General features: G+C 41.8%; 8 protein-coding genes across 9 annotated transcripts; 3 read left to right on the forward strand and 5 right to left on the reverse strand.

The window, feature by feature from the left end:
* Positions 1 to 6077: 6077 nt before the first annotated feature.
* Positions 6078 to 16696, reverse strand: LOC306709049 (polycomb protein suz12-A-like). The gene is made up of 16 exons (XM_079177069.1): positions 15997 to 16696; positions 14769 to 14815; positions 14622 to 14686; positions 12966 to 13034; positions 12768 to 12817; positions 11788 to 11873; positions 11429 to 11681; positions 11020 to 11122; positions 10799 to 10904; positions 10514 to 10688; positions 10074 to 10162; positions 9831 to 9974; positions 9322 to 9479; positions 8832 to 9024; positions 8659 to 8738; positions 6078 to 8422 (listed from the first exon to the last, which is right to left on the reverse strand). The coding sequence occupies exons 1-16, from the start codon at positions 16184 to 16186 to the stop codon at positions 7993 to 7995; spliced, it is 2238 nt and encodes a 745-aa protein (XP_079033195.1). The 5' UTR covers positions 16187 to 16696; the 3' UTR covers positions 6078 to 7992.
* A 5677-nt stretch (positions 16697 to 22373) lies between these two features.
* Positions 22374 to 23913, reverse strand: LOC306709686 (C-reactive protein-like). The gene is made up of 4 exons (XM_079177933.1): positions 23821 to 23913; positions 23595 to 23655; positions 22913 to 23120; positions 22374 to 22801 (listed from the first exon to the last, which is right to left on the reverse strand). The coding sequence occupies exons 2-4, from the start codon at positions 23638 to 23640 to the stop codon at positions 22396 to 22398; spliced, it is 660 nt and encodes a 219-aa protein (XP_079034059.1). The 5' UTR covers positions 23641 to 23655; positions 23821 to 23913; the 3' UTR covers positions 22374 to 22395.
* A 2495-nt stretch (positions 23914 to 26408) lies between these two features.
* On the reverse strand, positions 26409 to 40713 carry crlf3 (cytokine receptor-like factor 3). The gene is given in 10 exon segments (XM_079176854.1): positions 26409 to 29618; positions 30872 to 30984; positions 31144 to 31282; positions 31708 to 31873; positions 31875 to 31937; positions 32033 to 32210; positions 34512 to 34599; positions 34875 to 35082; positions 36533 to 36660; positions 40625 to 40713. Coding segments are annotated over 9 exon segments (1332 nt in total). The 5' UTR covers positions 36650 to 36660; positions 40625 to 40713; the 3' UTR covers positions 26409 to 29358.
* A 1766-nt stretch (positions 40714 to 42479) lies between these two features.
* mpv17l (MPV17 mitochondrial membrane protein like) lies at positions 42480 to 44170 on the forward strand (the record flags this gene model as incomplete). Its single annotated transcript, XM_079177724.1, has 4 exons — positions 42480 to 42786; positions 43137 to 43207; positions 43778 to 43807; positions 43955 to 44170. 4 exons carry the CDS (start codon positions 42480 to 42482, stop codon positions 44168 to 44170), a joined length of 624 nt encoding a protein of 207 aa, XP_079033850.1.
* Positions 44171 to 48838: 4668 nt separating this feature from the next.
* On the forward strand, positions 48839 to 56596 carry LOC306709326 (nuclear distribution protein nudE homolog 1-A-like). 2 transcript variants are annotated; one of them, XM_079177408.1, is made up of 9 exons: positions 48839 to 48981; positions 49322 to 49700; positions 50274 to 50427; positions 52300 to 52448; positions 53363 to 53499; positions 53716 to 53985; positions 54072 to 54160; positions 54581 to 54726; positions 55487 to 56596. In XM_079177408.1, the coding sequence occupies exons 2-9, from the start codon at positions 49609 to 49611 to the stop codon at positions 55533 to 55535; spliced, it is 1086 nt and encodes a 361-aa protein (XP_079033534.1). In that variant the 5' UTR covers positions 48839 to 48981; positions 49322 to 49608; the 3' UTR covers positions 55536 to 56596. The 2 variants fall into 2 exon arrangements, with proteins under 2 accessions (XP_079033534.1, XP_079033535.1); XM_079177409.1 differs by having other exon boundaries at positions 54075 to 54160.
* A 102-nt stretch (positions 56597 to 56698) lies between these two features.
* LOC306709433 (myosin-14-like) lies at positions 56699 to 85640 on the reverse strand. Its single transcript, XM_079177568.1, has 43 exons — positions 85554 to 85640; positions 83668 to 83986; positions 82655 to 82825; positions 79693 to 79849; positions 77642 to 77669; positions 77057 to 77156; positions 76352 to 76381; positions 75990 to 76082; positions 75845 to 75908; positions 75629 to 75727; positions 75187 to 75330; positions 74652 to 74747; positions 74425 to 74543; positions 74171 to 74323; positions 73908 to 74081; positions 72766 to 72939; positions 71998 to 72112; positions 71730 to 71917; positions 71287 to 71408; positions 70876 to 70945; positions 69912 to 70072; positions 69328 to 69436; positions 68429 to 68560; positions 68140 to 68346; positions 67499 to 67636; positions 67296 to 67419; positions 66543 to 66714; positions 66177 to 66389; positions 65518 to 65662; positions 64663 to 64869; positions 64432 to 64536; positions 63740 to 63892; positions 63396 to 63644; positions 63025 to 63237; positions 62729 to 62941; positions 62415 to 62576; positions 62183 to 62311; positions 61934 to 62022; positions 61695 to 61818; positions 61400 to 61608; positions 61087 to 61195; positions 60824 to 60996; positions 56699 to 58902 (listed from the first exon to the last, which is right to left on the reverse strand). Exons 2-43 carry the CDS (start codon positions 83830 to 83832, stop codon positions 58659 to 58661), a joined length of 6042 nt encoding a protein of 2013 aa, XP_079033694.1. The 5' UTR covers positions 83833 to 83986; positions 85554 to 85640; the 3' UTR covers positions 56699 to 58658.
* Positions 85641 to 86824: 1184 nt separating this feature from the next.
* On the forward strand, positions 86825 to 87265 carry hoatz (HOATZ cilia and flagella associated protein; the record flags this gene model as incomplete). Its single annotated transcript, XM_079177337.1, has 1 exon — positions 86825 to 87265. The coding sequence occupies one exon, from the start codon at positions 86825 to 86827 to the stop codon at positions 87263 to 87265; it is 441 nt and encodes a 146-aa protein (XP_079033463.1).
* A 14888-nt stretch (positions 87266 to 102153) lies between these two features.
* On the reverse strand, positions 102154 to 127294 carry gsg1l (gsg1-like; the record flags this gene model as incomplete). The annotated part of the gene is made up of 5 exons (XM_079177031.1): positions 102154 to 102514; positions 104399 to 104510; positions 107708 to 107860; positions 118044 to 118091; positions 127006 to 127294. 5 exons carry the CDS (start codon positions 127292 to 127294, stop codon positions 102154 to 102156), a joined length of 963 nt encoding a protein of 320 aa, XP_079033157.1.
* Positions 127295 to 137670: the final 10376 nt, after the last annotated feature.

The following is a 137670-nucleotide window of genomic DNA, read 5'->3' on the forward strand; positions in this document are numbered from 1 at the left end:
ACATGGTTATTGAAAATAAATACGTATCTCATAATGTTGAGATCGTAAGTCATAATTATGAGGTACTAAGTCAGAGATAGTATCTCGTTATGATATATTTATATAATAATATAAGACACCTCAACGAATGTGTTATCAAGTTATATTTAGTCCTATATGTGCTCCTCAAAGACAGCCTACTGCTCCTGGTGAGCATGTCGAATGATCATGATGAATGTAAGGACTTTGGTGACACCTAAACTTTCTCTAGCACCATCGTCAGGTCACAATTTAAAAGTTAGAATCACATTTATTGCCAAGTAGGTTATCACAAAAAAGGAATTTGCTGTTTGGTACATAGAATAAACATGTGAAGAGAAAATAAAACAAAGCATTTAGTACTGCAGTACTTAACAAACACTACAACAATATATACTACTAATGTATATTATACCTATTAGCTGAACAGTTTTGTGCAGGATATGCAAAAGATTTGATCAGCGGGTGTGCAAAAGTTAAGAGAATAGAGAATATGCAGAGAAAATGGAAATGGTAAGTTTTTATAAAACTGATATTTATGATGATCTGTAAGGTTCAGTTGGTTATTGTTGGGGGCAAATCTAAATGACTAATTATTCTGTATTTAATAATTAGTGAACGTTCTCTCATGTCCTCTGTAGTGTTTTGGTTGTGTGTGCTCTGACACTAAGCGTCACAGCTGTGTAGTTGGATATCAGCTGGCTGCAGAAAGAACACTTACAGCTGCTGGTATGATAATAAAGCTGTAGACGGCGTCAATACTTCCATGACGTCTTCCGATTGGGATAAAAGTGACCTTTGTACTAGAACGAATTGTTAAAGTGCCCAGATACGTACTACGCGGTGTGATTCGTGTGTGTTATCCTTTGTGACGTAAATTACCCTGAACCAGCACACTGTTTACTCAGAATATAAACCAGAGGCCTTCATGCATGTATTCTGTACGTGAATCAACTCTCTGTCTCCTTCTTGCAAGAATAAATGTCCTGTTTAATGTTACAACAGTTATTATGTAGAGATGAATTTTAGGTTGAAGAATTAAGCCAAAGCAAATGATAAGAAGCTGGAAACAGAGGAAACACTTCTTTTATGGTATTTTATTCTGAAACTTTAATTTTTGACATGTCGGGAGCCAGTTTGACAGGCATAGCAACAGTAACCAAGAGGGGGGCGGGGCTTAGCGAAGGATCCGTTGTTCCGAGATTTGAACTTATTGCTTTAAAAAAACGGAATTCAGTCGGTTGCTGAGCAGCGGAAGTTGTTTGGTTTCAGCTGCCAAAAACAGCCAATCACAGCCGTTCATCCTCTGAACACATCAGAGCTCAACGTACCGATGATCCACAATAAATCAACAACAAGAGCAATGAAGACATCACAAACACAACAGACTCACAAATTTACCGTCCTCCCACAGATCGAGGCCTACTTTGATAGCCTGACGGCGGAACAGTGGGACGTGTTGGCATCGTGCGTCCCGGACGACTCCACCAGAATTATTATGTTAGAGCTGCTTTTGGACATAATCTCAACCGTGTCCAGAACCTTGGTGACCGCTTCAAGGAGCAGAAAGTCGGTGTCTGGAGAAGAGGTCGAGGCCTATCTGGGCGACACAGTCCCAGAGGAATTTAAACAGGTGCTAAAGATACCGGTTGGAGTCGAGTGCAAAAGCGGAGACCTCTTGACAAAAGTGATCGGTTCAGAGATTGCAGACAAAGTCAATGGTGCCCTCTGCCCTCTGGTCCCAGAGCACATCCCTAACCCCGGCAGACTGAATGCAATGGTTCATTACGCCCTCACAATGACCAAAACATTCATAAGGAAGATGAAAAGGCTGTTTAAACCTCGTCCAAGAAGGCAGAGACCGAGTCCAGAGAACCAGGTGTCAACCGACAGTGATGAGGGACCAGTAACCGAGGAGAAGGTCCCATCAGACAGCCCGACTGAGTCGCAAATCATCCAGAGGCAGTTGGATGACATGAATGAGTCTCTCCTGAATGAAATGTCAGACGCTGAGTTTCAGGTTTTCCAATCGGATAAGATAGCCAATACTCTGGGGCAAAAAGTCAAGAGCTTTCTGACAAAGCACTTTGTCAAAACATGGCTGAATAGGATACTGCTTCAAATGAAGACCAAATACAGGAAGCAGTCCAAGAAAGACAACGACCCCATAACGATGACTGACTTAGAAAAGTCCCTCCCCATCATACTGGGATGGGATGGTGACAAATCCCAGGCTGGAAACCAGGATCGTGTGCTTCCGATGATGAAAGGACTTCCCACCAGTAAAGCCATGGAAGTGACACAGGAGCTGAGTGACATAATCTTCACACACATGACGGGACATTTGCCGCCCGAGATCATCCCAGGAGCGTGGAGAGGGAGGAAGTCTGACGGGACCGCGGGGGTATCCCAGTTACATGTTGACATATACACTGAGATATGGGACAAAGTCTGGAACTTCCTGGGTCTGTTGACGTGGTGGCAGAAGATACAAGCTTTAGAGAAGAAGTCACCAACACCAACACCATCACCGGTCATAGACGACCAGAAGAGCGTTCCTCGATGGACCGATGCACGACCTGCGCACGACCTGCTCAGGAAAAAGTTCTTCATCGACATCATCTTGCAGCAGCTGGTTTCGCGTGCATTTAAGAAATGCAAAGTGAGGTGGAGCTTCGGGGACCTCTCGGCCATCGACATCATTCGGCGTCTGTTGGAAAAGACGTGGACCGAAGTCGAGGGCGTAAACTTTGATATGACAGAAAAAGCCTCGAAGGAACTCGACAAGAAAATCTTCCACGAGCTGTGCAAGAAGAAGGGCAGTGCAGATGTGGTGCTGGATTGTTTGAGAGCAGGGGACGCAGCACTTGAGAACTGCATCGTCTCCTCCATCAAAAAACACTTGACGTCATCAACAAAGAAGAGCGGCTGCATCGGCAACTTCTTCTCGTCCGTGGGCCGAGCCTTCGCCAAGGTCTGCGGGCGAGGAGAGGAGGTCGGTGCCGTGTAGGTGAAGGCAACTCTTCGGGTTTTCTCCAGGTTCTCTTAATTGAAGGTGATCTTCTCTTAAAAAAACCTCTGTAACATGGTTTTCATCTTGAATCCAATAAAGAGCTCCATGCATCACATCCAGGTCTCCTCCTAAAACTCCTAAAAATAATTAAATGACATCAAAAACAAATAAAAATAAAATTTTATTTGCTGATATCATTTTTCTTTAAGAGCTGTAATTATTCAACTCAGACTAAAGTTCTAAGTTATTAAAACCACTTAAAGTTAAAGTCATGACACAAAATTAATTTCTACAAAATAACCAAAAAAACGTTCAACACATGAAACCTTCATTCTCATTCATCTGAACTTTGGATGAAGCCGGGTTCAAAATTCTGGTTTCACTTTGTTGACATATTAAGACATTATGTCCACTACATTTATCTGACAGCTTTCGTTACTATAAATTAAGATTGTATATATTACAAACTTAACATGACTTAACATTTTTATAATCTTGAAAAAATGGATGAAACATTTTTTGGTTCCAGTTTTAACTGACAGCGAAGATTTAACTTCCAATTGTTTTAATTATTTAAATGAATTGTTCATAATTTAAAGGTTTGGACTGCTGGTTGGTCACTTTGGGCTCTGGCTAATTTTCACGAACCAATTAATACGAGTTAATCCAAGGGTCTCAAACTGCCGGCCCCCCGGCCATCTCTGGCCCCCCTCCCGACGCCCGACACATAACGCCAAAAGTATTATATCATCCAGCCCGCAAAACATATTTCATAGTTTGTTTTCCAGTTGTTTCATATCAATTTAAACTACCCCTTAATATACAATTGAAAAACAAAAAGTAATTATATTAACACATTTATTTAGTTTAGTGGAGTAAAAAGTACAATATATACCTCTGAGATGTAGTACAGTATAAAGTACAATATGTATCTCTGAGATATAGTACAGTAAAAAGTACAATATGTACCTCTGAGATGTAGTACAGTATAAAGTACAATATGTATCTCTGAGATGTAGTACAGTAAAAAGTACAATATGTACCTCTGAGATGTAGTACAGTATAAAGTACAATATGTATCTCTGAGATATAGTACAGTAAAAAGTACAATATATACCTCTGAGATGTAGTACAGTATAAAGTACAATATGTACCTCTGAGATGTAGTACAGTAAAAAGTACAATATGTACCTCTGAGATGTAGTACAGTAAAAAGTACAATATGTACCTCTGAGATGTAGTACAGTAAAAAGTACAATATGTACCTCTGAGATGTAGTACAGCAAAAAGTACAATATATACCTCTGAGATGTAGTACAGTATAAAGTACAATATGTATCTCTGAGATATAGTACAGTAAAAAGTACAATATGTACCTCTGAGATGTAGTACAGTATAAAGTACAATATGTATCTCTGAGATATAGTACAGTATAAAGTACAATATATACCTCTGAGATGTAGTACAGTATAAAGTACAATATGTATCTCTGAGATATAGTACAGTAAAAAGTACAATATGTACCTCTGAGATGTAGTACAGTATAAAGTACAATATGTATCTCTGAGATGTAGTACAGTAAAAAGTACAATATGTACCTCTGAGATGTAGTACAGTATAAAGTACAATATGTACCTCTGAGATGTAGTACAGTAAAAAGTACAATATGTACCTCTGAGATGTAGTACAGCAAAAAGTACAATATATACCTCTGAGATGTAGTACAGTATAAAGTACAATATGTATCTCTGAGATATAGTACAGTAAAAAGTACAATATGTACCTCTGAGATGTAGTACAGTAAAAAGTACAATATGTACCTCTGAGATGTAGTACAGCAAAAAGTACAATATATACCTCTGAGATGTAGTACAGTATAAAGTACAATATGTATCTCTGAGATATAGTACAGTAAAAAGTACAATATGTACCTCTGAGATGTAGTACAGTAAAAAGTACAATATGTACCTCTGAGACGTCCAGTAAAAAGTACAATATGTACCTCTGAGACGTAGTACATTATAAAGTAAAGTTGTTAATTGTGACCACAAGAGAACAAATAAATATTTGTTTATCTTCAGTTCAGTCGTAGTTTGAAAACTGGAAGTGTGAGAATGACGTCGCGTCTGCATTAACGTACAAATATAAACATTTATATAACAAATATGAATATTTTGTTTTTTGCCCTTATTCCAAATAAGACAATACCCCTGAGAAGCTGTTAACATGGTTATTGAAAAATAAATACGTATCTCATAACTATGAGGTATTAAGTCATGATGAGGTACTATCTCATAACTATGAGGTATTAAGTCATTATGATGAGGTACTATCTCATAACTATGAGGTATTAAGTCATTATGATGAGGTACTATCTCATAACTATGAGGTATTAAGTCATTATGATGAGGTACTATCTCATAACTATGAGGTATTAAGTCATTATGATGAGGTACTATCTCATCACTATGAGGTATTAAGTCATTATGATGAGGTACTATCTCATCACTATGAGGTATTAAGTCATTATGATGAGGTACTATCTCATAACTATGAGGTATTAAGTCATTATGATGAGGTACTATCTCATAACTATGAGGTATTAAGTCATTATGATGAGGTACTATCTCATCACTATGAGGTATTAAGTCATTATGATGAGGTACTATCTCATCACTATGAGGTATTAAGTCATTATGAGGTACTATCTCATAACTATGAGGTATTAAGTCATTATGATGAGGTACTATCTCATCACTATGAGGTATTAAGTCATTATGATGAGGTACTATCTCATAACTATGAGGTATTAAGTCATTATGTTGAGGTACTATCTCATCACTATGAGGTATTAAGTCATGAGATAGTACCTCATTATAATGACTTACAGGATGTTTATTTCCCCTCACAGAGGAGTGGGCTTCCACAGTAAGCAGACATAACAGAGTTTGTGTTGTGATGATGTGCTTCCTGATACGTTGTCCTTTGTGTTGTGCGTACAGGTGATGAACTTAATATCAGTGAAAGAAAGAGATAATTGTACAAAATTGTTCATTTAATAGAAAACAACTCTGACTCAACTTAGAAGTTCACGTTAAGCTGCTTTTTGTTTACATAGTTGTAGAAGAAAAGTCCTGTTTTTCTTGACATGGCTCCGATCATCTTGTGCAAAATGCTGCTGGTCTCATGTGAATGAAAAGATAAATCTAAAATGTTAAATCAAAACACAAGAATTGCGCCGCACGTCACGCAGAAGGCCCAACGCAAACCAGACTTCTAAAGCTTTTTAGAGAGCAGAGTCCTAACATGAGATCCAACTTCGAACCTTCATCCTGAACCCAGATCAGCATCTGGACGTTGTGCTTCCGTCTCACCGACTCTTGAGATCATTTCAAGGCAGTGATATTTTTATTTTACAAAAAGAAAAGAAAAGAGGCAAGAAAATGTTCACAGGAGACAAGAAAGAAGAGCGGAGAAATCTGCAGCAACGTCGTCTCCTTTGGTTTCAACTAAACAAAGATAAACTACAAAAACCTCCCGTGTGGCGTTCAGGTTTCCAGAACAATCGTATTCAAAAGCTAATTTATTACAGTTTTACAGAGTCGAATTGTGTATGTACACAAACAAACCGGGAAAACATCCGCTCACGCTGAATGTGGCTGCAGACGTTTCTTCCATTGTTATCATTTTGTCAATTAATCATTTAGATGATTCATTATTCAGCAGCTCCTCGAGTGCGCAAACAAAAAAGAAAAGATTCAGCTCAAAACGACCTGAAATAAAGAAGCAGCAATTCCTCCCGTCAGAGGAACTGGAACCAGCACCGGGATTAAAAGCCCAAAAGTGAGACCATTGATCCTGTCGATTGACTACGCAAACAAAAAAAATCCTGGCTTAGTATCGTAGATTTTTTTAAAAAGGGAGGCGGAGCAGGAAGTGGGAGGCGAAGCAGGAAGTGGGAGGCGGAGCAGGAAGTGGGAGGCGGTTTACTGTCTGGAAACCAGGACGCATGTTGGTGTTTGTGAGAGCTGGCAGTGGAGTCGCTGTGAGAAAAAACTAAAGAAGATCTAGCACCAGAAAAAACTGCATCTGATCCAGAACTCTGATCAAGTCTGTATATATATATATATATATATGCGGAGCTAGGGTAAGCCCTGACCCCTCAAATACAAATACAAATATATATATATATATATATATATATATATATTTATATAAAGACTTGATAAGACATCTGGACACCGGATCAGAGACCTGAAGACCTGATTAGAAACCAGGTTAGACACCCAGAGAACTAGTAAGAATCCCTAACACTTTAACAGAAACCCAGAGACCAGATTAGATGCATAGGGACCCAGTTAAGACACCTAAAGACCACATCAGACAGCTGGAGACATAATCTGAGTCCTAGGAGTCTGATCAGGGACCAAGAGACCAGATTAGACACACAGAGACCTGATCAGACCCCTGGAGACATAGTCTGAATCCTAGGAGTCTGATCAGACACCCAGGGACCCGATTAGACACCTAAAGACCACATCAGACACCCGGACGCTGGATCAGAGACCTGATGGGACATCTGTGACCCATAAGCGTGGCAGTAACGTAGAACACGCTCAGTCATAAAGTAAAAACCTTTGGTGGAGCCGAGTGCTGCAGGAACCGATTGGTTCTTCACACCGAGGACGACAGAAGGAAAAGTTAAAGTTGGATGAGAGAGAGAGCACAGAGAGAATCTGATCCGTCAAAGAGTCCGTCAACTAATCCAGACTATTGTGCTTCCTCCACAGTTCAGTCTTTAATAAACTCAGCGGGTTGGAAATGAAAGGAAAGGATGCAAGGTCAGGTCACGACTCCTCACTCCTGGTGATGAAGTGATGAACGGCTCTTCATCTTGTTCCTGAATCCCTGCAGTAACCCGTTTGTCTGTCACCTTGTTTTAAATTTACTCTCATTTTTCTTCAGTTTAAAGCCGAATCGGAGCCGGAGAGTTTCCGCTTGCTGGTCGTCCTTTCCGTCACAGCTCCTCCGCTCTCCTCCTTCTGGTTTCCATTCTCCACACAGCCGGCGCCGGTCTCGTCGTTACAGGGCGTGTACTCAAGATCCGGATCCAGCTCTGGCTGGGACTCCACAGCCGTCTCCCAGTCCTCCTCTTCCTCTTCCTCCTCCTCCTCCTCTTCCTGCTCCTTGTCCCTGTGAGCTCCCTGGCTCTGCAGGAGGCGCAGGCGGGCCATGGCCTGGTCGATGGTCTGCGTGGTGACCAGGTTGAAGTCGTGCATGCTGATCAGGTGCAGCAGGAAGTTGCGACAGAGGTCGTTCCTGACGATGTGGACGCCGTGGTGATCGGCGAACAGCAGGCAGGACTCGTTCATCTGGTTGTCCGCGATGAAACTGCAGGGGGGGGGGGGAGCAAACGGAAGAATCCCATTGGCTGTTTTGTCGATGCTAACTTCCTAGCAGACTACGAAAAACACATCATCCTCGCAGCTCTCTATCCCACAGATTACATCAGCTAAAGTGAGTCAGCTGATCAGTTTAACAATCTCAATATTTGACTCTTGATGGTTCAGTCAGTAGCTGGTGATGCATTTAAATCAACACGCGTGTGTATTCTGCTTCATGCCCACCCGTGCTTCATGACGTGGAGGTTCCACAGCTTCATGATCTCCTTCTCCCCCTCGTTGACGTCGGTGAAGTCCTCGATTTGCTGCAGAGAGAGAGAGAGAGCAGAGCTTTAGACACCACACACTTTAAACCCAAGCGACGTGACGACCCTTCTTTCGTTTGTCCGTGAACTAACCATGGCGGTCTTCTCTTTGAGCCAGTACGGGTCCCGCTCGTCCTCGCTGTCCATCTCCATCTCCTGAGGACGCAGCGGGACGCAGCTGTCGCTGTGGAAGTAGAGGCGGTTGTGTCCGCTGATGATCGGCTGCTCCTGGTCTCCGTCCTCCGGCTCCAGGAACTCGGACAGACTCGCCTTCGTCCTCTTGGGTCTGGAGAGGTTTTGGATTTAAAAAATATTACAGAATGGAGATATTTGACAAACCATAATATGTTTAGTATCCTCGAGAACTACCGGCACCCTCGACGGGAAGTAAGGCAGTTGAGGAGAAAATGCTGTCGCCGATCAATTCATGAATTTTTGCAGGTTTTTAAAAGCAACAGTGTGTAACATTTTTGTGGTGGATTCATTTGTCAATAACCACGTCAAATGACCGTTTGCGTGTCTGAAATCCGTCCACAGTCACACATCACAACGATCCCTACGACAGCTTAAAGTGACGGAATACCTGCAGACGACCACGTGTGTGACGGCCGTCCTCTTGACCGGCCCGTTCCTGCTGAAGGCGAAGCCCGGCTGGCTGTGGATGTCCTGAGGGTTTCCTGCGTACGAGCCGTCGTAACACTCGTTGATGGAGACCTCGACCTTCGCTCCTTTAGGGTGAGGCTGCCGGAGATCAGGAGAGAATGAAAACAGACCGCAGCAACATCTGGAAGTTCTGCTAAACGTCTTTTAAAAATCACTTCTTAAAATCCTTTAAATCAATGTGAACCAGTTCTAAACACGTTTAGACTTTAAAGTTTAATCTGACTTGTTTTGATCTGTAAAGCGTTAAAGTGTATTATTATTATCATCAGTAGTAGACTCTGTGGATGTGTATCAGTGAACATTTGAGGAACAAAAATATATAAAGTATATTATAATAATGTATAAATAGCTCTTTTTCTTTGAAACCCGGAGTTTTACTTTACTTCATCAGGATCATTTAAGGTTTCTGGACCGCGTGAGTCGTCTCACCACATAGTTGAAGATGAAGCGGGAGTGAGACAGCTTGAGGTGTTTGATCAGACTGTAGAGCTTCCTGCAGTTGAGGGTGCACCAGGGACAGTGGAGGTCGTCTCTGGCCTCCGTCTGCTGCTGCGTGTTGCTGTTGTACTGGAACTAGAACAAGAGACGGTGAGCGTCAGAGACACGAGACAAACAGACACGGGACCATCTGTGGGGCTTAAATCCATCTCGGCTCGTGCCGTGCGGACCGACCTGGTAGAAGATGCGAAGCTTCTGTCGGGGCTCAGCTGAGATGAGTTCTCTTCTGGTCGTCACGTCGGCGTTTATGGATTCTTTAACAGCTGCAGCACAGAAGGAGAACAATCAGTCAAGTCTTAAAGCTGCGTTCACAACAAACCACAAACTGGAGGGATCGTTTGTGTTCGGAGAGGGGGAGTGGCTTATCTCCACGGAAGCCGTTATCAACTAAACCATTTATTTCCGTCACCAACCACGGAAGAAATAACCTCTGTTCCTGCTGAGTACTTGTTGTGGAAGTCCCAGATATCCCGGGACACTAAACGCCTACTTGTCTGCTCCACAACACTCAACATAACGTCATCTCTGCGTAGATACGGCCGCGTCTTTGTCATTGACTGTTGACGGATGATGAAACCCTCCTGTGTTGTTGCCGTTTTCCCCCCCAGACTCACCCAGAGTGTGCGTGGCCCTCAGGGTGCTGGGTCGGGGGTCCAGGTTGGTCTCAGAGTTGCGGGTGGCCAGAGGTTTGGCCACGGGAGCGGTGGAGCGGTCGGAGGAGTCGCTGGTCCAGCGCAGCGTGAACTGCAGGGTGGGACCCTGAGAGAAGCTCTCAAAGGGAGGCAAACGCTACAACACAGAGAGAAGATCATTATCGCATCGTTACCCCCCCCCCCCCCCCCTAGTCTCTAGTGAGGATTTAAACGCCTCGTCGGGTTTAGTTCTGAACTGACGCTCACCTTTCCATCCAGGATGGTCTCCCACGTCGCCCTCTTCTTGGTGACGGGACACTCCTCCATCTCTTGCATCGACACCTCGTACTCCCCATCCAGCAGCTGCAGACGTCTACACACACACACACACACACGCACACGCAGCAACAACCTGCTGTCACTTCTTGAGATCAAAAACAAAGACGTGTTTCCTGAGCGTCAGAAGGCGACGCTTTGTGAGTTTTCACCTGTTTTTGTCGAAGACCGTCATCTGAGCCACAAACGTGGTTTCTCCCTCCTCCCTGAGAGAGGAGCTCCTCCTCTTCCTGTTCACCACTTCCTCTGTAAAGTCTGAGACGGGCACATTGATGAGACAACAAAGAAACTCAATGTTGGTTTGTTACCACAAGGTTTTGCAGCTTTGATAGAAATGTACTCGCTGAGTTTGAAGCTTAAAATATTGATATTTAAGAAGGTTTAACTGAGGTTCATTTTGATGTGCTAGATGCTGTTTCATGTCCGTCACAAACAATCTTTAGGAGTCAAATGTTGAAGCAGAAAGTCTAACGTGACGGCTAACCTGGTGAGTACGACGTTGTTCTTAACCGACATAAATCAAAACGCGTGTTGAAAATAAACCAGTAAAAGAAAACGTACCCAGACCTCTGCTGTGGTGGTTCTCTCCGTTGGCCAGGCCGTTGATCTGAGTCCGGGGGCAGCCGGGCCTCGACACTCTGAAGAGCAGCGAGTATGACTTCACCATGTGGGAGTTGCTGGGCTCGAACTCGCTGCTGGGAACCAGTAAGGAGGGGAAGGAGCCCGGCTTGGCCTGGACTCCGGCGCCGGTGTCTGGGTTCAGAGGAACCTGCTTCTTCCCCGTCGGGACCTGCTTCACGGGACAGCTCACGTCCTGGAAAAAAAAGACATTTCAGATTCTCTGACGCCTGAGCGGAGCAGTGAAGGAAGCATTCAGCACACACACACACACACACACACACACACACACACACACACACCTTCCTCTTCTTGTGACAGACTTTGACCAGCAGCACCTCCAGAGAAACAGAGTTCTGCTCGTTCTCACTGTCCTGAGACGGCTTCCCTGAGAACACAAACAAAACACTTCCTGTGAAAGTCTCCATGAATCAGCAGGACCTCCGCACCGACACCAGGCTACGGAGGTTTGATATATTTAAAGCAACTTTATTTATTTTATATATATATATATATATATATATATATATATATATATATATATATATATATATATATAATGTGGAATATTTCGCATCAAAACTCTTCATACCCGCAGCGATATCTTGTAAAAGGGTTTGAATAGATTCTCACATGCAGAGGATTGTGTTTCCTCTTATCGACGCGCTCCGAGGGAATCTGAGTTACCTCGTGAACAGTTACTCAGTGTGTGTGTGTGTGTGTGTGTGTGTGTGTGTGTGTGTGTGTGTGTGTGTGTGTCTAGGGCTTTTATTGTGAAAGGTTAGAACAGAAGGAGTGGATCTGGTCTGCGCTGCCTTTGTCAAAGTTGAAAGGAGTAATAAAGTTTTCTTGAGACTTTGTGTCCGTGTTGTTGTGCAGCAGAGTGAATGTTTTGAGTCCGTTCCGCTCAGCGTGATTGGTTGATTGTGTCACTTTTCGCCTTCAGTGTAAAAATAAAAAACACGTTGAGGTGTGAAATAACGGCACAAAAGATGAAAAGCGCCCGAATGTGTAAAGACGCTTCAGAAGAATGTTTTCAATTCATCCTTAATGTACAATTTAAAACGCAGACGGAGGATGTGTGATGAGCATCATCTCCTTTCCTTTGTGTAAAGGACGGTCCAGTGTTCCCTAAAGGAGATAAGGAAGGAAGCTCTTCCTTAGTATCTAGAGGATTAGATCAGCTCTCATCAGGACCGACACTTTCCGTTAGAAACCTTCCTAAAGAATTAATAAAAAGACGATTTGACATAAATAAAAAAAGCCAAAAGGACAAACTCACCAGCTTTATGGAAGAAGCCCGTAAAGGTGAGCTGCAGGTTAGAGGCCAAGCTGTGAAACACAAAAACACAAGAACCTCAAACAGATGATTTATATTTGAAGCTCAGTTTGTCTTAAAGTGGAGCTGCTGTCAGCGTCCACAGAAGAAATCCATCAGAATCATAATTACTTTTATTATTTTCATGCCTGTAAAGTTTACCTGTGAGTCTCCTGTTCACCTCGCATCTTCTCCACTTTGAACAACAGGTTGTCAACCTTGGAGCTTTTCCTGTTTGTGGAGACAAACAGCCGGTTAACAACAACACCAACAACACCACAACAACACAACACAGGCCTTCAGTCACAGATCAGTGTATAGATTCAGTCCCCTGACTAACATCCTCGGCTCTAAACAGGGTTTTCAGGTCAGTACTTGCTCAAAGTCCATTTTGTTGGACCACCAGAAGTGGTTTATTTGGTTTACTATATATAAATCTACGCTACATATATAACCTCCAGGAGTCTAAATCAGCTCTTTACTATTTGAACAGCGTCTTTGATGTTTTCTGTTGGCGGGTGCTGAACACAGACCGGAGAGACTCGAGCAACTTCCACTTAAAGTCGTTTGATCCGAAGCGGAAAAACAACCACGAAAACCCCAATTAAAGGTCCGGCAGCAGGTCGGCTGTTTAATCAGCATCAGCTGCTGGAGACAACGCTGCAAACTCAAAGGTTGGTTTTTGCTTCACAGCTTCTAAGTGTTGGCAGAGACTCAACCAGGACGAGCTCTACGTCTGCTGCTGCTGGTAAACGAGCCGTTGTGTCTGCTGAGCCGATATCGACCCACCCGGCTCAGATCTGTGTCGGCGGTTAAAGTTCGGTGGCCTCACATAATTCCTGCTTCCGTCCGGCTCCGACCCTGAGCAGCCGTCTAATGAGCCAAAGTAACTGGAAGCAGCTGGGAGGCTTTGAGGGGGTCTCACAGGACACGAGAAACACACTCTTACATCTTCAGGCTGAGAGCGAGCCGGCATCCAGCAACGCAACGCATTGCCCAAATACCTGCAAGGTCTCCTGAAGCATCTGCATTTCACTGGTGTGACTCCTGAACGGGGGCCGGGGGCCTTTTACTGTAACTGGCTTTTCAGTTCTATAAAACATGGGGACCTCACTGTTAGCGTGGGCTTTGGACGGAGCACAACACCAGAGAGAAGCTGAGTCCGGACACCACGTCACCAACAAGTTAGATCGGATAAGTAAAGACCACCGATGTCGCGTCGTGCTTGGTGAACAGCTAATCACCGGAGCTCGTTCGTGTGACCGGAGAGGAAACTGAAACTGAGCCGAGCTGCAGACGCTGCCGATCAGGAACAACACACACCTCCTCGTAACGGCGGCCATTTTTAGTCCCCCGACCAGAGCGCTGCACAGAAAGTTACTGTTCCTCAGTCCGACGGGAGGACGGCAGCCGTGAAACGTTTTAATTTCAGTGTCGATCGGAACAAAGAGAGGCCGACAGAATGATTATCTACAAACGACTTCAGCAAAGTCTGGATTTTTTGGTCTTTTTTTCCAAGTTTTAATTGATGTTAAAACTCAAATAATTAAGAAATGATCAAGTTTGTGATTTCAAACAGAGTGCAGAACATAAGCTGCACAACATCCATGTGACGTAAACAGCTGAACCACGAGCAGAAGGCTCTGGTTTGTTCCTGTATGCAAAGCAGCACTAACTGAAAAACGTCCGCTATCGTCCAGCAGACGGTTAGAACTCTCTGGAGATAACACCGAGCCGTCTCCGTAGCAGTCAAACTGCTCAACACAACGTCATGAAACCTGCACCAGAGGAAGACACGAGGACCACGGGATCGCTCACCGTTTGACGTTATTCCTGGAGTTTCTGTGGGACATGTAGGTGAGCGTCCTGTGCAGGAAGATGGGCTGATAGAAACAGAAAACAGGCGTTATTCTCATTCCTCTGATCTCAGACGGTTGAGTTCATGAGTCAGGAGGAAACACTCACAGCGATCAGGTTCCTGGTGCGGAGGAACCTGTAGATCTGAGTTGGTTCTGCAAAAATAAATAGAGTTTCATCATCAGAAGATCACTTTGTCATTCAGCCTTTTATTATATATTTATTTATTATATAGAGAATGTTACACAAGCGTCAAAGCCGGATTAAAGAGCACGATAAGCTCAGTACACTCGTTTATACACTAATGATGTACAAGTACAAGTAACAAGTAACACTCAAACACAATCTGACGGCTTTTCTCTGCTTCATATTTCATGTTTTTGTACGATTTTTGTCGACATCATTTTGAGTCCAGTAGCTTTGTTTTCATGTCATTTTATAAAATATGATTAAAAAAAATAAACCTCAGAGGTACATGTAGTACTTCTTACTGTACTACACCTCAGAGCTACATGTAGTACTTCTTACTGTACTACACCTCAAGAGCTACATGTAGTACTTTTTACTGTACTACACCTCAAGAGGTACATATTGTACTTTCTACATCTCAAGAGGTACATATTGTACTTTCTACTGTACTACATCTCAGAGGTACATAATGTACTTTTAACTGTACTACATCTCAGAGGTAACTATTGTACTTTCTACTGTACTACATCTCAGAGGTAACTGTTGTACTTTTAACTGTACTACATCTCAGAGGTAACTATTGTACTTCTAACTGTACTACATTTGTCTAAAGTTACGTTTCAGATGACACTTTTCTTCCTTCCTGTCCTGTGAAAACCAGGTGTCTCTGATAAATTGAAGTCATTATAATCCTCATAAACATCTACAGCAGTAAAGTGCAACATACACAGTAATAATCCAGAACCATCTTTTATTTATTTATATATATATATATATATATATATATATATATATATATATATATATATATATATATATATATATTAATATTAATAAAAACACTAACAGAAAACATTTTTAAAATCAATCAAAACTTGTACTTTAAGTACATTTAGCTATAAATACTTGCATACATACATACTGTGTACTTTTACTTGAGTAAGGTTTTAAGTGTATGACTTGTACTGGAGTATTTTTCTGTGTGGTTTTAGTACTTTTCCTGCAGTAAAGGATATTGATACTTCTTCCACCTCTGACTCGAGGTAAAGTTTGAAGTAAAACAATCCGTTAAACTTCCCGTGACCTTAAATCAACACTCATATCCTCACACACGTGCAACACGATGACAGCAGCAGCGACAACTCACTCTCGAAGGCCTGCAGGAACAACTCGTGGTCGGCTTGAATGAGTTGCATGTTGGGCTTCTTGGCTGCAGCCATCGCAGAGGAAGAGGAAGAAGAGGAGGAGGAAGAGGAGGCGGAGGACTGGTATAACCCGTTGGTTTTACCTCCAGAACCAAAAGTTCCACCTGAGGAACCCTGCTTCTGTGGAGCCATTGGTAAAAACAAAAAAATGTACCAAAGAAACTGTCCCACCACCAGAACTCAGGTCCTCTTCCTTTGTGTTTGCAGGAAAAAAAACACCCGCTTAGGCTACAAACACAGCCGACTCTCCATTTTAAAAGCGAATAGTTATGGAAGTTTCAGTCTTTTCTCTATTTGATAATTGGTGAAGCTACGCGTTACAATCTTAAGGTTTCCGTTCAGCTAGCCGGTTAAATGGTGACAAGAGGTCGGCGAACAGGCTTTTTGAAATGCGCGAAACAAGAAATTCAGCCTACGGCAAGCGGACGCGGCTAACCGGCTAACTTCCGTAGCCAGTTAGCAACAACCCCGGGGCTAACTGGATAGCATTGTCCGGGCGCGCTTAAATTCACTAATCGATAACTCTCGAGCTGCTACCCAAGCGATAACTGATTAAACTCGGCAATGACATACGTATTCAGTGGGTTCGATGCCATAATTTCACAAAAAATCGCATTATATCTCGCCTGGCGCCCTGTTGGCAAGTTGGGTCACAGCGGTACAGGAAAAGCTACACAAAATAGCCCAGCGGTTATCCGGTTTTGTATTTTCAAAATAAATTCTAATTAAAATTCAAACTAGTTAAAAACACGTGTTTTACTCAGTTGTTGTGTAACACAGGTGCCTATATCGATATCAGAAAGACATTCCAATGGAAACACTTACTAAATTAAGCATACGTTATCTAAAAATGTAACCTCGAGCGATCAAACGCTTTTATTTTGATGTATTATAAATGATTTCCTGTTTTTTTGCCCTAACTTCGCCAACTTGTGAAATATACGTTGAAGCTTCTTATATGTTGAAAGATCCCGCCTTCTAACAGCTCTACCCAATCACCGTGCTTGTTTGTGAAATCCAGAGCTGTCATTGGTGCGAATGTTGGCCAGTCTAGGCAGAGGTGCATTTGCCGCCCGCAGCATGGCGAGACAAGTCTAAATAAGGGCAGACACAAAGTTTAATACAAATAAACACATATACCTTGATAACGCAAGAAAAATAAAAAAGCTGTTTATGAAATAAAAAAGTTTAAAGTAAGACCTGATCAAAATAATTGTCCTCGTATTTTCTTTTTTCTTTGAAGATAAATAATTTATTAAAAATATATTTATTTTGAGAAATTCGCCAGTTAAAATGAATGCCAATTGGAAGCATCCAAAGCCACTGATTGATTGAGTTTAATAGTCTTGAAGCATGGAGAGGATTTCTTGCTTATATCAGCACTAATCATCACATCTCGTATTTAAAACTCAAACTGTTTAAATTACAAATGAACAGAAGAGTAAATTAATGTGTATATCATTCAATTAAATGTTTAATTTCATCATTTGTTTGTTTTCGCTGTAGTTGCTTAAATATAAATTTACAACAAGTTACATTTTCTTGTTGAAATATAAACATAAAATGTTTAAAAGAGATGATACATGGTGCTCATCTTGGTTCAGGATGAGCAGAGAGCAGTCTGCACATGACTAAACCACTGACCCCAAAACATAATGAGGACTAAAATAGCTCATGAGCAGACCGGTGCTTGAACTTGCACACTGGTGATATATTTCCACCGTGTTACTCAATACCTCCAGCGATCAGCCTGAGTGTGTGAGTGGGCTTCTGGTTTTCCATGTTGAAATGTCAGTCTGAAGGAGCTTCACGTGCAGAATATTGTGCAGACTTTTGGAGAGGAAACCAGCTCTGTGATGTTTATACCATCATCATCACACCCCTTTAGAATAGAAAGCCTTTATTGTCGTTATAATTAGGAGCTCTACTCCTGATCAGTGCAATTGAACTCAGGGAAGAAACGGCACACAAACAAAACGACTTCAGCAAACTTTAAACGTTATAAAATAATCAGTAAAATAAATAAATACAGTGTAACAATATGTGTACAATGCACTGAAATAAGAGTATTTATTGCACTGGAATACATGTAATTATTGTAGTAGAATAAATGTGATTATTGCACCAGAATAAATATATGAACATGAATGTAATGATAGCTGTAAGCTTGTTCCTGTACGTTTCCATCTCACGTTCAAGACTTTTTTCTCCTTCTCGTGTTTTCTACTGATCTTCTGCATTTCTTCATATTTAATATAAAATATATTTTTAAAGTACAAAATGGAAGCAGATTTAGATTTTAAAATGACTTTTTATTCACCAGTAAAGTTCTCTGCATTGTGAATTATTTAACACAAAAACTGACATGAAATCCTGACGGGGAACAAAAGGGTTCTAATTAAACAAACACACCCACCCACACACACACACACACACACCTTGGACTTCAGTTATATTCCCTTTAACAGAAGCCATGGTTGTGGTTTGTCAGAGCAACTGTGCACATCGTACACAACAAACCCCATAAAGTTGGCACGATACAGTCGTTAAAGTGAACAATATTTGGATGAAATCATGAGATCATTTCTATTAAAAACATGACACCAGAAACATGGCGGACAGACTGGAAACAAGCAAATTAAACACACAAAACCCATTCTCCTCACCCGGATAAATAAACAAAACCAAATGACATGAAAAGGAGTCAAATGTCATTTACATCCCGTTAAAAGCTATCAGGGAAGAAAACTATTTTATCTTTAAAATTCTAGGGCTGGAAGAATTAAGCCGAATATCCAAAGCTAAAGATTTAACAGTTTTCTTCTGTTCGGTGGAGTTAAAAATCTAAATGTCTCCGGATGTAACAGGCGTATCTACAGTTAAGTTGCTAAGAAAATGAGAGAATGACCTCAGTACCTCAGGTTAATTCAAATAGATGAGAACATTTGTAAACAGTCGATCTCCAGGTAATTATACGTTGTGATGTTTGGGATAAAGCGGTTAAAAACAACACAAGTTTTAAATTGTAAAGTGTCTCCGCCCCTCACCACACACACACACGGAGATAAATGAATGTGTTAAATATTTATTAATGACTAAATTAATGGCATCATTCAGAGACTTCAAAGTGCAAAGTTGCCTTGTGATTTTGTATTAGTTTTACATCCAAAACACAAGAGACAAACGGACAGAACGGACCCCACAGTGCCCAGAACCCAAAGAGTACCGGACCGGTTTTCAGAGTCCTCATTGTCCCATCAGAGCTCCTCACCTCATTTGGGACGTCCTGAACGCAGTCACATAATCCAAACTGTCCCTCTGGACAGCATCAGGATGGGAAACCACCACTCGGTCCGTGGGGGGTCTCAGTGTTTTCTCCACAGTATGTAGGTGATGAGCAGGATGAGGCCCGCCGACAGGCCCGCGATCACAAACTGGTGGATGGAGAGGACGTTCTCCAGCGTGTCGATCCTCTCCTCCATGGCGCTGGTGTGGAAGTAGTCGTAGATGCCGGCTCCGATGCTCCACAGCGCCCACACTGCGTCCAACACCAGCGGCATGGTGGTGGTGGTGGTGGAGGTGGTGGGGGGGGGGCTCAGCAGCAGCAGATCAGACTCTGTCAAAGACTGGAACACAAGACAGTCTTCATTAAGCCTCTGAGCGACGATGGATGTATCTGAAGGGCCACACGGTCTGTGACATTAACGCTTGAGTAACTCACAGAAATCTAATTTAATCATGTTCAGCAGAGGAAGAGTTAAGAAGTCACAGCAGTCCTTCAGATACACTGAAAGTACACTTAGGGCACTGCTTGTATAGGGTTTTGTTGTTTTAATGCTTTGTTTACCTGCTTCTTATAGCAGTGGGCTGGAAGATAGATATACCATTTTTCAGATTTCCCAAACACGATGTGTGCAATTATGCAAAAATCACATCGAAAATATGTAAAACAAGACCTTTAATCCCACTAGATCATTAATTTGAACAACATCAAAAGGCCCATTAAGTTATCAGCCATATGAAGCTTAAACTCTACATTCTGATATTATTTTATATGCCGAATTGAAGAACGGCTCACAATGTCGTGTAAGAATTATCATTTCATGTTTTGCATCATACGTTAATTTGATGATCAGCGAGTTTATTTAATTCCATGTTTTTTAAACACAATATGGCATGAGTTACACGGCTATCTGGAATAATATTAAATATGTGACAATAGCACATAAACATCAGTGTGATCTTACATACTTGCAACACGTAGTTTGATATGCATGATCAAAATAACGCATCTAGCGTTTATAAAACAACCAATCAGCGTTATTAAAGTCATCTTCTGCTAGCAAGCTAACGCATTAGCTCAGATGTGTTCATGCCAGACTAGCACTGATTTTTAACTAACTCGCGTAACTTACAGCATGAGCTACTTTATTCATTTAAAAGGATCGCACAATCTTCGCACCGTCCGATGAACGAACATTCGGCACTCACGTCATCGTTGTATATTTAGTTGTTATCGTGTTTCAGGCGAAATATTAAATCCGATCCCCCGTCAGACGCTTTGTTATCTACTTCCGGGTGTGTTCTCGATCGAGATTCCGCTTCTCTCGCGCGTTGCATGATGGGTACGCCTGAACTTCACGTCGGCTTCATTTGGTTCAGACTTCAAAAACATAATAAATACAACATTTTGTAATCCCTGAGGACATTTTATGGGTTTTTATTTTAATGGTTCACATCTCATCAGCTCCCACGTGGTGTAAAGTCACGAACATAGAGAATATAGATAACTAACACAAGTTATTCCTCTCCAAAAGGCTGCTGAATCGTGATTTTCTGTGTATTGCTTTTTACCAATTGCCAGAGTGCTTATCGGGGTAATAATATAAAAACGTTTTAGTTTCTGTGAAAGTGCGACTATCTCGTTTGTTGTGATGAAAGTTAAAATAGTGTGTATTTTTAACGGAGTATGCTTCTCCAGAATTCGCTGGTAGGCACTTCTTGAAGTCTCAACGCGACCCGTCTACACTGCCAGGCGCGGTGGCCAAGTGGTAAGGCGTCGGTCTCGTAAACCGAAGATCGCGGGTTCGAACCCCGTCCGTGCCTGTCAGCTGTGACAACCATCCTCCTCCTTTTATAGGACAGACTAGGCCTACACTTAGATTATATATAATAAATACTGTTCTATCGCATACACACATGGTTATACTATAATGTGAAAGTCCCATAATTGTGGAAACATAGAAAATGTGTTAATTATCGATTGTTAAGCCACGTAAAAACTAGTGAAGGGTTTTCTAACACAGTCCATTGTTGTGGCTGAATGCAACTTCTACACGTAACTTCTCTCCCCCTAAAAGTCCACTAGAGTGCACTTATATATTCAACTAACCATGTGTGCTGTGCTGTCACACTCTTAAAATCATTTGCCACAACATCCAAGTTGCCATAAGACACAATAAATAATAATTAGACCGCAGTGTTTTTATGGCCACATTTCAGGTACAGTCAAAGAAGTTCAAATACAAGTAATTTTGAAGTACATTAATCATCGTTTTTTTAAATATTAGTTTTACAGATGGTTGCACTACGATATTGCACTCAACTCTACTTTATTTTATTTTTTTTATACTTTAAAAAAAAAGAATCACTTCCAAATCAAGTTGCTTTTAACTTAAACAAAAAACTTAAATAACTTGATTTTGAAACTATAGTTTGTTAAATCCACTGATTTCAAAGTGATACCGTCTTCACATAACGCACGACAAACGGTAAAATGTAGTGCAATGGACTTTTAGCACTAACCTCATATCACTAATTTCAACACCATAGACTATACAGGAAGTGGACGTAGTCATCACTCATTGGTTTGTGGACTGACGTCTTGAACCCTCAACTCGTCACCATCTTGGAATACAGCGGTAGCCATGTTGCTTTTTGCAACCACTGAACAGGAAGTGACCATATTAGGACTGAGGAGGAGTGACATAGAGACCTGTCAATCACCGTGGTCTGTTTGACTCTAAATGGACCATCATTTACTAAATGAACATCATGCTGTATTGAAGAAGACTTGAAACTAGAGATTGAGACCATAAACTCATGTTTACAATGTTTACTGAGGTAATAAATCAAGAGAGAAGTAGAGTCATTTTCTCATAGACTTCTATACAACCAGAGGAGTCGCCCCCTGGTGGACACTAGAGAGAATGCAGCTTTAAGACATGAAGCATCGGCTTCACTCGGCAGAACCAAAGGTTGCCGCCTGTGTAACACATATATGTTAGGTGAGCGTGAATAATAATGCAATATTTTCGTCAGAACACATTTTTATTGGACTGCTACAGCTCAATATTAACAACCTTCACCTCCCCGTGGGTCTTAAGCTCTGTGGTTTGCCAGTCGAGGACGTTCCCTCTCGCCACGGTGTTCCCGGAGAACATCTCTCGGATGGCGCTTTGAGAGAGGACCGTGTCCCACATGCTGATGTCGCCGATCTCCCCGACGAAGCTCTGGTGGCCTTCAAAGCTCCCGACGTAATTGTCCGGATCCTGACCGATGATGACTTTCCCTCCGGGCCGCACCGTGTGGTTCTTCTTGTAGATCTTGGTCAAGCTCTTCCTCCCGTCCATGAAGAGGGCGGCCGCACCCGAAGCGGAGTCCCAGGTGACGCACAGGTGGGTCTGCAGGGCGCCGAGCTGAGGCACGTTGAAAAAGGCGCCATCCCCGCTCATGTAGAAGGACAAGCTGAGCACACAATTCATGAGAGGGTTTACCAATGCAAAAATAATGTGGTAATGTAACATTATAGTTGTTATTATCAGTAAACACAGAATATCAGCGTGTTTTCGTGACTACCTGCCGTTGAGCTCGCGCCACACATTCAGCTCGTCAAAGTGCTGCGTCCGGTACGCAAACAGGATGATCTCGCGCTCTCCGCTGAGCTCCGTGGCCACGCGCATGCACAGAGTGAACGCCCGCAGGTTCAAGGGCTTCAGAGGGACCATCTCCACGTAGCTGGTACTGGTTGCAGAGGGGAACACCAAGGTCTTAATGGCCACACTCCCTGAGGGACAAGAGAGAGAGAGAGTTACTGTACAAACTGTCTAGAGAACCCTTCGGAAAAAAATATCAAATATAGTACAGTTTTTGCCGGATGGTGGCGCTATAACTCTACGTTTTGACCTGTAGATTTGAACCTAAAGTAAAAAAAATCTTTGGGGTCCAGACCAGGCTAAAGACAGTTTTAGGGATGCAAGTAAATCATCTTTCACTTTATTTATTATTATTTATTCTCAATTAATCAACTTTTTTGTCAAGAAATAACAACAAAAAAAACTATTTCACACAATATATACAATGAAATAGAATAATATTAAGATTAACCATCTAAACAATAGTGCAAAGATTTAACCAAACCAAACAAACAAACAACAGTGTAACGGAGTTATAGTTTTGTGATTTATTGCAGGAATGATCTCCTGTATCTGTACTACACACACATACACAGATATATGCACATAAAGACATGAAGGCTTACCGCCCACCAGCGTGGAGACGAGGAGGAGGACGGCTGAAAGTCTCATTTTGTCTGAACAAACCTGCAGAAGAAAGAGGACACAATGAGAAGTCGAACGCTGTGATGAACAGAGTACGACTCTAGCGCAGGACAGGCATCAAGTGGAATTCCCACGCATAATTAATGGTCAAAAAACAAAAAGCTTAACAATAAACTATACGCAGGAATCACAGGAACAGTAACTTACAGAGGAGAAGTTGTCTACGGAAATGACTGAGACAATCTGGCTGTTGGTTGGTGGGTTTAAGTAGAGGGGAGGTCTGATGAGCAAATAGAACACAGTTGTGAAACTAAACTTTAAATGTCCCTGAACTCATCGTTGCGTAATGTGTTGACTTGAATTCAGATGATGGAGACAAAGTCCTGGTATTATGGACTGAAGGGGGGCTGATCCAGCAGCTGACATGGTTCATATGAGGCGTTTCATATACTCGGTGACCCACTAAAAAATGGCCTTCGCCTGAAAAGAGCAAATCTGAAGGCGAATGACCGTTCCTGACCATTTCTACTGCATTTCCTCATCACCTTGTATCAGTGGCGGGCCGTCAGGGCCTGCAAAGCCTTCTCTGCTGGCCTAAACAGAATCACAAAGTTATAGCTATTTTATAATTTAATAATTTTTCTTAAATACACTACATGTATCATAATTTATCAAAATATTTTTCCCATTATCTTATTTTCTCATTGCACAGCTACTGTGGTCCTCAGTTGCTCTGCTTCAGTGCAGCTTGTTTTAAGTAGAGCTTTTATCCAATCAGATGTCACCTCTGTGTCTCTAGGTAAGAAGAGAGGCCCCAGGCCTGCAGACTCACCAGTGAATCCATGTGCAGTTTAAGTGAATGGGGACGATGTTGTTGATTGGCATAGTCTTCAACCAATCAGATCTTTAGTTGAACATTCTTAGACGCGCCAGAGCGGCCTGCAGGCCTACAGCTACGTCAGCATTAGCAGCAGCGCTGCAGTGAGATTCTGTGCTGTGATTGGTCAGTGGGCGAGCACGTGACTGTCGTGAAACGAAACTTAACAGCAGAGGCTTAGTCGGAGTAGTGAGAGTTCATATTGAAAGATATGAATGAAATTATGATATTCTTTTGCATTTTGCTTGGTGTAGATTTTTTGTTTTTCTTTACCTAGCTTTGTTTTTTAAAACTCAATTGCTGAAGGAGGAGAAACGGATTTGTGAGTTGGGATTTAACCGTGGGATTAATCTTTGTCAACAAAGAAAAGAGGACGTGATCAGCATTTGGTAAGTCAACTGGTTCGATTTTTTACATCTAATATCTGAATGGCCCTTGAGTGTGTAGCAGAATGCGTGTTGCTGCTGTTTTTTCGTTAAGCTAGTTAGCCTAGCCTCCCGGAACACTTGCGTAGCATCAGCTGTTTTTTGATGTGGTTCTTTTTGTTCCGGTTCAGAGGTCACACAGAGGTCACACGGACCGCTGTCTCCTAGTGAGAGCAGGAAACATTATATTTCCTACAATTTAAGCTTCTGTATTTTTTAAATGCACTAGTATTATTCAAACGTTTTGTTCGGTTTGTAAGCCTCGTACCAAACGGTTTAATACGAATACGTAACGTTATATAGTTACAGCCCAAGAAACGAATAATAACCCTAGCTGTGGCGCCATCATGTGGTTATAAGGTGGTATTTCAGCAGTGAAGGCCCAGGTATAAAATGCACGGCCCGCCACTGCCTTGTATTATCGTCTACAGGTAAACCAGTGCAACAGATTATGAAACTCAAGGTTCACGTCGTCGCTTTAATGTTTTATTTGTCGATTTGTCAAAGCACTTTGTAAACTCTGTTTTTAAAGGTGCGATGTAAATAAAGTTTATTATTCAAGTTTCTCACCAAAACTACATTTTACAGGACTACATTTAAACACATCATATGGTTATAATGTTACCTTCTTTGCATCATAATGTAACTCAGCGTTAGCCGTTAGCGGTGATGCTAACGTTAACTAGCTCTCCTCCGGTCAATTCAAACATGGATTTGTTGGTCACAATGTGACATCATCAGGGATCGGTGACTAGAAGTCCATACATTTGAATATTTTACGAGTGAGAACAAATCTTGTTTTTTTTAATTTTCACTCATCAATTAGATACACTTCGACAGTAAACTTATTTCAACGATGTTGTGTTTTGTGTCTCTGTCTCCTCCCAACCACCCGGCTCTGTACCGGTCTGGCCGATGGCCTTTGAGTTTGAGTTCATTGTTCAATGATTGCATTGCTGCCCCCTCGATGCACTTTAGTCAGTAGATGAATACACTGAAACGTTCACTGTCAACAATCATAAGGAGCTAGTTTGGGACACGTTGCTGCTGAACTTGACTTTTTTCTGTCTATATTCTGATTTACTATTGTTTCCCCCGACAATGCATCCCAGGATCCAGAGATGATTACTGCCGAGTTTGTTCTTTTTAGAGATACGAGGTTCTAACAGGACAGACAAACACGTGATCTTATAGAAGATGAAGCATTGATGTAGATTAAACCAACAGGAGTCAAAAAGCAACATACACATTAATGCAGCAGAACTATAAATCCAGAAACATGAGCTATAATAGTGAAACATGTTACTGAAGAATAAATATTTAAGTACATTTTGATGATCATACTTTTATTTAAGTGAGCTTTTGAATGCAGGACTTTGTGGTATTAGTACTTTAACTACTTCTTCCATCCCTGCAGTTCATCACATTCTACATAAATACAGATATTACCAAGAAATATATGCAACATGTGTCTTTAAATTACAAAGGTGAATACTGCCTAAAATATTTCAGTTTTAAGTGAGAGCTGCATGTAAATACATTGTTGTTCTGTCTCGTCCATCACACGAGGCCTCGTTACGTCACAAACTCTGCAGAAAAGTTTTCAGTTTCCATAATTTGACCTTTATTGAACATCCACGACGACAGCAGCTGAGAACAGATGCAACGCAGAGCTTTGACCAGCTGTTCCCTCTGAACCATCCCCCTCAGTGTCCTCCTCAAAGACGGAAAACTGACCTCAGATCAGCCCAAAAACAAGGAGACATCGCTGCAGAGCGTCTGCCAGAGAGCTGCAGGACGAACACGTTTATTTATGGATTCAGAAAAGCTGAAAATGTTGTGAAGACGTTGAGAATTGTCACAAATAAGCGATGACGCTGCAGCATCATAGTTGAAGACCTTCACTCCTCCAGACAGACCAGGAAATATAAAAGAATAAACCCGACAGCAGACACATCCTGATGAACACAGCTCACAGAATAACAATAACGTTACAGGAACAGTCGTATTTTGGGGAAATACACTTATTTGTTTTCTTGCCCGAGAGGGAAACGAGAAGATCGACACCGATCTCATGTGTGTCTGTCAAAGACAAGAGCTGGAGCCCGGAGGTGATTAGCTTAGCTTAGCATAAAGACTGGAAACAGGGGGAAACGTTAGCCTGGCTCAGTCCAAAGGAAAAAAAAGACACGCTGCATCTCGTTTGTTTTATTTGTACAAAAACAGGAATGAAAAATGTTTACGTCCCAAAACGTCAAACTACTCCTTTAAAACAAGACAACTGTGTTGATGAGGGCAGAACAGGATGAGCTGCAGTTCTCTTTGATATCATTAATAGAATATTTAGCATTTGTTGATGCTGGATTGACAAAATGAGACATTTGAAAACGTCAACTTTGACTCTAATTTCTAACATTTTATCGGTAGAACTGGATTTATCAATAACAATCGTAGCTGGATGGCAACAAACAGTACGAGACATTAAGAAATGATAAACTCAACTTCTCCTTTTAGTTTTATTAAACTGTTAAAATATTCCACAAAATGAGTTTCAAACCAGAGAAGAAGAAGTGGGACTTCCTGTCTGATCTGAACTGTTAACAGCGGGGACGATGCGTCTGAATGAGGATGAGTTCCTCACGGGTTCATCAATGAGCTGCAGCTTCACGTAAATACTGTTAATGATTGTCGACGCACAAATAATTCAACGTAACAGCTTGAATAGTTTAAAAAGGAGACAGTTCAGCCAAAAAACACTAAGGTTCACATCTTCAGTCTGGATATAAAAATCAAGAACAAAGTCTCCTCATAAAAGATCATCTTTACATTTATTTTAACGAATGAGCAGTTTTATCTTTATGGAGGCAGAAACATTTTAGTTTAGTTTTAGACCCACTTTAAAGGTCTAATATGTAACTTTTAGAATTAAAATGCTATATATGTCGTTAAGTTGTGTACTTATTATCCCAAATGGTTCAACAGTTTTCAAACCTCTAGATACAATTCATTTTAATAAAGGTAACGGTGCGTTTGATTTGGAAACTTTGTTTTTAAGTGTTTTGGAGGAGCTCAAAGCTCGTTCTAGCGAGTCGGAGGCTCGTTTTCAGGTTAAAAGCTGCAGAGATTCATGCGTTGGCTGCAACATCTCTCGAGCTTCTGATTGGCTCAGACGTCAGACGAGTGTCACATGCCGGTCAGCGAGATAAACTATCTGAAGCAACGAAACAAGCGGAGACAATTTCATCTGTTCCGCGTCTTTGTGTCGTTTAAAGGGAGAGTCTGGATGTGAATAAGTACTTCTTCACAGTCAGTTTAGGAGTGTAAAATACATCCACAGCAGAACATTACTCCATCTACTGTAGTAAAACTCTTGACTGTGTAGAAGTACATCATACAAACACACGCACTGTCCCTTTAAATCTGATCACACCCTAACGGAGACCGGTTTGTGTTTGATGGTGAACTGTCCCTTTAAAAGTAAAACACGAGTTGACTTTCACAGTGACGAGTTAAAACAAATACAAATAAAAAACAGCAGCAGGTTTAGCAGAATGTTCTTCCTGCCGCTCCAAACTAAAAGATAAAAACTTATCTTGTGTGTTTTCCATCTACAAAGTGTCAAACTGTTCCTAAAAGTCTAAAAAACAACAACAACAATGGAGCTGTAAACAAAAGCCGACATCGTACGGAGGCCCCGAGAGGTCAAAAGTAAAAGCCGAGACGATCCGTCGGTTCACGTGGAAAAGATCAGAAACACTGACGGGTTCTTTGTTCAACAAAAGTCTGGAACCAATGGATCACAGAGAGTCGACACGTTTACATTCACACGAGGAGACAAGTCGCTCAGAGGAACCAGGATCCAGAAAAACACGAGAAGTCATCCAGCGAGAATCCACACGTCCGTGGATTTGATTGGTCAATACAGTGTCTGGAAAGATGATGTCACTAACGTTCGATGGCGTTTTAGGCTCATTGTAATAATATTAATAACAAAATAATCTCTGGAGTAATTTCTTGTAAATTAACGATTTGAATCTGTGAAATTCAGAGTTGAACCCTCTTCTCCCGGCTTTGTTATTCATCTTTTATCTAAAATACTTCCAGGAGGAATCGGTTGTGATCACAGTGAATCTGCGTCTCTGCTGAAGTGAAGCTGATGACAGCAGCGGCTCATTTTAAGTTGAATCTATTCTCTTTACTTCTCTTCCTCATGGAGATCTGGGGAAGTCTGCAAACTGTTTTTCAGGACATGGCTGGTCGACTTTGCCCCAAATTCTCTCAGGGTTTGTCCCAGTTTGCATAAACCCGGACCGGTGAATTACGGACAAATACTGTGTGAAGCTCCTGGAAGTCCACATCGTGGGAGTTAAATGCCGGATTGTTTCCAGACTCAACAGAACAACAGAAGAGAAAACTCCAGCAGATTTAATAAAAAGGATCCGTTTAAAACACCAGAACCTTCCAGCCGGAGTGGATGAACGAGCAGCCGAAGAAGAGGCAGTCCACCGCCTGGTCCACCAGCCAATCAAACACCACCTCGCGGCTCCCGGAGCCGATGGTGACCCTCAGCTTGAAGTGGCCCCCCCCCCCCTCGCTGCTGACGGGGAACAGGTTCACCACCTCCATGTCAAAGGTCACGGCGGAGCCCAGCGCCACGGCCGGCAGCTGGTTGGTCATCTCTTTACCGTTCACGAACACGGCTCCTGGGACACACACACACACACACACACACACACACACACACACACACACACACACACACACACACACACACACACAGCTCACTTTAGGATGAAGGCAACAACTCCCATGATGCCTTGCTGCTTCACAATGTCAACAAACTCCGTCTGTTATTGATTTGAGAGAAATGTACATGTTGTGCCATCTGCCTTTTTTTTGGTTTGTTGTTGCAAAACTACTGTTTCCAAATAGTTTAGTTTTAAATGCATTGTTTCAAGATAATTAAAAGATGACGTCATCCCGACTCGCGTCTTCATCTCCAGATACAAATGCGACCGTTACTACGGACGGGGATCGGTCCGGCTCCGTGTCGATACTCTTATCGGTTCTTTTTGATTAATTCGTAAGAAAAAAAAAAAGACAATTAATTAAGAAAAGAATCGATCTTTGTAAACAAAAAGTCTTTCTCGAGCAGCAATATTAAAAAGTTCTTAAATACGTTCTCAGCTGAACGATTAGCTTCTGTGACGTAACTTTTATCAGTCAGTGGAGTGAAAAGTAGAACGTTTCTCTCTGAAACACCGGAGAATAAAAAGCTTTGCAGCTCAGTTTGATCATAAACTTTGATGAGTTCCGTCTTAAGAAGATACGAGATAATGACGACAAACAGTTCATGTTGGAAGCATTTCCTTCCACATAAAACATGTTTACTGAAGCTGCTGTCTGTGATAAAGCTGTGATCCCTTAAAGTGATACGATCAGAGAACTTCATTTCAAACCGTCTGCTCGACCTGAGATGCTGCCGTTACTTCAGTGACGTACTGAAGCTGAATCATCAACGTGTCCTGATGCGGCGGTTCGTACGATGTCTTGCTAACACACGTGTCACTCTGCGCTCGTTACGTGATCACAGCTCAGTGAGGTTTAGGCAGCTTACCACCCGGCCGTCCAATCACAGCGGAGGAGGGACGGACAACTCGCTGAACCACAAAGACACGATGAGAAGTGTTTAATGACGAGTACGTCGTGGTCTCGTTGTGTATGTAGTGAGAGCTTCATGGTGACCTCGGGTCAAACTAATGTGAAACAAAACGAGATGTTCCCACAAAAAACCTGGAAAAAAAACTCTTATTGTTGACTTTACTCTGGAACTTAATATCAAACTTAGTTGATATTTGTTGTTTGAATTTGTTGTCAAAGCTAAAGACTAAAACCATCTTTACCCCTTAAAAAAATCAAATAAATCAATAAGAGGACGTTATTCGTGTCAGCGTACCGTTGGTGGAGATGCAGACGGCCTGGTCTCTCTGAAGGGAGTCGGCTCCTCTCCTGCTGTCCACACACACACCCAGACTGTCCCTCCGGTCCATCTGACCTGATGCTGACATCCTGCACACACACACGCACACAAACATTGGTTATATTACTGTAAAAACCCAAATCTTTTACATGAAGAAACCAAAAGAAAAGAGTTATGATTGAGACTGTGAGACACACACACACATCTCTACAGTCTATATGACGTATCTGAGTGTGTTTTGTGCGTACTTGAAGGTGAGCGTCTGGCCACAGAAGTAGGTGGGTGCGTTGGAGTAGAGGACGGGGCAGCGCGAGTGGGCGGAGTCACTGCGCAGAGCGATGTTTCTCCTGCTGCTCAGGATGTAGCCCTCAGAGCCTGGACACCACTCTGCAGACAAAACACACACACACACACACACACACACACACACACACACACACACACACACACACACACACACACACACACACACACACACGTGTAGTTTTAGGTAACATTCAACGTACAGCCGCTGGGACCCTTAGACTTACGATGCTATGATGCACAAATACGCCTCCGAAGTGTGTTTTAAAGTTTAACAGACTTTTACTTCTAGTCTTTGATTCTTGTACATTCTAATTGTTTGAAAGTAGAAGGTGCAACAAAACACCAACAATGAAAGATACAATGTTCAGAAATGCATGAATTCATTGTATGAAGATGCAATTAAGTCCTATTTATGTAAATGTGCCTCCTCGTGTCATGTTGCATGTTTTACATCCATGTCTGACCCCCCCCCCCCCCCCGTGCAGCACCTCTAAATCTTCCCCTACCGTGCGGTGCGAGGGTGGTGTACCCCGTCTGCGGGATGCTCCAGGGGCTCCACTCGGTGCGCCCCTCCCCGCGGGCGCAGACCCTGAACAGGTAGTCGGTGTGCGGGTCGAGGTGCAGCACCAGGAACTCACAGTCCCGACCGATGAAGGCGTCCTCGTACTGAGCCCCCCCCGCTGCCGGAGCGCCGGTGCTGCAGCCGGTAGTCTGCTGCTGCAAAGTCCTCGTCCACCTGAAGCAATAATAGTGATAATAATAATAATAATAGTAATGATAATGACATTTGCATCATTAAGAGTGTGTTCTGTGTGTTTACGCCGCGCTGACCTTACACCAGCGGACCAGGACGCTGCCCGGTCTCTCCTGCAGCTCTTCGATCTGGACCGGCGGGTGGGAGGAGACGGAGCCGAGGCGGGACACCCGGTCCCTCAGGAGACCCAGCAGGGAGTCGTCCAGCTGGGCGGAAACACACGGAACGTCCACCAGCGCCGGCACCTCCGGAAGGCTGGAAAAAAACATGAAATAAAACACCATGAAGAACCAGAAGCTGAATGTTTTTGCACATTTGTTTGTTAGAGTTTGTTAGAGCCCTGAAAGCTGGTTCTGAATAAGTAAAACCCGGAGAACGGATGCGGTTCAGAGTTATCGGTTCTTCTATCGGTACTTTCTTAGTTGTGGAGTCAAAGACGTCAAAGACTTTGGAACTTCTTGTGTTGCAGCTCAGAAAAGACAATTTGTTTACATACAAGAATAATAAAGAAATGTTGATTCTTTTCTTAATTAATTGTCTTTTTTCCCCTCACAAAATACTCAAAACGAACCAATAAGAGCATCGATAAGAGTATCGATAAGAGCATCGATAAGAGCATCGATAAGAGTATCAATAAGAGCATCAATAAGAGCATCAATAAGAGCATCAATAAGAGCATCAATAAGAGCATCAATAAGAGCATCAATAAGAGTATCAATAAGAGCATCAATAAGAGCATCAATAAGAGTATCAATAAGAGCATCAATAAGAGTATCAATAAGAGTATCAATAAGAGCATCAATAAGAGCATCAATAAGAGTATCAATAAGAGCATCAATAAGAGCATCAATAAGAGCATCAATAAGAGTATCAATAAGAGCATCAATAAGAGTATCAATAAGAGTATCAATAAGAGCATCAATAAGAGCATCAATAAGAGCATCAATAAGAGCATCAATAAGAGCATCAATAAGAGTATCAATAAGAGCATCAATAGGAGCATCAATAAGAGCATCAATAAGAGTATCAATAAGAGTATCAATAAGAGCATCAATAAGAGTATCAATAAGAGTATCAATAAGAGCATCAATAAGAGCATCAATAAGAGTATCAATAAGAGCATCAATAAGAGCATCAATAAGAGCATCAATAAGAGTATCAATAAGAGCATCAATAAGAGTATCAATAAGAGTATCAATAAGAGCATCAATAAGAGCATCAATAAGAGCATCAATAAGAGCATCAATAAGAGCATCAATAAGAGTATCAATAAGAGCATCAATAAGAGTATCAATAAGAGCATCAATAAGAGCATCAATAAGAGTATCAATAAGAGCATCAATAAGAGTATCAATAAGAGTATCAATAAGAGCATCAATAAGAGCATCAATAAGAGTATCAATAAGAGCATCAATAAGAGCATCAATAAGAGCATCAATAAGAGTATCAATAAGAGCATCAATAAGAGTATCAATAAGAGTATCAATAAGAGCATCAATAAGAGCATCAATAAGAGCATCAATAAGAGCATCAATAAGAGCATCAATAAGAGTATCAATAAGAGCATCAATAGGAGCATCAATAAGAGCATCAATAAGAGCATCAATAAGAGCATCAATAAGAGCATCAATAAGAGTATCAATAAGAGCATCAATAAGAGTATCAATAAGAGTATCAATAAGAGCATCAATAAGAGCATCAATAAGAGCATCAATAAGAGCATCAATAAGAGCATCAATAAGAGCATCAATAAGAGTATCAATAAGAGCATCAATAAGAGTATCAATAAGAGCATCAATAAGAGCATCAATAAGAGTATCAATAAGAGCATCAATAAGAGTATCAATAAGAGTATCAATAAGAGCATCAATAAGAGCATCAATAAGAGTATCAATAAGAGCATCAATAAGAGCATCAATAAGAGCATCAATAAGAGTATCAATAAGAGCATCAATAAGAGTATCAATAAGAGTATCAATAAGAGCATCAATAAGAGCATCAATAAGAGCATCAATAAGAGCATCAATAAGAGCATCAATAAGAGTATCAATAAGAGCATCAATAGGAGCATCAATAAGAGCATCAATAAGAGTATCAATAAGAGCATCAATAAGAGCATCGATAAGAGTATTGATAAGAGTATCAATAAGAGTATCAATAAGAGCATCAATAAGAGTATCAATAAGAGTATCAATAAGAGTATCAATAAGAGTATCAATAAGAGTATCAATAAGAGCATCAATAAGAGTATCAATAAGAGTATCAATAAGAGTATCAATAAGAGCATCAATAAGAGTATCAATAAGAGTATCAATAGGAGCATCAATAAGAGCATCAATAAGAGTATCAATAAGAGCATCAATAAGAGTATCAATAAGAGTATCAATAGGAGCATCAATAAGAGCATCAATAAGAGTATCAATAAGAGTATCAATAGGAGCATCAATAAGAGCATCAATAAGAGTATCAATAAGAGTATCAATAAGAGCATCAATAAGAGCATCAATAAGAGCATCAATAAGAGTATTGATAAGAGCCCTAGCGTCTCTGTCCCACCTGTCCAGTTGGATGTGCATGGCCTTCTTGGTGAAGCTGCCCAGTTGGTCCTCCTTCTCCCCGAGACCACAACGCAGAGCTGCTTCTCCTGGAGAGACGGAGACTATATTTAGATATCTAGCACAATGGAGGACGTTATTATATATAATTATGATATTGAACACATGCGTGATGATCTCATCTGAGTGACGTTTTATCAGAAGTAATAAATGCAACTTATGAGTATTTTCATTGTTGATTATTTACCATTTAGCCTAAAACAAGTGTGAGAAAGTGTCATCTATGAATGCCCAAACCCCCAAATATTACATTCTATTATCACACAAAAGCAAAACGATCGACCCTCGATGGCGTCTGCGTCACCTTCTCTCAGCAGCTCGTCGGCCTGGCCCACGCCGTGCTCGATGAGGCTCTGGCAGTCGTCCAGCGGTTTGACGCTGTCCGCCTCGATGGCGTCCACCTCGGCCAGCAGGACGGCCAGACGCTCCGACAGCAGACGGCCCGCCGCCGCCTGCAGCTCCGTGAAGTGGCGCCGCAGGGCGTCGCGGGCCTGACCCGAGCTGCCCCGCACCTGGAGGACAGAGGACAGAGGACACGAGGTGAGAAGAAGGTTACGAGAAAGGAAGTGTTGGCTGTTTCATTTATGCAACTTTAAATCCTTGACTACTACTACTACTACTACCACCACTAGTAGTACTACTACTACCACTGCTACGACTACTACCACCACTAGTAGTACTACTACTACCACTGCTACTACTACTACTACCACCACTAGTACTACTACGACTACTACTACTACCACCGTACACAGACTACTCTCTCTGACGAGTAGCTTGTCAGGAAGCTTGCAGATTGTCATCAGCGGTCGAGGTCATGTTTCAGTTCCTCTTTGTAGAAAACACTTTTATTTTATACACACACACACACACACACACACACACACACACACACACACACACACACACACACACACACACACACTGAGGCAGAGGCAGCGATAGAGAGATAGCAGGAAACGGAAGGCTGATTGACAACTGCTGCTCTGATAAAGAGACAGTACAAGAACACACACACACACACACACACACACACACACACACACACACACACTGTGTTTGTCCCAGAATACACACTGTACTTTGTGTGTGTAAATGTGTGTGTGTGTGTTTGGACTTTTCCACTGGAGACAAAGCATCACTTCCTGGCGACTGTCAATATTGATCAATATTTTGGGGTTGTTGAGACGACGAGATGCTGAAACACATTCTGGTGTCTCCTTTATTCTCACTGTGTGTGTGTGTGTGTGTGTGTGTGTGTGTGTGTTTAATGTTTCCTTTAATCTGCTGGGCGACAGAAGGGGGTTCTGGGAAAGAAACATCATGTGTGATGGAGCAGCTGGGATTGGGCGGAGGGAGAAAAATGTATTGTGTGTGTGTGTGTGTGTGTGTGTGTGTGTGTGTGTGTGTGTGTGTGTGTTATTTACTTTACTTATTGAACAGTTTGTCTCCACACAAAATCAATAAATAGTCAAGTGAATGGCTGCAGATTTGGAGGAATTGTGATGCATCATAAACACTTGAATCCAGTTTATCTCTTCGTTCATACTCGCCGTGTTGAGAAACGAATCTACATCTGAGTAAATATGTTGCAGCCAAATCAAATAGTTCTCAGGATATTCATTCTACTGTACTACAGCTCAGAGGTAACTAATGTACTTTATACTGTACTACAGCTAAGTAAGGTTTTGAATGCAGGCTTGTACTTGTACTGCAGTATTTTAGTGTGGTATTAGTATTCTCTCTGCAGTAAAGGATGTGAATACTTCCTCCACCACTGAAGAACGTTGGCTGTAGAACCATGAGTAACGGTTCACAGAAGGTGAATTCAGCTCCAGGTTGAGTTGTGCTTCATCAGCAGCCAGACGGCGGCGCTGCTCCACCGCTGTCCCGCTGCTGCTCCACTGCTGCTCCGCCTGTTTGGAGTGTGTAACCTGCAGCTGTGTGAGCGGACTGCGGTACCTGTGTGCGGGCCTGGTTGAGTCCGTTCAGGCGCTGCTGGAGCTCGCCGCGGTAGTTCTGAGCCGCCTCGATGCTTTCTTTGGCCTCCTGCAGCAGCAGGTCCACCTCCACAGACATCCTCCCGCCTCCTGAGACCAGCAAGGAGAGAGATGGATGTTTACAGAACACAACCGAAGACGCAGTGGAACCTGAAGCCCGACACCAACGGACTCGCTGTTTCTATTAATCACTGCTAACTGATTCAGTGACTGATTTATTGTCTTTTTTCTTTATTATTTATCTATTTTTATATTATTTTTTAATGATCTCTTATTTTATTATTGTTGTTGTTATTAAAGTTATTATTTTTGTATTATATATTATGAGTATTATTTATTAATTCATCATTAGTGTTGTTTTACCGAGCTAGATTATTGAAGATAATTATTTATTTTTCTTCCTCACACTTCATCTGGTCACAATGTGTTGCTGTTGAATTTTTAGGGTCTGAACAGGGTTTTCTTCTTAATACATTTACAAAAAAGTCTAGTTTTGACTTTGTCACTCTGGAGTATTGAGTTTAGATTGATGACGGCAACAACAATACGTTAAAAGCATATTTAGCACGAGGCTGCAACACAACAGAATGAGGATAAAGTGAAGGAACACTTTGTGGAGTTTAATGCTTAATAACTACGCGGTAGAGCCCTGCAGAGCGTTGTGACTGACGGAGGATGTGTGGCAACAAGGAAACCGCTTCCTGCCTCCAGCAGACAGCGAGCAACGCGACTTCAGAGTGACTTCAGTACGATGTGCATGAATATAAAGCAGAGTTAGTGAACGTGACCCCAGAATAAACCTCTCAGCGAGGCCCAGCGGGTCACATGGAGTCAGCTCATTAAGCTTCTTCCTGTGACCTCAGCGTCCGCTATCAGACATCACGACAATAACGCTGGTTTGGTTATTTTGGCTGCGAGTTGATGTGAAAGCCGGTCGGTGCTCGATAGCAGAGAACAAAGTAACGTCGACGTGTCTGCTCGTCTGACGTCAGTGTTAATGTCAAACACACTGCAGCACGACTCACAGACACTTTTCCAACAACAACACGCATCACATTTCTCACTAAAATAAACGTAGGAAATATACAAATATATCATTAATCCACTTATTTGGAGTTTAAATCATCACCGTACACACAAACTGTGACTGAAAGTTTGACTTGAGAGCAAAAACAAACGCGTCCCGATACTATGAACGTATTGAACAATGCATGCAGAGAAGTTACAATTTCTTTGTATTTTTAAATCAAAATCCATCTTTTCTTCCTGTTAAGCAAAATATGACGCGTGCATATGTTAGATAGTACCAACCAATTATAACCAAAAATATCATGACATCCATCCATCAATCTGAAACCTTTAGTGAGGTCTGAAGTCTTAAAGCTGCATTCTCTCTAGTGTCCACCAGGGGGCGACTCCTCTGGTTGTATAGAAGTCTATGAGAAAATGACTCTACTTCTCTCTTGATTTATTACCTCAGTAAACATTGTAAACATGAGTTTATGGTCTCAATCTCTAGTTTCAAGTCTTCTTCAATACAGCATGATGTTCATTTAGTAGATGATGGTCCATTTAGAGTCAAACAGACCATAAAGCAGGGGATGCTTTAGGGGCGGGGCTACACGGTGATTGACAGGTCTCTACGTCACTCCTCCTCAGTCCAGATATGGTCACTTCCTGTTTACAGGTTGCAAAAAAACAAGATGGCGACGGACAACATCCAAGATGGAGAGGCTTCTAAATCATAGTCCACAAACCAACGAGTGATCCGTATCGCGCTACACTCTAAGCCCCGCCCCCTTTTCAACGGTCCAATCAAATTCACAGGATCTAATTTCAGATCTCTTCTGTGACTCTGCACCACTCAAATATTCTGTTTCAGTGGGACTTCAATGCATCTCATGGAACTGTTTTTCACTTGAATCTTCAGATGTTAAAGTCTTGAAATGACGAAGGTTCAAACTTTCGTTTTCCCTCAGAGCTCAAAGTAACGACACAACCTGCTGCGGTCGGCCGGCTTCCTTTACAGCATCTGAAGAGGAAGTCAGGCCTCATGCTGCTGTCACACACACACACACACACACACAGCAGCATCATGTGACCCAGCGGGGCGTCTTACATCAGACCACCATGGCTGTAGCATCTCAATACCAAATCCATAACGAGCGCATCCAAAGCACGGGGCCATGACGACACCAATCAGGCCTTTCAATATGTAAATATCAGAAGTATGCACCAATTTATTTTAGTAGTAAGATAAGAGACATAAGCAGTGATTCATGTTGTTTTGTTAAAGGAACATTACGTCAGTTTACGTCAAACTCAAGTAATTGTTTTGGTTTCTTCCGTGTGTGTCACAGGTCCCGGGCGTTTTTAGCTTAGCTTAGCACAAAGTCTGGAAGCAGAGGCAAACTGCTAGCCTGGTTAACGCGCCACTCACATCAAAAAGGGAGTTAAGATGGAGCTTAAACTGACCAGTTTTAATAAACGATTTATCATAAAAGTCAAGTGAAACAATGTCTAAACCTCGCTGGTCTCAGCTTCTAAAATAAGGCGATATCTTCGGGCTTTTAAATGTTGGTTGACCTCCACTGACTCGTCCATCCTCAGGTCAATATTCTGCACATTATACATCGATAGGAGAAGGTTTTTGTTTCAGTTAAATTGATCACAGAACATTTTAACGAACACACAACCAGCAAACTGTTCTCCAGCGTCTCATTAACACCCACATGCATGCAAATGTAGGGCTTACAGACATTATGCAGTTATGTACTCTGATGCACACAGACACTAGTGCTGACAAACTGCCCAAAAACCACAGCGGTTAACTTTCCTCTTTATGGTCTAACAACAGGACGCTGGCCCTCGTCCATCTGTGGTTTATAATAACTCCAACATATCAAACTACTTCTGTCCGAAAACCTGTCGTCTATGAACGTATGAATGTGTTTTAGATGATTACGGGTGGGGCACGAAACAAAAGCGTATTCTTTACGCTTCTGTGCTTTTCTTATGCAAATGTGAAGCCAGGCCGTATTTAGGTCAACCTGCATGGAATGATGCCTGTCAGACCGTTACGGGGTTACAAATACACACGGCCTCTGTGGATAAAGAAGCTCTGCATGAAGAGAGAAACAGTAACATGTTTAACATGTTTAACATGTTTAACATGTTTAACATGTGTTTTATAGTCAGAATCCAACAAGAGCCGATCAATAAAAGGTTTCTGTTGTTCTAGTGTTTATTCTGCTGTGTTTTAATATCCTTCTTTAACTGTATGTGATTTAAAGTACACAAACAGCTTTATTATACTACCAGCATGACAAACCTCCAGAAAAACACACATTGTGCTTCAATACTGAGTTATGACTATATATATATATATATATATATATATATATATATATATATATATATAAATAAGCTGCAACTCCTTCAAGCTGCACGTGCTCTGACTAACAGAGAAGGTATGAAAGGCACGCACGTGCAAAACCCACATTATTATTATTATTGTTATTATTATATTGTTATTATTATTGTTATTATTAGAAGAGACAACAGGACGTGTCTCAACTCGCTCAGAACAACTTCCGTATTTCTAGTTATTTGCAGCCCTCCGCCCACCAGCACCGAGGCTGCTCCATGGTCTTCTTCATGGGTTTAATCTTGTGAAATGCATAATAAATACATAATGAGTTCGCGTGGGAATGTCACGAGGAGTCTGTGTAGAGAACTGCGTTCAGAAATCTCCTGTTTTTAAGTTGTCGCTGCTGTCAGCGCAGCTGCGTGCGTAACATACACAGAATTAATACTTTGTTTCAATTTATAAAGTCTTAGAATCAAATTCCGCGTATAAAACTGTCCCCTGAGCAGCATCTGTGTGCGTTAAGATGTCCACTCCATTAGTCGTCACGGCTGTATTTTGGTGGAGGACTTGGGGCTCGTTTGCTCGTCGGGTGAGCAGACACAACAAACTACGGCACAAAACAACGCCTCCGTCTTAAACATTAAAAGCAGAACATTCTTACGTCACTACCGTCTTTAAACGTACCTGTTTTACAGCTTTCTGGTAAACATTGAATCCCGAAAAGTCGTGAATCAGCTCGAAGCCGCCGCACCGCCGCTCGGTATGTAGAAGTTTTGCTCAAGTCCCAAAAATGACACTTCCGAGGCTCTCGGGACAGCAGCCAATCACAGACGAGGAAGATTTGATGGACAGGGAAACCAGCCAATGGGATTGAGATATGTTTTGTTTTAGCCCCTCCCTCATCAACCGACCTCCCCCTACATCGGAGCTGATGAAATGAGTTGATGTGTTCATGAATCTGGTACACGTTAGCTGTTGTAGTGTGTGTATTTATATATTTAATTTTACATTTAATTTATTATGTTATTAGTAATATGTTGTATGTGTCATTAAAGTATCTATCGATGTTGTGACAGTACTGTAGTATTGTACATGGAGCGCTCTCATAATAGTGCTACCTATATACAGTATACTGTGTACACATATACATACATACATATATACTTATACACACACATTTATATATATATACTGTATATATATATATATATATATATATATATATACATATCTCTAAAAGAGACCTGAAAGTAGCACAAATATAGTTTGGGGGGGGAAACTGTTAAGCAGTAAATTAGTAGCATAACATCACTGATCCTGCAACATTTGATACAATAAATCAAATAAAAGTCACTGATGCACATCATGTGGTGCACAATTGATGTTCAAATAACTGAAGAACACAAAGAGAAACACTAAGGACAATGAATCAGAGGTTTGACAGGTAAACGGGTTTATCTCCTTGCTCAGGTAACAGGTGAGATGAATAGCTTTATGTGGAGTTACATCGCCTTCTAGTGGTTATAGCGGGTACAACATGTGTTCACTGTGCCTCTGTAGCTCCCAGATATTAACAGATTCATGTTTGATGGATCAGAGAAAACACTTCTTATCCATTCCCAAACATCCTTGAGTATTTGTGCACATTTAATTCAGCGTATTGCAGTTGTTCTACTGTTAAACCGGATTGTAAGTGGGCTGGAGTGCGTTTGAGACACCCATAGATATATATATATATATATACTTTATATGCAGCTTCGTAATAAGGTGGAGGGGGAGGGCCGTGTCCTTTCCAGGGCAGGAGCCCTAACCCTACCTCAGGTGTGATCACGTGACCTCGTATACATCAGAGCTTTATAACAAGCTTATTCCAATAACTTTTTACAAAGAGAGAGAGAGAGAGAGAGGGAGAGAGAGAGAGAGAGCGAGAGAGAGAGAGAGAGAGAGAAAGAGGAAGAGAGATACGGGGAGAGACAGAGAGCAGATTGCGGGGTTGGACACCGCAGATCTGACAGTGCGTGGACTATCTGGCTGGACGCGGTGACGCAGTACGTCGGACGGGCCCGGGACAATCCATCAGATTAGCGCTTGATCCGCAGGATTTGTTGGGAGCGACACATCGAGTGAAAGCAGACGGAATGATCTAGATTTCATATTTATGTTCCACTGGAGCCTCTCTCTGTTTTATATAGTGTGAAAGGATCGGATGTATTTCACGCACAAAACTACAGGACGCCATAGAGGAGTACCTCTCCAAAATGACCACAGTGGTGCCATGGCCGGTTTTACGCAGGAGCCGACAGTGTTTGGGAAACTTTTAGGAGGAGTCTGTAATTTCTCGTTAGCTATCTGAAGACCCGGTAATGTGCGATATCCGTGGAGCCGTCTAATCCCTCCCTGATTATACCGCGCACAGATGGACTGCGTCCGATTGACACCAGGGCCAAGTCAGATCGTTTTAACCGCTATAATTGCGCCTTGATTGGCGAATCGAAGCCATTTGAGGGACCGTGCAGCATCACTTTTGGAAGCTTCTAAAATGAGGAGAGCTGTCCTGAAAGAAGCCGCCAAACGGTTCCCCTGGCTCGCCAACGTCACTTTGTACGGGTGCTTATTCGCTGGCGGCGACCTGGTCCATCAGCTCATCGCTCAGGAGGAGCGCATGGACTGGAAACACACACGCGACGTGGCCATCGTGGCCATCAGTTTCCATGGAAACTTTAATTACTTCTGGCTGCGAGCCCTGGAGAGGCGTTTCCCCGGGAAGTCTGCCGGGATGGTTTTCCGCAAACTCCTGCTGGACCAAAGCTTCGCGTCGCCTTTGGCCACCAGCGTCTTCTACACAGGTAAACCGGTCTAAATCCATAATGCAAAGACAATTTAGAGTTTGGTTTAGAGTGGAGACACACACGTTCTCTGTTTGATTTGAGATGAATATCATCTGATACCAAAAAACATCCAAATATCTCTTTGTTTCAATGTCACCAAACCATCAGAGCAAAGACACAGACCCACATATGTCTCATCAGTTAGAAATCTGTAAAATGCACAATCAGTAGATGAGCTTCCTGTTAAGGTCGATTCTCAGTCAAACATCATGTGGGTCAAGGTGAGGAGTCATAACACACGTTGTAATCGTGCGTAATGGCGCACACCAGCCCCACACTCCGCGTAAACATCTCCACATGTCCTGCAGGAGTGAACTTCTTGGAGGGAAAAGAAGACATCTTTGAAGACTGGAGGGACAAGTTCTTCAACACCTGGAAGGTGAGTAAGGCTTCGGCATAGTCAAGAGAGTCACCTTGCCCTCCACACACACACACACACACACACACACACACACACACACACACACTGCTGCGACCTCACGACCAGATTAACCTAGATTAAGCATCATTCTGCTTCTGCGCAGTGGGCACGATGCCCAGGAGCAGGTTGGGTAATTCAATCGCGACGATTGCCATCAGATAAATAAAAGAGTCAGCGAGTTTCAGGAGCTGAAGTCCTGCCAATCACCGTGTCATGCTGATGTCATTGAGTGCAACGCGTCACGATCCTGGTAAATGTGCATTCATAACGTCCGAAATCTTATTTTATTTAACGTGTAAAAAAGTTCCAAATCAGTGATTCATGTGTCAATAATCTTAGATAATTAAGTTTCATTTTTCACAGTGGTGGAAAGAAACTGTTTACTGTTGGAGACAAAGAGACAAATGAGTACAAAGAGATACAAAGTGACCTTAAAGAGACACTTTAGACACTTTAGTTTAAAGGTAAGAACAGAGATTTACATGTGATTCTGTGTCTTCACTCATCATTTCCTACTTTCACTTTCAGACTGGACTCATGTACTGGCCGTTCATGCAGGTAAACTGGAAAACAAGCTACTGTTTTGTGCACATTGATGTCTTCTTCAATACAGCATGATGTTCATTTAGTAAGTTATGGTTCATTTAGAGTCAATATATCTGTATATGTTGAATATCACGTCCTGTTTTCTGCCCTCTGTCACAGTTACTGAACTTTGTCCTGATGCCGTTGTACCTGCGGACGGCCTTCATGGGCTGCTGCGCCTTCCTCTGGGCCACCTTCCTCTGCTTCTCGCGGCAGAGCGGCGACGGCACCGCCGCCGTGGCTCTGGCCTTCATCATGGACCCCCGTAAGACCCTGGAGGAGATTCGCGAGGCCCGGCTGGCTCGGAAAAAGCAAAAGAGCCAGCGGGAAAACTAGAGGGAGGAAGAGGAGGAAAAGGATGAGGAGAGAGGAGGAGGAGGCTTCTGTCTTTCAGGCCTTTGACAGAAGGGTTTCCACTTTGGCTTATTCATCAAACTGATGAGCAGGTCACTGGTTGGTAAAAGGAAAAACATTTCTCTCTCACATACGCACACAACAGTTGACTGTAATGACTGCCGTAATATTAATAACTTTTTAATAACATTTTCTTCCTGTGCTGATTATTATATTTATTCTTGACCTTTTTCTGTGCAAAGATTATATACTATTTCCCCAGAAATGTGTTCTTAGTAAAGTAGGAAAGCATTTAGGTAAAAGCAGGCGGCAACCTCGAGAGAAGTCAAAGCTTCATGTGTTAAAGCTGCATTCTCTCTAGTGTCCACCAGGCGACTCCTCTGGTTGTATAGAAGTCTATGAGAAAATGACTCTACTTCTCTCTTGATTTATTACCTCAGTAAACATTGTAAACATGAGTTTATGGTCTCAATCTCTAGTTTCAAGTCTTCTTCAATACAGCATGATGTTCATTTAGTAAATGATGGTCCATTTAGAGTCACACAGACCATAAAGCAGGGGATGCTTTAGGGGCGGGGCTACACAGTGATTGACAGGTAGACGTGTACGGCGTCTCTACGTCACTCCTCAGTCCAGATATGCTCACTTCCATTTATCGGATGCACAAGAGCCGGTCTATGAGTCTATGGGTAAAAGTGGAAACTCAGGTGAAACAGGTTACTAATAATAAAAGTATTTATGTTAATATCGGTGTAAAATAACATTATTTTTTATCTTCATTACAGCACACAATACTAAAGAGTTTGGTTGAAACAAACCCTTCCACTCTTAAAGCATTAATACTAGGTCTAAAAACATAAACTTTGCATGTAAATCAAATGGGTTCATCCTCAGCGGAGCATGAAGCTGCTCAACACAGTTTATATGGCGAGACAGATTTTGATATTTCTTGTGTGCAAATGCAGATGTTGTCCCAGCGGAGGCTCGAGAATAAAAGGCACCGAACAGATTGAGATTCCCTCGGTGGGGATCACACATTTTCGTAGCAAGTTTGGAGACATTTTGCTCCAAAGTGACGGACGGGACAGAAAACGGACGACGGTGAAAAAAGTTACAGTGGGATTAATTTACAGGATGTATACATATATAACATATTGTTTACAGCTGCAGTGAGATCAGATTAACAGCTCCATGTTTCTGCTTTACGCTAGTTGTGCCTTCTCTCTCTCGGTGTCTGCGAGCTTGCCGTGTTTGGCTGTCTGGTGATAGTTATTAGCAATAATCAATACAATGCAATATGTAAATATATATATATACTGTATATATTTGTGTGTGAGCTATGTTTTAAATGGAGTTTATTGTGTGATGCACTGATGTAGACAATCAGGAGTCGAAAGCCTGAACGCTCTGGAAGGTTCACCCCCTGGGGAGCAAGAATGAGCTCAGTAAAAGCTACAATGTGTCCGTTAAAGTTTGACGGCAGCACGAGAGGAAGGACCGTCAAAATAATATCCACTGGAGATTTTATAGAAACATGACGATTTGTCTTGAACTAAAGAAAGAAATCATGAATATTAGCAACAGCTTTTATTTACAGTATTTTTCGCAATGTCAACAAATCCCACAAAAACACCAAAAACTACAAACTACAGTCTCTCAAGAATAATGTTTCTTTTAAAACATCTCACATTTATATAGTTGCAATTATAAAAAAGAAAAATATTTCTAAAAACAGCCGGTCACTTTAGTTTTTAGCAAACTATCCGTCAGGAGGAATAAGTGCGTTAGTCTGGAACTATTTTCAGCGGCGCCTTAATCCACATTTCTGGTGAGTGTTTGTGGCAGCAGGACGGTGTGTGTGTGTGTGTGTGTGTGTGTGTGGTACAGTGTGTGTTCATGTTAATGAAGGAACAACAGGCTCATTAATGTGTTTTAATGGAGCTCTAAAAGTTATCAGGTCGTGATACTCAGATAAAACGCGTTAGTGGGTGTTTTTCGTTGGATTTGTCGATAGTTAAAAAATAAGTTTTATTACTAAAGTTGTGTATCGGTGCATCACACTTGTGTTGTGTCGTCTCCTATAGTTTGATCTCAACCCTGTCCTCTTACTTGAAACATCACATAGGTTGCCATCAGCCCAGATTCCTTATCATGTAACGCTTTATTATTATAACAATATTATACTTCTCATGGATTAAAATGCTCCTGTGGATTATTAAAGGAGGACCAGGTTTATTTTAGACGTAGACGTTCTGTTTTTTTCCCATTCACGAAACAAAGATTAAATATTGTTAAGAACTCTGTGTGAATATGAAACTATTTTGTTGCATTCGTGCTTTGAGGACACTTCTTGAGTCACTTTAATGTCATTTCGACAAGCGACCAGACAGTTAATCGGATAAACTAAAGTCAAATTATTTCTTGATAACTTCTCTATTCTGTGAAGTGGGTGTGATGATGTCATGATGAGATTTGATGGGACATTGTGTCACAGTTAAGCCACGAACGATGACCCCGGGGAAGGTGATGAGTCAGCGGATTAAGACTGATTTACATGCAACAAATATTCTGGTTTATTTATCCTCATTCTGAAAAAGACAATGTTCCTAACGAGCTGTTCGTAAACAGGAAAGAGTTTGTGTGTCACAAATCAGTAGGGTTCATGCTCTGGGGAAGATGAACGTACGTGCAAAGTTTAATAGCAATCCATCAAATATTTGTTGAGATATTTCAGTCTCGACCAAATGAACGGACCCAGGACGCTTTGTTATCGTAAATTAAATCATCCAACTGTATGAAACAGTACATTTTTAAAACTACTGCTGTACAAAGACCAAAAAACAAAACCAGAGCTCACCGACTACATCTGATCTAAGTACAGGGCGGACAGATAAACGGAAATAGTTCCGACTCAAAACTTTCCCTACATTTCTGTTTTCATTTCATTTCTGTGTTCAAACGAGATAAATCATGGTAACTGGTGATATTTGGAGGACAGAGCCAGACTGGCTGTTTCTCCCTGTTTCCAGTCTCTAATGCTAAGCTAGGCTAACCACATCCTGACTTTCTGAACACATGCAGCGAGGACAGAGTGGACTGCAGTGTGTGTGTGTGTGTGTGTGTGTGTGTGTGTGTGAATAGCAGCTTTATGCTCCGGTGATGGTGCGTGTGGATTAACCAGGATCAGATATGCCTAGTTAATCCCTACCTCTGACCTCACCAACAGGAAGTGAAGATCTCCAATCAGAGTGAAGGATGCTGTCAGGTGCTCGGTTTAACGCGCCACCCTTCACTAACCCTCACATCCTAACAGCAAGCAGAGCACTTAAAATACACACGTGCTCATATTCAGGTCACATAACCGAGAATAATAATTAATAAAGAACATAATGGAAGATAAATAAAGTTAAGGTTCTGTGGAGGTATGAATCATTGTGTTTCTGTTTCCTGTCACCTGTTAATCACTTGATCTGAATAAAACTGATGCTTTGTTGGAGCTTTTGTTGTGTTGCATTCATGTACTGCAGGAAAGAGGAAGTTATTTAAATGTAAATATATAAATATTTATTTTACAGTCATGATTTTAAGGTTCAAATTCATTTCATTTTAAAGGGCCTTGAAACAAAAGGGTGACCCCAGCACTGAAATGAGACATTATTACTGAAAATCTGACAAAACTAAAGTTTTATGATGCTGTTAAAGATTTGTTTATGTCAAACTGTTTTATTACATTATATTCTAAATCATATTTCTATTAGATCTCCATGTTAATACAGACAGACACTAAGGAGCATTGCTTATTCTTGTTGTATATTAATAATCATATTATAGAAACACCTTTGACATAGACTTGCTGACTCTGCTCCTATTAAACTCATCACACCGCTTTCACTTTCGTCTCTCAATTCTTTCTTATACTTTAATTGATCTTGTACAGCCTCTATTTTTACTTCTATTTAGTTTTACAAACGTCTTACTATTTATTTATTTTGACTACATCTGTATTTATTTCTGTCCTTGTTCTGCTGCAACCACTACATTTACCTCTGGGGATCATTAAAAGCTCATTTTATCCTTTTTTATTTCTGTCAGTGAACACAGCACAAGCTCATTTACTAATATATAAATATACCTGTAATTTATTTATTCATAGCTTAAAAAAAAGCAGGTCGGAGCTGTTTATTATGATTATTCTTTAGCAATAACACGTTAATTAACTAACCACCACTGCAGAAACACTAATTCATATATTATATATATATATATATATATATATATATATATATATATATATATCCATTATGTATAATTGTTGAAAAAAATTCCTCTTGTGGGATTAATAAATTATCTGTCTGTCTGTCTGTCTCTATCAATTTTCCGACAGCACTTGAAGGCATCACCTCCGGTAATTCATCACGACGTCTGGACTCATGAAGGTTATTGTCGACACCCCTCTGTCACAGATGTCACTCCTCTGATTGGACAATGATCCCGACCCCGCCCACTAACTGTTTGATTGACAGGACAACCGACGGCTCGCAGCGGGTGAACGGGGCAGTCATCTAACTTGTGATTGGTGGATCGGTCGGGATTTATATGAATGGCAATTTGTATTGTTTGACGTCTTCGCAACACAGTAGCAACTTTGCGGTTTCCAACTCCGAGAAAGTCCCGTTAATAGTTCTGTTTACTGATGTTTAACCGACTCACGTGGTGTCGGACTACACAACAGCTCACGAGGAGGATTTAGAAACATAATAAGTTGTTTTTTAACATCGCGTCGACTGTTCAGCGTAAGTTTTCTTCTGCTTGTGTTGTTTACAATCTATTGTTAGTAGTTTGCGTTGATCTGTGTCTCATATGCTGTGTTTATAAAAGCAGGTGTTATGACATGAGTATAAATCACCCGTTATATCTTTTAGGTGACGTTTACTTTTGGTTCCCGTTTTTCTTTCCTTAGTTCAGCTTTGACCAGATCCTTTTGTGTCTGACTTATTTCATGTCTTTTGAATCCGTAGAATCTATTGTTCAGGTCGGCTTACATGTAGTATTAAAACACATTATTGTATAGAAGTAAACTTGGAATTTATTATCTTGATTTTGCTAACTTTATGTTTTTTTTTCTCAACTAAGACGACTTCGATCAGAGAAACTGAGATTTGATCTGAAGGACCGTGATGCCGGATTAACGGGAGCATGCTGACGTCATGTCGTACAACAATCAACCGCTTTCCATCGACCGGTGTCACTTTAAACATTCATTTGCCTGATTTCTGAAGGGAGTTCTGCACCGATCTGAACTTCTCTCATTGCTTAGTTCTAATTGAACCACAGAGCCGTGTTGGTGCGTGTTGGTGTGTGTTGGTGCGTGTTGGTGCGTGTTGGTGTGTGTTGGTGCGTGTTGGTGTGACCGGCTGGAGATGGAGATGGGGGATCCGGAGCCTGCAGAGTTTGGGTCCCTGGAGGAAGAGCTGCAGTACTGGAAGGACCAGGCTGCCCGACAGCAGCAGAGGTGTGTGTGTGTGTAACAGACCTCACAGTCCATCACTTCTGCCTCCTCCAGTTCACCAGCTTACATGTCTGAGTCATCATATCACAACACATGTTCATCTAATCAGTGTCTGTGCACCTTTTAGCTGACCTTAGTGATGATTGTTGGTGTTTTTAAAGCCACAGACGTCCTGAAAGATGATTTATCTTCTTATATTAGTCACGTGAGTTTTTATGTTTGCTTTAATAACATCTTGAGCCAATCAGACTGTGTGGGAAACACAACACAGATTTAATCTTTCAGGACTTCTCGGGCTCCGTAATATAATCAGAGAAAATATTCAATACTTTTAGTCGAGTTTGGTTTACAGAGTGGAAGAAACTCCTGCAAGACAAACAGCTGTGAACCTCAGGGTGTTTCCTGTTAAACACATTTCTGTGATGTTTACACTTTCATGTTTAATTCATAATCACCAGATCTTCTCCAGGTTCGGTGGGAAAAATGGTCAAATTATTTTCTTTGATAACTTACATTCTGTGTGTGTGTGTGTGTGTGTGTGTGTGTGTGTGTGTGTGTGTGTGTGTGTGTGTGCAGTGCGGAGGAGGCCCAGGAGGAGCTGCAGGAGTTTCAGCAGATGAGTCGGGACTACGAGGTGGAGCTGGAGGCGGAGCTTAAACAGTGTGAGGCGCGAAACCGCGATCTTCTGTCCGGCAACCACCGCCTCCGCGTGGAACTGGAGAACTACAAGGTACAACAGGACGTTATCGGTTATGGGATGCAACCTAAAAACCCAAGACACTCCCACCGGAGGTGATGGAGATGTACGATTCTTATAGTGTGTCGTGTGTAGTCATTGGCTACGTTTACACGCTCACTAATATTCCACGTTCATTACGATTATAATACGCGTCACGTAAACAGCATTATTAGGTCTTCTTTCGAATGGAGCATTTTTCCCGGTAAAGACATGTGGGACATACCGATGTTATTCAAGTTCTTTCAACAGTTATACGCAAACCAACTGCCAACAGTCTGCAGAGATGCATGCACAAAAGAGAAGCTCACATTTCTGATCAGAAGGAGAAACACACATTAAGAAGGACTTGGATACCAACGTAGAGCCGTATACGTCTCTGGTAGAGACCTGTCAATCACTGTGTAGCCCCGCCCCTAAAGCATCCCCTGCTTTATGGTCTGTGTGACTCTAAATGGACCATCATTTACTAAATGAACATCATGCTGTATTGAAGAAGACTTGAAACTAGAGATTGAGACCATAAACTCATGTTTACAATGTTTACTGAGGTAATAAATCAAGAGAGAAGTAGAGTCATTTTCTCATAGACTTCTATACAACCAGAGGAGTCGCCCCCTGGTGGACATTAGAGAGAATGCAGCTTTAACACACTGGTTTTTATGTGTTTTGCATGTAAACGTAGTCATGATCTCAGCACGGTTTTATAGACGACACATTAAGCTGCTCTGTCAGGGATAACGTTCAACCAGCTGATCGCCTGTTAAAGGTGGATTTGAATGAAGATTTCCTTATTCATCAGCTGTAAGTATGCTGAGTTTTATAGCTCTCTAGTTCAACACAGGCTGAAGACACACACACACACACACACACACACACACACACACACACACACACACACACACACACACACAGAGGATTGATTCAGTAAAAGGCAGCTGATGTCTCTGGCCTGGTCTGTGTCTGGAGGGGATGTCAGTTCTTTCCATGAGAATAATGTCGCAGTCGTCTCCTTTTCTCCTTTTTAACAAATACATTTGTTTCTCGTTCTGCTGAGATCACAAAACAACGTCTCCATTATGAAAACAACAACATGCGACGCACAAAACACACTTGTTGTTGCATATTTCAGTGGAAAAGCATTGTTAGTAACACGCTGTAATTAAAGAAATATGACGCTTATCTTATGAACTGAGCTTTGATTCAATTTTCAGGAGAGAAAACTGAGTATTTTATTTGCAGAAGAATGTTGTTCAGAGGTGAAGTTTTTAAGTTTGGATGGCGTCTGTGGAGACATCCACCACACGGCGTAACATGCACGAGACAACGTGATGTAAAGAAGCTCCTTTATATCTATAATCTATCATCTATGAAGACTGTGCAACAGCAAACCTCAGTTATAAAGCAACATTCACCACCAGTCAGAGGGATTCCGTCACAAAATGGTTAAAAAGTCACTCACACTTCAAATTAAAATCATTTTATAAACATGTACACACAGTAAATATTAGATATGTGACCGTGCTGAGAAGTGAGAAAAGATTTATATTTACTTTCAAACCACAGACGGGTTTTTATCTTCGACTGGATGTTTGAACAGAATGCAGAGACTTTTAGGAATTTAGCGGAAGCGTGCTGAAGCCTGACGTGTTGCGTTCTCTGTTCAGCCACATGCAGCTGTGACACTGAAGTCTGTATTTAACATTTCAGATAAACAGTGTGGAGAAATATTCTAGTGTTCTGTCTGCACCAAAGTATGTCTTTAGACCAGTAAATGTTATTTAAATAAACCTTTTAAAGAGTTAAGCTTTAATAATCTGTATATTATTCTTCGTATTCTGACGCTGTGCTCGGCCTCTGTTCCAGGAGAAGTACGAGACGCAGCACTCGGAGGCCCACCGGCAGATCTCCAGCCTGGAGGGAGACCTGGCCGAGACCACCGCCGTCAGAGACCAGCTCCACAAATACATCCGAGAGCTGGAGCAGGCCAACGACGACCTGGAGAGGACCAAGAGGTCAGAGCTCACTTAAAGGGCCAGCGGGTAGGATTCAGGAGGGCTCTGTTAGCAGGAAGGGAATAGAATAATGAATTAAACGTGTTTTCGTTAGCCTGGAATGAGCCGTTAATATCGCCACACAGACTGCGTATAAGAAGTGGACGCAGTCGTCGTTGGTTTGTGGACGTTATGAAGCATCGAGTTCGGCCTTTTGGCCGTCACCATCTTGACTTTTTGCAACCAGTGAACAGGAAGTGACCATATTTAGACCGAGGAGTGACGTAGAGATGCCGTATACGTCTCTGGTAGAGACCTGTCAATCACTGTGTAGCCCCGCCCCTAAAGCATCCCCTGCTTTATGGTCTGTGTGACTCTAAATGGACCATCATTTACTAAATGAACATCATGCTGTATTGAAGAAGACTTGAAACTAGAGATTGAGACCATAAACTCATGTTTACAATGTTTACTGAGGTAATAAATCAAGAGAGAAGTAGAGTCATTTTCTCATAGACTTCTATACAACCAGAGGAGTCGCCCCCTGGTGGACACTAGAGAGAATGCAGCTTTAACACATGAAGCTTTGACTTCTCTTTTCAGAACCGGAGGTTTCCGCCTGTATCTACGTAGGGAGCGGGTTTTCTTCACACAGTCCACCATGTTGCACCGCCATGTTTTTACAGTCTAGAAAGCGTCTTTTAATGTTATTGCGTTCCCTGAAGGCCACCGTAGTTCTGTGTAGTAGATTGTAAAACCGTGGTACTGTGTGACCTAAAGAAGTGTTTCTATGGTGAGGATGTTATACGGAAAGGGAGGAGTGAGAGAAGGGAGATGCAGTTGGTTGCAATCTACAACCTCACCACTAGATGTCGCTAAATCCTGCACACTGTCCCTTTAAGGAAGTTAAAGAGACAATTCTTTTTTTGTTTCAGGGCGACCATCATGTCTCTGGAGGACTTTGAGCAGAGGATGAACCAGGTCATAGAGAGGAACGCCTTCCTGGAGAGCGAGCTGGACGAGAAGGAGAACCTGTTGGAGTCCGTCCAGAGGCTGAAGGACGAGTCCAGAGGTACAGAGCGCTCCTGTCACAAAAACGTCAGGTTTGAACTGTCAAAGAAGTACATAGAAGTCATTTCAGTCAGAATCGTAATCGAAATACAATTGGTTGTTTCCTGTTGAGTCATAACAAAGTGTCCAGTTTCACTTCTGTAACTCTGTGTGTGCGTGTGTGTGCGTGTGCGTGTGCGTGTGTGTGTGTGTGTGTGTGTGTGTGTGTGTGAGGCAGACCTGAGACAGGAGCTCGCGGTGCAGCAGAAGCAGCAGGTTCAGGACAGGAAGCCGTCCCTCAGCAGTGCCATCAAAGACCCTTCCTCCTCCTCCTCCTCCTCCTCCTCCCCAGCAGGTTTGCCCACCCCCCCCCTCACACCGCCAGACAAATGGACAGAGGACAAAACCACGTCTCCGTCCTCTCACCTGCCCGTCGTCGTCTCCTCTGCTGCCACGCCGCCGTGCAGACCTCCGGCCTCAGCAGAGTCCTTCAGCTCCGTCAGCAGAGGTTCTTTACGTCGTGTTATTATTTATGTGTTTTTTACACCACTGGAAGCTTCTCTGCATTCATTAAGGGTGCGTTTGTTTCGTCAGCAGGTGAAAGCCTCTCGGGGAATCCTCTCACCATGTCGGCGAGAATCTCGGCTCTGAACATCGTGGGAGAGCTGCTGAGAAAAGTCGGGGTGAGAAGAAGAAGAACCGCGCTTGTGACTGTTGACCCAGAACTTCTGATCAGCTGCTGACTCATCATGTGACGCTGCCGGGAGCTTCTGGTTCTGCTCTCAAATTCACACAAACTGCTTCTTTTCTCTGCAGACTTAATGGATTATGTTGAACCTACATAACATGCAAACAAGCATAAATTACAAGAATAAATTCATAAATAATAATATTTCCTAAAGGCTGTTTTAGGAATGAGACGATAAGAAAACACTCACAATGAGTTGATTGTGGTGAATTTACATCGGCAGATTACTTATCGGCAGATGTGGCTCATCGGTGGCAAAACATGACAAAACATCCCATAACCCATCGGTCCTAAACATCTGGATCTGGTGTTTTATGAGGCTGAATACTCTCGTTGTCTCCTGTTCTGTTTCTAGAACCTGGAGTCCAAGCTGGCGTCGTGTCGCGAGTACGTAAACGAGCAGACGGCGAGCCGCAGAGGCCCCGCCGGAGGACAGGGGGCGCCGTCGGGCCAGAACAACCGCACAGAGACTCACCCCACCAACGGGCTCTATAATAAAGGGTGAGAGGAAGCTCGTTACATCTAATCCAATCACGTCGTGTGATCTGTTGGTTACCTCTGAACCCCAAAAACCCACCGGCGGGATGGAAAAGCATGTTCAAGCTAAACCTGCACCGTTTATCAGAGCTAGAAGCTGTAACTAACGGCATTATCCTCAGGTTCTTATCTTTCCGACGGTCCTTGAACACATTTGTCGAAGGCTTCGGTCAGAAAAATCTGCCAAAATGAAGCTTAAAATAGTTTATTTCATAAAAACATTTTATTCTTCATGTCTCATTTAAAGTCTCTCCTCTGATAAAGCGTTTACTTTAACATGATGGTGTAGAAACATTAAACTGTGAAAGGAGAGGAGAGGAGAGAGGAGAGAGGAGAGGAGAGAGGAGGAGAGGAGAGAGGAGAGAGGAGAGGAGAGAGGAGAGAGGAGGAGAGGCTGGAAGTAGAGGATGTAAACATGTAAATAGTTTAATACATTGTAGAGCCTCCATTTTTTACAACTTTGGTAACACTTATCACACTTGTCGATACTTAATAATAATAAATTATCAAAGAAAATCAACTCTGATTGATGTCAAAAGAACGCCCTCAAGACTGCTTTGAGGTTCAAAAGGTTGAAAGGAGAATACGACTTGAGTAGATGTACGTAGTTTACTCTCCACCACTAGAATACACAATCCAGATATCATCTAATCCATATTGAATCAATGGTTTGAAGGTTAAAGATACAGTGTGACGTGTAAAATCGCCTCGTTGTCTTTTGAAGGCTGGTGAAGAGGTTGGACTTCGGAGCTGGACCCAAGCTGCTGCTGTGAAAGTGAAGAATCCTTCATCCTCCTCCGGGCGGCTCCTCCCCCCCCCCCCCCCCCTCCGGCCTGGACTTAACGGTACCGTGTTGTTGCTCGTCGTACGGGTTGATCGGCAGAACGCGGACCACTGGATGGGATACGGTTGCTATGGATATTTTGGGATGTCTGTTAAGCAGCTCACGCCTGCACAGGAAGACATTTTGTTTTTATTGGTCAGCAGGACTTCTTTTCGGCACTTAGTCCTGGACTAACTTCCTGGACTTCTTTGTTTTGCTTTTTCTTTGTATGTGACTGAACACAAAGTGAATTCTAGAGACGGCGAGATTACAGTTTGTTATGACAGATAGTCAACAGAAAGCTCTTTTACTGCGTTGCACGAAGGGGTTTCCTTCCCTGTACTTTGCCACATAAATGCACATTTTGTGACTCGATTCGTCTGGGTTTTACGGGCTTCATGCAAAACCGGATCGTTTCTACTCCAGTCCACACGGTGGTGATGTAATCCACCTGATAACTGCCCAAAAATCCAGAATAAGAACTCGTGAACTTAAGCGGTTTAGTTCAGGCGGCAACCTCCGGTTCTGACGAGTGAAGCCGATGAGGAAGTGTCTTAAAGCTGCATTCTCTCTAGTGTCCACCAGGGGGCGACTCCTCTGGTTGTATAGAAGTCTATGAGAAAATGACTCTACTTCTCTCTTGATTTATTACCTCAGTAAACATTGTAAACATGAGTTTATGGTCTCAATCTCTAGTTTCAAGTCTTCTTCAATACAGCATGATGTTCATTTAGTAAATGATGGTCCATTTAGAGTCAAACAGACCTCTTAATAAGAATAGAAAACCGTTCTGTCCGATATACTTTGACTCTACTTCTGTCTCTCCAGGAGTGAAAACGTGAGCTATGAATACTTCAGTGAAGGCTACTTGTGTTTTCTGTTAAAAAGAATAAAAAGGATGCAACAGGTTTGACTTGTAGAGTTTCCTGTTCCTCTTCTGTAGCTGGTGGTTTGAGGATTTGTGTGTTTTTGTTTTTGCCTTCAGAGTACTGACACTTTGTTCACCTTCAGTGCTGCTTATGTTTCTGAAAAAAAGCAATAAAACTTGAAATGTTGAAAAGAAAAGTCTTGATTTTATTTCATTAGAAGGCAGAAGAAGCGAGACGACATGCGTGAGGGTTTAGTAGCAGTTTAATAGAGAGAGTCACAGCAGCCATCGTACAACTCACTTCACTGATAGTTAAATATTATGTTGTGTGTCTGTGAGGTTTAAATCACACGGAAAACAGCAGTTTCTTGTTTTACATTCAGTTTCCAAATTAAAAGATTCTGAAAACATTTTCAGAGGAAAAGAAAAGATCGAGCGAGTGAAGCGTCTCAGAAATAAGATTTCAGTTCTGAGAAACTCAGAAAGTCGTTCAACAAAACTTGTTTCTGTTCTGAAGGTTTTTATTTAATCCTTTAAAGTCTATTTGGTTGAGAAAATATAGAATTTTATGGTTTTAAAATGATTTTTGCTCAATTTCTAAAAATTTTAAAATGTTCAGGAAATTACATTTTTCAACAGAATATATTTTTTATCTTTAATATTTAGTCTTCGAGCTGCAAACTAAGTTTTGTTAAACGAGCGGTTCATTATTTTTGGTCACTCCGCAGAAACTGAAACTAAGAAAACTGACTTTATATAACGAGGATTCTTTAAACTACCTGTAATATAAATAAAACTAAATATATTAGATTTGCATAAATAAAATGTCTTATTAATCCACAAACATTTAAAATAATGGTAACTTCTCAAAACCTATTGAAAAAAAAGAAATCAAGCGTTTTACTTTATTTAGATGATTTTGTATGTTTCACTGTAAACTAAGAAGATAAAATCTATTTTCCTTAATGTCTCCGAATAATAAATAATGAGATTTATCTCCCATAAATAGATTTGGTTCAGTCAGTGTAGAACTGTCCCTCGTTGTTATTTATACCGGTTATATGTGTGGAAGTGATGTAATAAAAGCTCTGATTGGTTTATCGACAGACCTGCTTTGTTTCCTGTTCATTTTATTTTAGGTTCACTTCTACTAAAGCTCACTTTTTTAACTCGCTCGTATTTGAACTCGACAAACGACAAGTTGACTTCCTGAGCGGTGTTTTGTGTTTTAAATGAATGTTTGAGAAGAAAAGAATAAAAACAAAAACACAAGTTAATTACTTAATGAAGCCAGAAAGACGAGGAAGTTATGGATCAGAGAAAAGTTTAACTGGATTCAAGCTGCTAATATCTCCTGCCAACAATCTGATGAATTCAAACTAGATAGAAATATGATTGTCGGAGCATTTTAACACTTATTAAGTGTCCACAACAGCTTCGGGAGACGAGGCGACTTCAAATCCCAGAATGCATTGAGGTTAGACTTTGGATAAATTCTGCAGTTTTACTGCAACGTGTCCTGAATATGTTGGAACTCTGACTGTCGTCTTCTGCGTTGCAACAGCCGCTGAGGCTCATGGGTATTGTAGTATTTGGATGAATTTCACGTTTTCATGAAGTAAAGAAAAATGTAATTGTGCTTCAGAGAGCTAACGTGATTGTAGCTGTTTTTAATTCTTATTACAGATTGTTTTTTATTTAATATTCTGTCTGTAGATTATTTCCTGATGTATATTTTATTTAGTCCAAAGGAGAAAGAAGTCGTGAAATATTTTCCCAGAGCTGACACGAGGTCCGACAGAGCAGAACTCAAATATATTCAGTTTTAGATCGAAAGACATAAAAAGCATCAAATCTTCATATTTTAGACGTTTGGCACAAATGATTTATCTGTTTTAATATATTTTTTTACAGACTTTATGGGTCTGAAACAATGTTTTAAAATTTAAAAATGTAAAAATATATGATCTGAATGACATGTTGGCATTAGTTTTAGTTTTTACGTAAAATATTATTTATGGGACTTTTTCTTTAATTTTTTCAACTTGTATCATTATTTTCTTTGATAATTTGAACATAAATCTGTTGTTTTGTTGAAACGTCTTCACCTCACTGTTAAATAAACTGTTAAATAATTTAAATTAAAAGTGTGACATCATCTCTGGGCTCTGGTTCAGCCCACTCGACGTGGGGGGGGGTCTCCGTCTACTCGTCGGGGGAGTAGGCGCGGGAGTCCAGAGGGGGAGACGGGGAGCGAGACGGAGGCTCCTCCTCCTCCTGCAGCTCCACCGAGTTCTCCTTGATGGTGCTCCTCCGGCTGATGCTCCCTCCCAGACTCAAGCTCCTCATGCTGCCACCACCACCACCACCGCCACCAACACCACCAACACCGCCGCCGCTGCTGCTTCTGGGACTGGGGCTGCTGAACACCGCCTCCCCGCCGCCACGCCTGGGAACACCCGACACATCAGGAGGAAGATATAGAGAGGAGGAAGAGGAGGGTGAGAGGGAGATGGAGGATAGTTGCAAAGCGAGATTTGTTTAAAGTTTCAAGCCCCTTAAATGTTGCAGCAGGTGTGAACTGAAGGAAGTTAAAAAGAGGAGAATATTCCCAGGAGGCCTTTGAGGACAGTTAGGAGGTCAGTAGTGTCTGAGGACACGAGAAGGAGGGAGAGGAAGTTTAAATCACAAATCATCTCTTTGCTTTCACATTTATTTTCTTTCAAAACACGACATAAGTTTAAAACCCTCTGAACCCCAAAGAGCAGTTTGGGGACGTTTTTCTCTGTAATCTGAAGTTCTGCTCCTCTCTAACAGAACCATCACGAGTAGAAATAGAGCGAACTAGAACACGTCTTTAGTGCAGAACAACAGGTACAACGACATCAATCATTGAAAAGAAGAAATGCACATTTCTTTCATCATTTCTTTTACAAAAGTTGGAAAGCACTGAAATCTAAATATCCAACATGTTTCCAGGTGTCCACAAGTGTTACCAATGTTAGAAAAAAACGTGTTCTATATATTAAACTTTTTAAATGTTTACATCCTCTACTTCCAGCCTCTCCTCCTCTCCTCTCCTCTCCCCTTCCCTCTCCACTCCTCTCCTCTCCTCTCTCCTCTTCTCCTCTCCTCTCTCCTCTCCTCTCCTCTCCTCTCTCCTCTTCTCCTCTCCTCTCCCCTTCCCTCTCCTCTCCTCTCTCCTCTCCTCTCCTCTCTCCTCCTCTCCTCTCTCTTCTCCTCTCCTCTTCTCCTCTCCTCTCCCCTTCCCTCTCCACTCCTCTCCTCACTCCTCTCCTCTCTCCTCCTCTCCTCTTCTCCTCTCCTCTCCTCTCCTCTCTCCTCTCCTCTTCTCCTCTCCTCTCCTCTCCTCTCCTCTCTCCTCTCCTCTCCTCTCTCCTCTTCTCCTCTCCTCTTCTCCTCTCCTCTCCCCTTCCCTCTCCTCTCCTCTCCTCTCTCCTCTCCTCTCCTCTCTCCTCCTCTCCTCTCTCTTCTCCTCTCCTCTTCTCCTCTCCTCTCCCCTTCCCTCTCCACTCCTCTCCTCACTCCTCTCCTCTCTCCTCCTCTCCCCTTCCCTCTCCTCTCCTCTCCTCCTCTCCTCTCCTCTCCTCTCCTCTCTCCTCTCCTCTCCTCTCTCCTCTTCTCCTCTCCTCTTCTCCTCTCCTCTCCCCTTCCCTCTCCTCTCCTCTCCTCTCTCCTCTCCTCTCCTCTCTCCTCCTCTCCTCTCTCTTCTCCTCTCCTCTTCTCCTCTCCTCTCCCCTTCCCTCTCCACTCCTCTCCTCACTCCTCTCCTCTCTCCTCCTCTCCTCTTCTCCTCTCCTCTCCTCTCCTCCTCTCCTCTCCTCTCCTCTCTCCTCTTCTCCTCCCCTCTCCTCCTCTCTCCTCTGTGTTCACTTCCTGTAGTTCAGTCAGAGTGTCTCCTCTCTTGTTGTCACATGACTGTTGGTCTCAGATGAATCAATCATGACGTCATAGTTTCACAGTTTAATGTTTCTACACCATCATGTTAAAGTGAACTCTTTATTAGAGGAGACATTTATGATGAGACGTGAAGAATAAAAGGTTTTTTTGCTTTTAGTGTTAGTCGCACATGATGCGTTCAAGTACCGTAAAGATGAAAACCGGATGATTATGGACCGTTTTTACAGCTTCTGGCTGATAAACTGTTTATTTTTGAGAAAACTAGTTTTCCCGTCATGCGTGTTTTGGGGTTCAGAGGGTTGGTTCTTCACAAAAGTGAAGTGAACACAGACGCAAATTTGCGCCAAAAGGTTCGTATGTGCGGAAACGTGCTTCATTGGTGCTCGTTGTAATATTTGAGTTTGAATGATTCCTGGTTAGTTGTTATCAGCAGTTTGTCTCCTCGGTACCTCAGTTTGCTCCTCAGTGAAGACATGTCTCTGCTCAGAGTGTCGTTGGCCTCCGTCGCCTCGTCCAGCTCCCTCTGCAGCTTCCTGCGAGCCGCCGCCACGCGCTGCGCCTCCTCCTCCGCCTCCTCCAGCTGGTGCTTCAGCTGCTTGACCCGCACGTTGCCCTTCTCCGCCTGCAGAGGAGCGCAGAGAAAACAAACGTTATGCGGCTGAAACAACGGTGAAATGTTTACTTCTGTTCTTCACGTTTCCGTCCTCGTCACCTGGTCTTTGAACTGCTGCGCCTGCTTCCTCTCGTCCTCCATCTGGACGCTTAAGTCCTTCAGTTTCTTCTCTTTCTGACGCAGATTCTTAGCGTTGGACTGACGCTCTCTACACAACATCATGAACACAACACATCATTCATCAGAATAGTCCATAATAATAATAATGTCATGTGTAATAATAGAACAGCTGGTAAGCTCAGAAAATGACACTTTTTACAATAATTAAAAGTCTGATGTTATTTATCTCTTTGGTTAAACGTAAGTCAGAATTCAGCTTTTGGGAACTCCGTTTCCCAGCATGCACCAGTACCTGCTCTCGATCTCCAGCTGCTCCTCCACCTCCCTCAGCTTGGCCTCGAGGGCGGTGATGGAGGCCTTGAGCTTGGACCGGCCCTGACCCTCCACCTCCTGCAGCTTGGCCTTCAGCTCTCGGTTCTGCCTCTCCAGCTGCTGCCGGGACCCCTCCCTGCTCTGAGAGGTGGAGCGCTCCGCCGCCAGCTCCGCCCCCAGCTGATCCACCTACACACAACAGAGGTCAGGACCCCCCCCGAAATACAAGAAAAACCCTAGTCCCATCCCGGTCTAGTCCGGACCAGAGAACCTACCAGCTGCTGGCTCTTCCTCAGCCGCTCGTTGAGGCTCTCCACGTTGGCCTGCTCCTCCTCCAGCTCCTCCTCCAGCTGGCTGATCTTCGTGTCCAGACGACGCTTCTCATCCGACAGCAGCGATCTGAACCGGAGGAGAAAAGAGAGCTATTATATTATATTATATTAGCTTTCACACTTACAAGAACGTAGACAGTATATTTATATATATTTGTGTGTTTATCATATTCAACACCTACTTTCCGGAGGAGTTACTGGCCAGCTCCTCAGACAGCTCGTCTCTCTCCGTCTCTGCCTGCTTACGAGCTCTCTCAGCTGCTGCCAACATCTGGAAGTTAATGATGTTTTAAAAATAAACACAAATTAACTCCACGTTATTTCTCCCTAATTTCATGCTTTTTTTTTTTTTTTAAAAGCTCGCCCTGCAGAATTAAAAGCTTAATCTGTTTGTATCATAACAACAAGCTTTTATTTTGAAACCGCAGCACCTCGTGCAGCTGGACGATGTCGGCCTCCACGGCCTTGGTCCTGCGCTCAGACTCCCGGGCTGAGGAGAGGACCTCCTTCTGGGCCGCGCGCGAGTCCTCCAGGTCCCTCTGGAGATCCTTCATCTGGCCCTGTTGAGGACAGAATTTAAGCACGTCTGATTCAAGGTCCAGTCTGGTTAAATCGCAACTCGTTAAGAATGTTGGTATCAAACTAAACATCAGTCCAGCTGACCTGGATCTTGCGGAGCTGCTTGACGGCTTCGTCGCGCCCCCTGCTGGTGGCCTCCAGCTGGTCCTCCATGTCCTTCAGCTCGCCCTCCAGCTTCTTCTTGCTGCCCGACGCTTGACCTCGCTGCTTCCTCTCCTCCTCAAGCTCCGCCTCCAGCTCACGCACCTGGCAGTTAAAATCATAGACTGTATATAAGAAGTGTACGTAGTCATCATCTTGGATTACAGCCGTCACCACATTAGAATGAAAAGCAGTACAATGTCTGAAACTACAAACAGGAAGCCTCCCCCCTCCTGCAGCATAAACACATGTGAGACCTGTTTGAGGAGCTGCTTCCTCTTCTCCTCGCCCAGCTCATCGCGGCCGTGCAGCTCCCTCTCGTGCTGCGCTCTCAGGGCCTGAGTGTTGACCTCCAGACGCAGCTTGGCGTCCTCGGCGACCTGCAGCTCGTCCTCCAGCTCGTCCATCTGGGTCCTCATCTCGTCCACCATGGCCTCCAGGCCCCGCTTAGCCTTGTCCAGGTCGTGGACCTTGAAAAGAAGATATGAAATCAGGAAATGACGCCTGTGATTAAATAAAATGAATCATTTGTGGTCAGACGTTTTCCTCTTACGCTCCTCCCCACGTCGTCCTTGGAGCTGATGAGGTCCTCCATCTCTCCTCGGAGGGCCTTCACCATCTTCTCCGTCTCGTCCAGAGCGTCCTGGTTCTCCTCCAGCGCTCTGGCCAGAGCCAGCGCCCTCGTCTCCTTCTCCCTGGCCTCCGCCTCCGCCCGATCGCGCTCCTCCGCGAACTTGCAGGAAATGGCGCGCTCCTCCGCCAGCATCTGATAGACGAAGAAGATCACGGGACGTTAGACGTAAAAGGACTTTTGGAGCGTTTTTTAAACCAGTGACGACCTGGTTTTTATAACCAGGGTGTGCTTTGCAGTGTGTTTATGTGCATGTTAAAGGTGAGCAAGACGCAACAAAAGTATCTTCAGACCTGATCAAACTTCTTCTGCTTCTTCTCCAGGTTGGACACGAGCTGCCGCTGGCTGTCCAGGTCCATGAGGACGTCCTCCAGCTCCTGCTGCATCCGGCTCCGGCTCTTCTCCAGCTTGTCGTAGGCCGACGCCTTCTCCTCGTACTCCCCGTTGGCCGCCTCCAGCTCGCGCTGCAGACGCTTCTTCCCCTCCTCCAGCAGCTCCACCGTCCCGGACGTCTCGTCCAGCTTCTTCTTGTAGTCGGACAGCTGACGGGAGGCGAAACGACGAGAGCTCGGGTGAGTTTGTGACACCGCGCTGCTTTGTCTCCGACCGACTTGTCTCGTGACTTGAAGTTACTGACCTGCATGTTGAGGCTGGAGACCTGCCTCTCCACGGCGCGCTTGGTCTCCGTCTCCTCCTCCAGCTGCTCCATCAGGCTGTTCCTGTCCTCCTCCATCTGGCGGAGACGTCCGGACAGGTTCAGCTTCTGACGGGTCTCCTCCGACAGCAGCTCCTAGAGGAGAGATGAGGAGAAAAGGGGTCAGTTTGACGGCAATGTCGGTCGGACCGCCATCTTGGTTCAGACTGAAATATCTCAGAAATGAGACATTCATGGTTTCCAGAAGATGTATCCTCACAGCTTTAGTGATTTTCTGTCTTTTCCTTTTGAGTTGTTTTCTTTGAAGTTTCTTGACAACTATTGGATGGATTGTCGTGCAGCTTAGAACATTCATAGTCCCCAGAGGAAATCCCTTTGACGCCGAGACTTTTCATCTTGCGCCATTATCAGATCAAACGTTTTGTCAATTACTGTTTTTCATAACTTCTGATTTTCACATCAGCCTCCATCATACGAGGGGTTTGGTGCTAATTGGCAAATGTTAGCATGCTAGCATGCTAATCTAACATAACACCTGCTAAACATGAGCATGCTAGCTATGTCGTTGTTGCGAGCGTGTTAGCAATGCCGCTGTTAGCATTTAGCTCAACACAGGACTACAAAACAGAACTACAACTCTGTAAACAGGTGATTATATCTGCGGCGTCCCTCACCTGAGCATCCTGGAGCTGTGAGGACAGACTGGAGACGTCTTTGCTCAGCTTGATGTTCTTTCCCTCCGCGTCGTTCAAAATACCCGTCACACTGTCCAGCTCCATCTGATGAAGACGAGGAGAAAGAAAAGGAGACAGAAGAGAAGGAGTACAAATTAAATGTTGTCCTACATTGTCTTCTCACATATATATATATATATGTATATATGTTTCTGTATTTCTACGACTCACAGTCATCTTGGAGACTCGCTCCCCGAGCTCGGTCTTCTGCCGCTCGCTCTCGTTGAAACGCGAGTGCAGGTCGTTCAGCTGACCCTCCACCTTCTTCTTCTTGTGCTCCACGTCCTGTTTGGCGCCGGCGAGGGACCGCAGGTCGGCGCTGAGGTCTGAGGACTCCTTCTCCAGAACCTGCTTGGCTTTCTCCAGACCGGCTCTCACCTGGACGGAGAAACGTGATGATAGGTGAGTGACAGAGCACCGGTCACAACACAGCAGGCCTGAGGGAGGAAGTTTAAGCTCATAAGTGAATTTTTGTGTAGAATAAAATATCAGTTTATCATATAGATAATTAATTCAGCTAAAAATGCAAAACATATGCTGGTTCCTGCTGTCCAATGTTAAGATTTTACAGATGTTTTCCTGTTTTATTTTGTTTAAAATTAAAAATTGAAGAGTTTTGAGCTGTTGGACCTGAAAAAATGATCAATTTAAAATCACCACATTCTCTGGGAGGTTCGAAAGACTTTAATATAAAACATGTTTGACATTTAAAATCTCAAAAGGATGAAAATAGTCACTATAGCTGCAGTTTTGGTCCATAACAAAGCTTAATAATAAATGTAGAGTATTCAGAGTAACAGGAAAAAGATGCTATTGTCGAATTTTTTAAATAACATTTGTAATTTCTGTGATGCACCAAAAATGATCCTGAATTCCATTCAAGGTATGAATCTTAAAACGTCCAGACCAAAGTCAGAAAATAGACCCCACTGCATACCAACCATATATATATATATACATACATATAAATATATATATATATATATATATATATGTATATATGTATGTGCGTGAGTGTGTTTATACCCTCTTGGCCTGCTCCAGCTGCTCATTGAGCTCCTCCACAGCCTGGCTGTGTTTCTGTCTCAGGTCCTGGACTTGGTTCTCGTGGCCCCGTCCCTCGTCCTCGATGGCTTTCTTCAGCATGGCCACTTCCTGCTCACGCTTCGCCCTGTCGGTCACACGCCATAAACAACGACATCATCATCACCACCGCACATCTGACAGAAACACGGCCGAGAGGCTCGGTTTACAAACCTCCGCTTTTATGCAGACGACGCCGTTATTTACTTTCCACATTTTGGAAATAAATGTTGAGAAGTTGATACGTTTTTGGCTCATACGTCAAAGTTTAGCACCATTTCTAAAGGTTTTGTGCTTACTGACGCTGCTTTTCTGTTCATTGCAACTTGTTTCTGCTATACTTGTTTCTGTAACTCGTCAATTAGTCGAATACTCGGTCGTTTTGGTCGACTAGAAATGCTTTTTTATGCTGAATGACTTATTTCCAAGATACTAATCAACACATTACTGGTAAATACAACATTTAAAGTGGTGCTTTTGTGCAATTCTTTCTGCAGGAAACTCAGTTTTACAGATCTAGTCGACTAAGAACTTCTTTGCATACACCAAAGAGAATATATGTGGACCAATCGGAGGTCGTGTAAACATTCGGTGGTACGGACCGAAGCTCCTGCTGGGCGGCGGTGGTGTCCAGGCTGTCCTCCAGCTCGGTGCGGAGAGCGTTCAGCTCCTCTCCCAGATCCCTCCGAGCCGCCTCCACCTTCCCTCTCGCCGCCCTCTCGGCCTCCAGGTCCTCCTGCAGCTCCGAGATCAGAACCTCCAACTCCCGAATCCGCTTCAGCGCCGCCCCACGATGATTGCACTCCTCCTCCAAGCTGTGGACGCAAAAAAAAAGGTTCTGATATAATTTCTAATATCTTCACATCTGACTCTTCAGATTTCAGGCGTTTCCTTCCGGTCTGAGTGGAAACGTCTTTGTTTATTATTTATTATTTAACTTGGTGATGCTGTAAACGTTCTCTGCTTACCGAGCCAGTGTGGCCTGGAGCTCCTCCTCTTTGGCGGCCAGCTGGGCTCTGAGTTCGGCCAGTTGGGCCTGCAGGTCGGCGTGCTGCTCCTGGAGGTCGGCGAGCTCCGCCTCCACCTTCCTCTTGGCCTTCTCCATGTCCTGACGGCCCTTCTCCTCCTTCTTCATACGCACTGCACAGGAGAGGAGACGGTGAACCGACCTTTTACAGATGTTACGGGAAATGATTACGTTTGTTGGTATTAAAAACTCCTGTAAATCAAAGATTTTATCCTTAAAGGGCCAGCGTTTGGGATTTGGCGCCATCTAGCGGTGAGTTTGCAGATTGCAACCAACTGAAACTTCTCACGTGTGCCAAATGTAGATGTAGATACAAACGGCTCATTCTAAGCTAACGAAAACTCTTATTTTCAGGTGATCATACTATTACATATCATACTATTATTAAGAAAACATACGTAATACAATAAAATTCAATTTCTTATCGGAAACATGAACTATTTAAAATCAGACAAGATTCATTGTATTTATTATACAATATTATATTTGTTTTAATCAATTAATTAAGATTTGTTATATAAGGAAGTTGTACCACAAATGAAAATCTTCTGATTGACAGTTTTTGACTCATAAGTCCAATGTTAAAAATGATCCGCTGCATCCTTCTATTCATCCAAATAGAAGTGAGTGAAGGCGACTGGAGGCCAATAAAGATAGTTGTATTTTGAGTGTTTTGAGTGTTTTGCAGACTGACCCTCCAGGTCTGAGATCATGGACTCGTGTTTGGTCTTGAGTTTGGTCAGATTCTTGGACTTCTCCTCCTCCTCTGCCAGGTTGGAGTTTGTGTCGGCCATCCTCTCCTCCATGAGCTTCCGCTCCTTTAAAAGACATGAGAGGACACGCTTTAGTATATCGTTAATGTTAAAAACATCACGAAACACACTGAACTCTTCTTACCTTCTGCAGTTTGTTGTTCTGGTCCTCCATGACCAGAACGTCCTCCTCCAGTTTCTTCACTTTTCCCTCCACAGACACTTTCTCCAGCTGCAGCTTCTGACGGGCGTCTTCTTCTTCTGCTATGTGCGCCTCCATCAGCTGCACAGAACACAGAGAATCACGTTAAAGAAGCACATTTACTCAACGACTGGACTTATTAAGTTTGAGGCACTTTACTTCATATTTCTATCTATTTCTATGTTACTTTATACTCCACCACGTCAGAGGGAAATATTGTACTTTCTGCTGTCAGATATGAAACAGATTAAAGAAGCAAATCCTAATATTTGAGATGCTGAAAGCAGCAAACGTAAGTAAATAGATGTAATATCAGACATTTCTGTTTCATGTCATTGTAAATATGATTTCTTTGTGTTGCGTTTTTCTTTGTATTTTCTAACATTTTATAGACGAAACAATTCATGATTAATTGTGAAGAAAGATAATAAATATCATTAAAAAATATAAATCTTCTTACATTTTAAGTGATTTTTGTAAAAAATAAATAAATAATAATAATCTAATTTGTGACATTTCAAAGACTAAAAATTAAGTGATTAACTGTAAAATAAATGATATTAAAATTAACAATGTGTTCCCACCTGCAGCTGCATCTCCATCTCCTTCCTCTCGTGCTGCAGGGAGTTAGTCCGGTCCTCCTCCTCCTCCAGACGAGACTCCATCTCGTGCAGCACCTCCTCCAGCTCCTGCTTCTTGGCCTCCAGGCGAACCCTCATCTCCTCGGCCTCGGCGTACAGCTCCGTCTCCGCGTGCAGCTTCGTCTCCAGCTGGACTCGCTCCTCCATGAGCTTCAAAAAACAGACTTCTGTCACCTTAAGAACTTTTAAGATAAAAACTAAACGAGGAGATGAGAACGTGCGTTTCTTCCACCTGGGTGTGTTTCTGGGTGACATCCTTCAGCTCGGCCTCCGACTTGAGCGCCACCTCCTGCGCTGCCTTCAGCTCCTCGTCTTTCTGACCCATTTCTTCTTCTTGTCTGGTGACCTGCAGCAGTGGCTTCACCTGCACCACCAACAGTTAAACACACATGATTAATGTAGTTCATCTCAAGGCCTCACCACCAAAAACTCTGCTGACAAAGCAAAACATGCTGTGACCTAAACTTTAAGGGTTTATCTGTGGCCATGACACAAATATGCAAATATTAGCCTGCTGGCATTAGCATTAGCCGAATCACAGCTAATGTTAGCATGCTTAAGTTACACCAACGTGCTAATAATATATTCTATTTGACTTCCACGTCTTATTGTTGGATTCTCAATGTTACATGTTTTTCTCTTTAAACATTGTGTAGCATTTGTATTTATTGTGTATGTTTAAAAAATGCTTTTTTCCATCATTCTGCACCTGAAACCTGGAATAACATGAACAACAACAATCTGAATCTATCTCATCGTATTTCACTTCCAGTCGTTTTATTTGTCGTTGCTTCATTTGCTTTCAGATTTAACTGCTTTTTTTATTCTTATGTTTTTATTCTTTCTGCTTTTTTATTGCTGTATTAATTGAAGTCTCTCGGTTGCCTGAAACTAAGCCCTGAAACAACTGTTGGGTGCTAACGTGCTAACACTTAGCACGTTAGAATATTAGCATGCTAACATGTTTAGCATGTGTGACATCTAACTTGTGACTTTATTTATATCTTTCTTATGTACGTGAACATTGTGTGTGTGTGTGTGTGTGTACGCGTGTGTGTGAGAGAGAGTGTGTGTGTGTGTGTGTGTGTGTGTGTGTGTGTGTGTGTGTGTGTGTGTGTGTGTGTGTGTGACCTTAGTGAAGAGCCTCCACCACTGCCAGTTCTTCAGTTTGAGGTAACAGGCGCAGTTCCTCTGGATCACCTTCATGGCGGTGAGCTGCTGCTGACGTTTATTGAACGCCCTGAAGAAAAAGATTAAAATATTATTATTATTATTATAAAGAGCAAGAGGTGGAAGAAGTACTCTGACCTTGTACTTCAGTCAAAGTAGTGATACTACAGTGTAGAAATACTCTATTCCTGCAGGTCAAAATATACTTAAAGTAGCAAAAGAAAAAGTATGCAAAATAATATATATATTTATTATATCACTGTATTATAATTGTTGATGTATTAATGTTAGAATAACTAATGTTGCAGCTGGAAAAAGCGGGTATACTTTATATACTGGGTAGCTTTGTAAATCCCCCCCATGATCAATAAAGTTTTATTTTAATCGATGTTATGATTTATGTTTTGATTATATTTTGTATTGTCATAGTGCAGCAAACAGAACAACAGTAAGTTCCTTCTGAAGTACAGCGGAGCAGAGCATGGAAATACTCCAGTGAAGTACAAGTACCTCAAACTTGTGTACTTGAGTATTTGTATTCTTACTTGCGGGCCAGGAAGCCTCTGGCTTGAGCCTGGAAGGCGATGATGACCACGGTGAGTTTGAGGTCCCGCTCTTCCTCCAGCTGAGCCAGAACTCCCGTCCTGAAGAACATCTTACTCTGACCGATACGGTACAGGTTAGTGTCCAGGTCCAGGTGCTTCACCTGAGGAGAGGAGTGGTGAGGAAAGGAGGAGAGGAGAGGAGAGGGAAGGAGATGAGGAGGGGAGTGGTGAAGGAAGGAGAAGAGAGGAGACAGAAGGATGAGAGAGGAGAGGAAAGGAAAGGAGAGAAATTAAGGAGAGGAGAGGAAAGGAGAGAAGTGGAGTGAAGGAGAACAGAGGAAAGGAAAGGAGAGAAGTGGAGTGAAGGAGAACAGAGCATAGGAAAGGAGAGAAGTGAAGGCGAGGAGTGTGATCAAAGAGAAGAATCTGAATCTTCCTTTTTCAAGTAAATTCCTGTTGATCAGTTTTTGTTACGTTTGGGCATCTCTCCACATATTAAAAACATTATTATAGTAATATTATCAATACTGTTATAGTAATATTATCTATACTGTTATATTAATATTATCTATACTGTTATAGTAATATTATCAATACTGTTATAATAATATTATCTATACTGTTATATTAATATTATCTATACTGTTATAATAATATTATCTATACTGTTATAGTAATATTATCTATACTCTTATAATAATATTATCTATACTGTTATAGTAATATTATCAATACTGTTATAATAATATTATCTATACTGTTATATTAATATTATCTATACTGTTATAATAATATTATCTATACTGTTATAATAATATTATCTATACTGTTATAGTAATATTATCTATACTGTTATAGTAATATTATCTATACTGTTATATTAATATTATCTATACTGTTATATTAATATTATCTATACTGTTATATTAATATTATCTACAGCATAATAACTTCTCAGGCTCACCATCAGACAGCACGCCTGCTTCCCGTCCATGAAGCCCTTCGGGATGGCGCTAGCAGCCAGAATCTCATATCTGCAAAACAAGAAACTCTTCAATGAAGTATGAATATGAATAATAGATAAATAACTTACACACAAGTCATTGAACTAGTGTTAGTATGGGTGTGACCTCTAGTGGTCACATTGAGGAACTGCAACACTGCATTTAAATGAACGGCTCAAACACTGAATCTCCCACAAAGATGATGCTTTTTATTAACATGTATTACATGAAACAAGATAAAAGACTATTACATATAGAGTCACCATTAGTGCAAACAAAACTATGAATATGTTCTTCCATATCTCTTAATAATAGATAATGATAATAATAATATCAAATCTGTGTAGATGTGGTCTCAGACGTCTGCTCACCTCTGTCTGAACTCCTGGAACACGATGCGGTTGGGGAACCCCTGCCTGCAGATGCGGATGCCCTCCAGCACGCCGTTACACCGGAGCTGCTCCAGAACCAGGATGGAGTCCATCTTCCCCGCCTGCAGCAGAGCAGAACTCAGTCTCCGTTCTCTACCTGCAGCTTCAGCTCAAATTAAATCATTTTGTTCTGGAAACGTTTATGAGACAAAACTCGAGGAGACACTAAAGAGAAAAACATTGTTTTTAATGTTCTGCTCAATTTAGAGAGTTTGGTTTATTCATCTTCCATAACTCGTCTTTGTCTGTTTGTAGATTTCTACTAAATTCACCAAAAGTTACTGTTACATAGAACAAGTAATCCTCTTAATGTGAGTAATGAACTGGTGAAGTTTCATGGTGATACCCATGAGTTTAATATGTTTTAATATAAAAGCGCTCACCCTCTTCTCGTGGTTGGGGATGATGCAGCGCACGAAGTTGGGCTGCGTGTTGTGCAGCGTGGTCATCAGCTTCCCCAGAGACTCCTTGTACAGCTGGCCGACCGTGCGGAACATGCCCTTCTTGGATTTGGTGGGCGCCGAGCTCTCCGACATCTTGGTCATGGTCTCCAGACCGACCACTCGATCCGCTGTGGAGAGATTCAGAACCACATGTGATTACTTAAGAGACTCAGAGAGAGAGAAGCCGCGTGGAGACGCGAGGACTCACCGTCTTTCCACAGGTCCTGGATGAAGTTGCTGGAGGAGTTGTTGAGCAGCGTGGTCACGTTGTCGTTCAGAGGGTCCATGTTCTTGGTCAACCAGCTGGCTGCGTTGTAGTCCACCTGGAAGTAAACGGAAGTCCTGTTTGTTATTTAAGTCTTATTGAAAAAGACCACAACCAACAATGTCGGTCTCTCAATACTTTCTGACTTCCTGTCTGCGTCTCTAAACTCCACCGGTTCCTGCTGAGGATGTCTTTAAAAACACCTCACTAATATAGAGTTTCACTGAAGTTTTTTGGGACTATTTTCATCATCATTCTCCGGAGAGCATGAATATTAACCATCAATGTGTTTGTCCGTCTCTCAAGACTAAGAATGCATCTTTAAAAACTCACAGACGCATCGTTTCATTTCCCCCGAATATTAACGACAACCATCGACGTGTTCGTCTGTCTCTAAAGATTATAATAAATCTCATAAATACAGGTTAGTGTCACAGAAAGTTTGATGAAATTGTTTATTTGTTTGAGACTATTCATCCTCTGGAGATCATGAATATAAACGACTCCATCTCTCAAGAATAAGAACAGATCTTTAAGAACACCTCACTAATATATAGTTTCACTTCACTGAAGTTTTTTATCCAACAACAGAGAGAAACAGTAACTTTGTTGGGGACTATTTTCAGCGGCGGATGTATCCACATTCCTAGTGAGCGTTCGTGTCAGCGTGAGGCTGTGTGTGTGAGTCCTGCAGCCTGCAGGGACGCTCACCTTGCCGGCGTAGTGCATCACAGTGAACATGAGTTTATCTTTGTGCTGTTTGGGTTTGGAGAACTTGACGTGACCCGTGTGGGTGTTCATCAGCTTGTCCACGAAGGAGACGTCGGTGGCTTTGGGGAACCAGCACTCCTCGTCCAGCAGGGCCAGGATGCCCGGAGGGTTGTTCTGCAGGACCGAGAGGGACACGGAGAGAACGTCTTTTTACTTTTGTTCCCCGATCGGGGAATATATCAAACATATCAAACAACAAACTATTTGAACGTTTAGATTTGGGGTTTGAATTAAATCCCTTGAAGTCACTTTTACTGCTTCTCACCATCTTAATCCTGCAGCGGTCGACTGCAGCACAGAAACATTATTCATTGTTTCAACATTTGATTAGACGTCATGTTGCTTTTTGTTGCATTCATCAGTTGTGCAAATCTGCAGTTGATTTTGTTTGCAATGTGATACGTAGATTTAGTCACAGTCAGCAGACTTTCTTTCCTGCTTGGACTTAAATCTTTATTTTTTATACTAAAATATCATATTGTATATTTTATTTTTTTACAATATTTTTATTTAAATTGTACTGGACTTTAGAACTTCCTGCATTAATTACATTTTCCAGCAAATTTCCTATTTCATCCCTATTTTTTAAAACTCTAATATCATAAATAAAGTACTTTTAAAATATTTCTTTATATTTTAATTGTACTGGACTTTTTAGGACTTCATGCAAATTAAATACATTTTTAAAAATACTTCAGTTTTTACAGAATACTGTAAGGAAATGTAAGGATATTTTTTTTACAAACTGTAAAAGGGTCGATTGTTATACGCAGTTTGTAACAAATGAACAGAGGAGAGCAACAAATGACAACAAAATATGGTGAATGCAACCTAAACAAAGTGACTATGTTTAGGTTGCAACAAAACCGAAAGTTAGGTTGAGGCAACAACCAACAACCAACAACCAACAGCCAACCCTTAGACTACATTGTGTGACTATTTCTGGACCTGCCATGAGCCGGTGCTGCTCAGCGACGACCTTCCGTCGTCTCTTTCTGAAGTGTAATTCCTAGAGCGCCACTATGCTTCACTATTAAATCAATCAAACATGTCAGACGCGTGGGCATCAAACGTCAACCGACCGGCCTCTCGATGAGCTCGATGCAGGGCTGCAGGTCGAGGCCGAAGTCGATGAAGTTCCACTCGATGCCCTCTCTCTTGTACTCCTCCTGCTCCAGGACGAACATGGTGTGGTTGAAGAGCTGCTGCAGACGCTCGTTGGTGTAGTTGATGCAGAGCTGCTCGAAGGAGTTGTCCTGAAGCCGGGGAGACGTCGAGAGAAGATTAGAGAACGACACGATGAAACGGAAAACAACACGTTTGGCTTTCGGTAAAAGTCGCTCACCTCAAAGATCTCAAAGCCGGCGATGTCCAGGATGCCCAGGAAGGAGGACGACTGCCTCTTGCTCTTGTCCAGCGTCTTGTTGACTCTGGCCAGGATCCAGCGAAACAGGCGCTCGTACATGGCCTTCGCCAGGGCCTCCACCGCAAAATCTGCCTGCACGGAGAAAGTTTAGGATTCATTCTGGGATGTTTTTTTTAGCCGGAAAAGTGATGCAACAAACGGGTTCCGCATCACGAGGTCTGGGTTTCCGTTACCTGCTGCTTGGTCTGCGCCTTCTGCACCACCTCCCTGCCCACTTTGATGCGAGGGGTGAGGATGGCGCGGGTGAAGTCGGTGACGTTGATGCCCTGCAGGTGGCACACCTTCTGTGCAGCTGGAGAGGGTTGATGGGTAACAGGAGACAGAGGAGGTCAGACACACGGGTCGAGGGTTCATTCACAGAGCCGGCGTCGGTATTTTCTATCTTATTTTAAACGGTTACCGGTGTTGTCGGGCATGGTCGCCTGCTCGCTGTTCCTCTCCTTCTCAAACTTGACGTTGCCCAGCTGGAGCACCGTGGACACAACCTTCATCATCCCTGCAGCGAGCGAGGAAGAGGAGGGAAGACAACACAGTGAACGCCCAAAACTACATTGAAGTTGGTGTGTTGTATACTATTTTGTAAGTCCTTTAATAACACCTGGAGGGGATTGTGAATAGCTGCACCGAAGAGGAAGTGAGCTAATAGTAAACAGGGGAACAGGAAGTGATGTTCAGGAAGTTTCCTTTTCGCCTCATCGAAAAGTCAAAAAAAGTTACCTCCTAACGTCTTTTCCTAACCACTTTTCCTTGACCTCAATGGAAAACGTCATGAGGTTAAAGATATGAAGGTGAATTCATGAGTTAGGAAAAGACAACCGTGGAGCTCAGAGAATCCTATTATCACTAAACTACGTCATTATGATACGACGGTGGACGTCACCGACGTAGGTCTGCCTATATGTGCCTATGGAGCTGCTTCTGGCAGCAGGTTGTACCTATCCTCTCCTCCTCGGTGAAGCCCATGATCTCCATGGCCTCCAGAGTCTCGATGAACATCTCGTCGTCCTCCTGACCGGAGATCTCCACGTGGCCGGCCACCAGGAAGCGATAGCTGCTGAAGTCCTCCAGCAGAAGCTCCTCTAAACACACAAAGCAGAAAACGTCGGTTTCATCTTTCAGTCGGAAAAACTAATATTTCAGATTTAGTTTTTCCCAGACATTTAGCTTAGCTTAGCGTAAAGACAAGAAGCAATTTGAATTGTGTGTTTTTATGAAGAAGAAAAACACATAATAGAAGACTATAACACAGTAAAAGTATAACATTTAGAGTTTTTCCTTTTCATATTGAACCAGTCTGAGTTCTGGACGTTCGGGGATAAAACTGACTCTGCAGAAGATCATTTCCAACGTGTGTCACACCGACTCGTTCCTGCTCACCCTTCAGCTTGTCTTTGGCTCCGGCCACCATGTAGTAGAAGATGTGGAAGGCTCTCTCGGTGTTGCCCTGCCGGATACAGCGAGACTTCTCCAGCAGGTCTGATCCGGTCAGGAGATGGTTAAGCAAGATAACCAGGTCTGCTTTCATGTTAATACTTTAAACACAGCGGATTATATTTATATATATATATGTGTACTCGATCTAGAAGAGGATACAGGTGTCGATGTTGGCCCCGACCAAATAGCCGGTCACATCGAAGTTGAGCTTGATGAACTTTCCCTGTGGAGACGACAGCAGCGACGTGAGACACCGTAAACGTTGAGTTAAACTCTTAAACCGATTTAAAAAAAAGAAACTCACAAATCGAGAGGAGTTGTCGTTCTTGATGGTTTTGGCGTTTCCAAACGCCTCCAGGATGGGATTAGCCTGCAGCAGCTGCTTCTCCAGCTCCCCCTGCAGCCCACACACAACGCCACACACTTTACTTTGCTTGAGTGTTTCCAAAAGAAGAGTATTTTTACTGCAGTAAAACACCTGGATATTCCTCCACCACCCTCCCCACCACATGTGCTTATGTATTTGTCAGTATTCTGTGTATTTAACGGTGAGCATGCACATACAGTAGATGTGGAGTGACATTGCATTGATGCAAACCGATAAAAAAAAAAAAAGAAGCAATGATGAGAAGAACTTCTTGTGTAAAAGCTTTTCTTTCTACTCACGTAGGCCAGAGATCCGGCCTGCTGCTGCGGCTGCAGGAAGGAACACGAAACACAAAATGTTTAGAAATGTATCTTCATGTAATTAGCTGCTACGGTTAGCATTTCCCCCAACATGACGAGCAGCAGAGCAGCAACGACTCGCGGCTCAACGAACCAACAAACAGGAAGTCTTCAGTAATATATCAGTTTTTCATATGATGGTCATCAAACCTTTAGCGGGGGAATTTACTAAAAATGTACAAAATATAAATTATTTAGGAAATTCATCAACGAGTAAAACAGCACGTCAGGTCTGATTTTTCCCAGTAAAGTAAATTACTAAAATACTTTACTGAAGTACAAATCGAAGTATTCTTCTACTACTAAATATATATGTTTTACTGCACTAAATGTATCCGACAGCTTCTCAATAACAATGCTAAACATAATGAACAAATAAATAACGACGTATTATTATTGGTAAAGGTGAGACTTTATTTATCCCTTCATGAACTTCACAAGCTCATTAAATAGTAAATATTGAGTATAAATGTGCTCCACCTCTAACAGCTGCAACATGCTGAAGATTTAAGAGTTAATTCATGATGAATAATCTCCCTCATTGAAGTTCATTATTGTGATATATTTAACTTGTATTTGTAATTCATAAGAACTATTTGAGCTGCTGGTTTAATCTTTAAGCGTCTCGATGGCGTTTCCACTCACAGGGTTGGCGTCCTTCTTGCTTTTGTGAGACGAGGCGACGACGGCCAGGTACTGAATCACCTTCTTGGTGTTTTCTGTCTTCCCCGCTCCGGACTCACCTCTGGGGGACAGAAGAGGGGGAGGCGAGGGGGGAGGACACAAGAGACGGAGGAAGAGAAGAGAGGGATCATAAGAGAGGACAGACGGGAGACGAGAGACAATGATGTTCATTAATCCGGTTTATATTTTAGCTGATATTCTGCAACAATATTCAGTTCATGACAGTAAATAAGAGCTGAAGCAAATAGTTGATCAATCGAATAGATGATCAATCAAATAGTTGATCGACAATTCTGATCACCAATTAACCGTTAAAGTCGTTTTTCATATTTCTGTTTTCTGACATTTTACAGACCAAAATAATGAACTGATCATAAATCCAAGAGTTTAAATCATTAAATATTTTTGGGTTTAAGTCTCAATGAATGAATGTAAGGAAGGAAATGTGTGTGTGTGTGTGTGTGTGTGTGTGTGTGTGTGTGTGTGTGTGTGTGTGTGTTCACATGCATGGTCCGGTGTGATGGAAAAAATGTTGTTTAGACTCACGTGCAGAGAATAGACTGATCCTCACGGTCTGTGGAGAGGGAGGGATGGAGGGAGGGTAAAAAAAGGGGGAAATGATGTGAAATGTTGACTGAGCTGAACTCATTAGTTGAAGCCGAGCTGAACACACCAAACATGAACTCTGCAGGCGGATACGCGAGAGCAAAAACAGCTCTGGGATCTCGTTCGGAGGGAGATTAGCCTCCATCGCTCCCGTCGTCTAAAAATAGCAGGTGGATGCGGAGGCTCCTCTGCTGTAATCTGGTCTCCCGGCTCCATGTATGGCCATTCTGGGGCCGAATGGAAAGAACGGAGTTGGTCTGAGGTCACCGGCGGACCATCCGGAGGCCTGACGGCACGCTCCGAGGCTTCAGCCGGGAGCTGCTCGCTGCCACCTTTGACTTCCATTCTGTAACTTTGACTTAGTGATTGTGTGTGTGTGTGTGTGTGTGTTTGCTGCTTCAATAACTACTCTAAAGAGAGTGAAAAAGCGATCGAGAAAATAATAATTGAATACGGTTTTAACACATTTTGTTTTGGAGGAATATTGTTCTCTAAATCAACATTTTTTAAACGTCACCATTTCCCCGTGAACTGTACAGTAGTTACAGTAGTACTACTACTAGTACTACTACTAGTAGTACAAGATGAATATAGTTCAAGCCTGGTCTCTCTCCCATGGACTGTATATGAGAGCTGTGACTTCAGTTCTGCATTTTGGCCGTCGCCATCTTGGATTTTTGCAACCGGAAGTGACACGAGAGGGCGGAGCTAAGAACAACCAAACGCTGAATAAAACATTTTTTAGGCGACCATAAATGTTACAATGAACTTTCATGAAGTGAAAACACTGTGAAAAGGTTCAAGTTGTAAGAATAAAAAACAGATAACTCCCGGACGTCATTGTAACGACCTGTCAATCACTGTGTAGCCCCGCCCCCAAGCACACCCTGCTTTATGGTCTGTTTGACTCTAAATGGAGCATAATGAGCTACATTCTGGGCTTCTGTAAACATGGCAGTCTGTTTTGTATGTAGATATAAACGGCTCATTCTACGCTAACGAAATAAACAATTCCTATTTTCAGGTGATTGTACACTAAAGAAAACATACTTAATCATATTATATTCCATTTCTGCCAATAGATCCCCCTAAATGCAACACACTGGCCCTTTAATTAAATAAGAATAAAACCGTTACAAGCATTAAACTAATTAAAAGCCAAATACTTGCAGTATTGCAGTAAGAGCCAAAAGACATCCGTCAAAATCATCTTTAACTTTATTTATTATGCTTTCTGTTTCTTTTTTGGGAAATTAATTCAGGCTTTCACTTACATGAAGGCGTCAACCAACTGTTGTGCAGAGCGGAGATATTAATAACGTACAATGTGTTGTATGTGCACAACAACACAGAGGCTCCGTAGTCCACTTCTCTTTTACGCCTTTCCACCTTTACAAAGTCACAGCAGACAAGATCCACTCCTTCCTTTCTTACCTTTCACAATAAAAGCCCTCAACATAAAATATTCACAGGTGAGTATTTCAAATTTTAAGTGTTGTTTATTTGTCTCGTCCACGTTGTGTAAAATATGAGTGCAGGGAGGTGCTGAGCGAGTCTGTAACCATAACTTTACAGAAAAATGATTTAAAGGAAGGGTTGGTGAACGCTAGATTTAAAAATAATAAAGTCTGACAGCAACTAACAGCCTGTTCCTCCAAAGACACGGCCCCAAAATGATCATTATGCATTTTAACTATCAACATGGCTGCTGTTAGAACTCACAGCTTTAAACAATCACCAAAACTACAGCGTTTATCGTAGCCATAAGATGTCAAAACTGACATTATTATTGGATTTTCATCTTTCCAGGGGCCCTTGAACACATCATGTGTGGACGCTTTGGTCAGAAAAAGCAGCCAAATTGAAGCTAATAATGTTGATATTTCTTCAAAAACACTTAATCCTACATGAAAAATGTAGGATTCCCTCTTTTAAATAAGAACCAGATGTATATTGTATATTGGTGATTAAATATATCATATAACAGTCACCTTGCATCATGTTCCTGTAGGCGTTGTCTGTGATGGAGTAGATGTGAGGCGGCACCTCGTGGCGTTTCTTGCCCTTATACATCTCGATGATCTTCTCCGAGTAGATGGGCAGCATCTTGTAGGGGTTCACCACCACGCAGAAGAGACCCGAGTACGTCTGTGGGAGGAGACCAGTCACTCTACAGTGGTCCATCTGGTTTGTTCATGACGTTAAACATTAAACGGCTATTTTTTTATTCTTTTTGCAGCGTTTTTAACCAAAAAAGCGCCACAAATGTCTGCCATCCTAACAATCGCAGACACTTGCAGCAGTTGCATTGCTTTGGTCTGGTTTTAATCTTGACCGATTGCTTACAGAAACTTTGGGTTTACTGGCTGTGCAAAACGAAGAAGGGGTTCATTACCAAAAGGAAAAAACACCGTCAAAAAAACATTTTTTACTGCTTTTAAACGCCGCAAAAAGCAGCGTTCTTAACATAAATCGTGTGAAAATAGAGGCGTTTAATGGCACTTTCGGCTTTTCACACTATGTCAGTGGTGCATTAATAACATATAAATATATATATATATATCTATCTTTGTGAAGCACTTTGATGCAAAACCTGTACTTTATAAATGACATTTTTGCAAGTTTTTTTAGTTTTTTGTTTACTTAATCAATTGTATGTATGCTTTTCTGTGCTTTGGTAATATTGTATCTTCAAAGTTTTGTAAGGATGGCAAGTGTATGTTATGCAGTGTGCGACTGTGAGGATGATAGTACCCGAGTTTCTCCATCACTTATGATTACTTTTTTTGTTTTCGTGTGTTATGTACTTATCGACACCGTTCACTCCTGTGGGAAATGTCAGAGATGTCTTCATTCATGTTTACCTGTCTGCGCTCGACATTTAAAGTCTCAAACAGCCGATACGGGAATTTGTGATGTTTATCAACAGATAATTAAAAGGCAACTATTTTGACAATCGATTATTATTATTATATTTTAGGAGGCAGAATCAGACGCCCCCCCGTGTCTACATCAGTGGAGCTGAGGCGGAGCCAGTGAACAGGTTTCAAGTTCCCGGGAATCAGCATCACAAACAACCTGACGTGGTCCTCACACATCTGTATCCTGGTGAAGAACGCTCTTAAACTTTAGGAAACTTAAGAAGTTCTTGACAACTTTTACAGGAGGAGCAACAGAAATCATCCTGACTGGAAACATTATAAACTGGCATGTGATGTGTACCACACAGGACAGGAGGGCTTATTACAACCACCCAGAGCATCACTGGTACACATCTACGGAGCGTCAGTGATATTGGTGATAAGAGGCGCCTGCGCAGAACTCAAATTATATTAAAAGACAAAACACCGGCAAAAGATAGAGAAGAACCTTTTCTTTGTCGTATGTGTTAATGAACTGAACATGTTGAGGGTTTGGACAGAAAAAACAGAAATCAACTGTAAAACGTCATCTGTAGACTAAGAAATTATTCAAACAATCTAGAATATAATCAGCAGATTAAATGATAACTAAACGATACAGTTTGTCATAATTTAAGTTTAGATTAAGGTTGCTATGAATATATATATTTTTGTAAATATTATCTTGACATTGTGGGTCTCCGTATCATCCTCCAGAGGGTCACAGCTCATATTCAGAGCCCAGCGTCTGAGCGTTGTTCTGGGCCGCTCGGTTACTGTCTGCTCATATATGGACTGGAGGAACCGGAGCTTCCAGTGATCTTCATGGAACTCTGTATTATTTTACATCCCCGTACCTTATTAGACTTTGTAAGACGGACTGAAAAAATAAAAAACATAAGCTGTTGATCCTCCCGAGTACGTCCTGAGCCTGTGTGTCTGCACACGGCCCCGAAACGAGGACTTTTACACCTGAATCTGGTGAACGTCCGGCGGTTTACGAGTGTTTCTACCGCAAAGTTCTCCTGATGTTTAGATTTAAAACGCGCTGCTCTTCTGTCTGTTCTCCACAGACACAAAGTCAGCTTGATTTTCATTTAACCTTCATTATTTCACCTTCAAATACAGCGTTTATGTGTGTAGACTTTTAGAAAGGAGAACACAGAGTCATCCGCAAACATCAGTACGTTTTAAAAAACTGAAATATTCAGTTTGTATTTGAAGTGGTGATGTTGAATAAAGTTTATTAAAACTAGAGTCTAAACGCAGTATTTGAGTTTGTGTTTCTTTAATAAATGTGCGTTTTGGTTCCTTGATGTCTTTAGTTGGATGTTATTTATTTTGTCACTTTCTTGAACGTTTCATTTTAAAAACACCGACAATCATTTCTGAGACAATCGTTTTGTTGCAAGTTATTGTCAAAAGTACCTCAAATGTGAGCTGTACTTGTACTTTCTACAATCTTCTGGAGAACAAAGAAGTTTTTAACTTCTACAGCATCTGGATGATACTTTGATTTTATAACTTGTGGAATTGATTAACTTTGTAGCTTCTATTTATGTTCATGTATCCGTAATATTGTTATTATTATGGTTTTCATAGTTTAGTATTAGGTACTGGTGTTAGTTTAACTTCTTATACACTTCATATTTTTACTCATTTACTTTATGTATTCTTTACTATATTTAAGTTACACTCATGCTTTTCTATTTTGCACTGGTGTCAGTATTTTCTTCATATACACATAATACGTATTACTCTATTTTGACTCTATTGTGTTTTCTTCTTCTTCTGTTGTAATCTTTGATCAATCTCTGACACAATCATTTCCTTCTGGATTAATAAAGTCTCATCTTTTCTTTCTTTCCTTTGTTCTTCTGAAGGACTAATGAGTGATTTTATTGGTATTTAGCCAAAATCATGTTTTATTGTTGTGTGTTTAAAAAAGACAATAAAGATGTGTTTCCAAAACAAATGGTTCAGGTTGGCGTTGCGGGTCCTCTCAAATACAGCAGTATAAACACGTGTGTGTGTGTGTGTGTGTGTTCCTCACATAGATCAGGCTGGAGAAGTATCTCTCCCGCAGGTTTTGGAGGACGGAGGCCTCGTTGAGGAAGGTGAGGGCGGCCATGTCCTCCACCTTGCTGAACTTGGGCGGGTTCATCTTCTGGATGTCGTCTTTGTTCACCGTCACCTTCTGACCGTTGGAGAGCTGCACCAGCACCTGCAGCCGCAAACACACACTCCGTAAAACTAAAACTCAAACCCTGCCTGGAATAAGATGACATTTCTTAAGACCAGTTCTGAATGTTGGGTTTCTCTTAAATGTACTTTGAGTATAAAGACCGTAGATTTACAGGAACTTGTAGGTAAAGTACACGAGGGGTCTTTGGGGGATTAACCCCCTCGGTTGTCTTTAGTTTGTTTAAGGTCCGGTGATTATTTGAGCGGTTTGAAGGCACAACAGGCACCGCTACAAAGTGGGCGTGCTTAGCATGTAGCATGTAGCATGTAGCAGAGCTACTGTTTAGATTCATTGATGGATGGATTTCATAATGTTATTTTAGCTTACGTCATTTCATGTTTTATAGATAAAAAAACACAAACAAATAGATTTTTATATTAAAAGTTTTTTGCATATATTGTTGAATGGGTGGACAATATGACCGGGAGGTGATCTTAACATAGTTAAAAAGGTTATTTATTATTTAATCAAGAGTTTACACTTCATGTATAGAGCGCTGCATCTTTATGGACTACTCCATTGTGATTTGGGGGAGGGGTGTGCGTCCACTTACACACAATTAATAGAAAGTATTTTTCTTTATACATTATATTCACTCTATATTGTATCAACAGGTCATTTGTTTCTGTTAGCATCTCTTCCAGTAAATAATGTTTAAGTCTATCGTGGTCTTAAATCATTTTGTTTGTTGTTGTTATTTAACTATTCGTTTGTGGTCCGTTCTATCGGGACCATTAAAGCGAGTTAAAAGTACTAAGAAGTCATGTGACTGCAGCAGCATCATGACCTGACGATGACGTCATCGTCAGGGCGAGCGTTACCTCGTCGCCCTTCTCCTCCTTGATGCTGGCGGTCTCGAAGCCGTCCTTCTCCGACGGCACCCACACCATCTTCTTGGCCGACCAGTCGGCTTGCGCCACCCCGCTGTTGCGAAAGTCGTTGTCCAAGAAGAGGAACTTGCTGTCGTCGGGGGCCGGGTCAGCCATGTTGGAAGAGTCGGTCTGAGGCTCGGCGGGGTCGATCGCTTCGGTCGGTTCAGAGGCGGTCGGGCTGACGTCTGGATCGTCGCTGGAGACTGGGTCGGCCTCTGGGGGGGCGATGGGAGTCGGGTTGACCTCTGACCTCGGTTGGAGCTCTGGCCTGCAGACAAATCAATCAAACACTGAGTTGATTGGATGAAACGGCGAGTCCTCAACGAGCTCATCACTGCTCTCAGCCAAGAAATACTGCGACGTAACGTGTTAATCATTTCGTTGCCTTTGGACGGAGCCAGGCTAGCCGCTTCCCCCCGTTTACAGTCTTTATGCTAAGCTAAGCTAATCGGCTTCTGGTTGCAGCTTCATATTTACCGCAGAGACACACGAGAGTGGTATCGATCTTCTCCTTTAAGTCGAAGCAAAAAAACAAATAAGCGTGTTTCCAAAATGTCAAACTACAACTTATAGTCTCTTAAAATTCACTTTTAAATTCTTTGATATTTCCATACAGAAATTGCCTTGTTGTCTGTTGTATATTTTTACCTTTTAATGCTTTATGGAAACGTTTGTGTATGAAATGTGCCACACAAATAAACCTTTCTTCGCTTTAACTTAATAAAAACAAAGTGTTGTGAAAAGTCTTGAGGGCCTAAAGTGCCGAAAGAAGCTGAACTTTAACAGAAAACAGAAGTAAAAGTTGTTTTTCAGATTTTAAGCATTTCTCTGTAACTTTTAATATTTAATCCTAATCAAGCGACAAAAGTTTTGAAAAACACAAAAGTGCTGGATTGACGGAGCTGACAACTCTTCACATTTTGATTTAAACAAACTTATTCCTGACATCCAGCGGAGGAGAATAAAACATCGCTCACGATCTATCGCATCGCCACACAGAAGACAAACGAGCATCAATAAAACTTTTTTTTTCTAACTCAAACTCACTCAGATGAGCTGCAATTTGGTTTCAGTGACAGATTATTGCAGATAACGGCCTCTGAAAATTTCCCTACAGCCGTGCGATGAGCTACTTACTCCCTTATCCTCGTCTCTGCCTCCTCACGCGGGCCACAGGGCTGCTTTGACCTCCCATTGAACAGCAGGCAATAAAACATGAAAAGCAGCACACAGATAACCCCTATAATCAAACAGCTCGGCTGCCATGCTGGAATGCCCATGTTTGGCTAACCCTTTGCTCCTGGTAGCTTCGGTAGCCCAAAGAGGGGATGCTAGGGACTTAGCAGGCATGCTACCTTATAAGGTGCAGCTCTATGTGTCCAGCCAAGCTTACCGTTTACACCAAAATGGTGACATGTCACAAGGTGCGTCCATGTGTGGCCGGAGCAGGTATGTGAGCGGGAATCAACAAGCAGCATCTCTTCATGGACATTTCTGACACATTTACTGAGAAATGTAACGTCAACAAAATACATTAAAAATAAAAAGTGTTAACACTTCAGGGTGATGCTGCTGGTTTTGAATTAAACTTTGTTTCTTGTAAATATTTTATTACTCTTCAGCAAACATAACACTTAATGCTCCAAGAGTGACATAAATATGACGTTTAGGTATTTGAAAGCTATTTTATGAAGTTATTTTGCATGTTTAAACAACATGAATATCTTTAATTGAACATGTATAGAAGTGTATTAATAACCACCTGTCCCCTGTATATTAAACATGTTTAAATCAGGCTATATAACATATAATATAATAAAAGTCTTCATACTCACTGTGCAGTGTTTCAGCCCTCAGTGCAGGATGGAGGCTCAACTCCAGGGAAATGAGAATATCATGTCAGGTGAATGAACTGATGATGATGATGATGATGATGCCGTCTTTCCTCCCTCCACACTATTTAAACCGGACCCGCGACACCTGGGGGTGGAGCTCTTTCTCCAGCAAAGTTAGCAGCGGCCACGAGCGACGTCCAGCCAGCCAATCACAGCAAAGAGGAGAGGTTTAATTGGTCCGCCTTCAAATTAAAAGCTTTGAATTTGTGGTTTACTGTTCTAGAGATTGAAAAGTGAAGAGTTTGTTAGAAGTTGAGATACTTTACATATTAATATTTATTTATTAAGGACACAATGAGAAATCCACAGTACACTACTTAGTATTTCCATTTCTGTTACTTTAAACTGTTGCTCGACAATATTTCAGAAGGTGATATTACAATTAAATAAACAATATATTGCTCCAACACATTTATTTGACAACTACTCGTCAGTCGTTTTCCAGATTAAGACTCTAAAATACAAACAAAAGATGAGTTTATAAAATATAATGAACTAGTTCAAACCCTCCTCCTCTAACATTAAAGTTAATGTCACACATAAATAACATTCTCTTAACAGAAGCCATTCAGCTTCATAATGAGTATTTTTGCTTTTAATTACTTCTAATTAGTTATGTTTAGAAATAACTTAACTTAGCATTTAGATAAAAATGATCACTTAGGGTATAAACCATCATTTAGTCATGTATAACTATCTTTACAATGTAGTGGTGACAAAGCTGACATTTTGTTATGTTAACGTTATATTTCTGTGTATAAAAATAAAAAAATATTCTCAGTGAGAGTTTACATTCTGTAAATTCCAAAGCTTGTAAATACCCAAAATCTAAATTGGTTTAATGTAATTCAGCCTCTTTGATTTGGTATATGAACAATGAACAACAGGCTGCGCCTAAAACTGGGTTTGTTTTATGCACAATATACACATTCAAACACCTCGTTCTCCATGTTTTATACACAGGTTTCTTAAAGGGGGGGGGGGGCATATCTCCCCCATTTACCCTCAAGGTCAACAGAGTAGACTCCCAACAACCTACTTTTATTTTGAAAGGTTTACGCAGAAGATTTAACTCTTGTTTGTTCTGGCCGACTTGCCGTAGCATTCTCATTTCCATGGTGACCACACCAAGCAACAGCGCACTTATTATTATTTTTGTTCTTGTTAACAGTTTTCTTCAAAAACAAAAGGTTTTCCGGACTACAAGTAAAATGTTTGCCCCGGCTGAGGACCCACTCTTGACCGTGTTTGAGGGCTCTTCTCCGGGGGACGTGTCTCACACCCGGCTGCTGTGGAGCTCGCTGTCTCTCCTGCCGCCGCTGGAGGCCCGGCTGGTGTCCGCGGACATCCGTCAGAGGCTGCCGGTGTCCCGGCCGCAGCGCAGCAGCAGCACCGGTCCCATGCAGCAGCCGCAGCCGACTTTTGAGCATGCTCTCCTGCAGGAGAGACTGCAGGAGAGGCAGCGGTATGCGGCCATGGCCGACCGGAGGAGGGAGATCATGGCTCTGCTGAGGAGGCAGAGGGAGCAGAGGATCCGGAGGGAGCTGGTCTCTGTGGACTTCAAACCGAAGAAAGAGCTCAGCGGCGGAGAGAAGCTGCGAAAACCTCCAGACTCTGAGGCGGACGAGGAGCTGGTGAAGCAGCTGCAGTGAAGCGATGAAGCGACGGCTTTCTAAATGATTTCACAGCTGGTGAACACAGATTAAGTTAAACCTGTTCTGCTTCTTAATGTGAGAAATTCTCTATGAAGGCTGGTGTTGAGGTAAAACACCTGAATACTGTCCCAGCTGAATATACTGTAACCCTGCTTATGTTTGAGTGACTCTGTTGGTAACAATCCTATAGCACCAGATCACCAAAGTCATTCATATTATTGGTGACTTTGAGAGACTCTCTCTCACACAAACACACACACACACACACACACACACACACACACACACACACACACACACACACACACACACACACACACACAGGTGCGTTCAATGACACCTGGTTAGACCTGCGGGCAGGTGTGTAAGTGGAGCTTTGGCTTGTCATAGCAGCTGAAGCACAGGTTTAACTGATAACATTAAACACCGATCGTATATACCAAAAGATATGGAACAAAGATATAATAATTATGTTATGTGATGTCACCAAGCTGTACTAATGAGAATGATAACAGTGTACAAGTACAACAAAAACACCAACGGGATGATGGAGTACACGATCCTGAGAGGTTTACTCATGACCTGAAAGCACCTGTGTGACGTCACCTTTAACATGCTAACTCATAGATATCTCCATGAAACCTAACCAGCTGATTACTGACATTCATTTGTTTTACTTTTTTTTTATTATGTTTAAATATGCAAATGAGGCCTTATCCTATGAAATATGTGCTAATTTCCAGAAGATAAACGTGAATGCTGGATAAATCCAAGTTCAAAATTCTTCTTTTATTTGATTGACATGTTAGAGTTAAAGGTTTTAACCGACGGAGAGAAAACGTCCTTTAAAGAGACGTTTAGTTCATTACAGACGTGTAGAGACTCTACAGGTGAAGAGGGTCAACACATGAACTATTACAAGTTTTCTGAAATGTTATGTTTAAATATGCAAATGAGGCTTTATGTAACGTTTTCTTTCCTCTAGTCTGGAAGAAGACGTGTTGTGGAAGATGAATAAACCAAACTCTCTAAATTGAGCAGTGCATGAAAAACAATGTTTCTTAAATGAAGTATCTCTACCTGCCTTAGAATATTAAAGAGAACTGAACCATCTGGTTGTATTTAAACTCTTTCTGGTGTCAGCTGGACTCATCAGTCTGCTTCAAACGAAGCGTTACGTCAAGTGAAGCCTGTGTGATATTCAAATTCCAAACATCCAGTGGAGGAGGCCCAACCATAATAGGATAAGAAGCGGCCCGCTGACTGTTGACTTTAGCTAATTTGGTTAAAGGTTTCAAAGCACACAGAAGCTCTTCAACCTCTCAAACCTTCTGTATCCGTGTAATTCACCCGTAAGCAGCTTCAGAGTGATCCAGCTTCACATTAACACTCCTCCTCTGTGCTGCCTGTAGGAACTTCACAATAAACAGCAGGTTTAAACGAGATGTTTAGTTATAGACGGACAGAACTGTGATATGAATGAAGAGCAGATTATTGTTCAGGGGAAACGTTTTACTGCTTCCTTTTTAGTCTGCATGCAGATAGCAGCTGTGGTCACTGATGTCACGATAAAGAACAACTTCAGGTTATTAAAGATAAATCTGGTGATAATCCGTATTTTTCTTCTTGTTCTATCGACCAAATGAAAGAAACCAAAACAAACACTGAATACATCGACTCTCAAATATGTCTGAGCCATTGATCTCCATGAAAACACTGAGCCTCACTGCTGCTCCTTCATCACCGTGAACACAAACACTGTAGTCTATTTTTGACTCAATCCCACAAACGCTGAGCACCAAACGTGGATTAATCCGCCGCTGAAAGTAGTCCCCGACTGATGCTTTATTTCCTCCTGGAGAGTCTGCAGACGTGATAGCAGCTCGTTTCATCCAGCGTGCTGTTGGCTGATGAGGCCGATGAGGACGTCATCAGTTCTGCAGGTATTATTTTGACCTGATGGTGGCGCTGGAGGAAAAGTCAGAGGCCTGATCCCAATGTCCCCCCTAAACCCTTAAACCCTGAACCCCTAAACCCTTAAACCCTGAACCCCTAAACCCTGAACCCTCAGGGATGTCACCTGTTAAATGTGAGACTACAAGGTCCTGAACAAAGGTGTAAACATTAATGAGTTATTAGCTCCGAGTTGAAAGTTGTGGACATTTAGTCTTGATTCCTAGAATATCTTGGTCCAGTACACATTCAGCACTGGTCCAGGTTTTAACACGACCTCATATGTAATGATACAGATTTGCCACAAGATGTCAGTAAAATCTAATTTATGGACTTCACTTGATCCACAACAACCTCAGAGTGTCTGTGATGCTTCTGTGATTATAAACTGTATCTTCCACAGATACAAAAGGGGAATTTATATGTTCTACTGCAGCCAGTCCTGCTCCTGAGTTACAGTCTTTAATACCAATAATTCAGCGTGACGTCCTGGAGCTCTCTGGCTGTGTCTCCTCTCAGGGGGTGAAAACAGATCGCTGTAATATCTGAACACCAGCTGTCGCTCGCTCAGTCTGCTGAGAGCCCGACGGTCAGCTGATGTTCCTGATATTTATCTGACATTTCATGCAGAGTCTCTGGAGACTTTTAGGTGTCTGATAACAGAGCCGATCGGATGGATGTTCAGCTGCTTAAAGTCTGGAAGGTTCTCCTTTTGTCCTCCGTCCACATTCCTGATGAGAGTTTATTAAATGTGTTTCACAAAATCTTTAACCAGACAAGTCAGCTGTTGAGCTGAGTCAATACCGTCTGATGATTTGGATCAATTATGTTCTTTACTTTTGTATGAGGTGTGAATACATCCTGAACCTTCTAAAATTCTAATAAAATACTAATTATAACTATCTCTCGTTACTGTCTGACTTCCTGTCTGTGGTTACTACTCAGGATGTAAAAAAGGCTCTAAAACTGCTGCCACATGAAGTTTTTATCAACTCAAATAGGAGGAAATAGTCTCCTTGTTAGGAAAAAGGGCAGACACTTAAAAAAATAAAGACTTGGCATGTGATTGGAGGAACCGCCTGTCAATCAAACTCCAATCAAACCCAGTAGGGAGTTAAGCTAAAACATCTTTTCCATCATCTTCTTCGCTCCTCTTTCAATGAATTGTTTCTCTCCAGTTCTGATATAACTGATGCTATCGCAGCTACGCTAACCTCTTGAAGAGCCGCCATGTTGTTTTTAAACGAACGGACAGCAAAGCCACGCCCATAGCTGCCACTAGCTCCTCCCCCGCCTCTTTGTCGCGATATCGTGGGAATCCAGTCGATATTGACTTATTTTAAATTAACTTCAGTAACAAACTTATTTTAAGTCAAACTACGATGTTTGTACTAAACATAAGGAACTTTGTTGTGTTTTTGTTTCCTGTAAGTAATCTGGGAGGAAAACACGTTTCCCTGAAAGCTTGTGAATAACATTTAGGTCGATGAGGGACATGCAGAAAAGGAAAAACAGGAATAAAACCACCTGTTGATTACAAACACTTGATTCCCAAACCGCCACAACAATGGAGCAGTAATTAAAATGTGTGTTGTCCATTCATTACGCTGCGTATCACGCTGAGGCAGCTGCTCTAAAAAACAACACATTAACTGTTATTTATTTTAGTTTTTTATTCAGTATATTTTGTATCCACCGACACACACAAACTCACCAATCGGGTATACAGAGGGATCAGCTGGGTTTGTTATGAAAGGACAAACACAACACACACTTTGGCTCCTCTATACTCGTGAGGACCCTGATTTACATAATGCATTAACTTCCCCGAGTCAAGGTCTGCAGCTCACACAGCTTCGGTGTGAACTCCACTGCTTCACTCGGCTCTGATGTTCAGTGATGTCACAGACAGAACACTCTTTGTTGAACGCATTTAAACTCTGACTTCAGTGGCCAAACAATAATATAATATTACCACTAACTCTCACTTATTTCTGTCTGGAAGAAATTCCAAAATATCTCGCGTGCCTCTCCGCTGTCTGGCCATCATAACTGTTATGATCGTTATTATAATTATTGCTTTTATTATTATTATATGACCATTATATGATAACATGTCATTATATTATAATTGTTATGTGACCATAATGTGATAATGAATTTAAGTGTGTTATACGTTGGTTAGATTTAGGCAAAATAAATACTTGGCTAAGTTTTGTAAAACATTTGGAAAGATTGTGGTTTGTTACATAACTTTAGTTAAACGCAGGTGTGTTCTTCTGCCCCCTAGTGGCCAAGAATGTATAACTGCAGCTTTAAAAAGCAGCTTTTACTCGTCTAAAGCCTTTGCCGTCAAGATATACTTTGTGCATTTTCTCTTTTTGACATTTCATGCTCGTCTGTTGTTAAATAATACAACACTTGCAGCATCAAAGGGCCGTCGCTCCCTGATGCAACCTCCCAGTAATAGTCCAGTTAAGGAGCCAGGAAGCCTCTCAGAAGCCTCTGTAGGGTCCAGTCTGTAGTCCGGGGAGCCACTGGGGGTCAACTTCTGGGGCCGGGGCCATCTGTGGGGTCCTTTGATCTGCAGATGGCGTCATTAGACATTTCTGAAGTGTTTGTTTAATTTATTTAAAATAAAATAATATGTAGACATTTAGTATTTCACCATCTTTTACTAAACCTAACTAAGTAGGTTTGTTGCCTGAACTTAACGAGGTCATTTCCTGTGAAGATGGAAGTTTACATTGAAACGTGCTGCTGGACCTTCGTTGGAAAACGCACTAAAAATGAAATGTAACTTTCAGTATGATATCATACGAACCGTTGCACGATGCGTTACACACCCTCCCTGAATACCAGCAACTTTGGGCAGAAGAAATATCAGTTTCCATCACATTATTTGTGCTTTCCTGCAATACCGTGTTCATGATCAGGTACGTTCCTAATGGGAACCGAGGCTCCTGCAGAGGAAGGGTCAGTGTGCACCGTTTAATATCAACACACACTTGCAGGCTCCAGCACACTGAAGGTCTTTATTTGTGTTGGAGAGGAACACTGAGGATGTTTATAGCTCCGTCTCTGGTGTCTTGACGACCTGTTGTGTAACACAAGAAAACAGACGCGTGATAAACCCCCCCCCCCCCCCCCCCCAAAAAAAAATAAATGACAATAAACTGGAGAGGGACACAAATCACAGCGACACAGACGCACGTCCCCGAGGTTGAGTTTAAAGGCAGGTGATATACAACCGTCTCCTCTCCAATAAAAGCTGCGTACCCAGCGGGATGTTTTACAGTTGATGGTACCGGGACCAGCATCTTGTAAAAAGAAAGTCCCACTTTTAATGAACGAGCTTCGTGGCTGCTCTCTGACTTTGACTCGTCCTCTGGGATTCACCGAGATGTTATTAAACGGCCTCGCTGCTCTTTTCTCTCGACAAAATAGAATTTACTAAAAAAAAGGCAAGTGTTGAACAAGCGTTAGGAAACAATTTGGTCATAATTAGGTGGACATTTTCCAATTTATGGAAAGTACAATAAAGACTATTTAGTCCTCCAGTAATCTTTCCTCTCTGATTGTTGCTGATTCGATGTTTTTTTCCTGTAAATTAAATTGGCCGTGTTTTAAACTTTAACACAAACATCGTCAGTGAGCTTCTGAGGAACGAGGAACGTTTCCCGCTGTCGGCTTTCAGAGTGAATGTTTTAGCTTTAGGCCACAGAATGAATGTTACATTTAAGCAACAATACCACTTAACGAGGTTTAAGAAATCTGTCCTGAACTTTAAGTTTGGGCAACATAACCACCATAAATCCACAATGCGGCGTCGACCACCTTTCTCTTGGTTGCATTTAATTCATGTGTCCACCACAAAGAAGAAGATCCTAATTTACTTTTTATTGTCACTATTTTTATCCACTGCAACACGAAAAAAAACAACAACAATTTGTGTCCACGTCCATCGAAACCAATTGATTTTGTGACTTCTCCCGACCGGCCGTGAGACCGGGCCGGAGCTTCAGTCGCTCTGCAGACCAGAAACATGAAATGTCACCGTTAACGAGATCTGTTATGCATTGATCAGCCTCTGAGAAGCCGGGGTGAAGGATGGGCAGTTCAATATATGAGAATAAATGGTATTGATCTCTGGGATGTCCCATTGGAAATGAATTGTATCATTATAAATGCCTCCTATTTCCTGATGATAAAAAATAACCTGTTCCCCTCCTTCTTCTGGACGTTCTGTGACCGATGTATTTCATCACTATTGCCAGATTCTCTGCAAACAACAGCCAGTCATGAACTACCAACCTCAGTGAATAAAAGCTCTTGTTTATTGCTGTGTCGTCGCTAATAGAGAAGGTCACAGAGTGTGTGCCTGTTTGTACAGATTGAAAAATGCAGGTCCACCTTGAGATGAGGCATCGCTATCATCAAGCCCCATTAAGCCCAGCAGCAGCAGCAGCAGCACACAAATATGTATCTAATGTGTTCGCCAAGGACTGACACCGACACTCACTCAGTGCCAGACAACAGTGTCATTGTTACAGTGTCATTGTTTGGACGCTGCACAAGTGCATCGTGTGTCGAGAGAGGAAGGCGCTACTAAAGCTTTGACCCGCGTCTCAATTATCTTATCGAGGGATTAAATGACAGATTTATGAAGCTTTTTAACATCTTATTTATTGTTGTTTTGGTTTAGCAGTTTGATTCTTAAGGTGATAAAATGCAAGTTTGGTGTTTACAGAAAGCAGAAACCTCCGGTGTTGAAAAATGAAGCCAAAACAGAAAACTGTAGTTCCTCAAATGGCCACTTGAGGCTGCCGAGTCAATCCCCATAGACCTCTATGTTAAAATACCAAACTTTACAGCAGAAATAAACATGTTTACAGCCTGGTACTTGGTCTCTATAGATAACATCCCTGTTCATGACAACGTTAAGGGGGTGAATCTTTTACAACTGAATTATATTAAGGCTTGAAGTTTGGATTATTTAAGGGCGCAAAATTAGCATCCCCAAAAAACACAGAAATTGAAACAAGTTGCATTTTTAAAGACGTAAACACAGAAATTGATACATGAAATGATTGTCTCTGTCTAATAGCCAATTCACTGCAGTTCATTTATGTGCCACAAGGCTGGATTTAGACTAAACATTTTAATGTAAAACATGAACTGTTAAACTAAAGAGAATCCAGCTGGGTTTGTTCTTTTTTCTTTTATGTGCCTTCTGTAAGTTTGTAACAGCAGTTAAGAAAACAATCTCTCTCTAAGATCTGCTGTCAATGTTAGTATTTGAACTTTAATTAAACTAACATTTAAATTTAAATTACAGCTGAGAAAAGAAGTGATCACACTTATTAAATGATTGATAAAAGGTAAAAGGCACTTAAAGCATCTCTAAATGAAAGTGCTACAGTTCATCACTTCATTTGTGTGAATCTGATGACATGAACTTTATAAAGAGGGTCACCTGGATGTAAAATCAATAATCATGATTGATATTCCTCCAACGGCCATTTGGGAAAAGATTTAACATTTAGCATTTAAAGCGTGACGTCTGCTCGGTGCCTGTGAAGAGAAACAACTGGAGGCGATGAGTTAAATGTTTAACGAATGTTTGACATAAAGATGAGATGCTGTATCTCGTACATCCTGCAGATGAACTCTCCTGTGACAGTAAGCAGCTCTTTGTGTTGTAATGGGGAAGGCAGACGCTCTTCTCTGCGTCTCTCTTTAGTTATAAATCCTCCACCTTCATTTACATCGTCCAGCGAAGCAGCGAAACTGAAGCTCAGCTAATCTTCCCGCTCCGCCTCTCCGCCGGCCATTACGGCTCCCAGAGGCCATTCATCACGTCTGCGGCGTGGATATATTATGGATCAAAGCGACACATCTGTAAGAGATGGGAGGGAAAGGAATGCATAACTGCAGGTCAGCACGGAGCTCTTGATTCATCTTTCGAGGTCTCTACAAATCGGATGAAGTTCAGAAAACAGCGCGTTTTATGATTCATGCTAACAAATTATCATTGTGATTTATCGTAGTAGCTTCTGCCCTCACATTACTTCATTTGTTTCCTTGAATTAATAATTTGTGAGCACAATTAACCAGAATGTAAAAACAATGTGTTCATTGACATTTGTGAAAGATGCTTTTAGTTGACTGACTATTTGCATAATCTCAAACTTTATGCAAACAAGGTTCATCCATCACAGCGCAGCAGAACTGCGATCAAAATGTCAAATTAGGCAGCGTTGATCAAATATGAATCAAGACTGTTACTGCGTTGCCTATTTCTTATCTCTAATGTTTTCAGAAACATGTTTGTCTCTGATCGGTCCAGGCGGCAACCTCCGGTTCTGCCGAGTGAATCCATAAAGCTGCATTCTCTCTAGTGTCCACCAGGGGGCGACTCCTCTGGTTGTATAGAAGTCTATGAGAAAATGACTCTACTTCTCTCTTGATTTATTACCTCAGTAAACATTGTAAACATGAGTTTATGGTCTCAATCTCTAGTTTCAAGTCTTCTTCAATACAGCATGATGTTCATTTAGTAAATGATGGTCCATTTAGAGTCACACAGACCATAAAGCAGGGGATGCTTTAGGGGCGGGGCTACACAGTGATTGACAGGTCTCTACCAGAGACGTATACGGCGTCTCTACGTCACTCCTCCTCAGTCCAGATGTGGTCACTTCCTAGTTGCAGAAAACCAAAATGGCGACGGCTAAATCGCCAAACTCAAGGCTTCAAAACATCCGTCCACAAACCAACGAGTTACGTCACGACGTCGATGTCCACTTCTTCTACGCAGTCTCTGGTTCAGTCTAACGAGGCTGTGACGCTCATCAGACGTGAAAAAACTAAACTCTTGATTTGAGACATTTTCTAGACTGAATGATAAATAATGTAACTAATAAACTCCTTGATTGATTGAATCATAATAAGAATAAGTTTTAGTTTCAGTATCAAGGTCGGTTATTTTGGAGGATACACAGAAAGCAAAGATTTCACTAGAGTTCGTCACCTTGTGAGATATTCATATATATATATATACATATATATGTACATATATATATATATATACATATATATGTATATATATATGTATGTATATATATATATGTATGTGCTGGAGGAAAAAAAGACAGGAAACACGATGTGTTATACATCGTAAATATATGTAAATGAATACATTCAATCATATCTTTCAGTCGAGGATTCATGACCTGCCGCCAACCAGCAGTCTACAGACGGGCAGCACGGGGGATTTAGAACTTGAGTCTGGATTACCAGACCAGGCCTCCCAAAAAAAACCTCCCCGTTACTTCTGCAGCCACTTTAATCCCACGAGTTACGTCACAACACAGACTCCCAGCTGAGCAGCTCACCATCAGCTTCCAGGAGAAACCAGAGAGCAGAGCAGCAGAAGACGCTGGTTTCTGTGTTCACGTCTGCCCGACATCACAAACGTCTCAGAGATTATTCTCAGGACATTAGTTTGTTTTTGTAAATGCATGAAATCAAAATAAAGGAACAACCGACTCATTCTTAATCGAGTCTTGAGATTTCCGTGGCTTCATATCCTCTTTGTTCTTGTGTCAGCGTCGTTGTTGTTGTCCACCAGAAGCGGATCATAAACTGACTTTTTATCCAGTTTCAGGCCACATTTTTACCATAAACTTTAAAGATCTTGATGGTTTCTAACTGGAATGAAGGATTTTAAACATCGGAATTCTGGATCTTAACTTCAAGTCACATTCATGAGACAATTTGTCTAATTTCAGATTAGAAATGGTGGAGTTACAAAATCATTTCACTACAGGACATGTGACATCAGAATGTCCTGATTATCCCTTAGTGACACTCTGACATGGTCGGCTATTAACCTGAAGTGAAATTATTTTGTAACTATACACCATTTCCTCTAAAATCTAATCTGAAATCAGACAAATTGTCTCATGAACGTGATTTGAAGTTAGCTCATGAATGAGATTTTGACAACAACTCCCATGATGCCACGCTGCTGCTTCACCACCTCAACAAACGACTTCCTCGTGGCATTTAAATTATTTTCAGCACATGTTTAGGAACCTCTTCTTCCTCGTCGTAGCCCGGTTTGAACATACGAGACTTTCCCACGACAGGAACTGAACGACCCACATTGATCATGTCGCCATGGTCACAGGCAGCGTTAGGAGATAAAACTCAAGGTCTCAGGGGAAAGAAATGCAGCAACCTTTAATAAATAATGCAGGATGAGAGCTTAGAATGAAAAGCTAAACATTAAACATGTTTGCTTTGTTGTATATTTGTCTCTGTAAACTACGGATTGTGAGTATTTTAATAGTTAATATCATTTTCGTCACTCTTGATAGTAGATTCATAAGATCATTAAAATAACTTCACAGATAAAACTCCCTGCTGAATAATTTATATCGTACAATAAAGAACGTGACACTTCTTCAGTTCAGGTTGTGAGAAACTCAAAGCTTCTGGTCGTTAAGTTCCTGCAGCTCTTTTGATCGTCATGTCAGTTCACTAAATCGTCTCCAAATAGAGACGCGTTCAACAGATTAACTTTTTAAATTACTACTTCACCTGCAAAGAAACAGTCTCGCTCTGATCTATTTGTGTCCGCTGCTAACACAGCCGCTCAATCGCACCTTTTTTTGATATTCAGTCACCATTAGGATTTATGTGGTAGGCAGAGCGAACCTCTCCCGTACAGAACATTAACGCGGTTCATTTCCAGAGAGGTCGGAGGTGAGCGGCTCGCTGCAGCAGCAGCAGCCTCCCCAAGGACACGGTGTGCCGGTGGAGCACGTATACTCTCTGAGAGGGTTGACCTTCTGACCTCTGGGTGATGGAGCTGTCAGTCATATGTTTGACCCCCCCTCCCCTTAAAAACAACGTATAAGCCACAGCCAACACAGAACTGTCAACATGAAATGTGTGTTTATGGAAAAGACTGGAAGTGGAAGCTTTCATATTTTGCTTTGTGCTCCAATAATTTACTTTACTGGTGCATGGTGTCAATATTTGCCCGAAGCCATTTCAAAACTGTCACACTACTCATGTGGAAGGGTTGTTCCTCCCCCTGCTTCTAAATAAACAGAGACGGTATGAATAAAGACAACGTTCTCATCCTAAAGCTCCCTTACTTTACACCGTGGGCCTCGTAAGAGTGTTCAAAGTCAGATTCAGCGAACTCTCTCCACTAACGTGTCATAAATTGCTCGTTTCAGCCCATTCGTGGGGAAGTTTAATCGACAAAAACAACATCACCAAAGAGGAGAAGAAGAAGCTTTTGCTGAAGTCCTGCCGTCAGAAATCAGCAAACACAAACACGACTCACTGAAGCAGCGACAGCAGAGGGATGAGGCAGAAACTGTGACTGAAGAGGGAGGAAAGAGGGGACAAGCTGACCTGCACAGCAACCTGCACAAAAAGCTGGAAGAATGTTCTATAATTGAACTGCAAGTTGTCATGCCGGTTAAATATTCTTTACAAGTTCATATCTCACACAACAGGCTGGGACTATTCTTGAGTTTGGTGCGAGCCCAAGAAAAAAAATCTAAAACACAATCGGTGATAAGTTTCTTAAATCACTGTTATGTGCCACTTAAAATGAACCCAAAGGAGATTTTGACCACAAAATATTACTGGTGACGAACATCATCACACAAAACGCAGAAAACAGCAAGCTGTCAAATACAGATGTTCTGTAAACAAACAGAGTTCATTTGGTACATTTCAACCCATGTTACTGACTAATGGGAACAATATAATCAATCAGGGCAACTCCTCACCGACAATGTACATCCATGCTTGTTGTTGCCACTAAGTGTCTGATAACATTATGGAGAAGAACCCTACAGAGAAATAAAACCTTTTTCTTTACCTTTGGCTCGATCCGGCATGTTTGTTATTGTGCGTCTCTCTCAAGGAGAAGTCTCATTCTGAGAAGTCTCATTCTGTCTCATCACATCTACGTTGTTGAAATCAGCTAAATATTCAGCCATGAAAATAAATTAAAAATAGTTTAGATAACACCGTCTGTTTCACACATAACGTTACCAATACTGTATATCAATGCATTTATTTTTCCCTTTCGTGCCCGTAACTTTGGTCACAAAAAAAAAAAAAACACCCACAGACTGTATATAAGAAGTGTACGTCGCCATCTTGGATTTACGCCCGTCGCCATGTTTTTTTTTTTGCAACCGATTAACAGAAGTGACCATATCTGGACTGAGGAGGAGTGACGTACAGACGCTGTATACGTCTCTGGTAGAGACCTGTCAATCACTCTGTAGCCCCGCCCCTAAAGCATCCCCTGCTTTATGGTCTGTTTGACTCTAAATGGACCATCATTTACTAAATGAACATCATGCTGTATTGAAGAAGACTTGAAACTAGAGATTGAGACCATAAACTCATGTTTACAATGTTTACTGAGGTAATAAATCAAGAGAGAAGTAGAGTCATTTTCTCATAGACTTCTATACAACCAGAGGAGTCGCCCCCTGGTGGACATTAGGGAGAATGAAGCTTTAACGCACTTCCTCATCAGCCTCACTGCTCCTTTTCCCAACCAGCAACATCTGCGATTACTGGCATGACCTTAAAATGGCAAAGGACAGTCCGAAAACACCAGCTAGTGCTTGGAGGAATATCACAGTTAACCGAATCATATATGTGGCTGTTACACTCTGTTTCCTACAAGCAACAAGTCACATGACGTACTGGACGTACATTGGTGGTGATTGCACCACAGTCCATGTGCTGCTGCAGTATTCTCCTTCAACACTGGACCAGTTTTAAAAAAACTGTTGTCCATAATAGTCGCTTGGACACAAAAGCAAGAGAAAGTAGAATTGAAAAGTACTTTAAATGTTTTATGAGGAGGGAAATGCATTCAACACATTTGTTAGACCTCCAAGAGAAAAACACTGAATATAAATGTGTGTTTGTTTAGACTCCACAGGGCAATCCTGGGAGTGAATCTGTGTATCGTGTTGTAATATAGATACAGCCCCTTCACCACAACGCTCACATTATGTGCATTTGCATCTGCAACTGCAATTATATATTTCTAAACTTGTTATTAAATGGAGGCAAATATTCACACCTACACTCATAAAGTGTATTAGAAGAACAGAGAAACAGACTAATCTGTGCTTTCACTCTTAAATTAAATATTAAAGAACTAAAGAAACATTGTTGTGGTTACACTCCGGTTTTCACCAACAAGGATCAACACGGTTGAAGAAATGAACAGGACATGTAGCTTTTAATAATAACTCTTAACACTAGTTTTCACATTCAGTGTCATAAATAGGGCTCGGCTTTGTACAACCTGTTTAACAGTGCTATGTGTAGTATTTTGTTTTGGTCTCGAGGCATAAATCATCAGTAAACAGCTGCAGTTCTTCTAATGGCCACAAGATGCTGGTTTGAAAAAATAACTCGTTATATAGAGAGCAGAAGTCCTCTTACCTTTCTTTCTTCCTGAAAGGTGACACATGTTCCTGTAGTTTTCTATCCATTTTTACATCTACTTCATGATTTATAACAAAGTTAAACAACAATTAAATTTGTCAGCATTCAAAAAAAGCATGCATAACACATCACTGCAGCATCTCCACCCACGCTGTCTTCTAATGTCAACGTACATCTATGACATAAATATAACATTTTCCTCCCGTCACAAAGCGCACCCTTACTAACTCAGTTAACTCGGAGGGGTTTTCATGCTACGCCTGATGTCGTGAGAATTTTTGATGGATGATCTCAACAAAAGCAAAAAGCTATATTTAATGCTGTTCTTGAGACAGGAAGCGTACAGTTCATGGTTTGTGTTGAGCTAACGTTAGCACTTATTCGGTGGTTGCGAAAAAAGCTGTGCAAAGCGTGCTCTGTCTGATCAGGGCTTCACTTGGTCTGTTATGATTGACAGCTTATATAGAGAGGCTAAGTCCCGCCCCTTTCGGTGTCCCCCATGGGACCTTATTTCAGAAAGAATATCTATGGTAGTCAAATATTTTTTTGATCCTATTTGAATTGTGCCATGAATTACACTTACGACATTTTAAAAGAAAAAATGTTCACGTCAAGAAAGTCGCAGTTTGTCGTAGCATCAGTTAGTTTAGTGTGAAACCGATCATTAAACTACATCTGTCATTTCGCACAATGTACGTCACCAACACTAAAATGGCCGTTACCTCGGCTATGTCGCTAGCTAACTTAGCGGTTATCTTCCCTGCCGTGATTTATCCAGCTGCTCTTGTAATCAGACAGGAACAGCCGGTAAACCTCCGGTTCTGCCGAGTGAAGTCAATGCGGAAGTGTGTTAAAATGTACTTTCTCTTTAATGTCCAGCAGGGGGCGACTCCTCCGATTGTACAGAAGTCTATGAAAAAATGACTCTGCTCGTACATGTTTTTCCCCCGACATAAGGTCCCACGGTGGTCCACCGGAAGAGGCAAGACTCCGCCTCTCTGTGGAGGCTCGTGTTAGAAAACTTCGGGTAGATATTCCTGCGTAACTGACATTTAACGGCGCTCTACTTTTGTTGCTACTCTTCCGAATACCCTTTTATTTTGTAATTGCCACTTCTGGCCCACTTCTAATGCATCTAAATTGATAACAACCCTGTTGAAATACTACACATAGCACCCTGACTTATGCTGGAGAACACCTTCCCGTCCACGAAGGATCTTTTTCTCAGGTCTCAAAGTCACAGATCTTTCAGTTTTTTCACACATTATATAGATTTTCAGTTGATATATAAAGAAAATATCCGTCTAGTTAATTCATTTCACTGACTCCGTCTCTTCTCGACGAGTTAATAATCTTCCTCGAACAGAAAATAAGGGCCGCTGTGCTTTTCGTGTTCGGTGGAAGAACCCGTTCACGGATTCTCAGCACTGCTCCTCCCCCAGCGAGTCTGTGTTCTCCCCCAGGTCTATGGAGGCCGACGTGCCTCTCATCTTTCCTCGCCCGGGGCCAGGACCCGGACCGGGACCGGGAACCGGGCCCCCGACGACGAGCCCGGCTCTGGCGCCGCCGTGGCCCGGGTAGACCTCCACGGTGCTGGAGATGGACTGGAGGGAGCGGTCCTGGAAGTAGTGGAAGGCCTCCTGGTCCAGGTAGTTCTGCTCCTCGCGCAGGCCCTGCTCGAACAGCTTGCGCTTGTGTCTGAACTCGATCACCGTCTTGGTGTAGGAGTTGAGGGTGGTGACGGAGGCGGCCATGCAGCAGGTGAAGGAACCCCAGGCCATGCTGGAGAAGAAGAAGAAGAAGAAGAAGAGGCAGTGAATACTCATGTGGCTCTATGGATGGCTGGTGGTTGATCCGCCACTTTAGTCCAGACTTAAATATCAGAAATATCTCGGCAACTATTGGACCGATTGCTGAGAACTTTTGACAGATATTCATGTCCCCCAGAGAATTAATTCTAAAGACTTTGGTGATCTCCTATTAATGTTTCCTTTATCACCAACAGCAGGTCAATGCTTCCACTTCTTCCCCAGACAATAACACCCGCTAGCTTTAGTGATCCTTTGACCGTGAGGTTGTCAGTTGTGGTTTTGAGTGAAACGTCTTTGTAATAATTGGAGAGATTGCCGAGAAATTTTGGACAGAGATTCATGTCCCCCAAAGAATTAATCTGTGAAATATCTATTCTATTATTGTCTCTCAATGTGTTCACAGTCTAACACAAGAAAGAGGATAACATTACAATAAATCAAGAAGTATCACCAAAACATACATCAAACCGATAAACATCAGGCGACGACACAACTAAATAACTATTGTAACGACTTTGTTTTTCTGATACAAAGTACGACGCAGTTTAACGGATGATTTATTATCGAGGTGATTAGTGTGTCGGCTGTTTTCTCAGGCTGTAAATGAAGCTAAAGAGCTTAAAATTCACATTTTGTATTCGTCCTCAAGGAGCATTTTGGCCTTGAGATTCATCACTGCGGCTGATTTTATTCCACTTTGACGATCCTGAGCGACTCCCTCGAGGTGTTTCAACGAGCAGCCTTCACTCCAACGACTGACGGAGAAAATCTCCTTTCAGCAGGTTCTCGTTCCTGATATTTATTTCCTTCTGTCGTCACATTTTATTCTTATTTTCTTATCGGGAGACACTAAAAAAATGTATCTGATAGAAACTTACATGAAGGCAATCATTTTTTGTATTACAAGTTTTCTAAAAAAGTTATATTTAAATTTGTAATTGAGGCATTATCTTATTAAATATGTGCTAATTTTCATACATTTCCAGATCATAAATCTGAACATTAGAAGGTTTTTACTGGGAATTTTGGATATATCTTTGTGTCACTCCATAAATCAGATAATAATATCAACAGTCGTAAAAAAATAATTGAATCTCCATGTTTTTAGTAGTAAAATGTTGTATAAATGAGTGTGTGAGTGATGTGTGAACCTTCAGCACATAGAGAGGAATGAACGTGTAACGTTTGGTGTGTGTAAGAGCTGCTGAAGTGGAGATTTTTTTTGCATTTGATGTCTTTTATTGTTTTATATCACTATTTGTAATCCATATTTAATGATACTATTTAATGCTACTAATGGTACTAATGTTGTCATTATTGGGGCTCAAAGCACATCGGTGACCTCGCAAACAGCAGAAAGGACGTTAACGATTTCCCCTCGAGGTCCATTTAGTAGCTGTTCTGGAGCCTTTGAGCGTCTCACATGACCTTCATCAGCGGATATAACGTTTCTAAAGTAAAGAAAGACGTTCTGAGGCAGCGAGGACGAGACGTCCGTAAAGTGCTCGGTTGTCTCTCTTCAGATTATCTCCTCGATCCACTGATGAGCGACGTGAGATCAGACGGCAGCAGAACAGGTCGAGGTGCTTCACGTGTTGTCTGGTTGATTATCAGAGGAAACAAAAAGCTCCCCGTGCACCTCAACACACCGCGATCACACCAACAGCCTGAACAGATGCTTTATGGGTATTTGTTTACCCGCCGTCGGTGTGATTTTGTGGATGATTATTCTGACATTTTAAAACAAGTGAACAATTGTCCTTTAGTAATAACGCAGGGGCCTTTAGACAATAGGTTTGATTCAAATGATGTGTGTGTGTGTGTGTGTGTGTGTGTGTGTGTGTGTGTGACTGACCAGAAGGACCAGCCGTAGTCCCAGCTGTGAGGCCTCCAGTCTTCAGGACCTAGACTGACTGTGATCTGGAACACCTGAGTGTACATCATGTGGGCCACCATACCCAGAAGACCTGCAACACACACACATCATTATAGGCAACATTTTATACATCAAACTAAATCCAAAATGGGCCGAGCCAACGGTCGATTACCATTAACCAAACAGCAGTTAATCACTTCACCTGGAAGCCACAGCTCAACGTTTTATCAGTGATAAATCAGAGCACATGTAACGTAATAATTAGTCATCACACTGCACCAATTGATTCAACGTGAGACACTCGATCAATTAGGAATAGGGATACAATCCTTCATAAACATACAGTAAATCAAAAAGCCCACAAAGCCCACAGTGTAAATGAGTAAATGAGAGAGAATGACATTAATGCAGCGGTTATACATCACTACCCTGTGTGTGTGTGTGTGTGTGTGTGTGTGTCACGTGGAAGTGTGTGATGGGTCAGAGCCACGTGTCTGTGTTTGTAATCAGTGTGAGTGTGTGTGTGTGTGTGTGTGAGACGCATCATGCCACTGTAAATAAAACTCAGCTGCTCCAGATTTACAGTTCGCCGTAAAGAGAGCATCGTTTCTCCTCGACCTTAACACCATGACAGATTTCTTAGAATTGTGTGTTTGTGTGTGTGTCACATGCAAGTAAATACACAAGGTCATTCACCTGCTTCACTGTCTTGTTGGCTGTGTACATTTTAGCTTTAATGTTACCTGTCACTAATGTTGATGGTGCAGTCAGTGGAGTGCAGATCTCCATCAGGTGTGTCAGACAATCTGTTATTAAATACAAACAATGGGCGGTACGGCGTCGTAAAAAACACTTAATTCAAACTCAGAAACAAGCGTCTTACAAGACATGTAGCAGCGGCTCCGTGGCGGTGATGTACTCAGTTCTGGTAGTACCGTTAGCTGTTAGCCTAGCATACCATCCAAAACAAAAAAAAGTGAGCAAACTGTTTCCCCCAGGCGGCAACCTCTGTTTCTTTAAAGTGAAGCCAAAGCTCAATGTGTTAAAGCTGCATTCTCTCTAATGTCCACCAGGGGGCGACTCCTCTGGTTGTATAGAAGTCTATGAGAAAATGACTCTACTTCTCTCTTGATTTATTACCTCAGTAAACATTGTAAACATGAGTTTATGGTCTCAATCTCTAGTTTCAAGTCTTCTTCAATACAGCATGATGTTCATTTAGTAAATGATGGTCCATTTAGAGTCACACAGACCATAAAGCAGGGGATGCTTTAGGGCGGGGCTACTGTCATTTCCTGTTCACTGGTTGCAAAAAACAATCTGCCCGTCCATCAGGCGGCTCTGGTAGCGGCCTGTCAATCCCTGTGTACAGAATACCCTGCTTTATGGTCGATTTGACTCTAAATGGACCATCATTTCCTATTACTAGGCAGAGATAAACAGCAGTTTGATACCATCACTTTTTGCAGTGATGAGTATATTTGACTACATTATGTTAAATGTCTGCACTGATCTCGGTCGTCTCAACATCACCTCGGAGAAGAGAACTCGTCAGCGTCTCAAACCTCCGACGCCTTCAAGTCTTTCTACTCCTGCACCGTGGAGAGCGTCCTGACAGGCAGCGCTGGTTTAGACACTACGGGTTCCCTGAACGCACCTTCAGATGTGAACTCTCACATGCTGACGTGGATCATAAAAGACTTCCATCAACACATCAAGTGGTGCTGCCTCAAGGCCAAAACAGATGAGGAGGAGGAGGAGCTTCTTCCCTCGAGGCCATCTGGGCTCCTGAACCACCGACGTTCACCTCCATAACTCACAACTCATCATTTATAACACATAAATACCATCCATCCACCATCATTCATAGGATAGGTTATATTATATGAAGCACTAAGTTTGTTTCAGTTTTCTGAAACTCATTCGGTCTTCATTGTTTCATGATTATTTATTTTTATTATTATTTATTCCACAGTATTTTATTCTATTTTACATTTAGCTGCTGTCTGGAGCAAACAGATTTCACTCCACGTTTGATTGTTATATTGTTTTTATTACATTATATACCATTTAATAGTTCTATTATAGTTCTATATTAAAAGAGACAAACACGTAGTATTATGACTCTACTGCTTTTGATCAAACCACTGTCACTTTTACCTTTTAACTCTTTAATTGCTCTTATATAGTTTATTTTTATACTTATATTCCCATTTTTATTTAAAATGATTTCTGTTACTTTCTGGATTTATCTGTAATTATTTCTGTCCTTGTGCTGCTGCAACAACTGAATCAATGAAGGCTTTATCTATATATATCTATATCTATATATATATATCTTTATCTATATATCTTAATTTTATGGTAAAAATGTTACGTCGCTAATCAAATAAATTGTTAGTTGTGATTCTACTCTCGCAATATCACATCGCATTGGTTCAAACTAAATCAGGCCGGACTGTGACTGACAACACGATTTGGTTCAACATAATTACAGCTATAATTATTTTGGTTATGATTTTAATTTATGCCCAGTATTTGTGTATATAAGTCCATTAATTACCTCTTTGTATACAATTGTTTCCTGTTGGTGGCGGAGTCCGCCATGCGTCTGTTTGTATATGTTTATATTTTTATGCTTTTTTCTTATTATTCAGTTGTAATCTTTGATTAATATCTGGCACAAGAATTCCCTTCAGGATTATTATATCATAGAACGTTACACATACAAGGAATTTGGCTCGGTGATTTGGTACGTAACGGTAGAAGTGTAATAGTATCAGACTTCATTTAAAAATAGAATATAAGAACATTTTAAATATATATGGTGAACAAACTTAAAGGACTTTCATTAGCATCACAAACTGTGTTTTAATTCTGTCCCCTGTGAAGTGACGGGTAAAGAACAGGAATTGTCAGCGACGCTTTCAAAAAGAATCAGTGAAGAATCAGTGAGGAAGAGGAGGAGGAAGAGGAGGAGGAGGAGGAAGAGGAGGAGGGCAGCGTGCGACACGGTGCACACAGAGCCAACTTCTGATGTAAGAGGTTTAACATAAGTTTGGAGAAAAAAAATCCTACAATCCATCAGATCAAAAGGCTTCCAGGGGATAACCTCTGACCCTGGACGACCGCTCACAGATCTGCATCAGTCTGCCTGCTGATCCTCAGGCCACCTCTGGATGGAGAAGTGTGTCAGAGGAACGTGACGTCCGTCTGTCACCTACTTCCAAAAAAACACCGGGACGAGAGAAATCCTCTTTCTGTGTGTCTTTAATTAAAACGTCTTACCGGACAGCACGGTGAAGACGGCGGCGAAGGCGTTGAGCTTGAGTCCGTCGATGACGTTGCTGGAGTGGAAAAGCTCGAGACACATCAGGCTGAAGCCGACCACCAGCAGCAGGATGTAGAGCACCTCGGACACCACGGACAGCCACAACACACCTGCAACACACACACACACACAGCTGGAATAGGAACATTAAAGCATAAAGCAAACCTCCTGACCTGCTTGTTTACAAGTCGGGTTTACGATAGCAGTGAACTAACAGTGTGAACGTGCATGTTTCTTTATGATACAGTCCTGCAGAACCAGAACAGCAGCATGAACTGGTGAGGATGGTGAGTGTTTTAAAGGCTTCAAGTAGCCATCAAGTGCAGACGTGCGACCGCTTTTACTGAGTTCTGCTTTTAAAATGCGTCAGAAACATTAAAGAATCAGCCAGAGAGGAACGTTTTCAACCAATGCTGATGTTACTTCATTGTCTCCCATGTGAGAAAAATTGTGTTGGACTGAGAGAAATGTCTGCATGAAAACCAACATCACAGCAAAAACACACACAATCTATAATAAATCAAAATAAGTTAATGTTGACTTCTGGTTTCCCCTCCGATATATGATGTGCAGTGAAGTTGTCTGGAAGGTTGCTGATTAGAAACAAGAAGCTGAATGATTGAATAACCGATTTTATTAGAAAATGTCATTTAAAATCAGCTCAGCTGTTTAAATCTGCTATTGCAACTAAGAATCTGAGTTCAAAATCATCGAGGATGGAAAGCTTGACGGTCGTAGCGACGCGGAGTAGAAAGACACTCGGTGAGAGAAAAGACCTCCACCGACGCCGGTTCTTCCTCTTCAGTTTTTATTTGTTTTGTTTCATGAAAAACTAAAACAAAGAAACATAACCTTCTTCTCTGACGGTTTATTTAATGGTTCAGATAGACGTGTTGGTTAGTTATTAACATGTTTTGAATTACTTTCCCTTAAACAATGTTCAGCATTACGACTTAAAACATTCTCAAATGAAAACCTTCTGTAGGAAACACATTTAACCGAATGCAGCAATGACTTGTGGGATATAGCGTTCCTCTTGTTCTGACTATATTTTCCCTTTTTTTTGATCTCTCGACACACAAACTGAACGCAGAAGTTCACAAAAAGAGAAGCACAAAGTCGTGTTGAAAGAGCTTCTGGACTCTGGAGGTCAGAGTTTTATTTGTCAAACATCTGAAGCTTTTCTACTCGCTGCTCAGAGAGAAAAACGAATCACAGAGACCTGCTGAAGAACCAGGAAATCTGTGCTGAGGAGATTTCAGACGGGAGGAGGTCGTTCGTCAAATTACTGTTCAGAAGAAACTGAACAAAGTAATACACGCACAAAACTCCTTTTATCATTTAACAAAACATGCCAAACTTCTCAATGCGTCAGTGTGTGACGACGTCTTATCACACGTCTCCACACTTTAATGGAAAATGAGCAGGAAGTTCTGGTTTCTCACATGAGATCAGGGAATAAAGATGAAGAATCAAACGAAAGACATTCGTTTGATTCTCGCATTTGCGGTCCTTCTTTTGAAGTTCAAACAGCTTAAACTCTTTAAACTGAGCCGAGACTCGCCAATGTAAATGATACAGGTACTGTTAGGTTGTGGGTGCAAATAAAAGCATGGGGACTGTTTTGTTACTTGTTCTTGAGCTCTCACCAAAGAACCAAGACCTGAATCCTGGACCAGACCCTGGACCTGAGTCTGGCAGGTTGCCAAATAATAATTTAAGGTCTCGTTTAAAAAAAAATTGTTCAACATTCCTGCAAAGAGTGAGATAAGAAAATTGAAGATCTGCATGTACAATATGTAGCTGGAGCCTGCAGCCAGTTAGCTTAGCTTAGCATAAAGACTGGAAACAGGGCAGTACAGTTAACGAGGCTCTGTCCAAACGCAAATTAAACAACAAAGGTTGTAGAATTTTCTCCATTCAGGATGTGGTTTATTGTAGACAGGTGGTAGGGTGAGGCTGGCACAATCTATGCTGCTTTTCATATATATTGACTCAGACAAACCATTGCTTCCAGTAGAGAGCCCAGGGTTCTGTCAAAAGGGCTCCCACCTGAAATCCATCCCTCTATATAGGCTCTAATCAAGCCAGGCCCCTCCCACTTCCTGCCCCGCCTCTGATAGCTCCGCCTCCGGACCGGCTCTTCACAACAAACGTAACATAAAGTTCAGGACGCGAGCTCAGCCACTCGGACATGAGTAATAGCGATGTACCCGAACACGTTATCCAGGAAATCACAAAAGAACGCCGTGAAAACGGATATTTAACGACCCGAAGTTGCTCGTTAATATTTGTTCCACGTCCAACACATTGTTGACCGTTCACGGCGGGATTTTCTTACACGAACATAAAGCTTAGAATCTATAGTTTCTGCATTTTGTTAATTTCCTCCATTTAAAAAACTCAATCAAATGTATTTTACGACACATTATTGAAAAATATTCGCTATGTTCTGTTTTTTTGTCTCTTACTTTATGATAATAGAATGTTTCTAATGAAGATGTTCACAAATGTTCATCCACAGCTGTATCCTTGGGCCTCTTTCACGTAATATTTACTTGCTTCCATTTGACAAACAAAACTAAAATCAACTCACTATTATGCAGACGACACACACATTTACCCGTCTCTGTCCCCGAACAATTACAGTCTGTCAGATCATATATGCATTGAACAAATCGGTGATCGAATGTGGCTGAACTTCCTTCAGCTCAACGCAGACAAAACTGAAATAATCGTTTTTGGTGCAACGCTATTAAAACCCCAAAATCTTTCAACTTTAACCACCTTTAGCCACCACACATCAGTAACAAAGTCGGCATACTATCATCTTAAAAACCTTCATGTGTTGAGAACATCCTCCTACTTCTTCAGCTAAATGAACTCTTTAAAAGCCTCTCGGATCAGCTGGAAAATGCATCGTCACAAAGCTGAAATCAGTTTGTTCTTTTCAGAGAGACGAGGTTCTCACAGGACAGAGACGCTACAAACGTGTGATGATTTTATAGAATATGATGCATTGATGTAGATTAAACTAACCAACAGGATATAAAGGATTAACATTAATGCAGCTGGAATATTAATCCAGAAGCATCAGATATAACAGGAAAACATTTTACTGAACAATCAATGCTTTAGGACTTTTACTTGTCGTGGAGTATTTTCACAGAGTGGTAGTATTTCTACTGCAGTATTGGATCTGAATTATATTACATCTTCATGTTATCAAGTCTGTATTACTCTTTTTATTCTTTTCCCTCTTGAATGTGCTCTACAAGCAGACTTTTCTCTATCATGCTTTCATAAAAATGTGGATATTCGATTTCCATTTTTGTTGTATTTTTGTCCTCCGGGCACAAACTGAGGACGTTCAATTGTCCGTCCATTTATTCTGAAACTAGCGATGAGACTCTGATGAATCTTCGGAGGACGATGATACATCTCTTCTCTTTGAGCTCAAAACAAGGTGAAGCATTCGTTTCTGATCGTGGTAAAGGGGGGGAGGTGTGTTTGATTTCACCACCTGCCTGTTTGACACACACTGATTGGCTCTGTGCTGTGTCGAAAAGGAGCCCTCTGGTCATAACAGGGCTGTACATAAAAAAAAAGAAAAATCCCATCAGAGCAGAGAGACATTACGCAGGATGATGAACACGTTTTACAACCTTTTTGTGCTTCTTGGCGCTCTGGAAATGTGAACATCTTTAAAGCAGAGAGGAGTTGTCATCCTGTAAAGCGAAGCTGCCCTCAGGATCCACTCTCACACTCACACAGCTCTCCACATTTATCACTTCTAAAAGGCAGAAGCTCCTCGTGAAAAGTCTACACTTTAAATTAAAGAATTAAACAGGATTCTCTGCGACCTTCACGCTGAGTTTTTCGGGGAGTTTCGGGGAGCTACAGGATCCCTGAACAGCCAAAGTTTATCACAATGTTTGTGTCACGCACAATTGTATGTTTCATACAAGACATTGAGTGTAATAACAGAATATAATGATATAATTAAAAAAGAAGAAAAATAAATGGGAAAGAGAATATTTATTGAACATTCTCATGATGTTTGTTCCAGACCTGTGCAGCTCCATCAGGTTGTTTTATTCTGGAAACAACTAACAGAACTTTGGCAGATGATGTGAAATGTCCGGAGGGATTATGTTTTAAAGGGTAAAGAAAGCATCAAACCACATGACCAGAGCCAGAAATCTGTTTAAAATAGCACATTATCAACAGACCTGCAATGGGGTTTAAATTGGTCTCTAAGTTTAAGTTTAAATTTCTTTCTAACTTTCAGTGTTAATTCAAACTTAAAGTGTCAATAGACAAGTTTTGCTTTAACGTATCATTATGAATTGAATGTTGATCGCATAGTTTAATGGCTGTAGATTAATGACACCATCTGCTTTTACATTGGTTCCCTATCAGCCTCACTTTCACTGCCACTAGCTACGATCTCCCGGGACAATAAAAGTAGAGTCATTTTCTCATAGACTTCTATACAATCAGAGGAGTCGCCCCCTGGTGGACATTAGAGAGAATGCAGGTTTTAGACACTTTTCAGAACAGGAGCTTGCCGCCTGATATTGACGCCCCTGGATGGTGGAACAACCACAGTAATATGTGTTGTATTATTAATGTGTTGTTAATAAAGGTTGGGGGGGGGAAGGAACTGCAGAACAGAGCGACATTGACGGAGGAGGCAAATAATGTGAAGAGGGAATGATTAAAAACCGAGGTAAAGGCGTCCACTCCATGAAGAAGAGCTCCGGGACTTGAGAAGGTTTCAGACCGACGTTCGGTTTGTAACCAAAACCTGCCTGCTTATTATCACAACCCTGTGTTTAAATCTGCCTTCATCAGAGCACTGTGTTATTAAAGGCTCGGATTTAAAAACGGAAAGCGATCCGGCTGTCTTTTGCGTCAGCGACGCGGACAAAAGTACCGCTTTAAAACACCGGAGAAATGACACCGATAAAGACTTTAGTGATGTGAACACTGTGCTAGGAAACATCTGTAAAGCCATCCAATCAGAAGCAATCAACTATGTAACTGATTAATAATTTAGATTTGGCCCAAGTATTAAACTAACAACTGTTTAAGTACAGTATTTACAATATATGAGCTGGGACTTTCAGTAGAAAGCTCATAAATACAGTGTTTCCCATTAGACCATGAATGCAGCGTGACAGCAGACTTCAGATGGTTCTGAAACAGGCGAAATCTTGTATAAAGATATATTATATCATATTTCATGGTAAGCAACAAAGCTGCAGAACAGAAGCAGGAGAGAAGAGAGAGAGGATGAGCAGAAACCTGCTGGGGGGGGGGCATCAGTGATAAAAGCAGCACTAACCACTTTACGATGTCAAGGTGCAGAAACGAATGTGACGGCTGCTCAGATCATCTGAAGCAGAAACTACAAACCTGCAGCTGAAACCTTCAGGATGGCAAACACTGAGCGGCGTTTCCATCCTGATGGTTGTTTTCTTTGGTAGAACACGCTCTGCCGCCGGCGGCGTGTTCTCTATATAACGTCCGTCTGTCCACACTGAGATATCTCAACAACTATTGGACGGATCGTGATGACTCATCATTCATGTTCCCCTCAGGATGAACCGTCACAACTTTGGTGACTTTTCATCAGGCGGCCATCTTTAAGCCAACTAATGCCGTTCCCAACAACAACCTCGTCCTAATAATCACAGTTTTAATGAAGTCTGAGTCACTAACCTCACGCTCCACTTTCTAGTTAGCTGCAGCTTTTAATTTCCAGCCAGTTGTTGGAAACAAGTTCCTGTGTTTGTAAAATGCCTTTAAGGGAAACTCACAATGCAACAATATTGACCTTATTGAATATGTATCAGCAGACGGGGCAGAGTGAGACTTCATTAAACAGCAAATAGGAGCTGATAACAGGAAGGAAGGAACTCATCAGACCGAGCCTCGTATAATTACAACTTTAATTACTCTCAGAGTGTGTGTGTGTGTGTGTGTGTGTGTGTCCGTGAAGCATGATGTCAACCTGTTTCTGTGTTTGACTCCATCTTTCAGGGTTTTCTCAAAACATTTCCGTGTCAAGAAAGCAGATTTATTAAGATTTAGACTCACAGGGAACCTCAGTAACAAGATTATAGATTCATTTATTAAACGGTGGATTTAGGATGTAAAATGAAATCAGAGGATTCATTTTAATAACTTCTAGTGAATAGAATTAGGGCTCCAACTAATGATTTCGACGATGTCACTACTGCTTTTTATTTCAATTAATTTCAGGAGTAATTCATTAAATAATGAAGTTTATAAAAAGTTTTGAGCTCAGACTGAAACCGTCTTTAAATGGCTTCATTTCAACCAGAGATATACAAATTCAGGGTTTAAAGGACTAATTAGTTCATCGTATTATCGCTAAGTGAAATTAAAGAGGATTTAATTCATGCAGTGTATAATACATGCTGGTTTAATGTCATCCTGGCTTTTATTGAATTATATTTAGAGAGTTTTCTGCTTCGACTGTAGTGTTTACTCTTCATTGAGGTGAACAAACGCGGCCACGAGAAGACTTTAAACACTTCTTACTGTGACCTCGAGTTTGTCTTCAATCGACTTTTCTATTTCTTACACAGCTGTTGTATTATTAAAGACAAAAAACAAATACAAACGTAACTCGCTGCCATTCCCTCTTCCTTTAGTTTGACTTGCAGCTCAGTCGCTGGGTGAAAATGTTGTAGTTTTACTGCCTAAATCAGCCAATAGCATTGAGTGTTATTGCACCATAATACGAGGCTGATATGAAACGTATTCACGAAACTTGTTTTTGGTTCAAAAATGTTAAAATTCAACGTATCCCGTGCAGAAACCATTCGATATGTCTGACGTGATTGGTTGATGCTTTTATTTGTGGTGTAAAAAACTCAGACAAATTGTATGGGGTCAGATAAGTCTCAAGAATTGCAAATGCACACAGAACAATTCACAAATGACAAAATCTAATATTTGATGAATAAATAAATAAATATTCTCTGATTTCATGTTTATTTTTTGTTCCATCTTTAACCCTTAATGTTTCTGTGTAGATGTAATACTCCAGGCTGAACACACTGATCCGTCCTCTTTGTTTACCTTTTTTTTTACGTCTCCATGCGTCCACTGGTTACCCCGTGTTTAACGTCGCTATGACTTGTGGGTAATTCCCTTATGCTAAGTCAGCACACCGAAAGGGTTCATAAAGGGCTCAAAATGTCTGCCAGAGATCCTCAAACACTCGATGATTTGACAGCGGGACGGCCTCAAAGTCCGTGAGTCTGTGAGGGGGGACGTTGGGATTGGGCCACTGTGTTTGTTGTGTACTGGTTTCTACCACTTTCACCAAAAAGTACTTCATAATATGTGAAGTGGCCCAAAAAACTATTTAATCAGGTTAAAAACTGGGTTTGCTTTCAGTCAAAACACTAAATATATAAAACACATGAGTTGCATACTGCAGTAGTGAAGAGAGAGATTGGGTGGTTAATAAATAATAAGACAAATCTTATATTATATTGTATTGAATATTGTACTGCCCTTTTTTTCTTGTTTATTGTAAAATAGTGTATGTACATTGAGAGCGGAGTGGAAACCGGAGACAAATTCCATGTATGCGTACACATACATGGCCAATAAAGCCAGTTGGCGTCTGGTTCTGCTCGGGGACTTTTGCACTCGTGACCACTCTGGAGTGTTTTCTTGTTTGTTTATTTGTTGAGGTTTTCATTGAGAACGAACTTGGATCTGAGCGAGGAGCAGCTGTGTGTTAGGAAACACAGCAGTGAGCATGTTAAGGCTCAAAGGAAGGCAGATTAACATATTGTCTCCTTGTGTGAGAGGCAAGGTCGCCCCGCTCGATACATCATATCATCCACCGCCGCTCCGTGCTAAACACCCCTGCTCTTCCCTCCAGATGGCATTAACAGACAAAACCCTGGCAGAACTTTCATTATTAACTACCTGCTCTGCATGAACCAGCGAATTAGAGAAGCTACGCCCACATGCTCCAAATATTCCCTTTCTTCTGGACGCTCAAATATTCCTTTTATGAGCTGCAGGATAAGAAGAAACCTGCTCTCATCTGCAGTTAGGAGGAATGTGGAGGAGCTCCAGCTCATGATGCATACAAATATATATTGTTTTGCATAAGGGATCCTATTAAAAAACAAATAAAAAGGAGAAGTAATAAAAGCCAAAGCAAACAACTTATTAAACATTAATGATGACAAAAACATGTAGTAATAAAGAAGAATACATACAAAATTAAAAGAAATGCTGTTGTGTTTTGGTCCAAAAAATGTAAATTACTTTTATGATTTAAAAACAAGACTGACGCGTATCGACTGTGCTGAGTCAGCAAAGCCTGCTGAGAGGAAATGAATTCATTCATGAAGGTAACATACCGGTAATAAGAGATGTAACGAAGACACGTGTTCATCTGATAATCCTGTTCGGTACATTCTTGATGGAGACATACAACATCAGAGTTTACGTGAGAATATTCGCTCTAAAAACAGCAAGAAGGTCCTGAAAAAGAAATCCCATCGGCCCAATTATCAGCCATCTTCATCCCAGCATGCAAAGCGCACCTGGCTACGAGAGCTCAAACCTGCAGAGTACGCTTTGAATTTGGGTCAGATCGAAGTCGAATCGTGTTCCCACCTGCAGAACCAACCAAAGGACGACTGCTGTATCATGGTCTTGAAAACAAACTCAACTGACAAAACAATGCAGGTTTCAGAACACCAAAAGACCCTTTTGCCACTAGTAAGATTACTGACGCCTTAAAGGGCCAGTGTGTAGTATTTGGCGCCATCTAGCGGGTCGATCGCAGATTGCAACCAACTGAAACTTCTCCCGTATGCCAAGCATGTAGGAGGACTACGGTGGCAAATGCAGAAAATTTGAGTTTGGTTTGTTCGTAGATATTAACGGCTCATTCTAAGGTAAAGAAAACACAAAGATTCTTATTTTCGGGTGACTATACACTAAAGAAAACATACTTCCTAATATTAAATTCCATTTTTGCCGATAGATCCCCTAAATGCTACACACTGTACCTTTAAGGCCGACTCCAGCCTCACCTTCTTTCTGTCCTCTGAGCTGAGGACAAACAGGAAAGCAGCAGAGCAGTCTGCTCCTGTACAGTCTGGACAGTTGGTGTTTACAGAGGCTAAACTAATTAAATAACAGCATGGGTGTTTTGTTCAAATGCCTAAAACTGAGACGGTCCTAAGAAAAGCAAAAAGCATCAATTCAGCAAATGCCCCAAAGAGACATTTCTTTACGTAGTGACAAAGACTTCTAGTGGCTTTAGGAAGGAGGTCGGGGTCATTGAACTTTAACATGGGAGCCAACCATAGAATGTTATGAAGCCTCGAGTTCGATGATTTCGCCATCTTGGTTTTTTTTGCGACCAATGAACAGAAGTGACCATATCTGGACTGAGGAGGAGTGACGTAGAGACGCCGTATACGTCTCTGGTAGAGACCTGTCAATCACTGTGTAGCCCCGCCCCTAAAGCATCCCCTGCTTTATGGTCTGTGTGACTCTAAATGGACCATCATTTACTAAATGAACATCATGCTGTATTGAAGAAGACTTGAAACTAGAGATTGAGACCATAAACTCATGTTTACAATGTTTACTAAGGTAATAAATCAAGAGAGAAGTAGAGTCATTTTCTCATAGACTTCTATACAACCAGAGGAGTCGCCCCCTGGTGGACACTAGAGAGAATGCAGCTTTAAGACGTTAAGCATCGACTCGGCAGAACCGAAGGTTGAGGTTTTGGAGGACAAAGACAAATGATGTCATCCAGCCGATAGATCCACGTGTCAGACTGAAGGGCAGCTAGAAATGAGGCATTCAATTTGGAGGACTTGTTGCTAAAATCAACTATTTTTATATTTGCTTGACAAAAAAACAATTCCGACACTCTAGACCACAATCTGTCTTAGAAATCGTCCGTCTTCTCACTTTAAATTTCAACTGTCCTTTCTTGTTTTGGGAGCTGATGCTCAGAAGTCATTAACCATGGCATTGGTTTAATTTACTTTTAAGGACACGTCACAAAAACGGCAACACCTCTCTCGACTGAAGCGAGGTCCGTCTCATCTCGCTTGGATAAAATGACAACAACAGATTCCTCAGAAAAACTTTGTGCCTGTATTGAACTAGCAGGTAGTTTTTTCCATGGTTTTCTCCGGGCCTAACGAACAGGTGGGGAGCGGCGGGGAGTGGCGACGACGCCTAATGATGGCCATTACTCACCTCTCTCCGACGCCGGGGCCAGATCAATGAAGCTCCGACACTTCTCACCTGAGAGAGAGAGGGGGAGATGAAGAGGAGTGGAAGAAGGGGATGTAAAGAGGAAAAGAGGTAAAGAGCACAAGGTGAAATCAGTTTGGAAAGAAGCAGAGGAGGAGGGAGGGGAGGAAGGACGGAAGAGAGGATGACGTGATTAATGAGAAGAAGAAGAGGATGAAATTTAATGCACAAGGTGGAGAGAAAAGGAGGAAACAAGCTTTAGTGTCACACCGAATATTAGCAATTAATGCATCAGGCTAGTAAACAGTGATATTACGTTACAGTCATTTAGCAGATGCTTTTATCCAAAGCGACTTACAATTCAGATGCTTTCATACCGTAGGCACAGCTACGGGAGCAATTTTGGGGTTAAGTGTCTTGCTCAAGGACACATCGACATGCAAGCGCTGGAGCCAGGGTTTGAACCGCCAACCCTATGATTGAAAGACGGCCCTCCTCTCCACTCAGCCACAGTCGATACAATGAGCTATTCCAGTATCAGCACTCGTTGAAACGAATACCAAAATGTGCAATGCCTTCAAGGAAGTCAGCAACATTTGCACCACAAAACACCATCAAGGTGTTTGGTTCAAACACAAAGAAACACGAGAAAACATTTCATCAACTTGCTACGTCAGCGAGTACAGACATTCATGGTCCTCAGCGGACGAACCCGTCTGACTTTGGTGATTCTTTCAACTTTTCCTTTAGTGTCTCCATGAGGTTCACTTATAACTATTTAATCGATAGCTTTGAAATTTCATACAGACATTCATGGTCCTCAGCGGATGAACCCATCAGACTTTGGTGATCCTCTGACTTTTCCACTCACACTCAAAGAGGCTCACATTTGTGGTTTTCAATGAAATATCTCAAAAGGTTTTAGATTGATTGCCTTGAAATTTCACACAGACATTCATGTTCCTTGGAAGATGAACCCATCTGACTTTGGTCATACTCTGACTCTTCCTGCACTGCCACCATGAAGTTCACATTTGTGTTTTTGAATGAAATTTCTTAAGAACTATTGCATGGATTGCCATGAAATTTCATACAGACATTCATGGTCCCCAGAGGACTAAACCATCTGACTTTGATGAACCTCTGACTTTTCCACATGTGCCACAATGAGGTTATTTTTTGGGGTTTTAAATAAATGTCTTAAGAACTATTGGAATGATTGATATGAAGTTTGGTTCAGACTTTCATGTTCTCTTCAGATGAATTTTAATAACTTTGGGAAACCATTAACTTTTTATCTTGTGCAATCATGAGGTCAATCTTTTAATGTCGCTAATACTTTATGACGAAAAAACTAGAAGTCTAACACCTTGACATTACTTTGTGCTAATTGGCAAATGTTAGTGTGGTGAAGTACACTTTTTATATTATTTTTCCTTTTTCATTTGCATTATTCAGCAGTTGATATTGTGGATCTTCTTCTTCTGATTTATTTCTTGCATGGTGTTTTTAAAAGAAGAAGTGATATGTTTTCTCTGGTTAAGGCTTCATGTCAGCAGGAGGTTGGATTTACCTGAAAGCAGCCGGTAGCATCAGCTACTTTTACAGTAACCGTATGAAAGTTTATTGAACTCATCCGTGTTGATATTTAGTGGCTTCATCAAATTTATGCCCCTACACCTGGAACACACTCAACAGTTGTAATTAATAATGACGCTATGCTGCTTTTAGTCGCTTAAAATATTAATGTGGGGTGTTTTGCATAATGCAGAATCATCTTGGCTTTCATTACATTATTTTCTGGCACACTGCGGCTGCAGAATGTTGATCAGAGCTCAGTGGGACCCTGCAGGTCACAGATCGGCGGCTACAACACGAGCCATAACTCAGCCTCTGCGGTGTCACTGGCAGCAGGCGGGAACATCCATAACCGGCCTGAACACCGGCGCCCTCGCACACACACACACACACACTCACCGCCCAAACCACAGATGAAGATACTCGGTTAATCTCCCACATACTGAGGATGAGTGAAGTCAGAGGCTAAAAAAGAATTGAGTCTTGAGAGTTCGACTTCCAAACTACGTACAACTTAAGAGGAGGTTTTATACTTCACACCAGCAGGAAGATCTCAGTGCTTACTACTACGGACCCAGATCCTCCAGCAGAGACCGGTCCACCGTGGACAGACCCAGATCCTCCAGCAGAGACCGGTCCCCCGTGGACAGACCCAGATCCTCCAGCAGAGACCGGTCCCCCGTGGACAGACCCAGATCCTTCAATCCAGTCTTCAATCTTTATTCTTATTCTAAGTGAAAAACAATTATTGAAGTTCCTCAACTTTCCCTAAATTAAAATATAATCACAATTTAAAGTTGGCTCCCCTGTTAAACATGCAGCATGCTATTTATCAAGATACTTTCCCAGAAATCTCATCTGAAGTATTACAATTCATCTTTTCCAAGGTTAAAACTGGAGGGAAGTGAGAGGAGACAGTGGAGGCAACAGATGAATGTGTTCATGACTCGCTGAGCTGCAGTGAGAGTGTTCCACGGCCAAAAGGTGAGCGGCTCACCGTCTGATTAGGACATGAATCTAAAATGTAATTAAAGAGCGAGCGGGCTCGTCTGTGACCTGGCGACAGCACTAACTAACAGCACAATCAGTATTCCTCCGCCTCCAAAAACGCTGCTCTAATGTGTCAATTAACCCCCTCAAAAAGATCCCCAGTTATCACGCTGCCAGTCCATCAGGCTGTAATGGAATGGATTCATTTTAAAGAGGCTTCAGGTGGTTTCAAGTTTCCTCCTCTTTCACAGCCTCAACTCATTTTTTATTCCGTCGTCCTGCAGCCGGCAGCTCCGCAGTCTGTTTAATCAGTGATCCCGTGTCATTCGGGGCTAATTGCAGCTGTAATGAGTATGAATGGTTTTCGTGAAACAACGATTAATGTAGCGTTACTTCTCCGGTGGAGACAGTCTGCATTATGCAGCCGGATTAGGCTCAATAGGATGATGTCTTTGATGTGCCTTCACTTATTCACAAACACACAGCGGCACCAAGTACATTAATGTATGTACATTGTGAAATACTTCAGTTAGGTTTATGAAAAGATGATGAAATACTTAGTTAGGTTCGGGTGACATCACCGCTTCAACTTTGACCTACTGAAGTCGTGTTCATTCTGTTTCACACAACAATGATTTTAATGTAGTTTACTTTCAGTTTGACCTCCAGATAAAGTAGTTTAAAAGGTTTATCATTACTGATATGTATGATGACATAAATATGAAAATAAGACCCAAAAATGTGATCAACTCTGAGGCGGCAACATTTCTTCCGTGACTTCAACCTCACAGATTTTCTTTTGATTGTCTCTAAATTTCCATTTTAGTGACTAAAGTGCTTCATATTCCCAGTGAATTACTGAAGTAAATTAGTTTTTGATGGCTGGCGGCTCCTGAGGACGAGCGGCCTGTCGTCTTTACAGCGAACATAAGAGGTTTAAAATGAGGTTCTCAGACAAACTGCTGAAGAAGAAGAAGAAGAAGAAGAAGAAGAAGAAGAAGAAGAAGAAGAAATGAATGAGGATGAGGAGAGAGTTGCACTGTAAAATGTTGATTAACATGACTACTCGTCTAAACCGTCTTTATCCTGCAGAGCCACAAATAATAAAGACACTGAGGAACTCACTGGTACTTTATATTTATTTAATCTAGAAAAAATTATTTGTTTTCATCAAAACATTGTGGACTGGATGAACTCTAAAGTCAACTGGACAGAATTGGTGTTGTTTGGCTAAAATTAAAAATAAAGTTGCAAAAATAGTGCCACCACTTTTTTTTACAACATGATCTCAAAGAAGTTCGTGAAATGGTCACAACCTTTTAAAAAACACACATTATTCTTTTAATGGATTATCTGAATGGTTTAAATGGTTTTTAAGGGATAACAAAAGGAAAAGATGAAAATGAGAAGAAGGGATTTGAACCCACAACCTTCACACTGTGGAGGAATCACTCTGTCATCTGAGCTATGACGCCACTGAATGACATGCAGAGTCCGACAGAGAAGAGTTAGACTTTGTCTGTTTGTCATGCGAACACGTTTCAGGTGAATCTGTTTCATTCTGAAGTCTGTAAACTTTCTTTCTCTGCAGGTTGATGAAGAGGAATTTTCTGCGTTGTCTTTTTGTCTCTGGTTGTCTGGATTTAGCAGCGCTGAAGACGGTCCAGTGGTCAAGGACTCCGACCACCAACGGGGCACAGCGGGTTCGATCCCCGCCACAGGTACGCCACACAGGAATGAATGTGATGAATGTATGAATGTATGCGACTTCATGTCTCCGATCAAACAAACAACAAACCAAAAATTTCAAACGCCGCCAAAAACCGTTCGTCTCGCTCGATTTCCGCTCGTCTCAATTTCACACCGACTTCAACTTGCAAATTACCGAATTTTCAACTTCAACTTCAACGAGGACAAACCGGAGTACAAGTAAGTCAAAGTGAGCCCAGAAGGTCTAGCTAGCTTTGTAAGCCAGCTAGCTTGATGGGTGTTTATTAATTTATTTTATATAAATATTTTAAAATGCTTTTGTTATCACTTTAAATGTCAGTCTTTAAATGTGATATAGAGTTGATCGTTTGACCCGCATCTGCATATTATACTGTTAACATGTCTGGTTAAAGCTTTTAATGGATCATCTGAATGGTTTAAGGGTTTTTTAATTGATTATCTGAATGTTTAAATGTTTTTTAAGGGATAAAAAAAGGAAAAGATGAAAATGAGAAGAAGGGATTTGAACCCACAAGCTTCACACTGTGGAGGAATCACTCTGTCATCTGAGCTATGACGCCACTGAATGACATGCAGAGTCTGACAGAGAAGAGTTAGACTTTGTCTGTTTGTCATGTGAACATGTTTCAGGTGAATCTGTTTCATTCTGAAGTCTGTAAACTTTCTTTCTCTGCAGGTTGATGAAGAGGAATTTTCTGCGATGTCTTTTTGTCTCTGGTTGTCTGGATTTAGCAGCGCTGAAGACGGTCCAGTGGTCAAGGACTCCGACCACCAACGGGGCACAGCGGGTTCAATCCCCGCCACAGGTACGCCACACAGGAATGAATGTGATGAATGTATGTGATTTCATGTCTCCGATCAAACAAACAACAAACCAAAAATTTCAAACGCCGCCAAAAACCGTTCGCCTCGATTTCCGTTCGTCTCGATTTCCGTTCGTCTCAATTTCACACCGACTTCAACTTGCAAATTACTGAAATTTCAACTTCAACGAGGACAAACCGGAGTACAAGTAAGTCAAAGTGAGCCCAGAAGGTCTAGCTAGCTTAGTAAGCCAGCTAGCTTGATGGGTATTTATTTTATATGAATATTTTAAAATATATATAAAAAAAAATATTTTTCAGGTATTTTCAACTGACCTTAAATAATAGATTTTTCTATTAAGATGCAACAAACACAACAACCCCCGAGTTTGAGCTTTGTTTGAAATATTAATAATGTTTCACAGATTCTTGGTAGCTCAGCTGAAAGAGAAACTGCTCAGCAGCCTGAAGGCTGTGAGTTCAATTCTTTAGACTGATTGTGAAAAACCTGTTTCATCAAGATTTCAGCTGAAGAGACTCGTGTCTCAACCAAAGAGATTCGTGTCTCAAAACTACTTTGGTTTAGGAAAGAAAAGATCATGGTTTGGGTGAAAACAACTATAGTTTGTTACATAACATAACATCTGTAATTTAAAATGAATCTGCATTGACTTTTGGTTTGATGTGGGACACAAACACCAGTCTTTCGGGTGAAAAACTCGATCATTTCATCCTTTTCTTAATTTGATATCAGGCAGTCTTTGTATGAAATGATTATTAGATGAATTTGTCCTGATGAAATTGGCATGAAAACATATTACGACCTTAAAAGGTGACTGAATTAAAACAACCAACCACAAATCAGTTTTTAAAAAAGGAAAAAGAGATCATTTAGAGTCGAGTCGATCAGCAAAATAAACAATCATCGAAGCTGGATTTAAATAATTGGCTCGACATCTTTTCATTTTTCAAATCACCAAAACTGGAAGTAAAATCCACAAACGTCTGCTCCATTAAATCAACTCCATCGTCACAGACTTGATGCAAAACAAACGAGCTGCCTCGCTTCTATCGGTGCAATAAACTCAAACATCCACATTTATAAACTATGTACAAACGTTGTAGACTTGCTTCAGTCACCATCACACATTCTGAACTTGTTCCAAAACAAAGCAAACAGCGGATTCAAACATGGAGTGACGCAGGAAATCCACCATATTTCCTCATGGAGAGTTTTCTAATTCTGATAAATCCTCTGCATTTAGAGGCCCTGAACTCAACACAGGTGTGTTCAGTTACTGAGGCTGATTAGACCGGAGCTCTGGCTCACGTTGGACCTGTGATGATGGTGATGATGGTGACGACTGTGGCTGCGCTCTGTTGGCCCGTTTCTCTGCTGACGAGGTAAATGTGGTGCAGGTGGAGTTTGAGGATGACGTTGAATCTTCATCAGCTGATGATTAAGCCGGCAGCAGGTGGTTCAACTTTAATCTGCTCGCTGCTTTTTCAGAGACGTGGATTCGTTTTAGTTTGTGTTGTTTACGCTGTTGGTGCACGTGGTGTTTTTTATTTTCTTTACATTTCACTTTGTAACTCAGTTAGGTTGAGGCAACACAAATACTTAAGTTATGTTTAGGAAAAGATTGTGGTTTGGGTTACAAGAACTATGGAAGTGCTGAAGAGTCCTGGGAGACAGAGCTTTGATTATTGACGTTGCTGGTGGAGCATCACTTTAGATAAAAGCATCGGCTAAACGAATATAATGTAACGGAGCTAAACACGTTTTTGTCTTGTTAATTGTTTGTTAAGCACTTTGAATTGCATTTGATTTGTTTGAAATGTGCTGCCTAAATAAAACGTGATTGGTTGAAACGTTTGAGCTGTTGATCATGGAGTCAGAATCAACAGGGTTCATTAGATCCGCTGCGCGTTCTCGCGCAATGTTATTGACGAGCATCTGCAATGAAGTAATCTCAGCTGTTGTGGCTCTTTGCTGAGGATCGGCTCGTTTCTCTCAGACGAGCCGATCCTCACAGTTCCAATAGGCATAATATACCAAAAAACCTCTTCACTACAGTCAATGTACTCCTTCAAATCAAAGCTGTGTATTTGGATGAAAGTAGCTAGCAGCTCCAAAAGTCGCTAAATCTAACGAGAAAGTCTTCAACACTGACCGTCCGTCTCTTCAGACCTCCCTCCAAAGACACGCCCCCAAAATGATCATCATGAACATAAACAGCCAACGTGTCGGCGCTCTCAGCTGTTAAGCCGAGTGATGAGTGCACGGGTAGAATACTGCTCATCTTCTGTCAGAGCATTTCATTCCTTGATTGCTGTCAAAAGAGAATCTTTTTGAAGACGATGACCAACTCTGGTTTTAACCCTCTGAACCCCAAAACCTGCTGGCAGGATAGAAAAGCACGTTTTCTTTAAACAATCCCCAAAACGACAGCGTTTAGTGCAGCGATAACACGAAAAAACTGACATTATCGTTGTATTTTCATCTTCCCTTGAATGTCCCCTTCAAGACCTTCAACTGGACAGAACACACAGAGTCTTTATCTTTTACCTCTGTCTGTCTCACTAAGCTGTTTATTTACCCTCAGACATTCATGACCACTACAAACCACACACACACACACACACACACACACACACACACACACACACACACACACACACACACACACACACACACACACACACACACACACACACACACACTCTCTCTGGTTGCAGAACAGAAGCAACAGATCCTGTTCATGTTCAGCTTCGTCCTCTCAAATGGACAAATAACAGAAACTAACAGACTAAATGTGTATTAATCCGCCGCTGAAAATAGTCCCAAAACTATTTCCTCCTGTTAGTTTTAAATTAAAACAGCTGTTTTAAGAGATTACTGAGAGTTTTTTTAAAGATGAAACTATATATCTGTGTTTTTAGAGATTTCTGTCTTCAGTGGGAACCAATGGGCTCATAGCTGAGACACAAACAGGAAGTCAAACAGCATTTAGAGACGGACTAACACGTTGGTCAATTTGGTGCTTTTCATGAGATTGTTGATAATAAAAACAAAAAATGAATATTCTTTAATAATATTTAAGCGATGCAGGGATGCAAATAACAAAAACTTCCGCTGCCGTTATTTTATTTATTAATTATAGTGAAATCTTGACTTTAGAGTCATTTCTAAAAACAATAAATATCCAGTTTATTCCAACTGAAGACAGAAAATCAACGGATCGTCATATTTGAGAAGCTGGAACCAGAACATTTTGGGTATTTTTGCTTGAAAAATGACTCAAGCGATTAAAACAAAAATAGCTGCCAATTAATTTAATATAGATCAAATCATCGATTAATCCTTTCAGCTCTTTAAGAAGCCTGTAGTTTCCATCCTTGCTGGGAATAATTCCTCCTAAATTTACAGTACAGTGAAGTAACACAGTGTTACGAGCACCATGAACGCACCAGAACAACCTCAATAAAGCTCCTGAACACGAGGACGGAACCAAACCAGAACAAACTAAGTGAGATGAGCTCGAGCTCTGCGCGCAGAGATTACGATCTTATTATCTTCTTTTATTCAGGAGGGAAATCTCTCGGAATCACAAGTGCTCTGATTTAAAAGCCTTTAAACGAAACTAAACTTCTGGGGACGAAAAACAAACAGCAGCTGACGCACAAGATGTTGAATAATTCCCTCGTGCGTACAGCCAAACTGGTCCCAAAGGCGCCTTCCACACACTTTTATAAGCTCTGGTCTTAAAAAAGATTTATTTTTGGAACAACTTGCTGTGGTCTTTAACTGCACGAACTCGTTGGTTTTGTGAGGTAACGACCCTCCGGACCGATGTGCCCACCTGCCTCGTGGATGTTCTCCTCGCACGAGTACCAGATGCCGGTGTGGAAGCGGCGGAAGAGGAAGCGGTCGTCCCCGGTCTCCCAGCTGTAGTGCACCTTGTTCTGGTCCGTCTCGTTCACGCCGTAGTCGATGCAGTTGTGGCGCCGCTGCTTGCTGCAGTTGGGCTTGGGGACGCGCTGGGTGCCCTCGCACCAGTACGTGGTGATGAAGGCGGTGGTGGAGAAGAACAGCGCCACCAGGTTCAGACCCACGGACAGCAGCGCGCGACATTTCCGCGTCGTCTTCATGGTCTTCGTGGGAAAAAAAGTTCCTCCAAGAGAGGAGGCGGCGGGAGGCGGCGGTCAGAGGAGGAGCGGCATGGCGCGGCGGAGACGCACTGAGGAAATTTACGCGCGTCCCTGGTCCGCTCTGTGAGCCCGTTTGTCCTCAGAGCGGAGAGACGTGACAGGTGGTCCGGAATCCCCCGAAACAGAAATCTTTCATCTACTTCAGAACCGCATCCCAGACACGTAGACCTGCTCCTAGACCTGCTCCTAGACCTGCTCCTAGACCGGTACCCAGCATCACCGACAGAAGAGCGATCACTGGCGGAGAGGAGCACGAGAGCGGAGTCAGTCTCTCTCTCTCTCTCTCTCTCTCTCTCTCTCTCTCTCTCTCTCTCTCTCTCTCTCTCTCTCTCTCTCTCTCTCTCTCTCTTCCCGGTTCCTCCTGCGTCATAGCCGTGACCGGACTGTTCTCATTACAAAGACAGGCAGAGAGCTGCTGCAACTAAATGTCATTATCATAATCAATATCTTTATAACAAATACTGACACATTGTCTGGTTATTATTAGAAAAACACGATACTCAGTTTATTGTTATATATGTAAAATAAAAAATAATCATTGAGGCTCTGATTGATTAATTAAAGTCACTGAAAGACGAATGAAGCATCATCACTGAAGACATTTGAATTAATTTAAAGTTCAGTTTTTTTAATTAAAAAGGGTTATTTATTGTTATTATTATTATTTGTTTCTCCTTTTAACAGAAGAAAAATGCGTAGAAATGTGTTTGTGTGACTTCAGTCAGCATCAAACCGCTCGGTGACAATTAAAGAACCAAAGCCAGTTTTATTTACAGAAGTTCTTGCATTTAAAAAAAAATAAATAAATGTAAAAAGGTCCTCTGGGAATGTTAAATAATCTGGTGTCACAGCTCTGCTGCTGTTCTTCTTTTTATTAACCCTTTAATTCACAGACGTCAGACACCTTTATTAGCGGCTCACCAACATTTATAACAGCGCTGTTTGTCTCGTCAGCCAAATGGATTCTTTTTACAACCTGGCAACCCAAAAGGTGTCCTCATAAAGAAAATGTGAATGACATTATTGACCACACATTAAACCTTTATGAAGAGTGCTTCATAGAGTGGGACCAGATATTTCCACACGTCCACCTTCATTTGAAAATGACTCCACATATTAGTGTTAAAGGTTTGGTCTTCAGTAGGAACCAATGGGCTCGTAGCTGAGAGACACAAACAGGAAGTCAGACAGACTTTAGAGACGCACAAACGCATTGGTAGTTTTGGTCCTTTCATGGGATTGTTGATAACAACAAAATATTGACTATTGAACATCCCATAATGACATTTAATGGAAGCAGGGCTGCAACTTAACTAATGTTTTCATTACGTTTATGTTCTCTAATCATTAAATCTGTAAAATGAAGAGTGACGCCTCATCGCCTTTAACACAAAATCAAAGTTGACATCATGGAATTGTGTCGTTTTGTCAGATATTTAGAAAAATGTGATTATTGTCCACAAAGTCCAGTATAATCTTTGAATTATTATTGTTTCCTGAAAACTAACACTGAAAGAAACCAAGAAGTAAAACATGAATCTCCTCAGCTGCTAATGTTTAGATTATTATTATTATAATAAAGTTCACATCCTTCTCTTTAATAAAGCCACATTACTGTGAGTATAATCCCCCATAATGCACATTACATGACCTGCTGGACGTTTAGCAGAGCTTCATACTTCATGTCTTGTTTTTATAGAAAGCTTCTTGCCAACATGCAAAGTTTGAGCTCAAACACATCAACGAGATGACGACACAATCCGCTACGGAATGAAGATGAAAGATGTATTTTTGTTATTAGGGAAACCCCGGTCCACCGTGACGGGCCGATACATCCCATCTAATGGAGCGCACCTCTCTGTTGTTTGTTTTCCCCGGTGTGATGGAGAACGAGGAGAACGAGGAGAACGTGGAGAAAAAACGGGCCGGCCCTCTTTATCGATCAGCCGGCAGAGCGCTCACAACTCCGGGGCATGAAAATGACCAGCGACAAGGCCGAGCCGCCCACCGCACCGATCCATCACCGCTCGTTTTACAGCCCCCACCTCCAGATCAATACCCTGTGTGTGTGTGTGTGTGTGTGTGTGTGTGTGTGTGTGTGTGTGTGTGTGTGTGTGTGTGTGTGTGTGTGTGTGTGTGACGTGCAGCATGCTCGGTCTGATCCAGAGTGACGAAGCACTTCAGGAGAGTCGATAAACAAGAGCAGAAAACGTTGATGAATGTGTGATAATATCTGTTGGAATTTCTCTGCAGATGAACCGTTCAAATATGAACAGTTATGTAAACGTTTGATGACATCATGTTCAAACGCTGCGAGTCCAGACGGAGACTTCTGGGAAATAAAGTGATATATTTTGGGTTTCAGAGAACATTTTGTCCTGATCAGAGCGATTATAGGAGCAACCAGAGAGTTTAGAGTTTACTGTCGTTGCAGAATACTGAGGCAGCGACGTGCAGTTTAAATTTACTGAACCAGTCTCAGTGTAGTCCTGATCCTCTATATGAACCAGTCTCAGTGTAGTCCTGGTCCTCTATCAGACCTCCATCAGTAAAGAGACCATCAGAGAGAAGATGGTCTGTTTCTATAGAGTTATTCTTGATGCTCGTCATCGGAGCCACCGGGTCGGATTCTGGTGAAACCAGATGAACTCATGCAGGTTCACCAGAACCTCCTTCAGCTCAGACTCCAGCAGAGACCGGTCCACCGTGGACAGACCCAGATCCTCCATCAGAGACCGGTCCACCGTGGACAGACCCAGATCCTCCAGCAGAGACCGGTCCACCGTGGACAGACTCAGATCCTTTAGATTTAATTACAATAAATCCACAGAATCTCAAACGTTTCTGGTAAATTTCTGTCTGTGTTTACAGTCTTGAAGCGAACAGTACATGTCCATTTACTTCAATACCTCGCTTCAATTGTAGCCTTTAGTTGACATGAATTGACTCAGAAAGAAAGACTTATTATTGTGAGAAAACCAGGCGGCAACCTCCGGCTGATGCAGTGTATTAAAACCTGCATTCTCTCTAGTGTCCACCAGGGGGCGACTCCTCTGGTTGTATAGAAGTCTATGAGAAAATGACTCTACTTCTCTCATGATTTATTACCTCAGTAAACATTGTAAACATGAGTTTATGGTCTCAAACATTATAATACATCAATCCACCGAAGGACAAATCCAATACTTAACACATTTTGTTGGTTTCTACTTTTACGTCAGCGAATCATTAGTGAGTTTTTTTCCACTACAACTAGCTTTAAATCTCATAAGATCTGTGAGCTGTGAATCACTTTGTCCATTGGACACTTAAATCCCCTCTCACACACACACACACACACACAGCTCTTTTTTGCAGCATTGTTGGATAGCGGCCTCCTGAAAAGATTTCCCATTGGATATTTGGGACCATCTGTGGGTTTGCCTCAGCTTTGTTTGCCGTCTGAATTAAATCCTGGCAGCAGCCAGTAGATCACGAGTTAACAAGTCAACAACAACAACAACGCAGCGCTGCTCAGGCTCCTGCACCGTTCTACTCTGCAGGCTTTGTTTTGAGCAGAATCTTCTGTCGGAGGGCAGGATTTATATTTAAAGGTAGTCCGGGTCTCTTTTGTTCCTGTTTTTGTTGTCGCCTGCAGATTATCAGCCCAACAAAGTCATCACGCTGAATTATGTTTGTTGCAGCTTTTTTCTTGGACTCTCTTCAGATTTAAAGGACTAAAAAAATCCATCTTTTGAGCCTTAAAAACATCCAGTGTTGGAAAAGTGTTTCACTCAACGCCAAGACAAGAACTTTGATTTTAGACCAATAATAGTAAATAAATAATAAATAATACATTTAAAAAATGACAGTCATGGTGGTGTAGTGGTTAGCAGTGGTTAGCATTGCCATAGCAAGAAGGTTCAGGGTTTGATTCCCACAATGGGTGCTTCTGTGTGGGGGGGGGAATATGTGGATCTTAAAATCAGGTTTCCATCCTGAGAAACGGGAACAGCTACAAGAAAAAGAAGAAGAAGCAAAACCCCAGTTAATGTTCATTATTCAGCTACAATAAGGTCGAGCTTCAGGAAAGATTGTGTTGATAACAAATAAAGATGCACAGTCCGCCGTGAGACAACACGCCAGAAACGAGAAGTAACTTTGATCTTAAGAATTCTTACGAACCGTATTTTGAGGAAATGTTTTGTAGGTTCGTAAAGGTTAGAAATAGACCGGTTGTGTTTATGGTGAGGCTCCAGGAAATTAGTGTAAGTCAATGTAATGCCCTCTAAAGTGATGGAAACACGTCTGTGTGTGTGTGTGTGTGTGTGTGTGTGTGTGTGTGTGTGTGTGTGTGTGTGTGTGTGTGTGAACTCCCTCCAGCTGTTCCTCAGTGTGCACTGTGGGCTGTTAAAGGACTCTACTGATCCTATTAGGACTCAGTTTATACACACACACACACTCATTAGAGGGGAAAATGACTCCACTCTCCAGATTAAACACACACACACACACACACACACACACACACACACACACACACACACACACACACACACACACACACACAGAATATGATCTCTCAGCCAAATTAAAGTTGACATTGAAATCAAATACAGTCACACAAACGAAGATAAAGAAGCCTGAACATGTGCAACTCGTTTAATGTTTTTTAACGTTACAATTTAACCAAAACTAATGAGTATATAATTGTATAACATATGATATATAGTGTTATAAGTATACTCCCATGGATGTACTTTGATTTTTTAACTACTGTACGGTCATTGAAATGAGGACAGTACAGATGCTAATGAGACCTTCTGCCGGTCATAAAAGTCTTATTTTAAGATGGTAACAAAAATTAAAAACTGCAGTTCCCATAAAACATGAGCTGCAGGTGAACGTCCTCCTCATGAACCGTGTTCCCTCATTTTAAAGAGACGCTTTGTTATCGTGTGATTCTAATCAAAGTCACACAATAACACAAACTAACTAATCGAGCTCCTGAGAGCTTAGATCACAACAAAAACTAAAAAATCACTTTATGCTCATTTCCACTATCTCACACTCACTATATATATATATATATATATATATATATATATATATATATATATATAATGTAACGTAATATATATCTAGATCTATCAATACTTCTAATGATAATACTCAGACGCTTACAGTTTATATCAGTGATTCATTATTGTTGTAATAATTATTCGTCTCTGTAGAAACATAATGTCGCTCTCACTGAGTTTTATTTTTACAGCGACTAAAAACGAACTGTTGTTCTTGACGGATTCAAACGTCTCTGCGTCTCTTCATCAGCTCACATTAGACTCAGAACTCGACGGCGTCGGATTGTTGAAACTGTCCCTGTGGGATCCAGGATCCGGCCTCAGCGCTCCCGTAACATCTTGCATAATGGATCAGAAGTCATTTCCTTCATCCAGACTGCCCGTGTGAACTTATAACTTGTGTTTAATTAAATGTGGGCCGAAGTGTTGCACAACAGCATAGCTGATAGAAAAGTGTTTCCAGGCTGTCGCTCTGTTTCCACCTCTCACAACAGAACACATGCAGCTCGTCTCATTTTCTCTTCATTCATTTCAAAGATAAATATGTGTGACTGTTTAAAAAGTTACTTTATAGATTCATATTTTACATTCATGATGAGAAGTCATTTAAAAAATAACCGCCATCTTTCTGTATTAAATCTTCTTTTCCTTCTTCATGCTGAAATGAAAGTTTTAGAAGAAACTGACGACGAAACTCTTGAGATAAATATGAGTTTAAATCAGAATTTTATTAAATGATGACAATCAATAAAGGACTAAATCTATTAAAATGTTTCGACTCCTCTGGTTGTATAGAAGTCTATGAGAAAATGACTCTACTTCTCTCTTGATTTATTACCTCAGTAAACATTGTAAACATGAGTTTATGGTCTCAATCTCTAGTTTCAAGTCTTCTTCAATACAGCATGATGTTCATTTAGTAAATGATGGTCCATTTAGAGTCAAACAGACCATAAAGCAGGGGATGCTTTAGGGGCGGGGCTACACAGTGATTGACAGGTCTCTACCAGAGACGTATACGGCGTCTCTACGTCTCTACGTCTCTACGTCTCTACGTCTCTACGTCTCTACGTCGCTCCTCCTCAGTCCAGATATGCTCACTTCCTGTTTATCGGTTGCTGAAAGTCAAGATGACGACTAGATGGCCAAACGTGAGGCTTCATCACGTCTGTCCACAAAACAGTGACTCATTAAAGAGCTGCTTCTTATTTCCGTCCCACTCTTCTGATGTACTTTCACTGCTTTACTTTTATTTCATTGCTTTTTGACTGCAGCACTTTTTACTTGCCTTTACTTGAGTAAATGATCTAAATCCCTCTTTGCTGTCGCTGGTCATCTTGTCGGGAACGATACCTTCCTCTCACTCTCAGCAGCAAAATAAATAAATAAATAAAAAATGAACAGCAGTTTGCAGTGAAAATAACCTGCAAATCAATTCCACGCTCAGCAGATTCCTCCTGCTCCTGTTTTTCCAATTAAGTGTCTGGATGGGCGCAAAAAACGGGGGGGGGGGGGGGGTCTGAGAGAGGTAAGTTGTTTATTTTGGCCAGTAAATGACATTTATGCAAATTCCCTGAGGATAGATTGCTGACAGAGGTGTGTGTGGCCTGTCAATGCAGACGGAGTATAAAAGGCTGAAGGAACCACATGATGTGCAAGTTAGAGACTGAAACCACACAGACAGGTGAGCTCATAAGTTTAGAACAGGAACACGATGAAGAAAATAAAGCTTATTTTAACGTCTTTTCAGGAGAATATTGAGTGAATGAAAATACACAGGCCTGAGTAGTGTCGACATGTTGTTTTCTCAGGCTGCATATGGCCTCAAACACAACAAAACGGTCAGTAAACGCCTCACAGTATCACTCACGTCTGCTCTGAGCGCACGGTAACACATTTTATATTCATATGTTCATGAACTCTCTTCTCTTATCTACGTTATTGTGGTTGTTGGACAGTTAGAGGAAAATCAACCTGAAACAGTAAAAGTGACGGCGAACATTCTCCTCCAGAGGAAATCACACCATCACTTACATTTATAAGGCGAACACAAACAAAGGCTAATGTCTTTTGTATTTCACGATATTTTCCTGAACCTAAATAAGTATTTTACGATCTTTTATTAAACCCAAGTATTTCACGATATTTTCCTGAACCTAAATAAGTATTTCACGATCTTTTATTAAACCTAACTAAGTAGTTTCCCGTGAAGACAGAAGTTTAGTTTGAAAGGAATGTATGCATGTAATGAGTGTAAAATGACACGTGTTAGCGGACTTTTGCAGGAAAACGCGTAACACATAAAACATACAAATCGTTGTGCGAGGACACGAAGCAGAAGCTCTGAAGAAGCGACCTCGTCGTGGAGAAAAAACTTTTGTTGCTTTTATCGTCGCCTGATATTCTCGTTCTGTGTGAGAGTACAACAGTTTGAAGACATCTATCGCCTCGGTGTGTAAAGCTGCAGAAAGCGTGTGTTTCCTCTCAGAAACAGCTGGTGAACCTGAATGTTGTCAAAGAGAGAATGAGATTAAAAGAGAAACAGAGCGGCGGTTTGTTAATCCTCTCTGTGACTGACTTCCGTATAAGCTGCAGAGGAGCTGTGTGTGCATGCATGAATATCAGTCCATCTGTCTGTCTGCTGGCCTCTCAACACACTATAACTGTATTCAGTGTGTGTGTGTGTGTGTGTGTGTGCCTGATTTCCCCTCGGTAAAGAGCTGTGGCTGTGTGCTAACCTGCAGCTCATTATACCCTCTGCTGAAGCTCCTCTTCATGCCTCCCTCTCCTAATCTGACGGGACTTTCTGTCCATCTATCTGTCTCCGCCAGCCGCCCGTATCGGGGTTCCACCAAAATGACTTCCTGAAGGCCAAACGCCGGTGTTTTCATTATCTTAAGCCATTATCTCCCACTGGTGTCACGCCAAAAAGTTCCCCACAAATTACAAATATGTTTGGCTGAGATGTTTTATTCTTGTGGAAGAGGAGAAAGCCCCTGAATATGAATTCAAACTATATTAAAATATGTATCAGTGTGACTGATATAGTTTGTGTGAGGAGGTTTTCTGGGGTCTGGGTGGAGGAACTAAATGTAAACTAATGATGCAAACTAATGATGCTGGCTGTGGGAGTCCAAACCAAACACATTCTGTTGATGGTTTTAATCTTGTGTTAGCTTTAGGTTTAAGGTTGATGGGAGAAGCACAAACACAAAGAGCAACACGACGAGAGACATTATGGGATGGTTTTGGTCTAATTCAGGGCAGCAAATGTGGATTAATCTGGAGGTGAACATAGTTCCTGACGAATGTGCTTTCCTCCTGTTTGTTGGATAAAAACTAAAGTGACAATAAAACACTCAGAGCAGAAAGGTTCCAGCTCTCTCTCCCCTTTTTACAGTTTCTGTCTCTCAAACTGGCAAATAAAGAAAGAAATAAAGAAATAATAATAGAAAAAAGACAGTGTCCAGCTGTTTAAGGCATTCCAGCAAGTTGTAAAGAAAACATTCATATATTATGATTTATTCAAATTACAAGGAACTTTCATTCTGTGTTGATTGTGTTGGTCCCTGTGGACTAAAGTGGTCGTGTTTCTGAGCACCAGACTCCCTTTAGACATCCTGACCGGTCTCTGCTGGAGGATCTGGGTCTGTCCACGGTGGACCGGTCTCTGCTGGAGGATCTGGGTCTGTCCACGGTGGACCGGTCTCTACTGGAGTCTGAGCTGAAGGAGGTTCTGGTGAACCTGCATGAGTTCATCTGGTTTCACCAGAATCTGACCCGGTGGCTCCGATGACGAGCATCAAGAATAACTCTATAGAAACAGACCATCTTCTCTCTGGTGGTCTCTCTACTGATGGAGGTCTGATAGAGGACCAGCATGAAGCTTTGGATCCAGGACCTTCATGCCTCAGCAGGACCAGTGTGTTACTGATGAGCTGCATAATAAGTTGGTGGTGTTGTGACGTCCGTGTGACTCCAGCAATCAATCCAGTCAGAGACGGAGCAAAGACCTTCAAACTTCAAAGACTTTTCCTCTCAAATTCTGGTCACAAATAAATCTGTTAGTGAGCGCTTAGTCTTTGTCGAGATAATCCGTCCACCTGACATGTGTTCAAACAGGTGAGCAGAGGGATCTTTACAGTCAAAGGCCGCTCTAAACGTGAGGTTTGATCTTCAGTAAAGTCGCTCTGAGCGACGGAGAACACATCGCTACACATTCGCCTTTTTTGATCACACAGGATTCATCCGTGAAGAAAAAAACATCGTCTGGTTTCAAATGATCTTGCAGGTGAAAAAGCTGAATGTGCGGCTCAGAGAAACAAAACCTACGACATCTGTGACGTCGTGTTTGGTGAGAGAACCTCAAAGAGTTCCAGGTGCACGAAACCAAACTTAACAAGCCGCCACATGTTTTCTGTCATTTTTAAACATTTCACTGAACTAACTGGAGCAGAGAAGAAGTATAAAGTAGCAGAAAAATAATAGTGAAGTACAAGTACCTGAATATTACTCTTGAGTAAATAAGAAAGAAGAAACCGTGAAACAGGATGTTTCAACATCTACTAGGTTTTAAGGAAACTTGCTTCGCCTTACCTGCATTACATTGTGTGTGTGTGTGTGTGTGTGTGTGTGTGTGTGTGTGTGTGTGTGTGTGTGTGTGTGTGTGTGTCGTTGATAAACAGACAAAGAGTAAGACAGCGATGCTCAAATTGTAAATCTGCAGTCTCCACTCGCTGCACACAGAACGTCGTCCATTACAGATGAGACAGAAGTGATTGATGGCTGCAGCTGTCGAGGAAGAGACAGGAAGTGACAGAGAGCAGGAGACAGGACGGCAGATAGATCGTCCTCCTGGTCTCCCTTCAGTCCCATAGTCCCAGAGCTCTGCAGAGACAGAGACAAGATGGAGAGAGAGAGAGACAGAGACGGAGAGAGAGACAGAGACAAGATGGAGAGAGAGACAGAGACAAGATGGAGAGAGAGAGAGACAGAGACAGAGAGAGAGAGAGACAGAGAGAGACAGAGACAGAGAGAGAGAGAGACAGAGACAAGATGGAGAGAGACAGAGAGAGACAGAGACAGAGAAAGAGAGAGAGACAGAGAGAGAGAGAGAGACAGAGACAAGATGGAGAGAGACAGAGACAGAGACGGAGAGAGAGACAGAGACAAGATGGAGAGAGAGAGAGACAGAGACAAGATAGAGAGAGAGAGACAGAGACGGAGAGAGAGACAGAGACAGAGAGAGAGAGAGAC

This window comes from Pholis gunnellus (genome assembly GCF_910591455.1).
Source record: "Pholis gunnellus genome assembly, chromosome: 17".
Taxonomy (NCBI): Eukaryota; Metazoa; Chordata; class Actinopteri; order Perciformes; family Pholidae; genus Pholis; species Pholis gunnellus.

What these genes read in the sequence shown, in the direction of transcription:
- LOC306709049 (XM_079177069.1), bottom strand. Translation starts at nt 16,186, where the DNA reads ATGGCTCCACAGAAGCAGGGTTCCTCAGGTGGAACTTTTGGTTCTGGA. An exon ending in GGTGAACAGGAGACTCACAG is followed by an intron (nt 12,818 to 12,965) that starts GTAAACTTTACA and finishes TGTGTTTCACAG; the next exon opens with CTTGGCCTCTAACCTGCAGC. An exon ending in ACGGTCTTCGACAAAAACAG is followed by an intron (nt 10,905 to 11,019) that starts GTGAAAACTCAC and finishes GTGTGTGTGTAG; the next exon opens with ACGTCTGCAGCTGCTGGATG.
- LOC306709326 (XM_079177408.1), top strand. Translation starts at nt 49,609, where the DNA reads ATGGAGATGGGGGATCCGGAGCCTGCAGAGTTTGGGTCCCTGGAGGAA. An exon ending in TGGAACTGGAGAACTACAAG is followed by an intron (nt 50,428 to 52,299) that starts GTACAACAGGAC and finishes CCTCTGTTCCAG; the next exon opens with GAGAAGTACGAGACGCAGCA. An exon ending in AGCTGCTGAGAAAAGTCGGG is followed by an intron (nt 54,161 to 54,580) that starts GTGAGAAGAAGA and finishes TTCTGTTTCTAG; the next exon opens with AACCTGGAGTCCAAGCTGGC.
- LOC306709686 (XM_079177933.1), bottom strand. Translation starts at nt 23,640, where the DNA reads ATGAGACTTTCAGCCGTCCTCCTCCTCGTCTCCACGCTGGTGGGCG. An exon ending in CGTCTCCACGCTGGTGGGCG is followed by an intron (nt 23,121 to 23,594) that starts GTAAGCCTTCAT and finishes CTTGTCCCTCAG; the next exon opens with GGAGTGTGGCCATTAAGACC. An exon ending in TGGCGCGAGCTCAACGGCAG is followed by an intron (nt 22,802 to 22,912) that starts GTAGTCACGAAA and finishes TTGTGTGCTCAG; the next exon opens with CTTGTCCTTCTACATGAGCG.
- LOC306709433 (XM_079177568.1), bottom strand. Translation starts at nt 83,832, where the DNA reads ATGGCTGACCCGGCCCCCGACGACAGCAAGTTCCTCTTCTTGGACAAC. An exon ending in AGGAGGAGAAGGGCGACGAG is followed by an intron (nt 82,826 to 83,667) that starts GTAACGCTCGCC and finishes TTGCGGCTGCAG; the next exon opens with GTGCTGGTGCAGCTCTCCAA. An exon ending in GGTGGAGGCTCTTCACTAAG is followed by an intron (nt 68,561 to 69,327) that starts GTCACACACACA and finishes TTGGTGGTGCAG; the next exon opens with GTGAAGCCACTGCTGCAGGT.